The 141224-nt window shown below is 51.8% G+C and overlaps 4 protein-coding genes across 6 annotated transcripts in view; 3 read left to right on the forward strand and 1 right to left on the reverse strand.

Annotated features, from left to right (window-relative positions):
• Nucleotides 1-26342: 26342 nt before the first annotated feature.
• Nucleotides 26343-80824, reverse strand: PTPRU (protein tyrosine phosphatase receptor type U; the record flags this gene model as incomplete). The annotated part of the gene is made up of 30 exons (XM_080632553.1): nt 26343-26405; nt 29016-29151; nt 29996-30153; nt 31824-31949; nt 34209-34349; nt 36256-36429; nt 36556-36705; nt 36795-36930; nt 38176-38330; nt 38980-39096; nt 39192-39289; nt 39694-39730; nt 41270-41346; nt 41720-41792; nt 43179-43369; nt 45459-45616; nt 48379-48517; nt 48999-49035; nt 50561-50834; nt 50957-51059; nt 51791-51992; nt 52375-52484; nt 56442-56750; nt 57764-58057; nt 58628-58802; nt 59003-59118; nt 59725-59806; nt 59886-60157; nt 65734-65862; nt 80752-80824. 30 exons carry the CDS (start codon nt 80822-80824, stop codon nt 26343-26345), a joined length of 4305 nt encoding a protein of 1434 aa, XP_080488679.1.
• An 8478-nt stretch (nt 80825-89302) lies between these two features.
• MECR (mitochondrial trans-2-enoyl-CoA reductase) lies at nt 89303-94524 on the forward strand (the record flags this gene model as incomplete). Its single annotated transcript, XM_080632566.1, has 10 exons — nt 89303-89417; nt 90181-90278; nt 90414-90545; nt 92293-92436; nt 92522-92624; nt 92909-93011; nt 93279-93352; nt 93429-93489; nt 93869-93941; nt 94361-94524. The coding sequence occupies exons 1-10, from the start codon at nt 89335-89337 to the stop codon at nt 94522-94524; spliced, it is 1035 nt and encodes a 344-aa protein (XP_080488692.1). The 5' UTR covers nt 89303-89334.
• Nucleotides 94525-97538: 3014 nt separating this feature from the next.
• SRSF4 (serine and arginine rich splicing factor 4) lies at nt 97539-107300 on the forward strand (the record flags this gene model as incomplete). Its single annotated transcript, XM_080632236.1, has 6 exons — nt 97539-97645; nt 102282-102424; nt 103287-103399; nt 105117-105331; nt 106133-106216; nt 106384-107300. 6 exons carry the CDS (start codon nt 97539-97541, stop codon nt 107156-107158), a joined length of 1437 nt encoding a protein of 478 aa, XP_080488362.1. The 3' UTR covers nt 107159-107300.
• Nucleotides 107301-109138: 1838 nt separating this feature from the next.
• The window catches only part of LOC308228765 (lethal(3)malignant brain tumor-like protein 3), a 44287-nt gene continuing 12201 nt past the window's right edge, over nt 109139-141224 (forward strand). Inside the window, exons 1-15 of one of the 3 annotated variants that reach the window (XM_080632325.1) lie at nt 109139-109217; nt 124036-124144; nt 124656-124827; nt 126237-126294; nt 127352-127440; nt 128333-128437; nt 128696-128831; nt 129314-129405; nt 130395-130546; nt 132122-132198; nt 133574-133659; nt 137075-137185; nt 139134-139248; nt 139358-139457; nt 140275-140454. In XM_080632325.1, coding sequence (XP_080488451.1) covers nt 124083-124144; nt 124656-124827; nt 126237-126294; nt 127352-127440; nt 128333-128437; nt 128696-128831; nt 129314-129405; nt 130395-130546; nt 132122-132198; nt 133574-133659; nt 137075-137185; nt 139134-139248; nt 139358-139457; nt 140275-140454 — 1535 coding nt within the window. In that variant the 5' untranslated portion in view covers nt 109139-109217; nt 124036-124082. Of the gene's footprint in view, nt 109218-124035; nt 124145-124655; nt 124828-126236; nt 126295-127351; nt 127441-128332; nt 128438-128695; nt 128832-129313; nt 129406-130394; nt 130547-132121; nt 132199-133573; nt 133660-137074; nt 137186-139133; nt 139249-139357; nt 139458-140274; nt 140455-141224 lie in introns of those variants that run through there. The other 2 variants (XM_080632326.1, XM_080632327.1) reach the window with 2 other exon arrangements.

Below are 141224 nucleotides of genomic sequence, written 5' to 3' on the forward strand. Positions count from 1 at the left end.
TCCTTGTAGCCCCCTTCAGACACTGGAAGCTGCTCTGAGGTCTCCTCTCATCTTCTCTTCTCCAGGCTGAACAGCCCCAGTGTTCTCAGCCTGTCCTCTCATCCACTATGCAGGCATCCCTCTTTCTGCAAGGGCATAGAGGAGGATGCAGAGAAGCATCCTGTGAGAGCAGGACCAAACTCATCCTCCCTAGAATCACCCAGCAGCTCCCACTGTGTGGCAGAGTGGCGGAGGCAGAAAGGGCTTTATTAGGGGGGACCCACAGTGGGACCAAGGGCAGCCAGATGCCCATAAAAGCCTTTTCAGAGACATCAAAGAGTTCTCTTGCTGCTCAAGTGTAGGTTTATGCATTGCTGGGGTTTGACTTTGGTTTAATCCTGTCATTTTGTTGGTGTTAAATAATGAAAAGTGAGTGGCGCTGCAGAAGAGCAGAGTGCCCCAGAACAGAGCCAGTGACCCAAGCACACAAGACTAATAAATACACATCCTAATTATTACTGACCCAAGAGGAAGTCCCCATCCTCCTTTCAATGGGTGCAGTTTATACTACTCCAAAAGGCCAGGCTGAGCCTTAGTTTACGTTCTATTTACTCACCTAACACCAGCCAGGAACCAGTGCTGGGTATGTCTGGGCATGCAGATCAGTCTGGCCATTACCCTCAGCCCTGAGCTTGAAGTAGTGATGCTGGCCCAGGTAACACTATTGACCATCACAGCACCTTTTGGTTGAAGCTCTATGGGATATTGTGCTGTTGAAAGAGGCTACACCAGCAAGCGAGATCAGACAGGACCTGGGCAACAACCTTCCTTGCCCAGACACCCCCTCAGCATCCTCTGGAACTGAGCCGATGAGTCAAATTCACTGCTTTCCCCCCTCCACCTCGCAACACACTCTCCCTCCTCTCAGCTCTAATTAAAAGGAAGGGAAGTGCATGCTCAAAGCAAAGAGATGCATCCTGTTGTGCACCAGGGCTGGGATGCTCATCCCTCAAGGGCATGGTCCTCCCGGAAGCAGGAGGGTCCTTCCAGCAGCATGGGTCAAGAAGAGCCTCTGCAGCAAGGCGAAGCCACAGCCTGGCTGGCTCTCCAGATCCCATTACCACGTCCTGCCCCATTTGGCAGCGCTGATGCTGTGGTGCTCTGGAGAACCCTTATCTCTCCAGGAGAGGCTTTCATTGCAGCCCTCGAGCACCAGGAAATGGAGATACTCAACTCGCTGATGCTGCTCTGCAAATCAATCAGAGGGGGAGGATGGGAAGGGAGCTGTTTGTCACTCCATGGAGGCTTTGCCCTTCACTTGTGATTAATTCCCAACCAAGCTTGGGCAGAATTGGTGCCCCTGTCTGATGCACAACAGGGAAACCACCAAAAAGTTCAGCCCCTGCCTACAGATGACCCACTATGGAGACAACAACCACCAGGCAGCATGGGGTCCTCAGGGCACAGAGAGCTTGGATCATACTGCCCATGGATGCCCAAGATATGATCCATGTCATAAAGGGTGTAAAACAAGCTTTCTTTGCCAGGGAGCTCTTTCCAGACTGAGCTGGACATCTCCCTTGAGTAAGAGGAGCCATTGCCAATGCCCAGAGCTGGCAGTGCCATCCCTGCTGTGCTCAGGACGACGGATGGCAGCAGACCTGGGAAGCTTTGGCACCTGATGATAGACCCAAGCTTGCTGTGGTCGCAGTGCAATGAGAACGTGGCGGTGAGGAGTGCTCCCAGCCCCACGCCAGCTCCTGCACCTACAGCAGAGCTGCTCGGGTAGGAGCAGGACACCAAGGAGGAGGGATGGGTGCCTGCATGCCTGGCAGACCCCCCCATGGCTGCAGGGTGCCGGCTCCCTCCTCTCCCCTCGCAGCAGCACAAAGCACCAACCTGCCCTCCTGGATGCTGCTTTTCCGCTGGTGTTTTGTGAGTCACACAGCACTGATGTCACCTCTGCGCGTCACCGGATCTCGGAGATGGGTTTAATGAGCCTTTGTTTTCTTCAGCTAAGAAAAACCTCAAAGCAGCTCAGTCTCCAGCATCCTGAGGAGCCAGCAGGTTCCGCTGCTCCTGCCACTGCTCCCGCAGGCAGATACAACTGCGGATGGGTCCAGCAGGCTGGCTGACAGCAGAGCAGAGCATCAGAGACCTGGGGGGAAACGTGCCCAAGTCATAGAATCCATAGAATCCTTGTTTGTGGACAAGGAGTCAGTTATCGTTTTCAGAGGCTGGCTTGGGAAGCGGCCCTTTCCCAGGACACAAGGAGAGCCGCTGCCATGCAAAGCCTCCAGCCTGTAGGATTGTGTCACCTCTCAGCAGGTTTAGGGCTGATACAGGCTGGGGTCACAGTGCTGCAGAACAGAACAAGGCCAGAATACTCCCATGGAGTTGGAACTGGATGAGCCTTAAGGTCCCTTCCAACACAAACCACTTGGTGATTCTATCTCACCTTGCCCACTCTCCTTCTGGGGCTGCAGGGGTTGTCTCTATTGGGACTTGGAGTGGGTTCCCAAAGGACAAGGAGACAAACAACCAGCCCCTTTGGCTCTAGTGATGCCTTGATCCCATGGGTAGAAAGGGACCAAAGAGGAGGCCAGCTCAGGGCATCTTTCCCTTCGAAAGAAGCGTTTGAAAGCAAAGACAAGGCTCAGGATCAGGTCCTGCCCCTACAACACGGAGTAGGTTTCAGTACAAATCCCATTATAACTCCTTCCTGGTACCCTTCTCCTGCTGCTGCTCTATTGGTGCTTCAGAGCACCAAACATTCAGCATGCTCCATGGCATTTTAAAACCATTATGTAAGCTTCCCCCCCCCCCCCCCAATCTCTCGATGCCTCCAATTGGTGTGTCAGAATGTAATTAGCTTTTGATGGGATGTTAAGATTCCTTGAGCGCCTGTGGAGAGGCAGCATGGGGAGAGGCGAGGCAGCGGCTTGTGATTGTCACTCCCCATGGTAAGTGCTCCAAGACCCAGGAAGACTCATTTACAGACATATCAAATAAAATACATAAAATAAAGCCTAAAGCAACAGAGCCCATGGGCTCTGCTTTAATTGCCTCAAATCACCCAGGGCTTTTTTACCTCTGTGCTTTCTCCTGCTTGGAGCAAAAAACGGGTATTAACCATCTCCTGACCATGCGGTGGCAATGGGCAGGGCTCTCCCGCAAATCCAGCTCCTCGAGAGGCTGAGGAAGCCCTGAGCTGTTCATTGCTGCTGTTCGGATTGAGGCGATGCTGGAAGCTTTGCTGCTGAATCAATGGCACAAGCACCGAGTCCTCCATTGATCACAAACTGACCCCCAGCCATGCCAGGGCAGGACACTCCACCCAAGCAGCAGAAAGGGGGATAGTTTCCTGCAAACACAGCACAGAATGATCATGGCAAAAGGCAATCCACAGCCAATCGCCAAACACAAACGATACCTGAAACCCAGAGATGCAGTTTAGGGAGATGGAGATGAGCTCTTAGGCAGAAGCTCTTCCCTGTGAGGGTGCTGAGGCGCTGGCCCAGGGTGCCCAGAGAAGCTGTGGCTGCCCCATCCCTGGCAGTGTTCAAGGCCAGGTTGGACACAGGGGCTTGGAGCAAGCTGCTCCAGTGGAAGGGGTCCCTGCTCGTGGCAGGGGTTGGAACTGGGTGAGCTTTAAGGTCCCTTCCAACCCAAACCAGGCTGGGATTTGATGATTCTATGAACTTAGGGGGAATTTGGTGCCTCTGAACAGTGACAACCTCATTTGCCATCACTGCTGGACCAGAGCTCCTTCAGTGCTTAACCACTGTGCCCTCCACAGTGGCGAGGCAGAACAGCAGAGTTAATGCATCCCACAGATGGGAGACATGCACCCAGACACTGTGTGCTTTCAACAGGGAGTACCACTCACCAGCAAGTCCAGATGTTTTAGCATCTATTTTGTCACCCGAGTCTGTCTGGGGTACCCGATTGCAAAAGAGAAGACATGGTTCTCCAAAAGGGTGCAAGCCCTTATTCATGTGCGAGATGAGTGTTTCAAGGCTTAAAGCCTTTAGATGCTGCACCCTATATACACGTTGTGGAGCTTTTACAAAACCAAACACATGTGGGTGTCCCTATTCCAAACTCAGACAGGATGATGGAGCTGCAGGACCTGTGCCCCAGTGATCCATGCAGGAAATACCACCTTTGCAGGGCTTCCTCCACACTCTTCCGCAGTGATTGAGCCCTGTGGTGCTGTCAAACAAGGCTGGCGATTCCCCCAGAGCAAGTTCTCTGCAATCTGGCTGGGCCTGAACTTTCACAAGAGCATCTTCCCTGGCACATTGAGCAGTTACGTACCTACAGATGGTGCTTATATCACCGAGCAGTGTGTTTGTCTACACACCAGCCCTGGCCCAAAGCCCATTAGAGTCATTGGATGCTTTTCATTAACTTCAACAGGCTCTGGATGGGGTCAGTTTTGGTCAGTCTGCACCAGTGCAGCCAGAGGTGTTCAAACAAATCCCATCGGATGCTCAGGCTTTCAGAGCAGCCTCAAAAACACTTCCCTGATCACAAACCTGCCCCAAACTCCCTGCAAACACACGTGGCCCAATATTAATACACCTCCGGCTCTGAATTAGTTGGTGATGTGGAACACAGACACATCCAATACAATAATGAGCCATTCCCATCAAATGCCAATTCAACTGGATAATGGGCCATATTGATTGCTCCAAGGGCCAGACCAATTCCACTTGTCCTTTTAATGATTATTATGACATTATCTATATTATTTCTGCTCAGCAAAAGTAATTCCTCTTTCCCCATCCCTGTCTGTCTGGATATGAGTCCATTCAAGTCTCCATTCATGCTGAGACAGAAGCTAAGAAGACATCTTTATAAGGACAGGGCTTAATTCACTCTAAAGTTGTCAGGCAATTTGATTCTTTTACTCTAATACTGCCACTGGCATTAATGGAAAGAAAACAATAAATGTATCTGGTCACCTAAGTAGTCAGCGTCACCTTCCAGAGCTCTGCTGTCGTTTCTGTCTCCTGCCTGGTCAGTAATGCATTCCACTTTCGTTTTAGCTAACGCTTTCTTTATCGCTAGAGACGTTTTTCATTTGTATTTGTTTGCATGTCCCTTAGAATTCAATATTTCACTGGGGAACGCAGGGTTCCTGCCTCCTCCGCAACATAAAGCACATGTGGCACAAGGAGATTGCGAGTTATTGCCTCCGGTTTCCACCTCTCAAGAGCAGCAATTGCCTTCCCAGCCATTCCTGGGAACAGCCAAGAGGAGTCAATCCCAGTCCCTGTATGCTGCATGATGCGTCTGACCACCAGGGCCATGGGGGGAATGGGGCTTCTTGGGCCTGATCTATCAGAATCACCCAAAAACAGGCAAAAAGAAGAGTTTGAACAAGCTTTTGTCCCCCTGGGCCAAACACAGCCGTGGTTGTGCTCACTCCCATGAGCAGAACCTGTATGTCCCTGAAGTTTCACCCATACAGAACCCCTACACAAGTCGAGGATGCAGATGCAGATGTGGATGCTTCAGGGACAGCTCTGTCCTAACCCCCTCCATCTGCCAAAGTGCCAGAATCCCTAGAATTCCCCCTGGAATCCTCAGGTGATCTGAATATGAAATAATAAAGCTGATGAGATTCCTTTGCAGGAGCCTTTTCCTCCCTTCCCTGCCAGGTTACCCCAAAGAGGTTTGGGCAGGAGCAACCATGGGCTGTGCAACTGGGAGACATCAGTCCCTAGTGTGGGATCCAGGTCTGTGGTAGATCCCAAAAGGGCATCAGAGAACACCCAAACACTGTGCCCCGGAGCTGCTGACCCTCAGAAGTGGTTTCTTCAGAGATGCATGGTCCAGTGACGTTCACACACTCTTAGAACAAGCCCTCACAGTGGTACAACCTACCTGGAGGAAACAGGCAGGCGGTTTGCAATGTGGAGCATCTCCTCTGGCTTGGGCAGCTTACACCAAGGTGGTCCCAGCTCCTTTCCCCACTCTTCCTTTCCCGATTGTCTGCTCCAGCCTCCATGGAATAGCATTCATTGTCAACCCTCTTTCCCCATGCTCCTTCAAAGGTTTCCTTTGGGTCCTAGGCATCTCAGAGGATAATTACAGCTGCTCTTACCTGCATACCCCTCTCATCGCTGGCACTAAATAAGAACTGACAGAAGTGATTTGGATACATACAAAGCAATTTTCTCATTTTCTGAGCAAATTTGGTTAAAGATGCTGAACAAGAACGCCTGAAAATGCCTTTATAATGGAGCAACCACACAGGCAGGGCTTTCAACTCAGACATGGGTCTGCCCTGACTCGGAAGGACCATCTGAAAGGCTGAAGGAGATGTTTGTCCTCCCATGGCCGTTACTTCAAGGCTGCCAAGAAAGGCTCCCAAGCAAACAGGTTTTTACAATACAGTGATATCTCCACCAGGGCCCAACATGGGATTCAAGTGGTCTGAATCCATCCTTTCATTCCTTGAGTCGAGAGAATGGAGGGAAAGATTTTGCGTATGGGTTGCTAAAGGGTTTGTGTGAGGGGGACCATGCCCTGCTGTGCATATAGATACACCTTGAACAACCATAAATCATTTGGAGGTAGGAAGAGCCCCTTTGGCAACCTATGTGCTCGCACAGGAGGATGGAAAGAGACCTCAGCTGGATGAGCTTCTGCAAGATGAGAGCAGCCAGCACTGGAGTTATTCTGAGAGCTGGAGTCAGCACAAGAGCCTGTCTCCCAGCTCCTCTCATCTCCCATAACAACGGAGCAGCACAAAAGAGGTTGTCTCTGTTCAGGAGAGGAAGAGGGGACCTACCTGCCTCAGCAGCTCCAGCGCTAGGACGTGGTTGTTCTGCCTCTTAGCTCTGCCCATCACTATTTCCTGCAACAGGAGCAATAAATGGATCAGCTCAGGGAAGATGCCAGGAAGGTCCTGTGCAGGATTCCCTGGGTGCACGGATCAGGAGCAGCCTGTGGAGGTGCTGGGGGACTAAGGCACTGCTCAACATCAGAGCAGCAGAACCTGCCCAGAAGCAATTTTGCCATCATGATCCACATCCATTGATTTTTGATCCTGTGCAATGCAGCAGCCTGGCTTTTCCCTGGTATAAAGGAAAGACCTAGAAAAACTTACTTGAAGCCACATCTTTTGTTCTATTCTTTTGCTTAACTCATTTCTAGTAGCTTTCCAGGATATATTAGCACAGAATCATAGAATGGTTTGTGTTGGAAGGGACTTTAAAGCTCATCCAGTTCCACCACCCATTGTGAGCATCCCAGTGTCAGTGCAGTGCTTTGCCTGATGTGTCCGTCTCTCCAGAGCACACATTGAAGGACATCTCTTCTGATCAATGAGAAGAGCCCTGCAACAACAATCCATAAAACTAAACTGCTTAAGAAATCCCCTGGCCTCATCTTCCCATATCTAATTAATGTAATGCTCCTAACTAGCTCTATCATCCATCCTTTTCAGGTTTTATTACATGCTTTTTAATGGAGTTGGAAGGAAAATTGACTATCCCTTGGTGGGGTGACATGTTAAATACCAGTCCCAAGGAAAGTCAGATCATCAGTATCAAGGAAAAGAAATCAGAAAAACAGGAGGAAAGGCTGAAAGACCAAATGAAGTCTCCTGTAAGAGACCTCTTTCTGTGCCTGCACCACCAGATAAACCTGATTTGAGCTCCTGATTTGTTCAGAGCCTGCCAAGAGGAGCCTAAGAGACGAGCTGCCTCTTGAATCAAGCTCTGGCTCTCCTACAAGCCTGATGACACCAGCACATGGAAGCGATGATGATAACAGAGATATCCCAAAGGCACGGAGCAGGCAGCAGAATTCCCTTGCTGTCCTAAAACCACACCAAGAAACAACCATGTCTCCAGAGGGGTTTGTGCCTCCTGGCTTTTGTCCCTGTGTTCTGCTCCCACCTACATTGTCTCCTGCACACTGAGATCTGTCATTCCAAGAAGCAGGAGTTTGGATGCAATGATGTGGCTCCAGAACACCGTAAATCTAGGGATGAGGCTGCTTGGGGACACCAGCACACACCAGAACCAAAGTGTTCTTGCTGGACAGGCATCAGCAGACATCCCAAACCTGCTCCATGCCTTGCTTCAGCTGGACAAAGCCACACTACTTACCCTTGGTATGCGACGTACTCATCATTCCCATCACCTTTACATTGCCAAAGTATGTAGGTATTCCTCATAGCTCACATGTTCACAAGCTTTCCCTTAAGAATATTGAGGAGATTTCTCCAATCTTAAGCCTAAGTGTCCATGGAAACTTTGCTGACCAGGTGGGAGTCTCCCCCCTGCCCAAATTGTGCTTGTACCAGCTCTTTTGCTAATGCAGCTCCCACTGTCACCCTTACCTGCCTCATCAATGTCTGGATGTTGCACTGTTAAAAATGGATCTGTTGGTGCTTCTATCGATTTTAGGTGCTGTTAACACAAATTGCCCTTCCTGTAAGTGGGTTTCACACTGCTTTTGCTGAATTCTCTTCCATCTGCACTGGCAGGGAGTCTCTCCCATCGGCATGTGCATTCCTGTAACTTTAAGCAGCTCTGTGCCCAGCATTAATGCTGGAGACGCTCCAGGTCTGAGCATGGAGTTGGCACTGGTGTAAACTGGGGTAACAGAAGGAGGTGGAGGTGCTGGAGAGCAGAATAAGACCAGCACCTCCAGTGAACCCCAGTGTTTGCTTTGCTCTGAACCTTCTTGGTCAGCAAACTGTGATTTTGCAAGGGGGAATTTCATCCTCCTTCCTCATCTCCAACGCATCCCAGCTCGACAGGCACTGGAGCCTGAAATCCTCTTCTCGACGGAACAGCAGCACCAAGGAGATGTGTCTGGAGGAGAGAGGGAGAGCAATAGGAAACCTGGGGATCAAGGGGCAGCTTCTTCCAAATGCCATGGCCTGGGATGAGGGTAGCCCAAGGAGAGCTGTGGAGGTGCAGAATGAGCCTAGAGACTTCCACGTCCACCCCTAGCCCAGGGATCCAAGCCAGGGTTAACCCCAGCAGCAACACATGGATCCCTATGGCAGGCTTGGGAACCACGGTGTTGTTTTAAAGGTCCTGGAGTCAAAACAACAGCCAGTCCCAGGGCATTCCACTCAGGAGAGCAAAGTGCTGAAAGGGCACCATGCGCTGATGTCGTAGCCATGAAATCCTGATAAACACCAGGATGCAAACCACTAAATCTGGGAAACGAATAGGATTATAAGTGCAGGAGGGGGCTTAACTGCAGCGGAATTTGTCAGCCTGTTCTGAGCTGTGTTTAGTTGGGTCAGAATCACACCCAGCCTGGACAGAAAGAAGAGCTGCAATCAGGGAGCTTGCCTCTGCCGCAAGCCCTTGTCTGCCCTGTGTGCATGAGCATCCTCTTCCCACTCTTTACTGTGCATCTCCAGCCTTAAGGAATAGGGGGAGTGGGATGCACCCTGTACTTGGCCAACACTCCTCTGCTAAACCCACCTCTGCCACCTGAAGGACAGGCTCCTTAAGGAGCAATGCAAAAGCCCTGTTTGCATGCCTCAAAGAGAGCGACTATACGTTATATCAGCAATAAACATCAGCAGCTAAAGGCAGCCTTCATTTTCTAACTGTTGATTTTCAATAAGAATCAAGGCTGAGTGCTACCCAGCCTAGTTAACCCGCAGATGAGCTGATGGACCCAATCAGCTTGGTGTGCTTCAAACAACGTGGTACCTGAGCAGCTAAGAAATCTCACCTTCTCATTACAGAGCAGACCCTTGCTGGAAGTGGATTTCCTTCTACGTGTGCCCTTACATCTAGGATATACAAGAAGCACATCAAGGTCAGACACCTTCCAGTGCAAGAGCTCCCTTATCCCCCATATGCTGTTATATTAGCTGCTTTTCTCCCAGTGACTCTTTTCCCCTGGTGTTTCTGTCCAGCCCATACGTAAACCACTGCAGGAATCAACCCCTACACCATTTCCTCTGGAAGATTATTCCATGGTTTAACAGCCTTTGCTATTGTTATGCTCTTTTTCCTCCTTCCTCACAGCTAACATTTGATGCAGTTGAATTGCATCCTGTTATACCAAAGTATGGAGAGAAAGGAAGAACAACCACAACTGCAGAGTGGCCAAGAGGGCAGGAGGACCTAGAGCAAAGGACCCAGCGTGGTCTGGGCAGGATGGAGCTAAGGAGTGACAGAACCTGTTATCACCTCAGTGTTGTCCCCAGCCTCGTGTAGCAGCTCAGGTATTCCACCTCCTCCTCACTCTCCATTTTGCCCATAAACTGGAATAACAAGCACCAAGCCATTGAGGCTGTGTCTGCCCTGAAGAGATGCTCCCAGCAACCCCTGCCTGGGTGGTATAGGCAGAAACCCACATAACCCTGCATGGAAAATTCATCTCCTCTGAACTCAAGGGAGAAACTTCAGGGTGCTGCAGCTGGAACAGACCACGCTCCTCCTCCCTTAATCAGGATGTGTTATTGGGGAGCAATTAAAACCAAGTCAGGGGTAATTAAAAGCAATGAAATGCTCTCAGTGGGAAGCGAGATGCTTGCGGGATGCTGCGGAGCTGACACCAGGGCTGCCTGGGTACAGCGTCTGCCCTGCAGGAAGGTCGTCAGGGAGCCCGGGATGGGTGTGGGAATTGCACTCCTGATCCACACGGAGCCAAGCCTCGAGGCCAGGCAGGCTCCAGCTTTGGGGTTTGCCCACGGGGGGCATCTTTCCCACTGTAAAAGGCAGGGAGAGGTTTCTGAAGGAGCTTAGCAAGAAGTGGGCTGAGGCAGGGGAGGAGCCACCCATGGAGCTTGTAGCTTGACTAAAAGCACCATCCCCAAAATGCTATGAGATGAGACCACAGCACCCGAGAGAGCTGAGCAGACACAAAGAGGAGCCAGGAGGGGAAGGAAGCTGCTGGTGGGACTGGAAAACAACCGACTGCAAATGAGAGCTCAGCCTGGAGAGCAAAGGCTTTCCTAGACCTCAGCAGTCACTCTTCAGCAGCGTTCAGCCTGCCTGGAGTATGGGGAAACACCAATACCTGTGGATGCATGCGGCATTCCTAGTGAGAACTGTCATAAATATCCACTTAGTTTCATGTACACTTCAAGCACATCCGACTGTATCAATAGGTGGAGCTAGAACTACTGTCAGCTCACAAGAAGGAGAGCAAAGCGATGTGCTCAAGCTAGATCCATAGCTGCAGTTATGTCTGCATGGGACAGGCTCCATGCTTGCTGTCCTCAAACCCAGCCTGCACACAGCTCCTCTCCAAGTTCGTGGTGGACAGGGCCTTTGCATGGGAATGACTTTTGCTTTGGGAAGGATGTTTGCATTAGTGTGACATGATGAGGGGGTTGGAACTGGATGAGCTTTAAGGTCTCCTCCACCCCAAACCATCTTGTCATTTCATGAAGTCATGGCTCTTCCTATGGATTTTGTGGCTGGCTGTATCCATGCAGCTCCAGACTTGGCCAGTTGTTCCAGGAAAGCCAGACCTCCAGCTCTGCAATTCCAGTTTAAATCAAAGCAGAGGTGCACAACCTACACACCAAGGTGTTTTGGGGTGGGTTACAGCAAGCCCTAAGTCAGGAGCAGGATGGAGGCATCTGCACCCACTACTGAAGATTTGGGTCCAGAAGCCAAATTTTGACTCTGGGTAAGTTCTCCCATGGGAAAACTCTTAAAGGAAACCCATTGGATTCATAACAACACAAAGGTGCTCCTCAGCAGGGCTGTGGCATCAACAAGATGCTTCACCTCTAAGCAAGGTGACCTCTTCACTTGTCTACATGGCAGGGCCACGTGGACCTTCAAACATTGCCTCTCACTGAAGGCTTTCTGAGGCAGCACTTGCAAGGAGAGCCACTTCCCCCTTACCTTAACAAGGGGCAGAAACCTCATTGACAAAGAACATTAAACCCCCTTTAAAAGCACCAGAGGCAGCAGCCATTCAGGCTGCAAAGCCGCTATTGAAGCCGGGCACTGATTGCCCTGGTCGGCCGGGCTGCTTCCATAGGCGGCTGTGGGCAGCTGGGATCACGCTGGGTTTAATGGGAGCCCGCTCACCTCGGCTGTATTCCACACACGGTGGGAAGTGCCTCTCTGCAGACGCACTAAGTAATCCCTGCTTCCCGGTAGGATAATTAAGTTCCACTCGACGGTGCAACTTAAAGCACAGGCACAGAATGAATAAAGGGCTGTGGGTCCCCCCCCTTCCTAATGAAAATCCTTGGCTTTTATCAGCTGAAGGTGTCTTTTCTTCTCCCCTTTTCAGCAGCGTGGCTGTGGCAAGCTGAGCCCGCTCAATGCTCAGCTGGGGCTGGACCCCATGGATGTGGTGCACCCTTTGTAGCACCAGCTGGATGCACACAAAGGACTTCCGTAGGGTTCTTAGTCTAAAGAGGCAAGACAACAACCACAGCGGAGCAGTTTGCCTTTAGGAGCGTTAGTTGATGTGAAATAAGGAATTACTGGGATGACATCTTTACACTGCCTCTGGTTTTGGAGCATATTTGAAGTCCCCATGGGAATAAACACCCCCATGAGCTGGCCTTGCTGTTGCCCACATGTACCATGGTGACAAATGGAGGCACAACAGCAGTGATGACAGTGCCCCAGGGATCCCAATGCTGGGTAGGACTGATGCATCCTCAGGCCTGTTTCCATGCATCCATATAGCTCCAGGAAGCCCCATATGGCAGGGGCTGCTGGCACCCGCGAGGTGTAAGGGCTGCTTGGATGGAGCTGTCTCCAAATCCCATCTGCCAGTGTGGGCTGAGCCACTCTGCACAGGGTTGGGATGGGGGAGTAGTGCCAGCCCGGATGGAACCTGAAAAGCCTCAGCATCCCAATGGGAATGGGATCCAAATCCAGAAAGCTCTGACACCTCTAAGCTTTGGGTAAGATGAATGTTCTGTTAAATACCAGCGTTTCCCCCTGCAGATCCCAGAGCATCCTGTAAAACCCTCACCTGCTCCATCACAGCAGCAGCAGCACATCCCTAACAGAGACATCAGAGAACGGACCCAGCAGACGAATTTGGGCTTTCCCTACCCGGTGTCTGCATCAGGCGATCTCTACAGACCTGCCACCACTCCCATGGAAACAGAGCTGTGCATGGCAGCGTGGAGAAAGGGTTAAATTCCTCAGTGAGCCGGTAATTACGTTTTTACTGTAGTTTAAAAGGGCCATTTGAGGCCCTCCGAGCAAACGTTTTCCCTTTTAACGACACCAGAATAGATTAAGTGGGACCTGTCTCCCAAAGAACGTTAAACAAAGGAGATGGATTATCCTTGTGACCAGAGGGAGCTGATCTCCATGTGCAAGAGAACCAGGAAAACAGCCACAACAGCTTTGGCAGGGGCAGGCCAGCACAGATTCCCTTCCCTCATCTCCGAACAGCCACTGTGAAAGCTGGGAAGAAAGAAAACAGCAAGTGCTTTTGGGGTGGAGGAAGGGTTATTGCAGCTGTTTTGGTTATTGTAAGATAGAGCCTGGGAGGAGGAGCGAAAGGGAGAGACAGTGGGGGAAAGGAAATATTTATCAAGCTTCAAAAGCAGCAGATGGCTGCGGTGGAAGGGAAAGTGCAGGATGACTCCAGTGGGAGCAGGGTTAGCTCCAGTCTCATAAAGAGTTTGAAGCGCTCCCTGCTCCGGACCACTCTGTCATTGCTGAGACCCCAGGGTGCCACCACATCCCTGCTGAAGCCTGTATGAACCTGGGCGCTCGCGTCCACCCCATCCTCACGACCAGTCCCAAGGGTTCAGGAGTCCCCTCTATCAGCATCCTCAGTGCTCTGCACCAGCCTTGGACCACGGCACCACCCCAGGAGGCGATGCCTGGGGTGCCCCTAGGACCTGAGCCACCCTCAGCCCGGGCACACACTGACCCCTTTGCACCGCTCGCAGTGGGACACGAGCCCTGCTGGGGCTTGCTGGTGGAGGCACCAGGCTCCCACTGGCAGGATGGAAACCAGCCTCATTAGCACCAGTGAAAGCAGCAGCAGGGGCCCGGGCAGCCCCTGCCAAGCAAACATGTTCACATCAAACTGCAGCTTCCTTGCTGCAAAGTTTACAAGATGTTGCTTTCAAACCCTCATTAAGCCTTTCTGACACCCTCCCTGCGCCGAGGCTGAGATGCCATCGCACACAGTCACCTCTCTCCAGCCCTGCTCCTGCTGCCCATGGGGATGTGGTTGTCGGTATATTTGGCATGGGAGGGCCCAGGAAACCTGAGGGGTTGGACTTTCCCTCTTTCTGGGTCATCCTCCGTACGCAGCCCCCTCTATGTCTGGCCAGAGGATGGTGGTGTGGATGTGCTTTGGGAGTTCTGGGCAGCAGGGCTGAAGCTGCAGGTGTGTGAATCCATGCTCAAACCCAAGCTGGCCAGCCAGGACTCCAAAGTGCATGCAGAAGAACAGGTATCTCCAGGGTGCAACACGTCTCAGGCTGGGACAGGTACAGCAAGAGGCACATCTGCTTGAGTGATGAAGGACCCAGCTCATAGCAAAAGGCTGGGAAACTCATTGACACTAAATAGGGGCTGGGAGGGAAATCAGTGGGGAGAGGAATCAAGGCAGGTGATGGGCATATGAAATATCTCATCATGATGTGCCAGAGATGGATGAGAGAAGGGAAAGGTCTACACAGGGAGGGGTCAGTCCTTGAGGATGAAGATGGATGCAGGTGGATCTGTGGGGATGGGATGGGTGGGCAGCTAACTGGGACACAGCGGGCTCAGCAAGTCCCTCACCATGGAGGATGTTTCATGCTTACCTTGCCTTTATTCCCTCCTCTTGACGTGGCTTTCTGCTGTTGTTGGAGACATGGGATGATGGACTCACAGCTCCTACCCACCTCAGGCATTTCCTGGTCAGTGCAGCATGGAGTGAGAGAGTCTGAACCTAAGCTGATCTCCCTGCACACAGGCAGGGATGCAGGCAGGGTGAGCAAATACATCCCTAAAAGCTGTTCCTTGGCACCAGCAGAAGGCCCTTCATTAGGAAGAGCCCACACCTTGGACACTACAGTTAAAATGAAGTTAATTCCTTGGACCCTCACCAAATGCTCAGCAGCAGGTCCTAGCTGCAGGTGGGTGCCCAGCACCCTCCAGCACTGTAGCAGCCTGGCCTGCTGCTAATAACACAGCCCCAAACTGGCTCTTCACCACCCAGTGCCTCAGGTGTTGGGATGCAGCACTGATGGAATTGCCACCCTGCAAAGCCCCATGCTGCAGACACAGCTTTTCCTCCCAAGCTGCCTTCCCAGCCATCCTCATGAGGATCTGAGTGCGTGTGAATGGGGAAGGGGACCCCACTCTTTGTGCTGAGGGGGACAGCATCCCTTTGGCATGTCCAAAGGGCAGTGAGCTGGGTCGTGCCACATGGCTCTTGCTGTGCAGAGGGAGCACAGAGGAGCCCGGCCAGCACCACCGAGTGGGATGATAGGAGCACTCCATCAGGATTTATTCATTATTTCTAACAATTAGGCCTTTCCCTTCTGCTGTGCTCATGAATGTGTGAAGTGCAGTTTATAGGCACTAAGATGCCCTGCAGAGAGCCTGGGGGGTGAGGAGGCAAACATCAAGAGAGGAAATGAGATGGAGCAATTCACCCCAAGTCCCCAGCCATAAAGAAACCCAGGCCTCCTTCTGCCCTGTGCACAAGCACTCAAGTCCTCCTCCTCCTCCTCTCAGGGTACTGCCTGATTTCTACTTCATTGGCTGGATCACACGAATGCTTTCCTGCCCCGTGGGGCATCCCTGCAAGCATCACCCCATGCCCGGACTTTGTAGACACTCTGTAGCTGGCCACCTCCATTGCTTGCAATTAGCAGATGATAAAACTAGCAGAGAAAGAGCTACAAATCAATTCTAGCCTATTCCAGGCCTCCCACCACTGCTCATTACTCCTAAATCATCCAGGACCCTGCGCAGCATCCCCATACCCTCCTCCTTCAGAGCAGCTATTGCAGAACTCATCAGAGCAGAGCACAGGCATTGAGTTAAGGTGCAAACACGCAGCTGGGGGATAAGAAGGTGATGAAGAAGAGCCACAAGTGCTCATCAAAACCTATGGGCAAATCCTCAAGGCATTTCTTTGTGCTCTGGTGAGGCTCCTGCCCATCCCAAGCCAAAGCACTTGGCCAGCCCTGCCGTACACTGCACATGAGCCCTGGTTGTGGTGGCTGTCACCAGTCCATGGTGCAGCTCGAGGACAGGTAAAGCCCTGGTCAGTCTGGGAAGCTCATGGCACAACCCCATCCCTGGCAGTGGTCAAGGCCAGGTTGGACACAGGGGCTTGGAGCAAGCTGCTCCAGTGGAAGGTGTCCCTGCCCGTGGCAGGGGTTGGAGCTGGATGAGCTTTAAGGTCCTTTCCAACCCAAACCATTCAGTGATTCATTGACCAGCACTGTGCAGCCAGGATGGGGCTTCTGTTCAGCCCTGCCAAAGGGAAGAAGAGAAGGGACTCACTAGGCGTGTGCACAGTGGGATCAGGCATGGGGCAATGCAGAACCCAGCCCCACAAACGTCTTTGCATCTCCATTGGAAATGCACTCCAAGCTTTGCAAATCTGGTCTGGCTTTCGGGGTGGGGTAAAGCACGAGCAGGTCTCAGTTTCAGCACTCCCAGGGCTGTGTTATTGCCCTTTTGATGCTACTTTTTGTTTTGATTGAAAAATACTTTGTGGTCTGACCCAAACCTCACTCTTGCCTGGAGAGCCAGTGTCAACATGAAGTGCTGCGAGCTCCTCAAAGGGAAACGTCTAACATTACAGAGTGAAATAGAAATGGAAAGCAGCAGCCAGGTCCTTTCCCAGCTTTGCCTCTTCCTTCCCAGGGACTTCCAGCATCGTTTTACCTCTTTTCCCAATGGAACAAAGTCATACTTTGGGTCTCAAGCTTCCTGCCACACCACTCGCAGATGAAGTGAAGTCAGTTCCCAAAGGCAGGGTAGTGCTCAAACACACTCTCACTCCCACTCGAGGACATCATCCCAGCCCTGGCAGGCTTTTCCATGCAAAATCATTCCTCCTGGAGCAGAGCCGAACACCTTCCCCTCTTGGCAAGGCAATTAGAGGCCAGCCAGGATGTCAGTAGTTATTTGATGCTGGAAAAACCTTGGATCAGGAGAAAACAACCACAAAAATACAGCTCCTAACCTCTTCCTCTCATCAGTTGCGGCAAAACTTCTAATCATAGAATAGGATCAACCAGGTTGGAAAAGACCTTTAAGCTCATCAAGTCCAGCAGTGCCAAGGCCACCACTAACCCATGGCACTGAGAGCCTCGTCTACATGGGGTGTGAACGCTTGCAGGGATGGTGACTCCAGCACTGCCCTGCTCAGTGTTCCCATAAGGCTTCCATCTCCCCATCTCAAACCCTTTCCTTGGCCAGCAGATTTCTGCCCGCTCTTGGTCAGTCATCAGCCAGGCTGCCACTACATGAAAAAGCCCATGAAAGCCAGGAAATTGAGCTTGGCTTGAAAACAACTTCAGCTTCTGCATCTTGGCGATGCATTTAATCTCCCCTAGGGAAACTCCAACCAAGAGAGGCCTTTGCCAAGGCATCTATCTCTAGGGCAGCATGGGCATGGGTGTTCAAGACATTTATGCCCTACCTTTGCATTTGCTCTTGTTATGGAAGGGGAAAACCTCCACGTGGTCATGGGCTTTGTGTCTCCATGGAGGCTTGCTAAGGCCTCTGCCTATGTGGATATGTGCTGAAGGGTGAGAGCCTGTTTATTTGTGTCTGTTTCTCTGTCTGCATCCTGGCTGGTTGTTGGTATGGGCTGCGTTTCCCTCTGCATATGTCTCTGTGGCTACGTGCCTGATTGCGTAGGAGAGTTTCCCATGGCTTCTTGGTGCCATTCCCAGGCAGCTCTGACAGCAAAAGGAACAGTCCGCAATGGAAAATTATTAGACAGCAAAGGAAGAAGAGGGGAAGCGCTGAGAAATGGTTAACTTGCAGAGAAAAGCCAGCTAGGAAAACCAGTGCCCAGAGGGGCTGCGTGATGGCTCCTCCCAGACACACAGAAAGGAGCAGATGGGTGTTTGGGAAGGGATGCGGGGGCTGCACAAGAGGCATCCATGGCCAGCAGGGTGAAAGAGAGATCCATGGGGAAGGAAAGCCATTGTAGGTGCCCCATGGGATGGCTTTCAACCTGCATTTCATTCCGTCAGGGTTGTAAAGGGATGTTTCCCACTCACCCTTTTCCAGCACCTAAACCAAGAAGCACCTGAAGCAGGAAACGTGGCTGCCAGCATCGGCATGGCTCACAGGAGGGACAGAGGTCTCTGGGGGTCCCTCTTTGGTTCATTTCTTCAGCAAAACCCCCCTGTGCATCTCAGTGGAAAGAGTCTGGAGATAATAACGGGAGAGATGCGTTGCCCTATGGGATTCCTGGAGTGATCAAACTGCCAGATAACAGAATAAATCTTTCTCGTGGGCTGGGGATTAAATCAGAGCGTGTTAGCTGCTGCAGCCTCTTATTTATTTGTGTTCTCTTCAGTTGCATTTCCCTTCCCCCCATGAAGAGCGCTTGCTGCCTAGAGCTGTAAATTACTGCAGACCTTTATGACAAGTTTAGACGCCGAGTCTTAACCTTCCAAACACCTCCTATTGTTCTTAACGGTCTCCAAAAGCTCTCTGGGAAAGAGAAAGCAGAAAGGGGGAATGTGGTTTGATAGGAAGCGCAAACCTTGGCACTGCACAACAGCTTGATCCGGTCTGAAGATCCCTTAAAACACATGGGCTTGATGTGTAACTCTTGGCTGGTTCATGACGTTGAGTGCAGCATTTCATCCCTGCTTCACTTCATCTCTCCCTGCTTCCCCACGGCTTCGTGGGGCTGAGGATGGTCTGCACCCTGCTCTAGGGCTGCAGGGAGCTGAGGGCATCGCTCTTGCTCATAAGCACATCTCCTTCCCCCAAAATGGAGCATTTTCCCATCTGCTGTGTCAGGGGCTGGGTCTGGATATCTGGGATTCAGGGAGCATCTCTGGGATTTGGGTAGGAGAGCCACAGAGCGCCAGGCTGACGAGTTAGCACTGAAGAGTGGGTGGAGGGAGACCCGGAGGGGGTTTGGTCTCTAGTGTCTGTCAGCAGAAATGTTTGATGTGGAGAGACATGTTCTCCTTCAAAAGAAAAAGGAAAAAGCCCAAGGAAAATAAAAAAAATAAAATAATATCAATTAAAAAAAGTGAAATAAGTGTGAAATTTGCTGTGAAATGGGTCCGCTCTTGGAAAAGTTCCTCCATTTCCATGCTTAAGCCCCAGTTTCAGAGGAGGCTCCTGCCTAACCCCTGATGTTGCTTCTCTGTGTCCCTGTGAAGGAGCAAAGCAGCTCCCTCCAGCCTGGTGTGTGTGGATGCTGCTGCAGACACACGATGGGAAGCACAGATGCAAGACCCTGTTTTCCTTTGGCAGGATCCATCCCCTCCTGCCCACCTCCCCTCAGTCCATCACCCCACTGCCAGTAGTACCCAGCCCACTGCCAGCAGCCAGCCCAGAGGATGGAGCTGGGAGCCAGGATCCCAGGAGCACCGAGTCACACCAGACACCATAGATAGGACAAAATGAGTTTGAAAGCCAGCACTCTTCAGGTACAAAAAGCTTTGCAGTGGTGCATGTCCTCCAAGGTGGCAAAATAACATCAGAGCTTCATGCACAGGCTTCGTGCCGCTGTCTTGTCCTGGAGCCTGGCCCACGGTGGGGAACGGACACCAGAACCAGGCTCTGAGGCCGAATTAGGCTGGTGGCTGGTGCGCTGGGACTGGCAGGCTGATAGCGAGCCCAAATGTGGCACATTAGCTTGACAACACCTTTGGGCTAGGCTGGGGGAAAGCAATCAGAGGGGCGAGCTCGTTGCGTGGTGCTGCCTGCTCCTGCAGGGCCAGCTCTCCTCTTCCTCTCCTCGGCAATTTTCACTCCAGGAAGCTCTGTTTGCATACGAATCAACATTCCCCGAGTCAGTTCCCATCCCATTTGCACTGGGTGGCTGTGCTCAGGACCAGCTCTCCTTGCTCCCCACCCCAGACACCGATGCGATTGCACGAAGAGGCAGCGAGGGAGACCGAGGGAGGCAGCGACAGACACGCAGATGGATAATGGCACAGCTTTACATAGGCAAAACCCTCTTGTGACTTTCTAATCCTTGGAGCACCAACTGCCTGAATCCAATCCCAACAGCCCCCGATCCAGGCACACAGGAGAACCCCAGTGAATTCCCAGGGCTCTGCAGAGCCACCGGCACATCCTGAGCTGAGATTAGCGGCTGCCTTTCCCTTCCCAGCCCTTCTGGCAGCCACTCCATCCTCCTTGCCCCAATCCAGCCTAGAAAAGAAACCCAAAACAAACGTGCTACGAGGCCTAGTTCCCAGCCAGACATTCCTAATGAATCTTGATTTTAGAACAGCGACACTCCCAGAGACGCCGCGTCAGCCCATCCTTCTTCAAACCTCATTGAGCGTCCCGCAGAGCAGGGGGAGACGAGCTGCTCCGTATTCCTTTCTATTTGTTTAAACACCATCCATTTGAGGCTGGTGCAAGTCAGATCAATCAGCAGCACCAGCGCGGGCTGCCCGAGGTGCTCATGCGCTGTTTCATTAGAGGATGCTGAAACCCCGCCGCCCCTCGCTGCGACCCGCGGGGGACCAGCAGCCAAGTTCAAAGCCAGCCCTGCGAAGCCACCCGCTGCCGTGGCACAGCGGGGATGGAGCCAGGGGAGGTTGGAGGTCTATGGAGCAAAGCACACAGCCCATCGGGTGCCAGGAGACAGCGGGGCTTTCATGTCCTGAATTAGGGAACAAAACAGCTCCGGCACCCAGGGGAGCTGCAGGAAAGTTCCCTTCCGACGGCAATGGAAAGGGTTTGGAGGAAGGGAAAATTCATTGGGAATTGGCAGCTGAGCATCAGGGGGCCGGAGGTGAGCGCTGGAGGTGGGGATGTGGGCTCAACAGGGTGAGAATCGTGCCTCAGCCGCTGGTGCTCACTGGAACCCCACTGCTGCAGGCAAAGCCTCCCAAAGTCACCTGAACGTGCCATTGCCATGGGCACTGCTGCACTGATCCTTCAGCAGCAGCCTCCATGCTCCCAGCAAAGCACTTTGCTGACTGCCAGCAATGGTTTCATCCTGCTGCTGACCTGCAGGGATGCTTCAGGGCGCCGCTTTCCAAAGTCCTTGGTAATTCTGGGTGCATTCATCTCTGACTGCCCTCATGAGAGGCCCAAAGTTCAGACACGGCTGAGTGCCTCCTCTTTAGGAATCTGGCAGCTTTACCAACCAGCTGAGCCCTTGTTAATGGGCAGCAAGAGCATCCCAGGAGCCCTGAGCAAGTCCTGCTTCACTAAGCACTGTGCTGGCCTTGGCCAAGAGCAATGTGGGAGCAGGAGGATGTCAGGATTGTTGTCCCTAGGGTAACAGTGAGCAATGGGAGATGCTCTGCCCCATACAGGGGACTGCCCTGAGCCCTTCTCCAGTGATGCTGCACACAGGGGAGCACCAACTGCTTTATCATCCCACAGCTAGGAAGTGAGAGGTGAAGTACTGATAGATCTTGTGCTGAAAGCCCCCCAAAGAGCCACCAAGCAGCCAACCCAGATCCTCTCTGCTCTTGCCTGCTGGTAAACGGGCAGTTCTTCAATCCACTGGCACCACCAAAGCAGGCTTTTTGAGATTGAAGGTTCTCCTATGACCTTCTTCACCTCCTGGGACTGGATGGTAAAATGGCACTTGGCCTGAAGTGCAGAGGATGGAGATGTGGGTCCAGCACACAGAGATGTGACTCCATCAACTCTTGACATGGAAGGGCAGATTGAGCACCCATCGTTGGCCATCCTGTTCCCAGCTGACTCAAAGAGCTTCAGGCTGCTCTGGAAGATCAATTATCCACTGCTATTAATCTGCAGGGACACCTGAGATCACTGATAAATCACACAGATCATAGAATCGTTAGGGTTGGAAAGGACCTCAAGATCATCCAGATAAAAGCTGTTCTACCTCTCCCCTGCCCCGTGGACCTCACAGACACAACACTGGGAGGAAAGTTCAACGATTCCTTTGGTTTTCCAAACCACATCCTGAGAAAAACAGCACATTTTCCAGGCAAATTCCTTTGTCAGCCCAAGCCCCCATAAAGCTGTTTGGGAGCTCGTTTTCGTTGACTGAGTGTGCTCACACACATTTAACAGATCCTTTCCATTCGCCTCCCTATTCGAACTTCTTGAGCCGGGGTTTCTTGTGCAACCATTTGTATTTAATATCCACACTGAGCCATTGCTTTATAAATAGCGAAAGCTTTATCTTGACTCTACCCAGCAACCTCAACTTAAAGCTAAATGCATAATTTACTGCAAATTAAACTTAATGGGACTGGAATAATTATGTTGACTTTGGGAAGTACTTCAGGATAAATACATGATTAGATATTTTGCACACCGGGAGGAAATATTTATTTTGAAACACAAAATCTTCCCATTCAGCCTTTGGATGGGCCTCTTCGAGGTGACACAATCCGCACGTGGATTACAGGACTATTAAAGGCTATTTAAATTACCCCTGCTGCATTTGCAGCACTGGAGAGATGGGGTCTCCAGTGGAACGTGGGTCACTGTGCATCTGGGCACCCTGTACCAGTGCCTCGGCACCCTCACAGGGAAGAGCTTGTACGTAAGAGCTCATCTCAATCTCCCCGCTGGCAGGTTAAAGCCATGGGGTGATGCGCACACCCGGAGCCCTTCCCAAGTGCACCTCTTGATTTTAATTATCCCTCTTTCTATTATTTAGCGGGATAGCACAATGACTGCATCCTACAGGAACCTTCATTAACGATGAAAAACAATCCTGACAAGACAATTAGATCTTTTTTTCCTAGGTCTCCATTAAATTAAGACTCAAGTGCTACTGGAAGTGTTTAATATCACAACGCATTTAACTGAAGGCTGCTTTGTAATAAAGAAATCACCAAAGACAATGCAGGAGCTTTCTTCTCCGGAAGGCTTTTCTTACAATAGGATTTCATTTTCCAGCTGGGAAATGCACTGAAAGAGTTTCTTCTTCCTCCATAACACCTTCCCCAGCAATAGAAAACTCTCATCATCAAGTTGTGGGCACCCCGGGTGGCAGGCCCAAGTTCTCACTGTTACTAGGAGGAATCCCACAGCAAAGCTCTGCAAGCACAAGGCAACCCCATCTCCTCTTCATGGTGATGGGAAAACCTGGCTTCTCTGTGTCATGAAGGTTTTTGCAGCCCCGGAATTTGGCCCTGCAAATGTACTCTACCAAAATACCCTCCAAAAGCAAGATACGGTTGATGTGGAGGTCTTCTCTACAAGCTGCCCATGTGGGTACCTGCATCAGGGCTCCCTCCATCACAGCTCCCAGCCCCGAGCCAGCGAAAGAAATCCCAGAGGCCATCACAAATTTGGAACATTTATTTATGCAACTGATTTCCTTAAAAGAAAGCAAAAAAAATAATCAGAATAATAAAAAAAAAAAAAGAAACACAACAGCTGGATGTGCGTGGTACAATCCACATCAATCCCTCCTTCACCATCCCTCCCTCCGTCCCACTGCACCATCCTCCTCCGCCGTGGAGCCGCCTCATGGTACCAGTCCCATAGTTGGATGCTGCCAACTTTCAGGGTCACTTTTGCTGCGTATAGACAAAAATGGCTTCAATTTGCTGGGTTTTGGGGTTTTTTTTCCTGCATTTTAATGTTTTGCTCTTTTTTTATGGTTTTATTTTTATTATTTAAAAAAGCACCACTCCAATCTGTAATACCAATAACCATCATCCATCTTAAGAACAGTATTTATAGGTTTATATATATATTTCTATATATATATTTCTATGTACAGGACGTCCTTGCCTCATTGTCAGATGAGCAGCTCAGTAAGAGTCGGAGAACATGGTGGTTTGTACAGCACTTGGATTTCAAAGGCTGCCTTTTGGAAGAGATGCCCTAAAAACCCAGAGACATCCAGCAAGGAGATTTAAAAAGAATTAAAACAAAAATAATCATCTCCCTTTTAAAACATATATACAACCCCTCCAGTCTCTGCTGCCTCTTTAGGACTAAATGGGGTTTCAATTTACCTTCTTGCTGGCAACACTTAACCTGTGAAGGGCTGCGGGATGCTCCATCCCTGTGAAGGATGCAGGCAGCCCATGCTCTGGGATGGATCACGAGCATCCCTCCAGCCACTCTCCAGGCTCCAGGGCTGAACAGTGCCAACATTATCCCATCCCCAGGAATTTCAGAGGCTCAATCCATCCATTTTCATACAAAACCAAACAATTTCTGCACCCTGGGACCTCTCTGCTCCCACCATGCAGCACCCTAGGACAGCATGGACCCAGCCACAGAGAGGTGGGGACTGGGAAAACAATACTGATTTATTCCAAGTGAAGGCTTGTGATGCGAGTACCAGTGTTACCAGGCCTTGGTGTAATGGGACCATTCTGCAGGCTCTGGTGTGGTCAAAAGACTATTTGGTCAGGAGACAGCATGGCCACATGGCAAGGTTAGACAGCAGGGATGGAAAGAAGGGGAATGATGTTGTATAGCCCTTGGAATAAGTTATTGTCCGGCCATGTGAATTATTCAGCAAGAAATCCAAGTGCCTGGGCCAAACTTCCCACTGCTGTTGAAATCCCCATCACCACCCCTGGGTGCCTGCAGGGCAGGGGATGGGACATCCCCTAAGGTGGAGAGAGGACAGAGATTTATCCTGTTGCTCTCCTCCAGCCTGGGAACGTGGATGGAAACTGCTCTTGGGTTTGCTCATCCAAGGCTCTGCAGCCTTGGTGCTGCAGTTCGGTCCAAAGACAGATTCCATGTCTTTCAGTCATGGAATGGATCTGAATGTAATTCCCTAGGGAGAGGGATCCCCAAGCACCAGGCAGGCAGCATGGGGAAGCTTCCCCTGCCCTCGGGAGATGGGGCTGGAGGACGAGGGAACACTGAGGATGGGGGGAATGAAGGACGAGGAGAATGAAGGATGCAGGGAATGAAGAAGGGGGTTGCCCACCTGCAACCTTCATCATACAGTGAACAGTTTCATCTGTTCTGCTCCACCCCCCCCAAATGACCCCAAAGTGAAAGGCTCTGCCTGGCCCTCGAGACAGAAGCAGCCTCCCCTTAGTTCCTCCCCTCTCTTCAAGACCCCAGACCTGTATCCTTGTGGTTAATACCTTCTTGAGGCCATTTGCAGGGAGAGAAAACCCTGACCGCGGCTTTATTACAACCAGGCTAAGCAGAAACCCTTGTAATTATCACAATATCAGACAGAACAGGTGACATCTCACACCTGCCTGCAGCAAGATGAAGCCAAAAAAGCATCAGGTACCTTCAATTACCAAGCTCAAGGCTTCAGCACCACTCACCCTATGACAACAGCATCACCAAAACCGACCATCCCACTTCGCCAGTCCCACAACAACCAAGAAAAGCCAAGCAGCATCAATGGACGCCTGCCTGAGGGCAGCATCCAGGATGGACCCACATTCTGAGGGCTTCATTTCCAGGCACCAAAGATGTCTCATATGCAATGATTCACAAGGGAAGGGTTAAAGACGGACCCATGGGCTGGTACCTTTGTGTCAGCCCAGGAGGAATCGATTGCTACAGATGGAGAAGATGGTTTGGAGATGCAGAGAACCATCATCTGAAGAGCTTTGCAAAGGCACCAGGAGGGGTCTGGGGCGGTCCCTGCGAGGGGGACTTTGCACGCCCTGACCCCCACCTCCCATCCTTCATCCCAGCTCTGTCCAGGGCTGGATACACAAAGGGTGACAACTCACAGAACTAAACAACGTGAAGATCAAACTCCTGGTGAGAACAGGCAGAAACGGGCTCCTCTCAGCATCTTTGCTCCAGCTCAGACTATGGCCCCAACAAGGGCAAAACCTGCCAGCGACCATCTGGACTCCTCAGAAGAGCAGCTTCCATTCCACGCACAACTCAAACAGCAACATCTCTTCTCCGATAATCCATCCATCCTGCTGGGAATCAGCCTCGGCTCCTCCTGCCCTCCTCTCCAGCTGCTTTGGAGATGCCCAGGCAGGGTCACAGGGCCGCATCCTGCACACACCAACCCCACGACTGTGATTCAAAGCGATGCAGGGACAGGATGAGTTGTAGCATCCAATCTGCAGCCACTCAAGACACGCTCAGGGTGGGAAGGAAAGACGGGGAGCAGAGGATGAAGATGGGAGCAGCCGACACGTCCCCGCGTCCTTTCGTTGTCCTTCATCTGCTGGGTTCTCGTTGGGTCCTTTGCTGGTTCCTCTTCACCTTCAGCTCTAACTCAACGTCCGAGCGTGAACCGCGCGGTGGCACGACCCCTGCGCAAGCCCTTGCCGCCCCTCTCCTGGCCAGGTGCTATCTGGTCTCCAGGGACTCCAGATATTCCAGTGCTATGTCATAGCAGAAATGATACTGCTCCTGTTGGGAGAGAGAAGAGAGAACGGTACGATCCCCAGTAAGCCATTTCCCAAAGCTATCCCTATCCTCTGCTCTGGTGAGAGCCCACCTGCAGCACTGGGTGCAGTTCTGGTGTCCTCAGCATAAGGAGGACATGGAGCTGTTGGAGCAAGGCCAGAGGAGGCCACGAGGATGAGCAGGGGCTGGAGCAGCTCCCGTATGGAGCCAGGCTGAGAACATTGGGGCTGTTCAGCCTGGAGAAGAGAAGCTGCGTGGAGAGCTCAGAGCAGCTTCCAGTGTCTGAAGGGGGCTACAAGGATGCTGGAGAGGGACTCTTCATCAGGGACTGCAGTGATAGGACAAGGGGTGATGGGTTCAAACTGAAACAGGGGAAGTTCAGGTTGGAGATAAGGCAGAAGCTCTTCCCTGTGAGGGTGCTGAGGCGCTGGCACAGGGTGCCCAGAGAAGCTGTGGCTGCCCCATCCCTGGCAGTGTTCAAGGCCAGGTTGGACACAGGGGCTTGGAGCAAGCTGCTCCAGTGGAAGGGGTCCCTGCCCATGGCAGGGGTTGGAGCTGGAGGAGCTTTAAGGGCCCTTCCAACCCAAACCAGGCTGGGATTCTAACAGCCTGAAGAAACTCCACTTCCAACAACCACCACCCATTGCTGTGGAAGGAGGATGATCCATCCCCTAGATCCAAAGGTATTCCATGTGCCAAATGTTCACTCATCCACAGTCTGGGTGTGGGATTACTGGAGCCGCCCTGCCCCAGTAATTCCTCATCCCAGATTCCCTCGCTGCAGATAACAAAGAGCCATTTTCCATCCCTAGCATGGATTTGGTTGTTTGGGCGTTTGCTTTGTGTGGGGGGAAGAGGCACAAAGGGAAGTCCCCGGAGCTTTCACTTCCCAAAATCCAAATTTTCCAAGCACTTTGAGCACTTTGGTGCTCAGGTCAAATCTGACGCACCCACAATGGCCAGGCTGGAGCCAACGGGTGTGAGTGGGAAAGGTCCTCCTAGAGCCTGCAGAAGGATCGGGCTCACATTCCCATCCTTCCCTTTGAAAGCCACCTATGGACAGTGTCAGCATCTTCCCACCCTTTGCTCCCCCTCTAACTGGCTCCCAAACTGCACAAAGGGAAAGTCCTGCATGGCTGGGTCCTGGTTTTGTAGCAGAAATCACTGAAATGGGGCTTGCCAAGGCAGCCTCACCCATCCTTGTCCTCCTTTATGGGACCAGTTCTCGTGCACCCCTGCCCTCATACAACCCACAGTGCTCCAGAGGAGCTCCAGCGTTGGAAGTGCCCATCCCCATGAGACGTTGCTCCTTCGAGCATCCAACAAGCAAAATTAACCAGAGCAGGGAAAAACCAACCCAAATCAATCAGGTTTCTGATGCTGCTGCAAGTGCTGGGCTCTCAGGTGGGAGCATTCCTGGTGCAACAGCAGGGAGGGAAAGAGGAAAGCTCATCCCCAGCATCCTCAGCAGCCGCATGGGGACCGCAGCTTGAGCACCAATCCTGTTACCCCTGATGGGGAGGGGTGGCTGCTCAGGGACCCCAGATGGGAATGGGCAATGGGGGAGAAGGGCTTCAAAGGGAGGAGGCTGCGAGGGCTTAGATGAAAAGCACATAATGCTTTCTGGATTAAGAACAGGGATTGTTTCCATTCATCATCTTACAGAAAGAAACCCCACGGGCAAACAGAAGGGGGAAATGCATGGGACAGTGTGAAACAGCAGCCTTGCATGGGGCTGGCGCTCTTTACACCAGGCAAGGATCCGGCCTCCCAGGGACTGGCGGATTGAGATTCCCGGAATAGCTGGTCCAGGTTCACGTGAGGCTGGAGGTTGTTGGTGTCCTGATGTGAAATGTTGCCTTTTTTCTTTTAATACCCTTGCAATTTAGCCCAATGGGTCCCGCGGCTTCATGCTTGTCACATCAGCTTTCCATTATCTGCATCCCTCCCTCTGGCCCCTCTCCCCTCCCTCACCTTCTCCTCCACTTTAATTCCTAATGCAAATCATATCCCCTCCTCAAAACCATTTCATTTTGCAACTTAGGGATTTCATAATCCAAACAGGGTAAGCATTTCCAGCTGACTTGCTTTTAAAACATCATGAGGCACCTGGATCCCTCCACGTGATGTCCATCTCCTGTCTATTACCAAGGGCCTGAAATAGGACATGGGCTTTTTGCCCTGACCCGCTGCCACCTCCAGCCTCATCATCATGAAATGTGGCTCCATCGCTGCTCCCAGCAGTTTTCCAATTAATTCCACTCAAAATGCAGTTCCCTTTTATACTTCCAGCAGGAATTTGTCTGACTCCACCTCAGAGCTGCTCCCAGTGCATAAACCCTCTGATGAACTACAATTACCTCTCATGAATTAATGGGAACCTTACTCCTCCAACAAGCCCAGTGGTGATGCCAAGGGCATGTGGGCACGGCGAGATGAAGACAAGCCCAAGGCTGCTGTCAAGAGCTGTCTCACCTCCTTGTCCACCCCAGCCCATGACATGCTCACCAAGACACGCTCTGCATGAGGATGCCCATGATGCTCATCAGGGTTTGGGATGGAGAAGGTGTTTGCTGGAGGGATGCAGGGACACTGCTGGTGTCAGGTGCTTACCAAGGTCTCTACCATATTTGGCTTGTAGTTGCGGAGGGTCTTCGCAGCATAGAAAACATCTGCCATGTTGTGACACTTGAGCATCTCCAGGATCATGGTGGAGGCACAGAAGGTGCCGCTCCGGCCACCTCCATTCCTGGTTGGAGAAGCACACATGTCAGTGGTGAGAAGATGGCACAAGTGCACCTTGGTGCTCCCACAATCCCCCTTTCTCCATCCATCCTTGCATCCCACAAGATGCCCCAGAGCAGGGGCTCATACCCCAGAACCCTCCCAAACTGGGGGACCTGAACCAGATCCATGTGGTGGCAGGAGCTGTGATCCTGCCCTCCGGCCCTCACAAGAGCCACAAGAGAGCATGAAAACACCTTTTTGGACCATCAGGGCTGGATCTTGGACTTCTGGGCTCAGTTGCCTGCCCTGCCATGGACCAAGTCCACTGTGTCCCTCTACCACCCTCTCCCCATCTGCAGGGTGTCTCTGGGTTGATGACCTGTCGGGTAGTGCTGGCTGGAGGAAGCATCCCACATTCCATCCCTCCATCCCAGGCTGAAACCATCCCAGAGCACCACACCTGATCCCTGGCAGCAAAAGGGGAATGGGGAGAGGAAGGGAGAACATGATGCCAGTGTTTTATAAAGCACGTTCTCCAACTCTCCCTCAGCTAATGCAGACAGACGAGGGTGTAACTGATTCCTGATTCAAGGCTCGCCTGCTGCCTCTCCCCATCTGTGAACGTGCCAGGTCCCATCCGAGGAGAGCACACCCGGGTCTTCGTGTGAGCATCCACCTCATGGAGGACATCTGCCATGGTGACCACGAGGTGCCTCACCCAAAACTCACATTGTGAGCAGCACCATCTGGGGACAAAGCCACCCTGGTGAGAGCTGTTCGGAGGCTCTCCATGCAGAACTATGGACACATAAGTTGGGGGCATCTCCCCCAGCACCAGAAGCTGCTCCCCTCCAGCTGACACTCACAGGCAGTGCACCACAGTCCTGCCATCGCCGCTTTCCTTCTGCCACCTCTCCACTTGGGCCAGGAGGTGCAGGAAGGACTTCTTGGAGTCCGGGGTGTCTCGATACGCCGACCACCGCAGGTACTGGAAATGCCGGACCATCAGGTGCCCCTCCTGCAACTAGAAAAGCAAACCTCGTCAGCTTGAACCCATGGGCTGCCCTCACTGGTCACCAGTGGAGGTCTGATGGAAGCAAGAGGGGGTTGCCACACATTAAAAGGAAGAGAGGAACTTTAAGAGGGGCGGCTCAGCATCTCCTCCACCGCTCACACTGGTTCCACCACCCCAACCCGCCCGGGGGAAGCTGCACTGACATGGTTTATCCTAACTCACAGCATCTCAGGCAGATTCTATCTCCCCAAACCTGTTACCAGACCCCTGAGCCTCCCCGAGGCTTCTCCCTCACATCCTTGTCTCCCACGCAGAAGGTCCCAGGGGATGTGTTTTTGTTGTGTTTGCTGTAAACCAGGAGGCTGATGAGAAGCTGCCAGCCACAGAGGAGGGGAGCGGTGGAAGAACGCCTTAATACCCTGGTAATCTGGTTAGGGTTGAAACCTAATCTGGTTAGCAGGCTCCAGGAGGAGGATTACATCCACAAAGCTAAACCAGGCCAGGACTTAGCAGGCAGATGTATTTGCTCAGAATCATAGAATCCCAAACTGGTTTGGGTTGGAAGGGACCTTAAGGCTCATCCAGTTCCAACCCCTGCCACGGGCAGGGACCCCTTCCACTGGAGCAGCTTGCTCCAAGCCCCTGTGTCCAACCTGGCCTTGAACACTGCCAGGGATGACGAAGTACTTGGAGCATCAGGAGTACCTGATGGGATGAAACCATGGGTCACACACTCCAGCTGCATCCTGGGGCTTGGTGGTACACATTGGGAGCACACATTGGAGGAGAAAGGGGAAACAGATGGGGATCTTCAGCTCTCCATCCACCCCCTTTCAGATGCCTGATGCATGGGGTGAGCACCAGCATCTCCAACCAGCAGGACCGGGTATTCCTGAGGCTCTACAGGGAGCCCCAACCTGGGGAGTGGGTGTTGGGGGCATTTGGTGCCTGCTCCAACCAGCACACCCCAAACACACAGGGCCTCTTCTGACCCTTTTGGGGGCTCCGATATGGGCAGGATGGGCTGACCAACCCGGCCTTGAGACTGTGCTTCCAGCTGGAAGCCAGGAAGGCCAAGGGGGAAGATGACACAAGTGGAGTGAAACCAGGAGCAAACGCCTCTGGCAGCCCAGGAAGGAAAGCTGTGGGATCCGTTGTGAAGCTCAGGTGAAAGCTCTGTCTGCCTCTGGAGGACTTGTGACACCCCCAGCTCCTGGTTCCCCTCCAGCCAAGGCTTGGCAAGGAGCAGCTCCATGCATTTACCAGCGATCTGCTCCCTGAGGAAATCTCTCCTTAGATCCAGAGATTTCAATCACACTGCATTTTAATCGAGCATGGAGTATATCCCACCACCTGAGAGCAAAGCACTTGCTGAAGGATTCTGTGCTGACACCCAGCAACGCCAGATGCTCCCAGTAGTGAACCAAACCCCTCTGTGTTAAGAGCCCAAATAATCAGGATTTATCTCCTACGACCCCAGCTCCCTTCCCAGCCAAGCCACGTGCTCCCTTCCAAGCTCCCTAATTCCCATCTGGCCAATGACCTCCACTGGGGAATTGCCCTCAGCCTCTTGGCTGAGATTTAAAGCCCCAGTGAAGCCACCTCTTCGTGGGGCACCTGGGCACACACAGGCACACAGGAAGCCCCCCCACCCATGGAGCCAGAGGAGAGACCCTCACCCGTGTGATGTTCTGGACTCGGAAGAGACGGGACACGATGTCCTCATCCGCTGCTCCAGAGACGTATTCCACCTCCATTGGGCCGTACTGCTGCAGCCCCGGCTCAGGCCAGTACTGCAAACAAGGCTGTGGAGAGAAGTAAAGCTCACCATGACCAGGAACATGTACTGGGACACAGGGAATCATAGACTGGTTTGGGTTGGAAAGGACCCTAAGATCACTGAGTTCCAACCCCCTGCCATGGGCAGGGACACCTCACACTAGACCATGGTGCCCAAGGCTCTTCAACCTGGCCTTGAACATCACCAGGGAAAGGACATCGTGGATCACAGGCACCATTAAGTGAACTGGAGTAACTGGTGCTGGACACCAAGAGGGGCTGCTGGTACCAGGGGTGGCCTCAAGACGGGATGCTGGACCCTCCACAGAGCCCACGGGCACTGATGGGCAGAGGATCCCTCTGCTTATTGAGGGATCAAAGCTGAAAGATCAAGGCCACCCCCAGCACCCATACAGCCCTCTCCCCCCTACACAAACACAACATCTGGTGCTCCTGGAGATGGACTTTGCTGGTCCAGGAGGAGGCAGGACGAGCCCTGCCTCAGCCCCAGCAAGCACAGGCCTGATCCTGCACAATGATGGAGCAGGGCTCGGTTGTTCCAAGTCTGCTCTCAAACCCCACTGGCTTTAGAAGCTGCTTTTCCATCATCAGCGACAACAATGTGGGATAACAGTCCCCCTCGCCCCATGGCCACGACATCCCATCAACCCCAGGAAAGGGCTGAGGAGCAAATCCTGCTCCCCCTCCACGTGTCCACCATGGCACTGATGGATGGCTGGGTCCAAGGGTCACGGATGAGATTGTTTTCACACTGTGACAGCTGAGAAACCAGCATCGACATGGAATATATGATGTTTGTCACCTCACTTTAACAGGGCATTTAGCATCTCAGGTCACCTAACGGCTTGGGCCTCACTGCATGGCAAATGGCTTTGAGAAATAATTGGTTGTTAATAGGGGCTATAAATCTCCAAGATCTCAAAGCCTTCTGGACTCACAACTATAATTTGGATATTAAAACTTCCTTCAGCAACATGGAGCTCAAGTGAGGGATATACCCTCCAAGTCACCTTTCGGAGCTGCCTGCTGTAAAGGTTGATTTATTACCTGTTGCTCCTAAACTGGTAAACATTTAAGATCCCGCTAAATATTGTAACAGAGACATCCCTAAGGAATAGATGCCCGGGGAGCGAGGCAGGGCTGAATAATGATGAAAAATGGCAGAGTTCCCATTGGATGGTGGCAGGGGACAATGGCTCCATCAGGGAACTGGGAGCTGGGGGAGGATGGCACAAGAGCAGCAGCTCCTGCGAGGCTGAAGGGCATATCTAGGCCATGGAATGAACGAAGAGATTGGGAGAGAGAAATCAAATCAATCTTGCTGTGGTCCACTGCAGCTGGGGTCAGCTGAGAGCTGAGGTTTGTGCTGCAGACAGGAGGTGCTGGATGGGGATAACTCTGCACATATCCAGTACTTGTATGCATCTAAACAAGTAACAGCATACTTATTGTATTTACACACCAGTCAGCACTGGTGCTGCATCCATCCGCATCCCTGCGACAAGTGGCACAACTGCTGTTTTGGGTCATTTACATCGAATATGTGATCTCAACTCATAAAATAAGGCAGCTAATGAAGTCTTCAGACATCCATTAAGAGTCTATAATGCTGATTTTATGTAGAAATCCAGTAAGTTTCCTCATTGAATTAACATTACAGACCTGTAACGGGCTTTTGTATCTGCTCTGGTGGCAGCAAGAGCACTCCAGGCATTCCCCTGGGAAGCAGGGCACCCGGAGAGCAAAGCAAGGCTAAGCATGGCCCTCCACTCCCCTGCTCCTGTCCCCTCTCCCCTGGGTGACAGCGAACACCTCCCCTCCAGTTTGGCAGATCCCACCGCACTGTAAATCCCATGGGAAGCCGCTTTGCAGCAGGCTGGTTTATGCAGCAGCATTCACAAGCCACCAGCGCCCTTGGAAGATAAAAGCTGGAAATCCCTTGTGCCTCCATTTCCCCTTTGTAAAGAAAAGAGGGTAAAACCTAGTTCTTTACAACGACAAGGTTATACTTGTTGTTAACTTTGTGTCTCCCTGGGGCATCCACAACGATCCTGGTACAATAAAGCAACTCCAACAGAACACCAGTGCAACGAAGCCAGGCTGGTTTCCTGCTGAGCGCATCCTTTGCCATGTGCTTCCAGGGGGTAAATCCTGGATGCTGCAGCCAGTCCCACCTCCCCTTGCAGAGGGGAAGGAGCAAAGCAGGGGCTGCAGCACTGCAGAGGCGATGGGGACGGAGCAGGACAAGGCCAGCACTCACTTACCCAGGCAGAGTTGGACTGGTTGAGCTGGTTGAGCATGACGATGGAGGTGCAGCCGTAGTCGTACACCAGCCGCCAGAAGTCGGTGGTGGTGTTCTGCAGGGGGTGCAGGGTGACGATGAAGGCAGCGCTCTTGGTGTAGCTCTGCAAAGAGGGAAGAGGAGCACCCTTAAGGACATGGCAGTGGTGCTCACGGCACCAAAGCCACCTTTGAGCAGAGCTGGCCTCCCTGGCACAGCCTTGGTCCCTTCCAAGCCCTGGTGCTGGGGGGATGCTATAAAACCAGGTCAGAGTGATGTTTGCCCTTGGTCAGGGTGAGAGCTTTCTGCTCTCTTTCCTAGTTATTTGTGCAAAGACGTCACCTTTGAGCCAAGAACAAGCCGAAGTGGTGGCTGCCCTGAGCTCTGCACCCTGGCTCTGGATTAAAGCATCATCCACGGCATCACCTCCCACCCACAGTGCCCCAGTGATGCCAGGCACTGGGAGCAGCAAAGAGACAGCCACTGCCCTTGGCTCAATGTATTTTGGAGGAAGAAAAGGAAACCCTCAAATCAAAGGCCCCCAGAGACTGCAAGAAGGAAGAAAGGTAAAATAGATCAGTATCACAGAATATAATGGAATGTTTTGGGTTGGAGGGACCCTAAAGATCATCCAGTTCCACCTCCAGCAATAATAAATTACTGTACTTCTTCATGCTTTGAACGGGATTTGTCCCCTTGGTCATCCTGACACCAGCTTGCCGAAGGATGCAGAGCCCACAGCCGAGCTCAACACTGAATCAATCAGGCTTTTGCATTAACACACTTCAGCTCGAGCCTCTTCAGGTACAGGAGGAGAGCAGTAAATGTCTGTGCCTGTGAATCACAGCTCCCTCCTAACAGGGAGTGCTCTGGCTGCTGCAAAACCTCCTCATTCCACTCCTGGAAATGCCTTTGCAAACCTTTCCCCCAGCCCTGGCCATGGGGCAGCAGCGAGACCCCTGCTCCTGGTGAGAGCTTCCCACCCTCGAGGGAGGCGATGAGAGCAAGGGCTGAGGGGGGGTTCATCAGGTGCTGACCAGGCCTGATGCTGGGCAGCACAGACCCTGCTGACAGACAGAGCAAAGCACTGAGGCACTTCAGGAAAATGGGCCTTTTTAGTGCTTTTTTCCCCCAAAGAGGGAAGGGTTTTACACCCCCCGCAGTGAAAACTTCTTCCAAGCGGCTTTTTCTGCCTATAAAATCAGTATTATTCTCTGACCCTGCAGCAGAGATTAAGGGAGGGTCAGTGAGGTGACAGCCAAAATGGATGCGCTTACACCAAGCAAGCTGAAAACAAAGCTCCCATCCCATGGCAGCCAAAGCCTGCAGCCCAGCGGGTGCTGCTCCTCAGGCTTCACAAACTGCTTTTTGCTGCCAGAGCAGGTACCAGGGAGATGAGCTCGGCATAAAGATGCAGTGTGATAAACGGGGTGAAGAACTGGTGCCAGGGCTCAGCTGGGACCAGGGAAGGTGCAGTGGGGCTCAGTGCTGCCTGTGCAAAGCACCCCAGCTCGTTTCAAGGAGAGGCAAGTGGCTTTGGTGATAAAAGGGCTCAGAGCCTGCATCCTCCTCTCTGCTCTGCTTTGTGGTTGTCAGCAGGTAGGAAATTGCTTTGCCATCACGGGTGTCCTTTCTGACTGCACCAGGGCTTTGGGAGCAGTTTAGAGCCTCCTAATTGCACCAGGAGGATGGGCAGGAGGATGCACGGCAGGGTGCTGGCAGCACATGGGACTCAATGCTACCAGCCCCTTCCAGAGCTTCCTCTCCCTCCTGTGCTCCATTTTCACTGCAAAACAACTGAAGCCCCTTTGTTTGCAGCTTGCGAGAGCAGGTGAAAAGCTCTTTCCAAGACAAGCAAAATGCTGCTACATAAAAGAAGGGGAGAAGGACCCCACAACGTTGGTCCACACAGCTTCCCACGTGCCCTTGTGCAAAACGAGGCAGCAAATTCACACCAAATGAGGTTTTGCAGTGAAAAGCTGCCCAGAACCACCCAAACGAGCCCCTTTCCCTGCCCGCAGCACGCTCACATCAGTTAAGGCCGCGTTGATGTAGTTGTTGCTGTCTCCATCCACGGAGATGAGGAAGGGAAGGCATCGGTCGGGCGGCAGGACGTCCATGCTGCGGTTCCTCTCCCGGTTGCGGGGCAGGAGGGCGATGCTGCACTCCTCCACGTCCAGGTGGGGAGTCACCGAGTTCAGGGTCTGTGGGTACACGCGGTCCCTGAGCTCTGCTCCTGTCTGCACCCTGCCCACTGCTTGTCCTGGTGGTGGTGGGCACCGGGAGGGTGAGAAGCAATGGGGTGGTGAAGAGGTTTTGGGGCTGCTCACCTGAAACTCCTCCCGTAGCTGTGAGGAGTTGCTCTGAGGCTCTATCCTCACCATCTCCTTGTAGGTGGGTTTGAACTCGCTGGCGGGGATGCTGGTCTCCCCGCACAAGCAGGCTTCTAGGATGGCGTCGTGAATGAAGACGTACTGCTCCTTTTATGGGGGAGGAGAAGAGAGGGGAATGAGACTCCACAACTGGTGGGGTGACACCAGCCCCACGGTTGTCCATTACACCCCCTCACCTCCGTCTGTATCATGTTGATCCTCCGTGAGCACAAGGTCTTCACGCAGTTGTAGATGTCCACAACACCCTCGCACTCGGCCATGTCCAACATAACATCGAGGACGATGTAGCAGCCAGTCCTCCCTGTGCCAGCACTGGGGATGGAGGAGGAAAACGCAGCAAACACATTCCCATCTGCACAGCATCCACATGCAGCTTGAGACACCAGCGGGCATGGAGCAAGGTCTGCTTGGATCTGGCCAGGGCTGCCAGGACCTCACACCCATCCCTATAACCACAGCCCAGTTCTGCCTTAAACGCCTCACCCAAACACACCACTGTGTGTGTGATGGTCAGGCTGTGGAGGGAGAGGGTGGGCACCCATGTCTAAGCTTCATTTTGACTCTAAGACAGCAAAAACCATGGGGTTTGTAACAAAACCACCCACTAAACCATCTGAGTGCCAACAGTCCTCTGGGATCCCATCCCAAGCGGCCTGAGAGGGATGCTCCGAGCTCCAAGCCCTGAGAGCGCCCTGGCACTGAGTGGGTCTGAATATTCCCACCCTCAGGTTAAGGCTGAGCCCAGCAGGATGCCCAGAGCAGCAAAGCTATCCCAAATCCTGGCATGGTTGGACTCACAAAGACCTATCGATGCTGCGACTCGCCGGTGACACGTTGGGAACAGAACTGCTCCCCCTGCTCCTTCCCTACAAAGTCTTTTCCAATGAAATCCTAATCTCTGGGACTGATGAATCACTCGTGGTGATTATCAGTGATTACAGGCTAGGGGCACTCATCACACGCGCTGCGGCTGGTGAATGAATACTGATGAGGCAGTTGACAAGGAGAAATCAAATAAAAGAAATATAAAATACCCTCCTACTCATCAGCTCCTCCTTGTTTGCCCAGCAGAGGAAGAACCATTAACCCCTACCTGCTCAGGGCACAGAAAGTCACTGTTGCTGCTCAGATGGGCAACCGGTGTCCTCACAGCCCCGGTGTCCCAATGGGGACAGCCCTGTGGGTATCCTGCTGGGTGCCCTGTGGATATCTACACCCAGCATCCTGACCATCAGCACCAGGCCTGTGTCATCAGTATCGGGTGCTGGGCAGTACAGGGGCATCCCACCTGGTGCCCAGCCTTCCCTTGTCCATTGCAGGGACCCCTTCCACTGGAGCAGCTTGCTCCAAGCCCCTGTGTCCAACCTGGCCTTGAACACTGCCAGGGATGGGGCAGCCACAGCTTCTCTGGGCAACTTCTGAACCCTGCTGATTTTAGCATCATTCAGAGGCAGGCGCTGAGCACCCACCTAAGACACAGCCTGATCCCTGCCAGGGCCATCCATACCCCCCGAACCCTACCCCAGACCCCCACAGCTGGCTCTGCCCCACGGGTACCTGCAGTGGATGACGATGGGGCCCGCGTCGGGCGGCGTGGATGCCTTCACCCTGCGGATGAAGGCCAGGAGCCCCGTGGCGTGGTAGGGGACACCGTGCTCAGGCCATGATGTGAAGTGGAACTGCTTCACCTCGTGCCGGGCCGAGTAGCCCCGCTGCAAGGGAAGGGTGAGATGGAGTGAGGAGGTTCGGGAAGGGAAATCCCCCCAAAAGCATGGAATGTGCTTGTGAATCCATGACATTGCCAGCTCAGATGGAGCAGGACCACTTCAGCAGCCCCACAGCTCCCTCCTCTTTGGCTGTAAGAGGGTTAAAAACCAGCCAAAGAGGAAGAGGAGGCTGCCACAGGTCTCATTCAGGTCCACTTCATCAGCACCTTTGCTACCTGCCCTATAACTAGACTCATTTCACACTCCTATAGATTAAGGGGTAAATCCCACCAGTACCATCCCCAGGTACCATTCTGGAGAGTAACGGGCACACAACCTGTGCTCCAGCCTGGAGGATAAAAGCATCCTTTACCCCTGTCACAATTACACGTTGCTCCATCAAAATCAAACACAACCCAAACCAAAACAGGGCTGAGCCGCTCACCCCACTGTAGGTCACAGAGAACACAGAGAACAGGAAAACACAAAGGGAAGAAGCTACCGGTACCCCCAGGGTTCAGAAGTTGCACCTCAACCAAGGGTGAAAGCCCCACGTTAGGGTAATAAATCGGGTCTTGGTAAATGCCAATCTAGTGATGGGTAGAGAGGGCCGAGGTGGTCGGTTCTCCCCGTGAGGGCAGGAGCAGGTCCATACCCTCTCGAGAGCAAAGGTGCGGACGGCGTACTCAGCCAACGTCTCTGACTTCACCAGCGTGATCTTGATGTCCCCGTACATCTCGGAGTCATCCGGCCAGTATTTGGAGCATTTCACCTGCAAGGAGGGGATGGGATGGGGTTTTGGCTCCGTGGAGGAGGCTTCTGGCAGAGCTGGAGTCCGGAGGGAGCAGGATGGGATGCGGTCCTTACCCGGCCCACCTCCACCAGCTTGGTTATCATCACGATGCTGGAACAGTGCTCCTGCCACACCATGCGCCAGAAGTCGTACACCATCTCCTGCTTGGGGCCTGCGGGATGAAGGAAAGGCCACCTTTCATCCTCAGGATCATCAGGATCATGATCAGGATCATTAGGATCAACCTCAGGATCATGACCAGGCAGCAGCAGTACAACCTGGCCACAGCAGCACCACGATGCCACCACATTACCTCTCCTGCCTCCATAGCCCTAACACCTCAAACCATTTTATTCACCCCTTTCCCTGCATGGCTGTGCAGTACCATGGGGCAGCAGGAGGGGTGGGAGCTGCTCCACATTTCAACCATCCCATTTGGCCTCAAATTGGTCCATTCCTCCCCTCTTCTTGAGCATGGAAGGTTAAATCCCACCAGGAATGAAACCCAGCTGCTAAATCAGGAGCTGCTGAGCTGCTGGCTGAGAGGGCAGGGTGAGGATGGAGGCAGCAACTCACCTTGTGTGGCTATGAAGTGGTTGGACCTGTGGTAGCCCTGCAAGGGAAGCAGAGACGTCAGTCCCAAGCTGGGGAACACTGGGATACACTGGGATACTCAAGTGCTAGGACACAGCCCTGGAAGACTGTGGCACCCAACTGGAAGCAAGTCCCCTCATGCTGTGCTACCCACCATGGCAGCAGGAGGAGGACACCCAGCAGCCACCCTGCACCTCCCACAGCAATGAGAAGCTCATGTAAAGCCCAATCCTCATCCCTGTTCTGCAGCACAATCCCCAGCAGCATCCTGCAGGCAATCCCGGGATCCACCAGCTTCATCCCAGCTCTTGCTACCACCAGCACCACTGGTAGCATGATAACACTACCACGAGAGCCCTGTTACTGACATCCCATCCCACAGCAGCCACCTGGTTCTGACTGACGGTCCTGCTTCCCTCCTTCATCCCAGCTGCTTGCTGGGGCCACTCTCAACTCTTAACAGGGATGTGCCAGCCCAAGACGTTCATCCCACTGCTAAAGGGACCAGGGATCCAGCATTCCACACCTTGGCCATGGGTCTCGCAGGGTTAAACCACATCACACACATGGAGGTAACGGTGACTCTCCATCCACCGTGGGTCCTTTCACAAGGGATTTTTGTGGGTTGAATTGAACCTGAGCACAAGGGCTCTGCTCTTCATCACCCCATGGAGGACATGCCATGGAGACCTCGCTTCTTCCTTTCCTGGACCAGACTTGCTTCTCCCTAATGCTATTTAATACCACACTGCCCAGTATGATGCCTGGGAGGAGATGGGAGCAGAGAGAAAGGAGAAGAGGGAAACCATCTACTTACTTCTCGGTTAATCCGAATCTTAACGATCCCATTGGGACACAGGTTTGAGAGAGAAAAAGATCAGACAGAGCCATTAGTGAGGCACAGAACAAGAGACAGGTTAGAGCCACAGGGAAGGAAGGACACAAGGGGGACAGGGGACAGGCACTGGGATGCTGCTTGGGCACACAGAACCCATCATGGTGGCATCAGGCCACCGCTAACAGACCGTGTCCTCAGTGCAGGAAGGAAGAGTGGGATTTGCTGCTGCTTCCATGCTCAAGCATGGGCCCAAGGGACTCTTCCTGCATCTCCCCATGTCTCAGCATTGCAGGAGGTGACAGGAACATCACTCCTGGAGGACATAAGGGCTGAGCTCTGCACTGACTCACACGCACTGACAGGATCAGGAGGCATCCCCAAGCTGGTCATTTGTCAACCTCTGTATCCTCTGCCCATGCAGGACGGAGATGCATGGCCACAAGAGCAGGCAAGGGAAGAGAGGACTGAATAGGGGAGGAGAGAGGGAATGAGGAAAGAAGGACAGAGCAGAGCAGAGAAGGGAGACACGCAGCAAGCAGACACTGCTGATGAACACAAATAGATCAGACAAGTTCTTCATGGTGCGTCTCAGGGATACACAGATCAGCCCATCCTGACCTCCTTCAAACGCTGTTGGACAGACTCTGACAGCCCACAGGGTCCATCTGAAGCTCCTGTGCCAGCTCAGACCCCCCAGTGACAGGCACCATCCCCACTTACATCGATGTAGTTGGCGTTGATGTAGTCAGAGTTGGGATCACCCAGCAGCGGGTGCAGCTTCACCCGGTGACGGTCGTCTGCAGAGCAAGGGGAGAAGGGACTATCAGCACCCCTGTGAGCATGGGGACAGTGTGTCACCCATGGGTCCCAGGGCTTGGGATCTCCCTGATGTCTCTGGTGGAGAGAACCAGAGCTCCTGGAGCTTGATGTCTCCATCCCTGCGGGACCATCACCAGAGATCACAGAATCATAGAACCAAACAGGTTGGAAAAGACCTTTAAGATCATCCAGTCCAACCGTTCCCCACCACTGCCAAGGCCACCACTAACCCATGGCACTAAATACAGCAGGGAGCAATGTGGCCATGCCACACTGACCGGTGAGGAGCATCCTGTCTCCAGTGGGATCAAGTCTCTTTGGGGTATCTAAGCCTTTGCTAAAGGCACTCACATGTCGACACATGATCCTGTCTCCCTTTGGTCTTGTCTTTCTTCTTCGAAGCATCCCAGCCTTCAAAGAAGCTCTGTAAGGAAAGGATGGCCGTCACAACCCAAGGGCAAGACTGGGGGGGGGGGGTCCCCCTTCCAGCTCCAAACCTCCCTGGGGAGCAGGACAGACAGGATGGCCCCTCCATCCCATCACCTGGGTCCTGCAGCCCCAGCTCCGTAGAACACTCTGCCAGGTATGCGCTTCTGTTGCATCCACAAAATGTCCCATTTTCCAGCAAATTATACACTGCCTGGTTGGTTTTTTTCCCCAGGGTTGGTTGTGGATTTTTCTTCCACCTCCCCAGCCCCTTTCGCTCCCCAGCACAGAACAGGTTTCTGTGTAATAACAGTAACATTCCTAGATTGGTGTAAGAGGAGGAAAGTGGAAGGAAATTACATGTTTGCTCACCTCCTATAATATCTGAGTGCTTTCAAATGACTAGTTCCAAGAACATACAGCAGCTTTTCAAGGAGCACTAACGATTATCGCAAGCCCTGGTTTGTCCAATACATGAAAGGGGAGCGAAGGAAAAGCAAAAGCTCGTGCACTTGAAAGAGCCAGGCGTTAAACAGCAATTTCACTGGGAAATTCCAATTGCCAGAGCTGTGGGACACCGAGGAGTGGGGAAATCAACCCCATCGGGTGCGCTGCGGCACAGGAGCGGGAATAGTGCGTTCTGTTACACACACTCTGCCCTAGCGAGCTGCGGTGGACACAGTGCAGCCAACAACCTGCGGTCACCCTCTCCCATGTCCTCTCATAGAATCTCAGATTGATTTGGGCTGGAAGGGACCTCAAAGCTCATCCAGCTCCAACCCCTGCCACAGGCAGGGACCCCTTCCACTGGAGCAGCTTGCTCCAAGCCCCTGTGTCCAACCTGGCCTTGAACACTGCCAGGGATGGGGCAGCCACAGCTTCTCTGGGCACCCTGGGCCAGCGCCTCAGCACCCTCACAGGGAAGAGCTTCTGCCTAAGAGCTCATCTCAATCTCCCCTCTCAGTATCATTCCCCCTTGTCCTAGGCTCTCCCTAGGATCTTCACAAGAGCTGCCAGATTGCAGAGGATTTGCCTGTCCTTAAGGCTATAGCCAGGAGGACACGAGGAAGGGAGAAGCATCCCCAGCCCTTGCAGGAGAGGCAGGATGATGCGGGCTGGCAGGGCTGGTTTGGCTCATCTCAGGGACCTGTTCAAGCTGTTGATTAAATCCTGAGCTGCCAGGAGCAGGGATCTGATCCACACCCATGGACACACCACATGCTGATAATACCTGCCCAGAGAGCTGTGAGCTCCGGCTCCTGCTGTCCAGAGCACTGCAGCTCCAACTCTGGAGCATCTTCTCCTTGCACACAGGTCCTACCCATGCCACCTTGTCCGTTCCACCTCCTGCCTTGCCCAAGACACCAGCTCAAGGTGCTCTCACCTCATACTCCTGCTTGAAGCCGTAGCCTTCTGCCGTCTTCATCTGGTTGATGTGCTGGAGGAGATCCGCCACCCGCACGGCGGGATGGAGCTGCCCGGTGTGGTACGGGGACCCTTTGCGGCCGCACTGGCGGCGGGGGGAGCCCCCCAGCAGGCTGCTGGACTCATTGACCACGCTGCTGCGCTGGTCACCTGCGGATGGGGATGGAGAACCAGGGGCTATCAGGGGAGCAAAGCCTTGCACCACATCCCCATCACCTCCTCGCACCCACACAGCGATGAGAGGACACCTGGAGATGTCAGTGCTGCAGCCAGTCTCTCACTGGGGAGCAAAGCAGAGCCCCCTCTGTGCTCTCTGCAGCTCATCCCACATCACAAGCTAAAAATGCCCATTACAGTCTTTTAGGACCACAGCAGATCTCTTAGAATCCAGAACTTAATAAGCTTATTTCGCATCGACTGAGGCAATCAACTCCCATGCAGACAAGTAGGAGCTATGTGCCCGAATACACCAAGTCCTGACATGAACAATCACATTGCCAAAGTCTCCAGCCCAGCTTAACAGGTAATTTTCCTCACTGCTAGAAACTGGCACCTTACTCCTAGCACTGACACAAAGGGAGCTGCTGTTTAATGGGGAGGTTTATGCAGTATTTACCTAGTCTATGCCTCTGCTGGGTCATTACGGGCAGAGCCAGACTAAGACCTCACTTACCAGGGCAAGTACCCACACAGGAGCCTGAAATCTGGGTTTGCACAAAACCTGCTGCTCTCCACTGCTGCCAAGAGATGTGGCAGGCACGGATCCCACAGCACCCAGCCTGGAATGCCATCCACCCGCTGCTGGGAAGCAGCTTTGCAAGACGGTGCATCCCGGATGTGGTTTCCCCTAACAACACTTCAAAAAACCACCCTTGTGAGAGAGCCATCTCACCCACACATCTCCCAGATTTGGGCTTTTTTGGTCTGCTCGAATGCAGGGAGCAGCCCCTCACCCCTGCCTGCGCTCCCATGCAATGTGGGTGCACCATGGGTGCAGGCACACACACAGAGCAGGCACCGAAGGGGATGATGCTCCAACCTGTGCATCCAGAAACATCTCCCACCCAAGATGCCACCACTTGGCTGAGCCAACAGCAGCACAAGGGAGGGCCATGCTGCACCCTGTGGCCTGGCTGATGGGCTCACCAGCTACTGGGTTTAATGAGAAACTAATTGCAGGCATTGCCAAGGTGCCAACAGCTCCACATGCTGAGGACCTGCTCAGGTGCCCATGAGGATCAGTGACTTCTTTGAATGCAAAGAAACTGAGGCATGGTGGGGAACAGCCCCCCAGCCCTGGAGCACCCCATTCATTTACCTTCATTAACTAACGATGGCGAGTTCCCCACATCTCCTCCTCTACCCTTCACCAAGCAGAGGGATGAGGAGCAGCAAAGCAAGGGAGAGGATGGGAGCCCCAAAGCCCCCTTTGCGTATAGGATTTGAGGAGCAGCATCCCCAGCTCAGCCCCCTGAGAGGCTTTGAGCATTTTAGGAACAGTAACTGGAAAATAATACACCTAGATGTATTGAGAGGAGGCAAAGTTTGCCCTCTGGGCTTCTATTATCCATGAGACAATGCCAGGAAGTGTATTAATCCCGCAGCCGGCGGCGAAGAGCCGTGTGCGTAAGCAGCATCTTGAGGTTACTGTAACAGATGTTATTAGCATATGGTTGAAACTGGGGCATTCAAGGAGTTATTTTACAACTAAATCAGCATGGAGATGCATCCTCCAGTGGGTGTTAAATGATCAGTCTCCCTCTGAAGCGAATCTGGTGGCTCTTTAACCCTTCGAAGCCCAGGGCTGTGCAGAACACGGAGCAGAACCACGCTGGGTGTGCTTGGGTGAAGGCTGCTGCAAAGCTTTCAACCTCAGCAGAAGTGAAGAGTTGGGGTTCACCCAGCTTCAGGGGGCTGCAGCCAGTGTTTGAGCCCCAAATGGCCTCAATCCTTCCAGCCACAAGCTCAGATCTTTGCTTTGAGAGGTCAAGATGCAGAGCCCCAGCTTGAGACACCCACAAGTGATGGATGATAACAAAAGCTACTATAGGCACTGATGAGATTGATGTCCTTGGAGGTTTAGGCAGGGCAGGGAGAAGCCTCCAACACACCACACACAGGCTAAAATAGGCGCAACATCTGCTACTTGGATAAATATTTCAGGTGTTACTGGGATATTTAGGAACTATTGGGACCCCTGGATGGGAGCAGGGGGGATGCTGCAGCTCCCGGTCCTTACCTCGGTTGCTGTAGTTGTGGGTGTCCATGAAGGAGAGCCCCAGGCGCTCGTCCTCCTGCAGCGTGCTCTGGTCAGTGAAGCTCCTGTCAATGGCACTCATCATGTGTGTCTTCTCGTGGCGGTAGTTAATGGTGGCTTTGGTCATGTTGACGGGTTTTCTGCAGGATGCAAAGGGGAGGAAGGGGGAAGAAGCACACCATCAGCAGGACTGACCCCATGGTGCTATGAGATCCCCCCCAAAGCTATTGAGTTATTCCAGGGAGCAGGATGGATTATTCCCACCACGCTTTGGTATTCTGGTGCCCCAGGCTGGCTGCAGCCCCATAAGGAGCATCCCTCACTGTCTGCAGCAACTCCAACTCCTCATCCTCAACATCCCCTCCCCAGTATCACCTAGATCTTAGGCACAAGCTCTTCCCTGTGAGGGTGCCGAGGCGCTGGCCCAGGGTGCCCAGAGAAGCTGTGGCTGCCCCATCCCTGGCAGTGTTCAAGGCCAGGTTGGACACAGGGGCTTGGAGCAAGCTGCTCCAGTGGAAGGGGTCCCTGCCCGTGGCAGGGGTTGGAGCTGGAGGAGATTTAAGGTCCCTTCCAACCCAAACCACTTTATGCTTCTACAACCATGCTGGGGGCCAAAGGCATGGGCTGAACCCCCTTGACTGCACATGTGCTTAGCTCCCACCAGGGAAGCTTTTCACCCCTGTGCCCCATTAGGCACCTAATGAAGATGCTGGAAAAGCCCAGAAGCTCTCGCTGGAACAGAACCTCACATCCAAATTCAACGACATTCAAGCAAAACCAACCCAAACTGACTGAGCATCACACTCCCAAGAAGCCAGAGCAGGGATTAAACAAGGGGAAGGAGCAACCAGAGATCCATGCTGGCATCTTGGTTGGGCCAGGGCACTGCCAAAATCCAGGATTCAACCCGGAATCACTGACCCTTCCCTTTTACGCTGCCTTCAGTCTCTAACAAGCTCGGCAGCATTATTTTCCCTGAGCCAAAGAGGCTTAAAATGTACTCGGCAGAGAAAAGGACTTGGAGCAGCAGGGCAAGGGGGATGGCCGGGAGGAAGGGTGAAGGACACAGAATGACAATTACTTACGGGTAATAGGAATAAGAATAGTAGTTCCTCCTGGCAAGCGTGCAAATAAAGGGAACAGCACAAATTGCATAAGCAGCTTTCCTCTGGCACAGGGAAGGGGGTTATGGGGCAACTCAGCTGCCAGAGAACTAAATGCACGGTAAAGAAACCTGGCTCCTCTTTTGCATCCATAGTTATTTACTCTGAGTAGGAGCTGGGGTCCCAGCAGCACAGCCCAAGCACCAGCTCTCAGGGTGACCTCAATCACTGCACTGGCAGTGGGGTGTCCGTAGCACCCTTGGTCCAAGGGGTTATTCCACAGGTTTTAAGACTGAACAGCAAACATGCAGGGAGCCAGTTAGGGGCCAGGCAAGCCCAATGGGAGACAGGGTCAGGATGTCACATTTCCAGGGCACCATTTATTACCAGCGAGTGTATTCCAGGGGTGCATTTCCATTCCACCACATCAGTGTTTTCCCAACAGCAAAACACTCCAAAGGAGATTTATGAGCTCATTGCAGCTTCCCAAATTCAAGGCCCCAAATTCAAGGCCCTCAGCACCAGGTCTGATCTGTGGCTCTGCTTTGCCCTTCAACAGGTTTACCCTGGGGTGTTGAATCAAAGCTGCTCCTCCTCCTCCTGCCCACAGCACTGGTGATGGGAAGGAGGCAGCCACACTCATGGCTTCCTACCCACAGCATCACTCCCAAAATCACATCAGCACTGCCAGCATTTGCTCCATCAGGGATAGACCCGACGCTGCACACACGGGAAGCATCCCAGAGCAACGGCAGTGCACAGGGTGTAACCAGCAAGAGTCCTTTCAGGGTGAATGAAGCCATAAAGAGCTCTGTAGACCTTCCCCCTGGCTCTTTATGTACTTTCCTCCCATCATCCCGAGCCCTACATGGGGAAGGTATTTAATTGCTGCCCTTTCCCCCCTCCTTTCAGAGCCTCCCTCCTGGCTCAGCACCATTTCCCAGGGCGCTGAGCCTGAGTGAAAAGCAGCGGCCACATCCCCACAGTGCTCCCAAGGATGTGTGTCCCAAAAAACCCTTGTCCTCCTCCCTCCCACCCCACTGAGCTTCCCAAGTGAAAGCTCCCATGGTCACATCCACAACCCCACGCTGGGGAGCAGGGGGATCCCATGGGGTTGGGAGAGTGGTTTGGGGGTCCCCAGGGATCATCAGCACTGGGAAAACCTCCCCTCCATCCACATTTTGACCCTTCATTTAGAGCCTGCTGGAGGCTCTTGCCAAGGGATTGCTCCCATTTACTGGAAACTCCGTGGTTCCCCATTAAAACAAGCCCAGGAGGAGCTGGGACGCTCTCAGCACCTGCACCCTGGGGCACCCAGTGCGGGCAGCCACAGGAAGACCCAGTGATGCTGGGTGCTCCCCTGCCATCCCAGAGGGGATCAGCAGATGGGTGACAGTGCAAATGCCTTCCTTTCCCTGCCCATCTCCAGGAACAGCCGCTCCACGCAAGGGAACCATACACAGCCCCATCCCTAATCCACCCCAATGGCAGGGAACCAGCAATGCTCCCACGGATGGATCCAAGGCCCAGGGACAACACCTTAGAGCAGATTAAGCTGAGTTTAGTGATTTGGGCCTGGAGGGGTGCAGGGCTACATGCCCTGGGGTCCCCATCTGCTCTTAACAGAGGGAGAGCTGGTGGGATGGGAACAGTCAATGCCCCTCCAAGCCTGATCCTGGCTGTCGAGCAGCACAAAGCCAAGAAACAGCAGAAAAGGAGGGATCAGCATCACCACCAGGAGCTCCCAGTTAGGGCTGAGCCGGTAGGAAGGGACGGATGGAGGCACCAGGTCTCCTTACCCTTTCCGAATGACGACAATGATGGCTCCCAGGAGGATAATGAGGACGATGAGGCCTCCAGCACAGATCCCCAGGATGAGGCCCATCTCCTCCGAGTGCTGCGACACCTCGAGGGGACGCTTGCTCTCTTTGCAGGCAGCTGCCAGGGGACAAGGACAGGCAGGAGGGGTCAATGCTTGGCTCCAGGTTGGGTGGCAGCATCACATAGGAAAATACTGGTTTTCCCATAGGATGCACATTGCTCCTTGAACACCGCCAAGATGTTATGGGGCTCTGCAGTGCCACACTATGACCATGGGCAAGTCCCTCTCTCCGTTCCCATGGGATGAGAGGGTCCTTTTGTGCCACCTTCCATCACACCCAACTTGTCCATCCCTGGATTCAGCACTCAGCACTACCAACTCCAGCCTCCCACCACCACCACAGTAACGGCATTAAGAGGAAACCCTCAACCAAGGGAAAAACCCAGACACCAAAGAAAGGGGGAACCCAGAGTGTGGGATGGGCTATGATAAACCATTGCATCCCCACCAGTGCTGGTAACGACACACACCAGCACGGCCCCAGATTCAGGTCCACAACCTCTGTGGGATCCCACCAGATGGAAAGGGAGGGCTCACCTTTGCGAGCAATCCGGACACAGTTCAGCCGGGTTTCCTATGGAGGGAAAAACAGGGATCAGTGATGGACGAGCATCCTGGCAGCTCCGCTCCGAGCCAGGCTGGTCCGCTGATGCTTTGACCCCTACATCGATGGAGTCTGCAGGTGCTTTGTGCTACAGCACCCACTGCTGAGCCCAAGAGCTCCTGGGGACATGCACACCAAGAGATGCTGATGAACCATCTGTCCCCAGCATCCCCTAAATCAGCATCCACAGATTTAGCCAAGGTCACCACTCCAGGTCACAGCTCCAGATCATCAAAGGAGGGACCCCGTCAAGCAGCTTGTCACCATCTGCAGCTAAAACACTCCCAGGTCAGCATTCAGAGCTTCATGGGGGTGGTTTTCATCAAAGTTTCCAAGCCCCAGCCCTGTGCTCTGCACGTGCTGCCAAGGTTCCTATGAGGGCTTCCAGCCCAGGTCTCCAACAGTTGGAGCATCTGCAGCTTTAGGGATGGGTTCAGCTAAAATATTCCATCTTTCCAAGCATCCAACTTCTGCCACAAAACAAAAAGCACCATTTTGTCAGGATTGCCATCTTCCCAGAGCATCCTCCAGCTCCTCGGGACACCAGTGCTGGCAATGCTGCTCCATTGAGACCTGTCTCCACAATGTGCCCAGGGCTCCGGCACTGCCCTCCTTGAGGTCACCAGCTCCTGTTTCTCCTGCTTCTTGCTCCATCTGGCACAAAACCCACAAAAGACCCGAACCGGGATCCAGCTTTCCCATGATGTCCGATGGCTGCTGGGATAAATCCATTGCCTCCCAACAGGAATGCACCAGCTGCAGTCATTATCCAGCAATGCCCAAGTGAGCCAGAGCAGAGATCCTTCCTGCCCATCTCAGCTCCCAGTGAGGTGCAAACAATCCCAGAGCAGAGGAAAGGATTCACAAGCCAGCCCGCTGCAGCAAGATGGAGCCATGCGGGACAAGGATGCTGCCGTGGTCCTGCTGCTTTGCTGTCACAGCTCATCCTCCTCCGGGTGGGATGGGAGCAGCTGGAGCAGGTGAAGCTGAGAAGGGTCCCCAAGGGTCCCGCCAGGAGAACAGGCAGGGAAAGAGCATCTTGGGAATTGGGCAGCTTCCCAAGAGCTCCCTGCAGCAGCTGCTCTGTCAGCAGTGAGTCCCAGCATCGTGCACCCAGCTCTTCTGCCCAAAGGGTCCTTCTCCAACCCAGGATTAGCTCCAGGAATGCGGTCTCTCCAGCACAGATTGAGCTCCAGTCCATACCACAGTGCGTGGCAGAGGCTGGGCTCCTCCACCCCTGGTATCAGCACGACGAAGGGGACATGCACAGCCCAGGGGTGCCACATCCAGGATCCCAATGTGCTGTATGGGTGGCCCGGAGCACCACCTACCCCTGCCCAGGACACTGGGGGTGAGCCCAGAGCAGGGACCCAAGGGAGGGGGATCTATAATGAGTCCCATTGTTAATGACACCCTCCCCAGCCCCCAGCTGAGCTCCTGCCTGGTCCAACCCCAGCCATCCCATTGGATGGAGCGGGGTCCCACGGCCACTCACCCCTTTGAGGTTGCTCATGGCTTGGAAGTAGATGAGATAAGCCTTCTTGGGCTCCAGCGGTGGGTTCCAGTAGCCACTGTAGGTCTGGTTGTCCCCGACGGTGAAGGGTTTGGCTTCAGTGAGGCTGCTGGCGGGCAGCTCAGCCCCAAAGTAGTGCACGGAGCCACGGGACACGGCATCATCGAAGGTGAGTGGCACCGGGAAGCATTCCTGCCCACCCAGCTCCCGCTTGAGCTTCTTGGGCCGCTCTTCTTCCACAATGACCTGGTAGGTGCTGGCGACCAAGCACAGGTTAGCTCTGTGAAGAACAGGGCCCTGCCCTTCCCTTGGAGCCCCAGCAGCCACGCCGTGCCACCCTGCTTGTGGGGCTCTCACCCTCACACAGCCCCAACCTACCTGATGGGAGCCCCCCTGCCCTGCGCCGGCCGCAGCAGCACCGTGATGGTGCTCTCCGACTCGCTCAGTGGTGATGGCATGTCCCCGTAGTCGAAGGTGGGAGCTGCAAAGGGAGCAGGAGACAGCAGGAAGGGTGAGCCCTGGTCCCCACAGCTGTGCCTGGGGCTGTTCCCCAGTCAGGGGGGAAAGTGAGGCAGGAGCAGCCTGAACCATGGCAAGATATCACCGAATGGTGCCATTGAGTTAGTCCAAATAAAGAAAACCCCTCAACAAGTAAGGGAGAGGACCCATGGGTTATCAACACCAGTCTGGCAGAGGGGAGGAGACGGGAGCAGGACTCAAGCTCAGCAGAACCCCAGCACTCCCTGAGATACACCCTGGGATCAGCACACTGTGAGCATCCCACCACAGGGCAAAGCACACCCAAGCCAGCCCAGCAGCACCCCCAGAACAAGGTGGGGGACCCCCTTGTGCCCGGCATAGCCCCGTGGTCCCCAAGGCATCACTAGTATCTGCTCTGCAGTTCAAGGCCCCCATCAGGGCTCATCTGAGCCCATTTGCACTGATGCCACAGGCATGAGCAAACAGCCCCACGTACTCCAAGGCTTATTAACGAAACCTAATTAATCCCTTGCTTGTACACAGACAGCTCAGGCAGCACCAGCACACTGGCCTGCCCACACTGCCTACAGCCAGAGACCAGCTGATGGGTTTGGGGGCTGCTCATCGGCTGCCACCACCACGAGCATCCTTCCATAGCAGCATCCAGTCACACTGGGTCCAGCCCTGCAGAGGAGAAGCCGCAGCACCAGGCATGGAGCCAAGGGAACCTACCAGAGATGTTGGTGGTGATCTCGGTGAGCGCGGTCTGGCCAAAGCCCTTGCCGGTGCGGGCCCGCACTGAGAAGAGGTAAGTGGTGCCGGGGTGCAGGTTGGAGAAGACGTGGTAGGTCTCGTTGCGGAGCTTGGAGACGGTGCGGCGCGGGCCAGGGACGTTCACCGCCGGGTCAGAGGACTCGATGCTCTGGTAGCTGATCTGCAGGGACAGGGCAGAGCATCACCAGCGGCCACAGGAGAGGGGACAGACAGCAGATGTGGGCAGAGAAGGGGTTAAAGGGATGAATTGAGCAGGGGATGGTCAAGGGGCAGCCTGGCAGATGCTTCTGGGGGTAAATCAAAAGCAGAGGTTTATCAGAAGAGCCACTGCGGGTTAATACCGGTGACCCCAAAGGAAGGATTCTCCATCAGGGACAAACCCCCCTAGGAGCAGGATGAACACAGGCTGGACCCTGTTCCAAAAGACTTGAAGCAATGCTCCAGCGACCTTTAATCCCCACAGCCAAAAGCAGCAGCTGCCTCAGATACCCAACAGGACCTCCCTGTGTCCCATGCGGGTGCAGCATCCAGCCGCGATGTACCTCGTACTGCGTGATGAGACCATTGGGCTCCACTGGTTCCTCCCATTTCAGAAAGATCATGTCCTCCAGCGGGGTGAAGGTGAGGGACTCCGAGGCGATGCCGCCAGGCACTGGGGAAGGAGAAGGGATGTGCTCGGATGTAGCAAGAAACTCGGCTGGAAGGAGAAATCCTCCAGGAAACCCCTCCAGGCACGGGCAGCAGCTCCACAGGGAGTGGATCACTCCCATGGCAGTGATGCTCTAGCCCACTGGTGACACTTTGCCATGGCAGGGGCAGGTTTGGCACAAACCCTGCAGGTACCATTGCTGGTATCGCACAACAGCAAGACCTCCGCGTGCCATCACCAGTGCCTGAGTTCCCCAGCGCGAGGAAAGCAAAACCAACAGATTCTCTTTTCCCAGACGACCCAAATTCCCTCCCAAAGCCATGAGCATCCTCAGGAGACTGCCAGCACTCCCCACGGTGAGCGACAACATCCTCAGCTGCAGACAGGCTTGACATGCCCCAACCTTCCCCTCTAATTAACACCACCACCACTAATCACCACAAACACTAACAGCCACCAGCAGCTCTGGCATCAATTTTGGCTCCTTTACCATGGATTTCTCAACCTGAGGGGGTCATTGAGGAGGCGGTGGCTCAGGAAAGACCTCATTCACCAGCAGCATCCTCTACTGTGGGCTTGAGTACCTGAAACATGCACCCCCTCCATTCACATCTAATTACAGGGCCGAGACAGGGATCACCTTCCATGCACTTCCCACCATGCAAATACACCATTTCCACTTGATTTACAAGTTAATTTAACCAGAGGCTCCATGTCCTACACGTGTACACAAGGCACTTATTAAACCCACAGAGAAATACGGAAACCTTTAGGGCAGGAATATGTGTCCCTATGTATATAACCTACATTATTTATATATACAGGCAGCATGGGTTGAGAGCAGCAGAGGCACACAAGGTGTGTGTACACCCTTCTGCCATCCCATACACACACAGGTTTCATTATGTCTGTATTTATATCTATTTATTCTGGTGTGCACTGCATGCACCCTGCCTGCAAGGGAGGGAACTGGCTCCCTGCGTGCACCTCCCCACAGCACTAACATGCTACAGTGGTATTTCCATAGGTACCCAGGATTGACTCTGCTTGTTTCATGCAGGCATAGACCAAACTCTCCAGCTGTGGGTTACCAACCTTCCCTGGGTCCCTATGGGGCCACTTAGGTACCAGCTGGGCAAACTATGGATGCAGCATCCTCTTCTCTCAGTGCCCTACGCAGGAGCCAGCAGGACTTTGCCTGGGGTCCAAGGGGGATGCTGTGAGCAACACCCTTGGATTGGCCCTATGATTAATGCTCCAGAAAGAGCGTTTCCAGTGCAAAGCTTTCAGTACCTAAAGGGGTTGATAAGGAAGCTGGAGAGGGGCTTTGGACAAGGGCCTGTAGGGACAGGCCACGGGGAATGGCTTGAACCTGCCAGAGGGGAGACTGAGATGAGCTCTTAGGCAGAAGCTCTTCCCTGTGAGGGTGCTGAGGCGCTGGCCCAGGGTGCCCAGAGAAGCTGTGGCTACCCCATCCCTGGCAGTGTTCAAGGCCAGGTTGGACACAGGGGCTTGGAGCAAGCTGCTCTAGTGGAAGGTGTCCCTGTTTGTGGCAGGGGTTGGAACTGGATGAGCTTTAAGGTCCCTTCCAACCCAAACCAGGCTGGGATTTCTGATTTACCCTTTTGTTATGGGGCGTGCATCTCTGCAGCCCACACCAGGGCTCCCCCCACCCTGAGACAAGCTCAGTGCTGCACTGGTGGATGCTGTAACAGAAGCTGGGCTCATGCCAATATAAACCACAATCAAAGACCCTATTATTAACAAGCTTTCACCACCTTGGCTTAATTTCACAGGCAGCTGCTTATCACCAAGTTCTAGTAGCTCAAATCCCCCTTACAGGAAGGCACGGAGATGCTGGACCATACCCATGTGTAATATCCACAGGTGGGTATCCATCAATCCATCTTCCCCAAGACCAAACCTATGCATAGCCCCAAGTTCAATCCAAGGGGGAAGCCACAAGCCCTGGTTAATCAAGGCACTGGGGAAAGCAGCTGGAGTGATTACAGTATAGCAGAAAGACATCTGGAGCTCCTGTATTAATATTCCATACGAAAACAGCTGGAGCAGTCACAGCACACTGAGAACAGCTGAAGCAATTAGAGCTGGAAAAGGAAGCATCAGGAGCGTGAAGCTGGGTGCCCTCGGTCAAGCAGGCTCAGGGCTGGGGATGCACAAAGTGCTGATGAGCAGAAAAAGGTGCCAAATTCAGGCTTTAGAGATGAAAACGGGATCTGGAGATGGTCCCAGCTCCATTCCAGCTGCGCAGGCTTTGCTGTCCAGCCTGGGAAAACGGGAGCGATGAGCAACGTGGACACAAAGCTGCCGGGTCCCGAATCAAGGCAAGCCCCATGCAGGGGGAGTGCATGGCAAGCTTCTCCTTGGGAATCATCCAAGGGGCTGGAGCTGGCTGGATGCTTTGCAGTTATCAATTCTTCCACCTTAATCACTGATTCTTGATGCTAAGAAGTGCTCTGGAGATTAATTACCTCTTGCTTAATAGTTCGTGCTGGTGACACAGAGAGTCAGGGATGCTCCAGCACTCAGCACTCACCCCGGGGTGCAGTGGCTCCTTGCACCCCATGCAAGCTCCAACTACTGCTTCCCTCCACAGGGCAGGATGAGATCCCTCACCCCACTGGCCGCAGCACTTTCGGGGCTGCCCAGCTGTCCTCGAAGGCCAAGTCACCACAGCATGGGGAGGAGATGCTGATGGATCAGCAAAGAGGATGTGATGAGCAGGAGTCATCAGCAGCAGGGAGATGCCAGTCCTGGATGTGGCCCATCACTGATGGGTGGCACCGGAGACACTGAGCCAGCTCTGCCCTGTAGCTCCTGCTGCGTTCCCTGGATCTCCAGAGCCCAAAATGACCTGAGCACTCTGCTGATGGGGAGCCAGGGACCACGGTGCAGGGTCAGGATGGGCTTGGGGGATCGCTCCAGTAGTCCCAGCTCCAGTACATCCTCACAGGGAAGGGCTGGGCAGGGGCAAGAGAAGGCAAACCCAGGAGAGTCCTGGAGCACCACTGGAACCTCCAGTGAGGACATCAGCCCTGCTCAGGTGGCAGCAGTGGGGACACAGCCCCAGGACACAGCAAGTGCAGGGAGAAGAGGAAGAGCTTGGCTCTTCAGGAGCGATATTGCTGGTAAATAACCAGCAAACCAGGGCCAGACACCCTGTCCCAGCACACACTCATCCAGAGCTTGTTTCACAACCCAAACCCTCCCAAGAGCAGACTTAATGAAGGAGGAGTTGTGGGGGAAGCCGAGCAAAGCTGCACAGGGCTCTGGTTAACAGCAGAATGAAGCAATGCTGAATTAATCAGCGACCAAGCAGATAAAAGATGTTACCTCAGTGTAAAGCATTAATTGTTTTAATTGTTATTATTATCACTGCCAGGCTTTGGTTCCACACTAAGGGATGAGCAAGGATGACTCGTGCTGGGAGGAGCTGCCCATCACCCAGCTCTTGCACCCACCACCAGACCAGACACGGTAAAACACTCTGCTCCAAGGACACGAGCAGCGTTTCTGCAGTGACATCCCCATCCTGTCCCCCCTTGTTCCCCCCACATCACTCCAAACATTCAGCATTTCCCATCCCCAGCCACATCGCTGCCCCTTGCACAGCCCTGGGGTTGCAATGGCCTTTTCCCCTCCCTGTCAGTGCAATGGCCACAGGAGATATTCCCATCATGCCCCTGGCCAAGAACCACGGATGTGCACCATGCCATGGCAAACACCCCAGCAGCTCATCAGCCATTGAGCCCCATTTCTGGGGATGACAATAGAATCATGGAATGGTTTGGGTTAGAAAGGACCTTAAAGCTCCTCCAGCTCCAACCCCTGCCACGGGCAGGGACACCTTCCACTAGAGCAGCTTGCTCCAAGCCCCTGTGTCCAACCTGGCCTTGAACACGGCCAGGGATGGGGATGCACCTCCCTGAGCAGACTCACCATCCTCATCCGTCTGGAATACCACTTCCTTGCCCTCCTTGCGACCCTCGGGGTTGGAGAGGATGAGCTTGACGTGGATGTTCTTGTAGGGCAGCAGGTTTTTGATGGTGTAGCGGTTGGCGTTGCGCTCCATCTTCACGCACTCCTGGAAGGTTTGGTTGTGGCCGGTGCCCACGAAATAGCGGTAGCAGAGAGAGACGGTGTAGGTGTGACACCGGGTCAGGTTGTAGCCCAGCGGCTCCCACTGCAACGTCAGCTGCCGGGACTGGATCTCGGAGAAAGCCAGGCCTTTGGGGGCCCGCATGGGCTCTGTGGGGAGCAGAGATGGGGAGAGGTGAGTGACAGCAAAGCATCTTGTGGGTTTAGGTGTATTATCAAGGAAAACCCTTTTACAGCATAGAAACGAGAACATAAAACCCCAGACTGGTTTGGGTTGGAAGGCACCTTAAAGCTCACCCAGCTCCAACCCCCTGCCACGGTGGAGCATCCGCACCACAAACAGCCCCTAATAACCACATAAATGTGCCTGCGTGATGGGAGCCTTCACATTTTCATCAAGCCCGTGTCAGGCTCTTGAAAGGACAGAGACCAAGTGCCATTGCTGGGAAGGAGTTTAATTAGCTCTAATTGAAATGAACAGGAGGACTGAGCTTTAATGAGGAGCCAGCAGCACACACATGCGGGTGGTTTGGGTTAATGGCAGGAAACTCCTCTCCACAGCCAAGGCTGGTGGGAAGGACACTGAGAGGGATGGAGAGTCTTTGTCCAGGTGATTCCCCTGGAATTTGCAGGCTGGAGGAGCTGAGGCAGCTCAGGGCTGCACAAGACTTTAGCAACCTGAGCAAGACTTTAGCAACCAAACACAAGACTTTAGCAAACCTGCTCCTGCAGGTCCCGATGCCCTCAGGGACTGTGTGAAACCCCAGCTGGTTTTGGAGGAACAAGCACAGCAAGAGGCACACAGCCCCACACTGCAGGAACACGGCCTTTAACCACATCTGCCTCTACCAAAAACCACGAACCCTCAGCCATGATGCCTCTGTACAGGCTTTGGTTCAGTATCCAGCCTCATCCATGCCCCCTGATACCCTCCAGCCATGAGCACAGCGTGGGTTTAATGAGTGGTCCCTCCTGGGATGCTGCGTACAGCCATTGAAAAGTCAATTAGAGGTGGATCCATTGGAGCAAGGATGCTTCAATCTCCCCAACTGCACCAGCAAATACCCTCAGCATCCATCCGGCCCCAACCACATGCTCCCGGCCTGGGGCTTGGGGTGGCACAGGACCTTGCCTAAGGCCTAAGGATGTGCTGTGGGACCCACCTGCACACTTGGTGCGGCTGATGAGGGGTGGCCCTGGTTTGCCGGTACCCCCCTCGCCAGGCCGGGTGAGCAGGACGCTGATCTCGTACTCCGTGTCAGGGTCCAAGTGCCAGAGCTTGTAGGTCTGCATGTTGACAGCGTGGACCTCTGACCAGGGCCCTGAAGTCATGCGGTACTCGATCTCCTTGCGCACGATGGGGCCATCGCCGATGATGGAGTTGGTGTTGAGTTGGATGATGAGGTAAGTGGAGCCAGCCCGGAGCAGTTGAGGGGGTGCAATGGGTGTTGGGGGCTCTGGAAGAGAGCAGAGAAGGGGTAAATGGAGCACCCCCCCCTCCAGAAGCAGCTCCACAGCATCTGCAGACATGGAATCATAGATTGGTTTGGGTTGGAAGGGACCTTAAAGCTCATCCAGTTCCAACCCCCTGCTATGGGCAGGGACACCTTCCACTAGAGCAGGTTGCTCCAAGCCCTATCCAACTCAGCCAAGAGCAAAGTATGGGAGGGCACCATCCAGTCTTTAGCTTCGCATGCCCTCCATCATTTTTAGTAAGGCTTTAACAGCTGCAATAGGGTTTTACCTGATCAAACCATAATTATCTGTCTAAGATACGCTGCCCAGCGTGGTGCTGCACAGTTTCACCATCATTAATTAACTCCCATCTACTGCAATCAAAAATAAACAATCTGAGGCCACCAGGAAAGGGAATTTCCTTGCTTTACGCTGAACCATCCACGTGGAGCAACTCATTTGCAGCAAGAAACCTCGATCCCACCACCCCCAGCATCCTTCCTCTTCCTCTGCAGGCAGCGGGGCAGCCATAGCCCACCCATGGCAGCGCTGGGCAGCAGCAAATCACTCACCTTTCACGATGAGCTCGGCGAAGTTGGAGACACCAGCACCACGGCTGGACTGGGTGACGCAGCGGTAGAGGTCCTGCTCCTCCTTGGACACCTCATCCAGCTGGAATGTGGCCAGGAAGCGCCGGTGGCTGATGTGCTTCACCGAGGCGGCGGGGACCACCTCGCCGCTCTGCCTCTGCCCCATGAGGAGAGACAAGGGGTCACCGGGAGGCATCCAGAGCCACCAAACGCATCCCAATGGATGGCGGCTTCCAAGGGAGCAGTGAAACGTCCTTCTCCCCCCCCCCTGCCCTGCAGGGTTTTCTCCCAAAGGGAAAGCACGGAAGGTGCAGCAGAAGTGATGGAGACGCTGGTTTCACCACTGCTGTTGCTCACCTGCATGAGGAAGCGCTCGGCCTCGGCAGCCTTGCCAGCAGCCACGCACTGGAAGGTGGCATTCTGTCCAGCATTGACCTCCACGTCACCCAGGCGGGAGAAGTGAGGAGCTTTGGCTGCCAAGGAGAGGTGACAAAGTGGCTGAGCAATATGGGGACCAACAGCAGCATCGCTGCAAGAGTCCTGCCACAGCCCAAAATCCCACCCAGGATGCCAGGCCTGGAGCCGAGCTCCGGGCAGGCTTGATCCCCATCCTCACAGCCCAGCCCGGAGCCTGGAATTTGTTCCTGGCTCCATACAAGAGCCAGTGTCCCAGGAAGGGATGCAGCCTTCCCTTCCAGCATCCCACCATGATCCAGGCTATGGGGTTGATAGAGGGGGCAGGTCTCCTACCCCAGCCTGGAAGAAATAAGGGGTGAATCATAACATATTGGGACAGCCTGGGATTCCAGGTCCTCACCAGCCCGGGTGGCCCCTCTCAATGGGGACATTCAGGCCACAAGTTCAGCCTGCTCCTCTCCAGGCTGTCATAAGAACAGAAGCTATTGGGGCTCTTTCCCACCAGCTCCAGAGGTACCCCAGGAGACGGAGCTCCATCAGCCCAGGTGACAAGAAGACATCCAAGTGCCCCCCAGCTGCACCATGGCATTAGCCCTGCCGCCCAGCCCAGCAGCACCTCCCCACCACAACCCACCCTTGGATCCCATTCCCCCGACACTCACAGCATGGATAATTCAGGAGCAAAATATCATCCAAGCCGAGATAACCCCTGCGCTCGCTGGAGACCACGGCTTCAAAGAGGACCTGCGGCACCGAACACAGGGGTCACCCATTGCCGGGGGGGGTCCGGGTGATGCAAAAGGGGGGGTTTGCTGGGGCTCACCTGGTATTCATTGGGCCAGAACAAGCTGACGGCCAACTCGGCCTGGTGCCACTGCCGCCCATGGGAGCCGGAGGCATTCCAGACCGCGCTGCCCACTGGGCCCCCCGTCACCCGCACGTATGCGCTGAGGGTGCCGGGGCTGTGGCCGTCCCGGCTGTACATGAAGTAGCTGAACTGGAGGCAATGGGTGTCATTCTCGCTCAGCGCCTGGAAAAGCAGGTGAGCTTTCTGGCCCGGGGCGTGCTGTGAGGAGTTCACCATCAGGTAGGAGCCTGCGGTGGGAGGGAGAAGAAGGGAGAGCATGGAGTAGTCCCCATTCTGCATCTCCTGAGCTCTGCCAGCAGGGATGGAGAAGGTGGAGGATGCAGGACTGCAAAGATGCGCAGGACCCAGCCTCAACACTCGGGTCCCACTGGGTACCGGTCCATGCCAGCCCATGGGAACATGCAGAACAAGAGCAAGGGATCGCGATGGAGTCAGTGTCGGATGCTTATTTGGGCAGCAGCACAACACCAAACCAGGACCTGACCAACTGGATGAGGAGGGAAGAATCAGACCCACTGCCTCCAGGATAAGAAGCTGGGGTCGGTAATGGCTTCGATGCCACCAGAGCCCCTCTGCCTGCTTCCCTTTAATGCTCACAGCTTCGGCTGCGTCAACACTCCGGTCCCCAGCCGGGCCCCAGCTGTTTCATTTCCATTCCCATTGCCTCGTATCATTTACCACGCAGTTGTCGCTGAGTTTAAACTGTGCTCAGCAGGCGCTCACAGGGAGGGGATTGCACTCATCAGCTTGACAAGCAGCAGCACCACGGCTCTCTGGGATACCAGCTCCAGACCCGGCTCCCCACCACCAGCATCCCCTGGTACCCCACCTCCCATCACCCAAAACCACCAGCAACAAAACCAGGGGTCACGGTGCTACCCTAAAGCTGTACTTACAGGGCAGGCAGGATGAAAACCCCAAAGGCAGAATCCTTCCTGCCCTGAATCCTCCATCCCAAGCAGTTCAGAGGCACCACAGGGATGCAGGAATCCCAGTTCATTGTGGCAGCTCCCAACATGGCAATGGGGCCAGGGCGCAGGGTAGACAGGAAGCTGCTCCACCAAACCCTTCCCATCACCAAAGGCAAGGGGATTATTAATACCTCTTCCATTTTAATAACGGCAGAAACTGTAAGTAACAAAGCTGGGCCATTTATTCAAGTCTACCATTGTTTTCCTGACAGGAGAAGCTTCATTATTAATAGCTTTCACCACCAGTTAATTTAAACTGAGCCATGCGCCTTCCTCCCTTCGGCTCCCAGTGAGCAGCACCAAGAAAACCCTAATAAAGGTGATGGGGAATCATAGGGAGCATCCATCCATCCATCCCCTCAAGTACTTGGGAGCTACATTTGGGGTGACCCCAAAATGCCTGTGGGGATCCTAAAACACCAAGGGGGGTCACAGCATCAGCTGGGGAGACAAAGTGCCCCAGACTGCACCACAGCACATCCTTGTGTGCATCCTTCAGGGATGGGAGCTGGGGCAGGGGGAAGAATTCCCCAAAAAGGAACATTTTCATCCTATGTTGATCCATGCAGCCAGAAGACCAAAATAAAGAGACCAAGACTAAAATTAAACCACTGATGAGTTATTTTAGAAGACTGAGAATGTTCTTTAAGGTCAGCACGGACACACATGGCTGGCAATCCATCCAGACATCACGCAGCTGGCAGGGCTTCCCCACACTGTTTTCCCCCCTTACTTTTCTTCCCAGTGTTGCTGCATTGGAAAAAGCAGGATCCCACCACTTGCTTCCATGCTAATTATATCCTCCTGTACCATAAACTGTTCCAGCTTCAAGCCAGGGTATGGGTTGGGGTTCTTACTGCAGGAGAAGCAGAGGTACCTGTGTTGAGGTGCTGCATCCTCCACAGGAGCATCCCGTGGCCCAGACAAATCCTCCTCGCAGAGAGGTGGCTGGGGGTTCCAAACCCCACTGTCAGCCCCTGGGGTTGCTCCTGATGCAGTGAGGGGGTCTGGCTGCTTTCTTTAATGCACCCCAATGATATGGCAGCAGAGCCCTGCCTGGGTGCTCCCACCAGCAGCAATGGGGTGTCCCAGCCCTGCTGCAGCCCGCAGCTATAGGGAGGACCAGGCAGGAATGCTCGCAGCCCCTAGAGGGTTGCTGCACAATCACTGCTGGGGCTGTTTCTGAGCCCTATCCCTATGTTGGCACTGCCAGCAAAAAAACCTGCTCCACACATCATGACGGGGAGAATCCTTTCCAAACCTCCCACGAAACGGGAGCTGTAGAAACAGCCCCAGGGCATTCCCCGCTTGAGACTTCCAGCCGAAGGATGGGATTCAGCACACATCAACCTGTCCTTCGCTCCTTAAACCCTTCCTCTGATCCTCAATTTAAGCTCAGTTGGAATGAAGACGCAGGTGCAAGGGAGCTCTCGCCCCCCTGCATCCCCACAAATAACAAGTCAGCCCCTCTGCACCCCCCCCAGCTCAGCTGCAGCAATGTGATTTAATGCAGTTTTCAGGTGTGCTTTTAGAGAAGAGCCCAAGTGCCCTGTGGAGAAAGAGAAGACGACTCAAAAAGCGCTAAATAACATCTCAATCAAACAAATGAAAAGAGAAACAAGTCCCAGCGATGCTCCCTAAGGAAAAACCATCAATTTGCGACGCAGAAGTCGATGATGATGAGGGCTGAGCTGCAAAATAAGCCCAGGGGGGCTGTGAACAGAAAGCCTCGTACCCCTCCCTGCACGTCCTCACACGGGGTCTCCAGCTGGATTTTCCCGCTTGTGGGATCATCAGCTCTCCCTTGGCATTCAAATCAGGTCTTCGAGGATAACCTCCAATAATCCTGGCTATGATACAGGAGTTCCAAAGGATCTTCTCCCCAGCTTCAGGCTCAAGCTGTGCTTGCCCCATCACACTGCCCTTCCTGAGGGTCCTGCCTGCATCCCTCTGGGAAAACCCCAGAGCAGCCCAGCAGGAAGAGGAGCCTGTCCCTGCCTTGACAAGCTCTTCCTCCTCCAAAACTACAGAGAGATAAAAATGCAGCTCCAAACAATAACCCCTGTAGCCATTAGAAGCAGCAGCAGGCAGGCTGACAGGCAGAGGGTAGCTCTGCCAGCCAAGGGGTACCAGGGTCTGAGCCCTGCAGCATCTGCCTCCAGGCAATCCCAGTGGAAGATGAAGCCCAGCAGTGCCTCCTCCTGTGCTGGCTCCTTCTCAGTGTGTCATGGGAATGGGGTACCCGCTCCCCACTTGCGCACCAAGCCCCATCTCACAGGGGAGCCCCAGCACCAAGAGCCACAGACTGCAGTAACTCCCCACCAGGAGCCAAGAACGAAGCTGAATTTGCCAAGGTTTTATGGCTTATGCAGCAGGAGCTGGTTGGGAAGTGATGCTGGAGCTACTGGCTGAAGGAATGACTCCTCGGAGGGGATGGAGGGACAGCAGAGCTCATCGGGATGGGGACAATGGCTTGGTCACAGCCTGCACTGAGGCTTTTTGCCACTTTCTCCCAACCCAACTCATCTCCTATGAATTTCCACACGTGAATTCCACCAGCAGCAAGAAAAGGTTCCTGCACCTCCAGGGAAGAACCTGGAGCTCCACAGAGCATCCTTGTCCTCCAAGGGGCACCCTGGATCTCTGCAGGGATGAGCAGGGCTTCCACACATGTAGATATCGCATAGCCCCACATCAACCTGAAGGCAGGTATGGATCAGCCTGGCACACAGAGGTGATGCTTGGAGGAGAGCAGGAGCAAAAAGCATCCAGAGGACCTAGGGAGAGCTATTTTGGTGCAGATGCAGTGATGGTGCAGCCTCATTTGCCTGCTTTACCTGGCTCCTTGCAGCTGCTCCTTGACAAAACAACAACTGAATCACTTCAAAGAATGAAACAACCACAATTACAACGCGGGAGACACCCATCCATTGTCTATGGGTGTAAGAGAGACAAGTCCAGAAGGGAAGAAAAGGGGTAAAAGCCCCGTAACCAAAGAAGAAAGCAAAAAGCAAGAGGGATGGAAAGGTAGAGGCAGGTGGCCGGCAGCCAGCATCCGCTCCAATAAATCCTACGCTCCTTGAAACTGGCTGATCTCCAAGAAAAACTCATTTTAATCTAAGACCACGAGACTCCTTTGGAAAGTGCTCCCTGGAGAGGCCCAGGGACGTGAAATACTCTTCATCCACCAAGCTGCTGGGGGGGGACCAGCTTGAGATAAGGCTGCAGGAGCCTTTACCCGCACTGGGGTAGAGCTGCACCAAAACAGGGCTCCTGCACCCACTGGAAACAAACAGTCCCTACCTGGTATCAGGGAGCTACGGGGATGAGCATCCCTTTGGGTGCCACTGTCAGTCAGCATCAGGGATGGGTGCTCTTCCCTGGGGCTGGAGCCTGCAGTGCTCCATGCTTCCAGCATGCAACCTGGGGTGGTCACATCCACGCTGAGCTAAACTGCATTCATTCCAACCCCCAAAACCACGGTTAGTTCCTCATGCAGCCCCATTCCACCCAACCCTTCCATCCCCCAGGCTTTGAACTCAGGCAGTTTGTTGTTATATTAAATCACAGCTGAAAACCAAGCAGAAAACCCAACTAATTGCACATTCCAGACTCTCCATCCTGAGCCACTTCAATCCCCAGCTCTGATTCCCTCCTCACAGCCCCAGGAAACCTCTCCCAGGACACACAGGAATTGGGATAGTTCCATTTAAAGCAATTATTTGGGAAATCATCAAGGGAGGAGCAGTTCTAGAGGCAGGGCTGCTCCCCCTCACCTTGCACCAGCACAGGCAAGAAAGCAAAAGGGAATGGAAAGAGGAGAAGGTAAAGGAAGAGGAAGGGTAGTGGAGGGGAAAAGCCAAATTAAGCCCTGGCATGAACAAGGCACAAGATAAACAGCTGGAGGCAGGTCGATGGAGCAGAAAAGAGTCTTCTATTAAGCAGTTAATGTTTTAATGAGGAAAAAAGGCATTTTTACTCTCAAGTTCTACACCAGCAATCCCCATCGTCAGCATGGGACCTGCTCGCCTCCAGGCTGGACAGGAGCCGGAGCGCTGGGACCAGGCAGGAGACAGCAGTCCCAGACTCAAGGAGCATCTTGAGCCCGGTGCATCCCTTAGAGCAAATGGGCACCAACTCAAGCGGGTCACAGTGAGGAGCTAAGAGTAAGCAAAGGCCCAAATGCCACCCAGGCACGATGCCCGTGCCATGGGAGAAAGGGAGCTCCCTCCATGGCTCTGCGCCCCCAGCCTGCACCCAGAAATAACAAAAGCTGGTTTAAAAGCAATGAGATTAAACAGAAAAGGGAAAAGAAAGGAGTCCATTTGCATTTTCCTCCTTACAGCTCCTGAGCCTTCAGATGCCTCCAACTCACAGCCACAGCCTCTCCCCCACTTGCAAAAGCCAGAAACACGTTTTTTTCCTCTTTTCCACACCTCCAGAGATGGGAATCTCTCACGAGCCAGCAAAAGCAGCACGAGTCTCCAGAGCAGAGCTGCTCCAGCCCTCGCAGCATCTCCGTGGCCTCCTCTGGACCCGCTCCAACAGCTCCACGTCCCCTCGAGCTGGGGCCCCCGGAGCTGAACACAGTGCTCCAGGTACTGCGTGGTCCCCAGCAGCAGGGACCCGCATCCCCTGTCCCCAAGGGCCACGCAGCATCCTGCTGAGGACTGACACAGCTCATCACACCCTGCCCGCACAGCCGAGGACAAGTCAAGGGTAAAACGCTGCAGGGATTAAACCAGGAGGAGCCGTGGGGTCCTGCTCTGGGGTACAGGACCAAGGGGTGAGGGCAGAGGTCCCTGAGGACACGGAGGGGGGCCAGGACTCACCGTGGGGCAGGTCAGCCGTCAGATGTGGCACCATGTAGCTGCGGATGAGCTCCCACCCGAAGTCATCGTCCTCCCCCTGGCTGTACTCGCACTGGTTCAGGTCTCCGTCCTCCTCAAAGGTGCAGCCAGCTGCAGAGAGAGACACCATCAGCACCACTGAGACCCCACTGCATGGCTGGTCCCTTCCCGAAGCCCTGCCGGGATGGGTGCAGCACCCCCAAAACACAGGGGGACCCCGGGCATCCCTCTACGTGCATCTGCAATGAGGTTATGGTCCAGCTGCTGCTAACCCCCCAGTCCTCCCATTCAGGTCCCCCCACCAGTGAAACGAGCTGGCAGGTCTCAATTCCCATGCTCAGCCATGGGAGCAGGATGCAGCTCCCAGCTTTGCTTCCCAGGGGCCAGGCACGGAACAAGGGATTTCTCCCAAGAAACAGGTCCTCGACTGTGGCACAAGGATTTGTGGTTTCACCTTGAGCTCTTTGGGGGCCTGTCCATGGCCTGACACAACAACAGCAGGTCTCAGGCAGGACCTGCAGCAATCACAGCCCTACAAATGCCCCACTGAACCCCCCCGAAGGTGTGGGCTGGCACTTCTGAGCCCTTTCATTTATCTATCAGGGGGTTGGGTTTTATCTACAAGGTGCCTGACTGAGCACTGAGAATGGGAATGAATGCCAAGAGGCCATTCGTCCCCATGCGGACCGAGGCGACGTGGAGACAGCACACTGCGATGCCAACCAGCCGCACATCCTGCATCCAGCCCCGTATCCCACATCCTTATCCATCACGCCCCACGCTGCATCCAGCCAGCTTTGCCATGGGGCCACTCAGGGCTGGTTCATTAACACTGACCTATTATTCCATTAAACCCACAGATCACAGGAGGAGCAGGGCACCAGCACTAATTCATACAAGCCCCTGGGCTGACGAGGGCAAGAAAGTCCTGAGCAAGCAGAACAAACAAAGGCAAATATCCCCCTAATGGGCCCGCATTGAAGCGGAGCAGGGCCAGGGGATTATTTCTTCTGTTTTTTTCCTGGTTTATCCCCAAATTACATCAGTAATTCCCCACCACCACCGGGGGATTTGCCAGCTAATGGCCCCGTTGCTGTAGGCACCGGTTGTGCTTCCCCATGGTGGGGGATGCTCGGATGCATCATTTCTGCAAACACGAGTCCAAACACTGCAGAAACGCTTGTAAAACGCCCAGAAAATGATGATTCCCAACAGCTTCACAAGTAAGAACATATCTGGGGCTCTTCCCCCCGGCCTTTACACTCATTTTTTAAAGCACAAGGGCACACTCCAGCTCCATCACCAAGTTTATCGAATGATTTGGGTTGGAAAGGACTTTAAAAGTCATCAAGTTCCAACCCCCCCCCCCAAAAAAAAAGTTGTTTTTCTTCTTCTCGGAAGCACAAGAAGCTTCCTTTTAACAAATTCTCTCCTATTCACATGCCTGGAGGCACCAAGACATCACAGCTTTCCTAAACTCCTTCCCGAAATGGAGCGTCTGCCCAGCCCACGTGCGGATGTGCCCCCGCACCGTCCTGAGACACTCCGGATTTGAGTCTGAAACTTGGCTCTGATTCCTAATGGGAGAAGGGGGGGGGGAAGCACAAATCTGTCAAAATTTTCCAGGAAGGAAAGAGAAGAAAATAAAAACCCCAAATAAACCAGCGTCAGGAACCAAGCGCCAAGGGGTTTAGAGAGAAAAAACCCAAGCGTTTCTTTCCAAGTTCTGCTGAAATGGGATATTCTGGGACGGAGGAATTTGTTCTTAGCGTTGGGTTTTTTGGTGTGAGAAACCAAAGTGGAGACAAACAGCGTTTCAGGCTAGAAGAGCCCCATTTCCCAGGGAAAAGCGATTCCTCTGCCCCCAGTAAACCATTCCCTGCCACTAATGGCATCAGGGGCAATGAAATCTCCTTCTCCTAGGCTGCATCTCCATCACCTGCATCCCGCTGCCATCCCCAGCACAGCCCCTGGCTCCATCCGGTCCCGCGCCTCTGTTTCCCCACTGCTCCACCTCTCCAAGGCTGGACCTTTGGCCACTTCCAAGATAACTCCCAGGCTCCAGAAGCTTAAAATGCAATTACATGGAGTAGATCTTCCGCTGATGGAGGCGCAGCTGGCCGAGCTGATCCATCTCCTTCCTCGGACAGGTTTATTGTTATGGCTTTTCCCAGCATGAGCCTTCCCCCCATCCGCACTGTGAAACGAAGGCAGCTCCACCTCGCCAACAAATTTGGCTCTCATTTGTATACACAGGGGAAAAAATAAGCAGCATTTTGCAGAGCCTCAGTTTCCATGAGCTATGCGATGCTTTCGGCACCACCTCTCCCCATCCCAAGGGCAGGGTTGGTGGAAGCTTGACCTCCAGCCCCTTCTCCTTCCCCACCACAACACTAAGAGGGACGTAAAGATTAACACTTGAGCAATTAAATGCCAACACCCCAGCTCTAGAGGGGAATCAGAGGGGTTAAACCCAGAGCAGCTTTCAAAGTGTTTGCGACCTGCAACATCCATCTGCAGCAACGGGGATGTTTATACCCACGCTAAGGGCTAATGGCAGCAGGATGGGGTCTGCAGCACCACTCCAGGTCTGGATGTGCCCTAAAAATCACCAGGCAGAAACAAGGAGCCCCCAGTTCCCAGTCTCTGTGCTGGCTGGAGGCCAGGCTAACAGCAGCTCCGGGCAGTGTGATGAAGGCAGCGAGCGCAGGAGGTGCAATGTGAGCGCAAAGGCAGCTATAAATACTGCTGGGGGTGTGATGGTGTGCTCCCAGGGGGGGTGATGCATCCGAGAGGATGCCTGAACACCCCAAAACACCTAAACCCAGAGCCTGCCCCAATGCATGACAAGCACCCCACGCTAAGGATGAGACAGACCCCATTTAACACCCCACTCCAAACCCTTATGGCACCTTGGCATGCCCAGACAGAGGGATGAGCACTAACACAGGGGTTAAACACCAGATGGACCAATATTCCTTAGATAGAAAGTAAAAAGAGGTGGCTTGAGAGGCTTGCCAGGGAAACTGGTACCAGTGCTGCTCAGCATCCTCCCTGGGTACTGGTGCCACCCAGCATCCCTCCTGGGTACCACTGCAGCGCCAGGCAAAAGGGAGCAGAGATGTGAGCAATAATATGGGGGTAAACATCAGATGGACCAATTTTTCTTTTAAAAGAACAAAAAAAAGAAGAGGAGAGTTAATGCATTCACCAGGGATAAAGATACTGGTGCTGCTCAGCATCCCCTGGGTACCGCTGCCACCCAGCATCCCCCTCCCTGGGGCTGGAGAGGGGGAAAACCAAGGAGGGGAAAGGAGGAATGAAGGATTCACAAAGAAGAGGCAGGAAAAGGAAGACCAAGCAACCAAGCACAATGGATGGCATTTCATTAGATCTCCGTGGCCACTAAGGAATGTGGCCGCCTGCCCATCAGCCCGCCCTGCACTCTTTCATCCACCGGCTCCACACTCCTCTCGCTTCAAAGTTAATTACATACTTAAACCTTTTCTGTTTAACCTCCTGCACCGTGGGACATGCTCCATGGGCTTCTCTTTGCTTTTACTGAGCAGCCTTGAAAAGGCTTCAGTGCTAAAGGGCGGCCTGACACCACCCACGATGGGCTCGCAGTATCCCGCAAGAGTAATGACATTGCACTACTCAGAGCATCATCTGATGGGGATGCTACAGCAATAACATGTCCCAGAGTGGGAAGGCTTTATTAAGAAAGGGTTTATATCCAAACTTTAGTAAGCATGGGCTCCCAAGAGCTAAGGCAGGCATCCAGGACTCCCAGTCCAATGCGAAGCAAAGCCAATCAATGGGAAAAAGCCCGTTTTGCTCCCATCTTGGCTTAGCCAGGACTGGATTATCCCCGTGGTCATCCTCAGGGTACAGCTTGGGGACACAAGCCCTAGCACACTGTGCCATGCAGGCACAGGCCAGGAAAGCTAACACAGGTGAGCCTTCAGAATCAGGATTCATTTTTCATTCCTGGCCTTTCCCAGCAGCTCCTGCTCCCCCATCCCAGGTCATTATCAGGAGGAAATCAGGACTCGGGTACCCAGAGGACACAACATCCATCACTCCAGCAGCCAAACACCCCACACAGTGACACAGGGCTACAACCCATCACGTGAACACACTGAGATGTGGCAGGGGTGAGTCTCCCAAATCCAGAGTTTTCCCAGGAGCAGGGATGGAGCCAGAGGCTACACAAGCCCTGGACTATCAAACCTAAGACCTCCCAATGCGTATCAGATGCTCTTTTCCTGCACCAGAAGTAAATGGTTAATGCGACTGCTGCATGGGGGGAAACTGAGGCACGGAGGTGCTTTGGCAAAGCCCCGTAACACCAGCAGCCTGGCCTCATCCCCCAGGACAGCATCCCTTTGCTGGGATGCTGGTGAGATGCCATCCCTTTCCCAGCACCCCAGTGGAGCCGAGCCAGCCTCCCACCTCCCAGATCCCGGCTGCTATTTAAAGGTGATTTCCTCGGCACACTCCTACGGGAAGGCGCCCTGGGAAGGAAACAGTGGGAGCTGCTTTCCTCCGGGCGCCAGCAGACACGGGGGATAGGGAACACATACTGCAAACGAGATTTACTTCTTATCCAGCAGCATCTCGTACGTACCACACCACAGGCTCCCGGGCGAGGTTATTAACGGATATGGGACCAGAAACTGCGTTCCTATCTGCACGGGGATCACACTTCCCAAGGGAATGATGCTACAGGACTCACAGCACCAAGCAAACCAGGACAAAGACCGGGTCCTGCACCGCAGCATCCCACATCACTCACCAATGGGGACCCCTCCACATTGGGCATCCCACCAGCTCCATGCCAAGCCCAAACACGTTGGGATTTCAGTCTCATCAGTGGGAAAAATCTCTTCCAGTCCAAGCAAGGAGGAGCTAAATCCCCCCTTAGCTGCAGTTTGCACACTCAAAGGGCAACAGGCCCTTCAAGGTGGGTTTGTGCATCACATAGAGATAACAATGAACACCCTCCCTGCACTCTCTGCTCCCCACTTCTAGAAGATAGAAATGTTTGAGGGGAAAAACACCAATTTCCTGGCCCTGCCAAAAGCTGAGTAGAAGAATATGGAAAGCAGCTCCATTAGAATGCTCACCAGTGGTTTGTTTTGCTTCTCCAAATCATTTTAAATATTGCATTTAATAGAAAAATAATTTGCTCAGCTGTAAGAAACATCAATTTGCAACTTGAAGCCTCGTATATTAGCCAAAAGAAGCTAATGTGTAAACATTAGCAGCTCCAATAGCACATGGGGTTTAGCCAATGCAATTCCAGGGAGAGAACAGCCAGATATTAAGATGGAGGATTTGCATAATAAGTCACTTATGCCTGATAACCTCAGTGTTTGGAAAGCATGGGACAAGGAGAACAATATCCATCTACCAGCAGCTACAGAAGACATAAATCTCCCTCTTTTCGCCTGTTAAACTCTTTATGGTTTCTACCTGTAGATTCCCATGGAGGTGCTAAACCTCCTGCCGTGAGAACCCAGTCTCAGAAGCCTTCAAAGGACCTTTGGCATGGGGACAGGAGTGGAATTGGGAGATGTGGATGCATTACAGGCATTCCCAAGCCTGAGGGGAGCAAATATAAGCAGGAAAATACCAATCTTGAAGGGTTTGCAATGCCACGGGGCCAGCTTGTGCATGGGCAAGGACCAGGTGCACCACGCATCCCCTTACCATGAAGATGCATCTAAAAGTAATGGGGGAATAACTGATCTTGCTTGCCAGAGTCCTTCCTTGGGGCACATCCAGCTGCAAAATGCAGCTCCCCTTCCCTCTCACCCCAAAAAGCAGCTCCCACAGGGATCAGCACAGCCGGGACCAGGGTCCTGCATCACCCCAATGATGCAGCCCGGCATCGCACCCCCCCGGGTGTCCTGCAGTGATGCTGTGGGGCACAAGCCAAGAGGTTCCAGCCCCGTGGCTGAGGTGGATGCGTGCATTTAACACCACATCCAAGTGCTGCCCATGCACAGCATCAGGATCTGTCCAGGGCTGGTTCCCTGGGAAGGCCCAGCATCACTCCTCTGTTATCCACACTCAGGTCCTGCAGCACAGGATGCCCCTGGAGCTGCCTGGCCAGGAGGCCACTAACCTGCAACACAAGTGCTTTCATAATGAACTATCACTTAATTAACAACCTCAGGGCTGCCTCTGCGACTCCATACAAAGGAAAACAAGGCAGGCCTTCAGAAACCTCCATCCTGCTCGTATTGATTGCTCACTGTGCAATTACAGCTCCTGGGCTATGCGGTGACCTGGCACCCTGGGGGGAAATGGTAAAAAAGGGGGGAAAAAACCAAAAGAAACTGAAAAGAGGGGGAGGAAAGCTCATTTCTGTCCCCTGGCTCCTTTATTACCATGAGGTCCCCATGGCTATGCTGAAAGCTAACAACCATACATGCCTATGGACCCAGAGAGAGCAGGACCCTGAGCGCCAAGGATGAATTGGTGCTTCTGGGGAATCCCTGAGGACATGGGGATGGTCCCTGGTACAAGTTCAGGCGGGGAAAGCAGCTGCCCTATGATACAGCAGCAGCACCATCCCAGCCCCGAGGGGCTCCAACACCAGCTGCAGAAATCAAGGGAAAGACCAAGTTTTCCAAATTAACCCCGTTTTGCAGGGGAGAAAGATGGGGGAAACCTTTCATCGTCCGTTCCCCCCCGCAGCCTCCCCTCTCCGGGTACCACCTCTGTGGTGATGGATGCAGGAGCGACGCACACCGGTGGGCTAATCCGTCCATGATGGAGCGGGTGCCAGCACACGGGGCCGCAGGGAGCAGCTCGCCTGGGTTATTTATGGCCTTTCAAGGCAGAAAACAGAGCCACTTGCGTTATCAAAGAGCCCTCACGTGGCAAAAGCAGCCAGCGACAGAGCCACCCGGTCCTCACCGTGCCCAGCATCCACTCCCCAGCCCCTGGGGGAGATGAGGATGGGAGGAAGAGGAGCGAGAAGGAAGGGAAGAGCAGAGCAGGAGCAGGTCTCAGCGCAACCCCCTGAGCCCCTTTGTGCCCAGGGAGCCCCTGTCATGGCTCTGGAGGAAGAGTGCTGGACCACTGGCCAGGCAAAGGGGGGGGATACAACGAACTGAGCCCCAAAACCCCATCAGCAAGTTCAGTTCATCCATCCTTGAGGCTGGGCTAAAACCCAGCAGGTCCAGCAAACTCATCTCAGGGTCTCCATCAGCATCCCAGTGCCACCCATAGGTTATTAACTGCTCAGAGCATTCCCCCAGGGCCCTGGGTGCAGACACCTATGCAGACATCGGGCATAAAAGCAGTGGCACTTGGAGACAGCACCTTGTAAATCCAGAGCTGCAGAAGCCTGCGGATGCCTTTGCTCACCAGCTTATTTATTGCTTTCAATACCTCCCCTCGTCGCTGGCAGCACCAGGTTTGCTTTGCAGATGCTAAAACCAAACCAAATCAAATCTCCCTTCTTTTATCCCCAGAAAGCTGCTCGAAGTCTGCCCCTACCCCCCTTGTTTTCATAGGCCCTATAAAAACCCAGCTGAGATGCAGGCACACACCAGCCCCTGCCTGCTCTGGCTCTAAGGGTGAGCAGGCAGGAGCACGGCACCAGCAGGGATGCTGCCGCACTGCTGAGACCTGGCAGACTCGGTGCACCGAAGCAATGGGCTTGAATCCATGTTCCCAACAGCAAAACCTTGAGGTTGGTCACACAAAGACGAACTTGCGGCCAACAGCCTGGTGCAGGATGGATTCATGGATGGTGCTGGCAGCCAAGAGGGAGCATCCATGCATCCATCCATCCCGACTTCCTCCTCTCCACCCCGGTTGCTCCAATACCCACTCCCCAGCAGCACTCCAAGCCCCCTTCCCCAGCCCTCCGAGGCAAGGGAAGGCATCGCCCTCCCTCTGAGCCTGGAGCCCCCTTCCAAAGCTGGATTTCCAGCAATCCCAATGCAGCACCCACACCACATTCCCCGTGGGAAGGCTCACAGGGAAAGGAAAGCCACCGCCAAGCAGCGAGCACACAGGGCAGGGGGGCTGACCTGCAGCATCCTTGCTAAAAACACCAGGATTACACTGATTATCATGGAATGGTTTGGCTTGGAAGGGCCCTTAAAGCTCCTCCAGCTCCAACCCCTGCCACGGGCAGGGACCCCTTCCACTGGAGCAGCTTGCTCCAAGCCCCTGTGTCCGACCTGGCCTTGAACACTGCCAGGGATGGGGCAGCCACAGCTTCTCTGGGCACCCTGCGCCAGCGCCTCCACACAGGGAAGAACTGGGATGCATCCTCCCCCATCCAGCTCCCTGTTCCCATCCCCGACAGAACATGGGAATCAAGGCAGGAGACAGTCCTTTGCACAGAGCCAGACACACTGAGCAGCAGCTCCCCAGGCAGGAGCCCAGGTGAGATATGAAATGAGAAGTTCAGCTAATGAAAAGAGAACTAGGCCAACACAAGAGATGCGCTGCTTCGGTTTGATACTGTTAGGACCCGAGAAAAGCAGCCTGCTTCCTGGATGCAGAAAAAAATCAATGGGATGTAAGCACTCAGGAGACAGCAGAAACCACGGTCCAAAATGCGCAGAAATAGGAAAGTCCTCGGGGAAAAACGTGGCTGGGCAGTGGCCAAACCTGCATCACATCCCCATGGAGAGAGGACGGAGCCTGACAGTGGAGGGGGGCTTTGAAAGTCAACCCTGAGCCGCTCCTTCCTCATGAACACCATGGAAAGCTTCAGCACCCACCTCCATGGGTGCCCCATTGCCACCAAACCCACACAAGAGGGGACTTTGAGGTGACCAGGGATCCCCCATCCCTGCTAATTTAGTCACCCCCAGTATAGCACCTAGCCATGATGAGCATTCATTCTGCTACCCACAGGTTGATGTGCCTCTGCTGATGGGCACGGATGCGCTGTGGAGGGGTTAGAAGCTGGGCATGACCCAGGGCCTGGCACCTGAGAATGTGTGGGGTTGCCCTGCCCCACAACAGATCCCTGTCCCCATGAGTGGGCTGCCAGCTGCAGGGGAAAGGCTTCAGAGGAGACCCCATCCTTGGGTGGATCCGCAGGGACTTGCTGCTCCATCACAGCTGGAGATGTGGGGGGAACTGAGGCATCAGGGCACACAGCACAGGACAGGGAGGGGGCTGCACCCTAAAGAGCCCTTCAGAGCATCCCCAAACCACAGCAGCTCCATGGACACCTCCAAATCCATCCAAGCAACGAAACGCAGTTTGTCCATAGTCCATCCTTCCGCCTGCCTTCACCTCCATGAGCGAGCGGCCACGGTGCTCCGCCGCCTCTGGCCCATCAGAGAAAAAGCCATTTCCATCATCTCCTGGCAGGCAGCAAGACGACCCCCGGGCAGCATCCCAAAGATGAGGCTCAGCACTAGGGAAGTGGCTGGGCTGCAGCATTGCATCTCCTATTCCAGACTGGTCACTGTTCTCCTCATGGTGACATCCCGCTCCCGGTGACCCATGCAGCAGCCAATGGACCAACCGCAGGGTGAAGCACCTTGAGCAGAGCAGCACTGGCTCCTCCGCTGGGCTAATTGGGCTCATTAGGCTGCAGGTCTCCAGCACGAAGCACACCCCAGGCTCCAGTGCCCAGCGGCTCATGTCCACACACTGTCATCTGCAGCCACCCCGAGCGGCCGCAGGGACAGTGGCCTCATTAAGACACATCAGGTCATCGCCATCCCCTGGTCCTGTCCTGGCAGAGCTCCGAGCATCTCAAGCCAAACGCTGCATCCACAACCCTGATTGGTTTAATGATGGCAAGAAAGGGTTGATCCCTGCAAGCGCTCACACACCGTGGAGACGAGGCCCTCAGTGCCATGGGTTAGTGGTGGTCATGGCAGTGCTGGGGTAAGGATTGATCTTGATGCTCTTAAAGGTCTTTTCCAACCTTGATCTTGATTCTATAGTCTTTGATCCATGGAGGAGGGGGGCTAGGAAGTCAAAGCTGTCTACTGGCTTATGTAGGGCTCCCAGGCAAGAGGGTCCCCAGTACCCAGCATGGGGAAGGATGGACCCTCTGCCAGCCCCATGCAGCCCTGCACCAGCACAGTCACCTTGTTGGGGGTGATTCTCCAATGGTTTTTAAGCCAAATCAAACAAAACACGGTAAGAAAACAGGGTAAAACAAAACCAGTCTGAGATTTGCTCTGGCTGCAACACATCCAGCTGCAGTGAGGGGACATGAGGGGTGCCAAGCACCCACCAAGCCTCCCCCAGCTCCTGTTTCAGCATCTGGAGCACTTTGGGGCTGCAGGAAGGTGAGGAGACACAGATTTATGGCCAAAACCAGGCAGGAGGCTCTTTTGCTGGGAGTCTGACAGGGAAGGAGGGGGCGAAACCACACACCAGGACCCCACTGAACCCCAAACTGAAGGAGCATCACACTCCCTGCACTCCCACTGCAGCCCCACCAATACCTCAGAGCTGCCCTGGCACCCTAATGGATGGTTCCCCATGGGAACAGCCCCACATCCATGGGGGCAGCTTTGCTGTCCTGCTCCCACAGTGGGCAGAGCATCAGCACCCAGATGTGGGGTCTGGCAGAGGTCCCCAGGGACAGCCCCATCCCAGCTCACAGAGCTGCCACGATCCATGCCTGGATTTGCTCTCCAGATGGCAGAAACTGGGGTGCAAAGAGCCCCTTAAACCTATAGGAAACCCATGGGCTACCCCAGGATAGCTGTATCCCCACCACCAGCACCCTGCCTGCAAAGCAGGGCCATAACACCCCAGGCAGGACCTGGAGGAGCATGAAAGCAGCCAGGGGATGAGCTGCAGCAAACGATCATCTCGGAAGCAGGAACAACACTGCTGGCTTCAAAATGAAAGGCAGGGCCCACGTTCCCAGGACCCCTCTAGGCATGGAGGCCGGCATCCCCTCTCCTCCATCCCATCACTCATCCGCATCCATCCCATCACCCATCCGCATCCATCCCGGCACAGGGAAAAAGCAGCAGCTTCTGCCAGGCCACCTGCAGCGGAAAGGAAAAGCTCCATCTCCAGGACTTATTTATTTTAAGGCTGCCAAGGAGGAGGCAATTAGCTCCGGGGCACTAATTGCTGGGAATCCTCCTTGTCCCAGAGGAGAAAGCCTCAGTTTCCCCATGTTCAAGTGGGTTTCTCCAGCTTGGAATGGGAGGGTGAGATCCAAAGTAAATCCCAAGCTGCCTTCAGGGAGAAGAGGTTTGGGAATCCTGACATTTAATCATGCGGTAACTAAAGGTTCCCAGACATGTCTAATAAGACAATTATAGTGCATGTTAATAATAGATTATTAAAAAGCTTATTTATGGAGGTTTAAGCAGGCAGATGGCAGAGATGTGTGGATAAGGCTCCCGGAGCCTGCGCTACCTCCCAGCTCCAAGCATGCAGCAGGGATTTACCTGCCTCTGCCTCACCATCTCCTCCTGTTTAACCCTTGCATGGCTGCTAAAAAGCAAAGCAGCAAATCCCAGGAGAGGATTTGTGTGGGATGCTTTGGGCTCTGAGCCCCTCTGCAGAGCGAGGATGGGGTGATGGGTTGTATGCAATGGAAAAGCTCCATCCAAAGGGAAACCAGCATCAAGAGCCAGCAAGGAGGCTGTTGCAGCCAGAGCCACCAACAAGCATCTGCCTTTGCCTTCCAGGAGGTGTCTCTGCTTCCCCTCTTCTTCCTGCTGGGCTTTGCTCCGGGAAAGCTCCCAAGGAAGCTGGAATGGGGCTGGTTTGTCTTAGTTTGGATAATAAAGGGAAAAATGTGCAGTTTGAGCCAGGAGGTGACTCACCAGGATCCCTGTTCCCGAAAGCAGATCAGGGCAGGTCCAAACACCCAGAGTCACCACATGAAACAGGAGATTCGGAGCAAGAAGAGGGCAAAAACAGGGCAAACGCAACAGTGAGTCTTGGTGGGGAGGAAAAACAGGCATTGCCACCTTCCAATGAGGATCTCTGATATGGAACCAGAGGGACAGTGCCACTCAGGAGCATCAGCATCACTCAGAGCATCCCTATCACCTGGAGCATCCCTAAACTCTTCTTCACCCTCTCAGATGATAAAGATCCACCAGGCTCCAGTGCATGGAGAGAGGACACTGGAGAGCCAAGGGCTTGGGAGCTGGAAGCCTTTGCCCTGGTCACATCAATGGGATTCTCCAGAGCATCCACATGCAGGAGACTGAGGGGTGTTTGCACTGTCTGGATGCTCCAGGAAAGGCCATGGCATTAAAAACACACATAGAGGAGCAAGCAAGAGAAAGAGCCTCTTCCCTGGCAGAACAAGCAGGGAGGGGAAAAACATCCAAGCCTGAAACAAACAAGGAAAACGTAATGCCAGATGGGGTGGGGAGGAAGGAAAATGCCCATCGGCAGCCAGGTGGAAGGAAATAAACCCCGGGAAGAGCAGGATCAGGCACCCGAGCACACAGAGAGCACAAAACACTGACCCCACTGCTTGGGGACAGCCCCTGCGCAGGGGCACGCAGCCACAGCATCCCGCTTCCCGGAGCATCCTCCCGTGACCCCGCTGCTGCAGACGCTGTGGTTAACGGTTAACGGGGTTGTTGTGCTTCCCAACCCCAATCCCAGCCCTGGGGACGGCGTCTGCTCTGCAGTTCCCATTCACCCAGCCAAGACAACCCAGCGACAGGGGTCAGGTCACCCCTGCTGCCTCCTGCCTGCTTGTCCCAGGGGGTGACAGGACCCCCACTGAGGGGCTCCTCTGACCCAAGCACCCCTCAGAGCACCACCAAACCAGCCCTAGTGCCACCGGAGACGCCACCAGCAGACGTCCAGGGCCCCCCAGCAGCACCAAGCTCCGAAGTGGAAGCTGCAAACCCAAATACTGTGTGTGTTTAATTGCTGCTAACGAAGGCGAAGCCAAGCGCAAGCAGCTTCCGCATAATTACAGCGGGAGTGCCACGCAGCGCCTGGAAAACAGCCCGGGAGCATGGCGGGATGCGGGTTGGGGTACACAGGGAATGCAACTTAGGGCTGAAGTTTTGGGGTGTGGAGGAGCGGAGATGTGCCCGCTCCTAGCAGCGATAGGGATAAGGAGCAGAGCCTGCCCAGGTTGGAGCCCTTCAAGCCAGCCTGCTCCGAGCTCGGAGAGGGAAGGCTCCGGGTTTTATTCCAAAGAGCCCCGAGGGGGAAAGATGAAGCTGGCAAATCCCATCGGTGACAGCTCGCGGGTCCCCACCACTGACACACAGCGCAAGGGACCGCTCGGTTCGGCACCCACCATCCAAACCCCCTCCCGGGCTCTAACCGTTGGGCTCGATGATTATAAAGCTCTCTTCCAGCCCAGCTGGCTCTGGGATTCTAGGACAAGCAGGACACAGCCGTGTGCCGACAGCTTCATCACTGGGAAATCTTAATGAACCGCAGAACTTTGTTCAAAGAGCATCCCAAAGCAGTGGGGAGGCTGTGAGCAGGGCACACGGCTTCTCCCCCAGCTCAGCCACTTGCTCATGGGGGGCCACAGCTCCCAGGCATTCCATGCCTCAGGTCCCCCACTCCCAGAAGGGATCACACTGCACCCATTCCATGCAAAGGAGCAGCAAGAACCACCCAGGTTCCAAATACCCTCAGAGACAAGCAGCCGGTTGTCCCCGTGGCTGGCTTTGGGGTCCCTGCAGGCAGCAACATCCCTGCCGCCAGTCAAGCCACATGGGCAGGAGGGAACACACCAGGATTCATGGAGGAAGCAGCCTGCCACAGAGCCAGGGGGCTGGGGCAGCCCCTCACCGCAGCGCTGAGCCTGCTCTGCATCTACCAGGGGAGCGCTGGAATAAACACGCTCTGATTTACACCAGGATCCTGCCCTTTGCAAATGCCATCTTGCCAGGGAGGAAGCTCACAGAGGGGAAAGGGGTCTCTGCTCCCTACAGAGCCCCCCCAGCCCCAGCACCACGTCCCCATCCTGCTCCTCACAGCCCGCAGCAGCTCAGCCATCAACACCATACACCCCAGGACCGGGGAGCAGCACAGCTCAGGACCCTTCCTCTAACACCCGGATGGGTGCAGAACCCCCTTGCTCTGGCAGAGGGCTCCGAGACCCTCCCCAGCTGCGCACCTCAGTTTCCCCATTGCGTCCTTGCTCTGCCCTGAAGCAGGGGCTGCTCCATGCACAGAGCAGCATCTGCCCCCAACCCGGCACACATAGAAACCCATTCCCTCCACCTTCCATGAGCCACAGAGAGCCTCAACTACTTCGTATTCCCCCCATCCATCCATCCCTTGTCTCCCCGCCGCACGGGTCAGACTTATTCTGCTTTCTGCTGATGGGTGCCACTATTTATAGTTGTTTGGAGGGAGGCCACTACCCCAAACAACCCCTAAAAATCAATGCACCAACACGCAGGTTTGTAAAGGTGAAACAACCTGAAGAACCAGCCAAAAACCACCCCTTAACGCACCGAGCATCACCCAGGAGCTGGAGGCTGCAGCACCGGGGTCCTCTCAGACCAAAGAATCAGCTCCTTCTCCCTCTGCCTCAGTTTCCCCCTGTAAAACGCACTCGCAGCCCCCGGCAGCAGCTCGGGAGCCCCTAAATCCAACAGCCCCGCTCCTGCCCCCCGATGGGTCCCCGCACCCCGCCTGTGCCTTCGCCCCAGCCCCTCGCAGGGTCCGGCTCGGCGGGGACCGAGGAAAAACACCACAATGAAGGAAACAGACCCAAACCCGCGGCGGGAGGGAGCCGGGGCTGCAGGCGGCACCAGCCCCGGCCGCCACTTGTTCCTCCATCAGGGTCCCCGAGCCCCCCACCGGAGCGCATGCGGTGACACCCCGAGCGCAGGGGGAAGTTTTGCCTTCCCGGGGCCGCTCCGTTACGGACGCGGGCTCAGCTCCGGTGCAGGCGGCGCAGCCAAACACACACCCCCCCCCCCCAGCCCCAGCGTCCCGAACTCGGCTGCCGCTCACCCGCGGCGGGACGGGCAGGAACCAGCTCGTACCGGGTGCCCCCCCACACACCCCCCGCTCCGTTCTTACCGGCGGGGGTCTCGGTGTCCAGCGCGCAGACCCGCAGGGCGAGGGCGAGGAGCAGCGCCGGGGCGCTGCGCATGGTGCGGCCGGGGGGCAGGAGAGACCGGAGGGACCCGGGGAGGGGGGGGGGGGGGGGAGGTTGAACGGAGGGTCCGGTACCGAGGGGTGCGGGATGGGTCCGGGCCCCGCGGTTCCGGTAGCGGTGGCGCAGCGGGGCCACGCGCCCGCCCCGCGCCTCAAATAGCGGCGGTGCCCGCACGGCGACGGCGGCGGCTCCTCTCGCTCCGCCCTGACGTCAGCGCCGCCGCGCGGGACACGCCGCTACCGGCGGCACCGGCACCACCACCACCACCACCGGCGGCGGCGGCACCGGCAGCGCGGGCAGGCCGGGGGCGCCCCCTGCCGGCCGCCGCGAGCAGTGCCAGCCCCGCCTCCCGACGGTGCGATGGGGAGGGGGGGGGCGGTACTGGAGGGGGGAGTTACCGGTAACGGGGAGGGGGGGAGCGGCTGCGGGTGAACGGCACCCCCGGGGCAGGATGGGGAGCGCGGGGGGAGCCTGCCGGGGGGGTCCCGGTTGCGGGGGGGGCTGCGGGTGTAGAGGGGTGCAGGGGGATGCACGGTGCATGGGAGGGTCTGGGGGTGCAGGGGTGGAGTTGTGGGGGCCCTGGGTGTGGGGAGGGCTCCCTTGCAATGGGGTGCAAGGCTTTGGGGGGTGCCGGTTCCAGGGGTGCGCGGGTGCATGGGTACGAAGTTGCAGGGGGTGAAAGGCTTTGGGGGTCCTCAATTGCAAGAGGGGCCCCGGCTGCAGAGGGGTGCAAGGCTTTGGGGAGTCCCCAACTGCAGGGGGGGGTCCAGGATGCAGGGGTGCCCCAGGTCCAGGGGGAGGCTGTGGGGGGCTCACTGCGTACAAGGGGGTCCAAAGCTTTGGGGGGTCCCTGGTTTCAGGGGTGCCCAGCTGCAGAGGGGGTGTTGGGGGGAGGCCGGGCAGGGGGTATTGGGGTATCAGGGCAATGGGTGCAGCGGCAGAGCTGAGCAAAGGGGGGGACACCCCGAGGGGTGGGTGCTCCCCAGCACCCAAGGGCCCTGAGGATGGAGGGACCTGCCCGCCCCGGGGATGCTCAGCCCCTGAATCTCCCCCAGATGCTGCCGTGTCCCACTGGATGTCCTCAAGGGACAGGGACTGATGCTTCCTGCCCAGGATGGTGACATGCGAACATGGCCAAGGCTCCACGGGGGGGTGGTGGCACCCAACAAGGCCACCATCGCTTGCATGGGAGGGGGGTGACGGAGGGTGTGAGGTGCAGGAAGGATCCTGGAGCAAGCAGGAAGGAGGAAAAGCTCTGTCCCTTTGCAGCAGGGACACAGCGCTGGCAGCCCCCGGTGTCCCCATCGGCCGTGCCAGCGGGGATGAAAGGCTCCTTGTTCACAGCATCCTCTCCGGCCCTAATTCTGAAGGAAAATGTTTTTCCAAAGGTTTGGAGCGAGGAAAGGGGGAGCTTTCCCTCAGCTTCCCAGCGTGATCCGTGCCCGGGTCACCGCGTGCGGCTCCAGGGTGGGAAAACTGCTCCAGCAGAGGAAAACCTGGAAAATGGAGGGAATGATGCTGGAAATACCGGGAATTGTCCCCCAGGCACGCAAGGAGAAGCGCCAGCAGTAGCAGCACTCTGTGCTGATGCAGCCCTGAGCAGGCAGCACCAGTGCCAGCACCCAGCAAGGGGCACAGGTGGATCCAATGGGAAGATCCCGGTCCTAGGAGCAGGATGATGCCATTGCCAGCACCGAAAAGCTTTCTCCAGGTTCATTGCCAGGGATGCTGCTGTGCTGCTCCTCCATGTCCATGGCTTATTTATTAGGGGTCAAATCCAGACCCAGATAAACGCCCAGCAGGAAAACCGGGAAGCATCGGGAGCCAGTTCTTGGGGTACCCAGTGGGGAAAGTCTGTGGCTCCCGTGGGTTTAATCCCAGCCACAGCTGCATCATTGCAACTTCATTCCAAAGATGATTTTTTTCCTGGGAGCTGAGGAGTTTTTTGCCGGGTGAATCATCGGATGGAGCATCAGTTAATGACTGAGCATGGGAAAACTGGGAATGCTCTGCAGGGCCTTCATCCCATGGGGAGGAGAAGGAGGAGAAGGGGAGAAAGGCCACAAGGTGGGGGGCACAGGGGCGTCCCATGCCAAGGATGGAGCCACTGGGACAAATCCTGTCCCTATGAGGCTAAAGCCTGTTAAAACAGTGCCCTGAGAAAGGAATTAAGCCACTTGGATGTGACGGCAGGAGGGGGCTGGCACAGCGCTGGCTCTGCAGGTTCCCCCCCAAATTAAGAAGGGGTTTTTTTTATCAAGCAAAGACATCCCTAATTCCCCAGTGGGTCACCATCCTGCTCCATCACCCCACAGCGGGGGAATTCCCAATCCCAACCTCCTCGGGTGAGCTCTGGCACTGATTTGGTACTAGATCCGTGCTGTGTAACCAGGATCATCCAAGACCCAGGACCTGCCACCCCCATGGGGACCAATTCTGCATGAGAGGAGCTGGAGGGTAACATTGGCTTCACAAAGGGGCCTTGTTTCTGTGAAGGGCTGGTGCTGGCCCCAGGCACCCGATAGCTCCCATGGGATCCTTCCCAGGAACGGGGTTTGGAGGAGCCCCCCAGCAGGGTGGCACTGCTGGCTGCATGGAGGGGATGTATGCATGGAGGGGACAATGAGAGGCTGCATGCATGCATGAAGGGGATGCATGGAAGGGATGCTTAGAGGGGATGCATGCACGCATGGGTGGGATGTACACATCCATAGAGGGGATGTATGTATGGAAAGGTTGCATAGATGCATGGAAAGGATGTGTGCACAGAGGGGATGCATGCATGCTTGAAGGGGATGCATACATGCATGGAGAGGATGCGTGCATCCATGGAGGCGATGCATGCATGGAAAGATGCATGGCAGATGTGTATGAAAGGGACACATGAAAGGGGCATAGGTATGCATGGAAGGGATGTATGGGTCAGATGTATGCATGCACAGAGGGGCTGCATCAAGGGGATGCATGTATGCATGGAGGGGGTGCATTCCCATTGCCAGCAGGTTTGGGACGAGCAGGAATTGCCCGCAGGGCTCTGCATGAGGACATTTCCCCCTGCAGCACATCCAGCTCGATCCCCTTTGTGTAACAGGTCAGAAAGGGGGGAAAGCTTGGCAAAGGGACTGTCACAGTGTCCCAGGGACAGGGGCTGCAGCACAGCACCCATCCTGCACAGCACTAACCTGCATGGAGGGAAGAAAGGAGGGACAAAGAGAAGCAGGGAGGAAGGAAGCACAGCACTGCTCCATGCAGCTATGGTGACAACCCATCAGGACCCAGCTCCATTCCATTGCTGGGGTGCAAATCCCATCCCTGATTCCAGCCTGAGCCAAGGGTTTGGGGGACAGGGACCGCTCAGCACCCTGCAGGGTGAGCCCATGGTCCCTCCCAGCCCTTTCCCAGCCCCATCTCCCTGCTGCCATCAGCCCCCAAGCGCTTTGCAGGAGCAATCGAGTTCAAATGAAGTAATCACTCTTCAAATATAGTCATTTGCAGGGAAAATACAGGCCTTGCTGTGATTGCAAATGGTCTCGACTGAAACCGTCCCTCCCATCCGAAGGCGAAATGTGTTCAGCTCCGGTGACAGCAGCCTCAATCACAGCCGTTGCAGCCCCATCACATCTCTTGGCTTCTCCCTAGTTGGGGGTAAAAAGCTGAGGTTTGGGGCTTTGAACCTCTCCGGAGTCAGCTGTGCTTTGGGGAGGGTTGGTTTGCTCCCAGTTATTCCCATCAAAAGGTAGATGGAGGGAGAGGAGCTGCCCCAAGCCCTTATCCCGCACCCATGGGATGGAGCTGCAGCACCCACCCGCCTCACCCAAAGCAGTGGACAAACATCTCCACACTGACCAAGGCTTCCACCCCAAAACCCTTTAATTCTTAATTTCACTTCAGAATGCCCCATTTTACTGCCAGCACAATAACGCCCCATTTTCCCCCATTAAACCCATAGGGCATGGGGTCAGTCATTACCTCCCTGAACATCACTCCAAGTGGAGCAGATACAGCTCTTGTAGCGCTGCAGGGACACAACCCCCAGCACCTTGCACTGAAAATTCAGCAATTTCACACCCAAATTTCTACCTTTTGCCTTTCTTTCCCCCTTTTCCCTTTATACCTATAGTCAGTCTCCCTCTTCCCCTCCACCCCCCTTCCCTTTTGCCTTTCCTATACCTCCACCTATTATAGCCCCATCCTGTTCTTTCTCCCTAATAACTCTCAGCTATTTTCTCAAATCACCTGCCTTTTACTAATGCTCCAAACCCCTTTTTCTTTCTTAACAGACAAAATAGATTATCTCATCCCGCTGCTCTCCTCCCCGTCTGTCCAGCCCCAAGTGGTCAGACACCCGACGCAGTGCCGTGGCCGGATGTAATAGAGCTATTAGATGAGTTATCTCAGCCTGAAAGGATGAAATAACTTCTGTGTCCTCATCCAAATAAACCTCCCTATTCCTGTTCAATGCAAAGAGTGAACAAGACTCCCCAGAGGAAATAGCCAGGAAAATGTTAGAAGATGCCCATGGCAGGGGTTGGAACTGCATGATCTGAAGGTCCTTTCCCACCCAAGCCATTCTGTGATTCTATGTTATTTAAGACCCATCCCCTCACCAACCCACCCTTTGGTTTGTGCTCAAGGGGTGCTGGTGTTTCTCCACAGTGAATTGGGAAGCCCAAGGATCAGTGGAACACCCTGAGCTAAATCCTCATTCAGGAGCTGCCCCAACAGCACTGAGTGGCACAGCCTCATAGCTGTGCAATGTGTGGCTGAGTTTGAGGACCACGTGCATCCAGAAAACTGCTGGGTTTACACCCCAGGCACTCATTGCAAGAGGAAACCTTGTTCTCCATCTCACGAGGAGCTTTCTGGAGCTACTCCTGCATTTCCCACCAGCTGCATGCATTCTGCCCTAAGTCTACATGTGAAACCACCAGCATGGCCCACGGCAGCATCCCAGCCCATAGGGGAGATGCTCTGGAGCTGTCCCACAGGGCAGCACTGCCCCGGCCACCTCAGACTGACCTCTGCATGTCCCCGCATTCTCCCTGTGGGATTTTAAAGGGATTTTGTTGGAAAATCTAGGCAGGCCTAGCCTAAAGATCCCCTCCATGCCATTTGAATAAGCCTGTTTGGGGCTTATTTGTTTCATTTTGGGTCATTTTTGTCTCTTTTTTAAAAGACCTCTGTGATGGTGAGGGTGAAGCGGGGGAATAGCTCTGCACTTCCCTAACCCCAGCATCCACCAGCGGATGTGCAGAACAGTTAAAACCCCCGTTATTTGGGATGCAAAGGTCAGAGCCAGTTCCCTCCCCTTTTCCAGAGCTGTCTGAGAGCATCAATGTTTGCTCCTGGGATTGTTATAAACCACTTTTAACCCCAAAACTCTCGGTGCCATCTCCTCTGGTATCGCCTCGGGATGGTTCTTTTTTAGGGAGAGGGGGGTGTAAATCAACCGGGGGCATTTTGGGTCTCTGATCACATCCCAGCTTACAAATGCCCTTTATTTCCAGGCCTGGGGTTTGGATATTGCTCCAATTTCTCATCATCATCTCTTGGCGCTGACAGGCTGGAGCCTGAGCGCAGGGTGAACATCCAGCCTTCAGCTACAGCCCAGCTGGGAGGAAAGGACGGAACAATATTGCATCCAGCATTTATTTATTACTATTTTTCACTCGGTTTTACAGCTTGTTTGGTTTGCTTTGATTCAATTTCATGCAAGGGGGAAGCTCTCCTCCCTTTGCACATGCAGCAGTGGATGAAAGCACTCAGGGCATGATGTGGGTGAGAACCTAGTGCTGGGGCTTACGAACAAATCCCGTTGAATAGAGGCCTGTAGGGACAGGCCAAGGGGAATGGCTTGAACCTGCCAGAGGGGAGACTGAGATGAGCTCTTAGGCAGAAGCTCTTCCCTGTGAGGGTGCTGAGGCGCTGGCCCAGGGTGCCCAGAGAAGCTGTGGCTGCCCCATCCCTGGCAGTGTTCAAGGCCAGGGCTTGAATAGTTTCGGTTGGAGAGGATCTTAAGATCCTCCAGTTCCAACCCCCTGCTATGGGCAGGGACACCTTCCACTAGAGCAGCTTGCTCCAAGCCCCGTCCATGCTGGATCCCAGCCCAACATCCCAACCCAGACCACCTGCAATGGGGTTGGGTCTCCAAGAAGTCCAGCAGAGCTTGGACCACATCTGGTTGCCATGGGAAAGCCACTGAGACACAACACTGAGCATCCCCCAAAGAAAACGTCCCCAGCCTCAGCTTTCTTCATCATTTCTAAGCGAAGCCGACACACCTTCACTTCTCCAGCAAAGAGGCAATAGATTATTATTGTTCTCCTCAATTAAAATGTGTGTCCATCTTGTGAGCAGTTAATGAGTAATTCCACATTAACTCAATGCAGGCTGGGAGAGCCGGAGGCAGCGCAGCACCCACAGGGCTCCTGGGGTCAGACTGAACCCACTGGGCTTGAGGTGTCCCTTGTAAACCAGCTCTTGAGGGCTTAGGGATTAAATCACAGCAACCATCACCCTGGTGTCACCCAGCTCACCCCCATCCATCCCTGCATCCCCCCCAGGCTCCATGTCTGCAAGAGTAAACGCACCTTATAAACAGTGGGTTTGCTTTCCAGCCACGAATGAGGATGAATAACTCTAATTAACCAATGCTGTGATAAACTATAGCTCATTAACAATGATGAGGGGTTAGAGGAGAGGGGAGCAAGAGCATCGCTCCTTCCCCTGGCTGGAGCACCCAGTGCGGCGCCGGGTGCTGAGGAACCGTCTCTTCTTCCTCCTGTCCGTATCCACTCTTAAAAGCCTCAACTACAAAGTGGATTTTCATGCTGCTCTCCTAACTAACACAAAAATGCAATTCCAGGCTCTGAAGTGGTCATTAATCACCAGGAAACTGCGCTTGTTACAAGAGAAACATTAACAAAATAATCATAAATCGTCTGCCAGCCCCGCTTTGGGAATCCATACGTTTCCAAGGGTATGGAAAAGCAGCTCATTATGCTGGCATAATTAGTGATTAACCCTTTGCCACATGGTGCAGAGGGTGGGCACTTCCTCCCATCACACGAGCATCCTCCTCCCTGCCGGAGCCACCCCACCTGGCACACTTTGGGCATCCTCCGGAAGCTGCAGGGTTTGAGGCGATCAAAATCCTGGGTTTTATTGCTGTGGTTCAATTCAAATGCTGGTTTAAAGCAGCGGTCATGGGGGAGATGGCGCCCACCACGCTCAGCCACCTGAGCACTGTTCCTTCCCAAGGTAAAGATGCTGGGACCAAATCTGCAGGTATGGCCTAAAAAGGGCCGAGTAGATTGGGATAATCTTAGAATCAAGAATCCCAGCCTGGGTTGGGTTGAAGGGACCTTAAAGGTCATCCAGTTCCACGGGCAGGGACCCCTTCCACTGGAGCAGCTTGCTCCAAGCCCCTGTGTCCAACCTGGCCTTGAGCACTGCCAGGGATGGGGCAGCCACAGCTTCTCTGGGCACCCTGGGCCAGCGCCTCAGCACCCTCACAGGGAAGAGCTTCTGCCTAAGAGCTCATCTCAGTCTCCCCTCTGGCAGGTTAAAGCCATTCCCCTTGGCCTGGCCCTGCAGGCCTGTGTCCAATGGGATTTGTTCGTAAGCCCCAGCGCCAGGTTCTCACCCACATCATGCCCTGGGTGCTCTCATCCACTGCCGCTCGTGCCAAGCAGGCGAGGGGAGGGATGGCGTTAACGAAGGAACCTGCTAATTGCACACAGAAGCAGACTGTGATGAGCAAACCGGGATTTACTGAGCTCTCCCAGCACCCAGTCACAGGATTCCATCCCCTCTATGAAAGCAGGCATTAGTTTTAAACCCGGTGCTTGTTCTGTGTGACAGCAAGATCAGCAAGACAGGCGCCTGCGCTTCCCTTTTTCCCCTCCGATCTCATCAGTTTTAATTAGAAGGATAAATGAGACCTTTCCTTCAAGATAATTATAGAAAACAGTGAATTAAATCACGATCAGGATTTATTACTCGTTCTTGTCTCACCACTTGTGCCAGGCATCTGCTATTTGAAGGAATCATCTGATGCACGTTTGCCATACGGCTTCCCCCAGCGACGGGAAGCACGGACATCCTCTCCTGGGCGGCTGGGAGCCACCACTTAATAAATCATCAGAAAAGGGATATTCCCCCCCAAAACAGCTCCCATTGTGCCCATCACCGAGGCCTCCGGGCTGGCACGGCTCTGCCCATGCCACAGTTAATATTACAAGACCCGAAGAGGGAGCCCGGCCCCGGTGATGCCGGGAGACCCTCGGGCTGCCCTGCAGAGACCCCGCCGGCTCATCGCATGTGTGGCCGGGCCACCTTAAGGCGGGCGGAGGGCGGGGCCGACCCGGAGGAGGCGGGGCTACCCTCGTGACGCTACCGGTGACCGCGCCGAGCTCAACTGGGTAGTGCCGAGCCGAGTCGAGTCGAGTCGAGTCGAGTCGAGTCGAGTCGAGTCGAGCCGAGTCGAGTCGAGTCGAGCCGAGATGCAGCGGGCGGCAGCGCGGGTGCTGCGGGCGGCCCGGGGTCTGCTCTATGAGCGACACGGGGAGCCCGCTGCCGTGGTGCAGTAAGGGGGGACATGGGGTGTATTGGGGTGCAGGGGGGCTGTAGCGGGGTGCACTGCGGGGCTGCAGGTACAGGGGGGTGCAGGGGTCTGTAGTGGGGTGCACTGCGGGGGGGTTATGGCGAAAGTCCCATTTTGGTGGCTTTGATGCCTTGTTTTCCCAACGGAGGACACCTCGAGGACTTGCTGCCCCGCTTGCACCAACTGAGGTCACCCCTAAACCCACAGGAGGTGCCCATACATCATCCGGGTGCAGCCAGACACCAAAACCCTGGGGGATTTCGGCAGCATAGACGCTTGCTTTTCCCTTATGGCCATTGTGCAACGGTGCTGTTGATTTGCCCTCGCCCCATTGCTTGTGCAAGCCTTGTGCTTCATCACTTCTCCTTTCTGCTGCTGGTACCCAAGTTCCTGTAATGCTCAAGCAGGGCAGGATAAGCCCTAAAATCCCCAAACTGCTGCATTTTTGTTTGTAACCTGTTGAATTTGTTAAGATAGTGACCTCCTTGCTTGGTGACCCAGGGGTTTGTTGGGTGGTTGGCTATTGCCATCAAAAGCCTGTCTAATAAATCTGACAGGTCTTTAAGTGGGATGGAAATCAGTTCATGGCCAAGGTGTTGGCTCAGGGTTGAGATGCTGCATGGGGTTAACTTTAACCTCAATATTTAACCTCCTTTAGGAAAAAGAAAGGGATTTCAAGTAGTTGGTGGCAGAACATCAGCCAAGCCTGTATTAATGCCCTTCTCCTTTGTGTCTCCCTGCTCAGACTGAAGGACATCGAGGTGGCCAAGCTGGGGGACACCGATGTCCACGTCAAGATGTTGGCAGCTCCCATCAATCCCGCTGACATCAATATGATCCAAGGTACCGCTCTGGCTGCATCCTTTGTGCATGTTGGAGCTTGTGGGATGCTCCCGGCAGGATGTCCTAGGGGGTTTGGAGGTGGAACCTGGGATGGGGAGGCCTTGGGTGTGATGCTCACCTCTGGCTTCCCGGCAGGGACGTACGCCATCGTCTCCCCGCTGCCGGCTGTGGGAGGCAATGAAGGTGTTGGGGAGGTGCTGGAGGTCGGGAGTCGTGTGGCGGCTCTGAAACCCGGGGACTGGGTCATCCCGGCCACCTCTGGACTCGGTGAGTGCGCGCCCGGCATCCTCCGTGCCAGGAGCCACGGCACGGCTGGGTCACCTTAGTGTGAGCAGCAGGACAAGGGAGGGGATCCTGCTCCTCTGCTCTGCTCCCCTGAGACCCCCCTTGCAGCACTGGGTGCAGTTCTGGTGTCCTCAGCATAAGGAGGACATGGAGCTGTTGGAGCAAGGCCAGAGGAGGCCACGAGGATGAGCAGGGGCTGGAGCAGCTCCCGTATGGAGCCAGGCTGGGAACATTGGGGCTGTTCAGCCTGGAGAAGAGAAGCTGCGTGGAGAGCTCAGAGCAGCTTCCAGTGTCTGAAGGGGGCTACAAGGATGCTGGAGAGGGGCTCTTCATCAGGGACTGTAGTGATGGGACAAGGGGTAACGGGTTCAAACTGAAACAGGGGAAGTTCAGGTTGGAGATAAGGAAGAAATTCTTCCCTGTGAGGGTGCCCAGAGAAGCTGTGGCTGCCCCATCCCTGGCAGTGTTCAAGGCCAGGTTGGACACAGGGGCTTGGAGCAAGCTGCTCCAGTGGAAGGTGTCCCTGCCCGTGGCAGGGGTTGAAGGTGGGTGATGTTAAGGTGCCTTCCAACCCGAACCGGTCTGGGATTCTATGATCCTTGCTCCCTGGTGAGTTCTTTCTGCATTGCCCCTACCTGCAGAGCATCTTCTCAGGGGATTTTTGGGATGCCCAAGCCTGCATCCAAGGCATCTTCATTTCTCACCTCTTTATATCTTGGTTTAAGTTCTGTTATTTCCAGGGGTTATTTTTAGTTTTAATGTGTTTCTTTTCAAAGCAAGCTCAGTGCCTGATCCCTGACCACAGTGAGTGATGCTCTGTGGATGCAGAGGGGCTCCAGGGAAGGATGTGGGTCCCCAGAGAAGAGGCTCCTTTGCATGGGACACGTGCAGTGCAGAAACCTGGAGCACTTACAACAGCGATGCCATTACTTATGCTAAACTTGAACTTAGAAATAATTCACTTTTCTATAGCATAGACCCTTTATGGGGCTTCTGTGCCAATAAAAAGCATCACAGCAATCTCTGAACAAGCATGTTTTGTCACATCTGCTTAGAACTTCTTTAAGGACCTGGGATAAAGCATTTACCCTGTGCAAGGTCACGGTTACATCTCATTACAGTGTTCTCTTTAATAGTGCTCTGATGGGAAAGCAGGGGGATTTATTTTCCAACAAATGTCTCTTGTGCTCCTCCAAAATGCCAATGACCAGACAAATGATGGGTTCTGGTTTAGCACAGCAGCTTGTTCCTTGCCTGTTTCTTCTTAAAAGGCTTTTTTTCTTGCTTAATGGGAGAAGGCAAGTGATGTCGTTGAGATCCAAATGTGATATTTTTAAACATAAAAAGCAGAAGTAAATGGATGGTAGGGGGTTAAATCAGATCTAAGTATAGAGGGAGTAAATCTAACTAAATTGGCTTTGAATATATGGGCTCATCTGTAGGATAGGGAGTATTTCCATTATCTCTGCACACTCCCTGCACCCAGGGAGCCCTGGTCTCATTATCCCTCTGGGAAATGATTAGACTTGGCTGGGTGATAAATCTCAGCAGGCAACAGGGGATCCATCCCCTGCCTTTTGCAATGTTTTGGCCATATCCATAGGGGAGAATGTTTCATAAAGCACTCTCCACGTATGGTGATGCTGCTGTGACCAGCGTCAAGGCTGTGGCGTGTGTTGAGGTCTCATCACCTTTTCCTTTCCTTGCCTGCGATGCTGCTGGTACCCAGGGACGTGGCGGACGCAGGGAGTGTTCCCTGAGCAGATGCTGCTGAGGGTGCCCAGTGACATCCCGGTGCTGTGCGCTGCCACCCTGAGCGTCAACCCCTGCACAGCGTACCGCATGCTGGCTGACTTTGAGACCCTGGCGCCAGGTACGGCTTTGCTGGGTGGAAAGAGTATTCCAGGTGGATTTGCCAGTCATTCCTGCAGTGAAACTCTGGGTTTGTTCACATGCAGGTGACTCCGTCATCCAGAACGCTGCCAACAGCGGCGTGGGCCAGGCTGTTATCCAGATCGCCAAAGCCTCCGGCATCAAGACCATCAACGTGGTGAGGGACAGGTGGGTCCATGGGGAGAGGAGAAGGTCTCCTGTGGGGCAGGAGCTGCCCTCAGCCTGGGCTGGAGGTTGGCCATAAGGCAGGCTGGTGGTTGCCATGGTTAGGTACGTCTGGGAGCTGGATCTGGTCGTCCTGCTCATCCAACCCAGGGTTTTCACCTCTTTCCTGCTCCAAGGTGTCCCCCAGCCTCTGCCTTCTTGTCCCCGGTCTGTGTCCAAGCAGGAGGGAGAAGGTGACCCTCTGCTTTCTGGCTCATTGAGTCTTTGGTTTCTTTTCTTCCCCGCAGGCCTGATCTCCCAAAGCTGGTGGAGAGGCTGACGGCCCTGGGTGCAGACCATGTTGTCACAGAGGAGATGCTGAGAAAGCCAGAAATGAAAGATATATTTAAGGTACCCCAATGCTGATGCCACCAGAGACCACCCAGGGCTCTCCCTGCAGTTCAGTGGTGCAGGAATGGTGGGAAGGACAAATCTCTCTCTAGATCAGGACTTAGCTCCAGGAGTTGAGGGCTTCTGCTGCTACTGTGAGGGCCAGATTACAGATCTTAGCTGCCCCAAGTAAATGTTGAGGTTAAAGCGGTTGTTCCCTCAAGAACTACGATCCCATCCTTCAAAGGGGCCCTAAAACTTGGGAATCCCCTCAATAAACTCTTGCAGAGCATCCCAAAGCCCCGGCTCGCCCTGAACTGCGTCGGAGGCAAAAGCACGACGGAGATGCTGCGGCACCTGCAGTAAGTTTGACTGGGTGGTGGCTTGGGCAAGCTCAAATTGGGGACCACGTAACCAAATCCCCCTTTCCTCTTCCAGGCCCAAAGGCACCATGGTCACCTACGGTGGGGTGGCAAAGCAGCCTGTGATGGTGCCTGTGGTGAGTACTGGAGGTGTTCTTGGTGGCCCTCAGGGCATGTTGAGGTCGAGGGAGGGGATCCTGCCCCTCTGCTGTGCTCTAGGGGGACCCCCCCCCCTGCAGTCCTGATCCAGCGCTGGGGCAACAGCACAAGAGGGATGTGGAGCTGCTGGAGTGAGGCCAGAGGCCACGGAGATGCCTGCAAACTGGGAGCCTCCAATCTTCTATTTGACTGATGGGGTCCGTTACGGGCCAGGCTGCTTTGGACCCAGTGCAGGCCTCTTGCCTTTTCTTATGGAGAATTTGGGCTGCTCTAAAATCCCAGCTGGGAAATGGCCCCATAGAGGCAGAGCATCAAACCCAGCATCTCCTCGGGGCTCTCCCATCACTCTCCCCGCAGAGCGCCTTCATCTTCCGGGACGTGCGGCTCCGAGGGTTCTGGATGACGCAGTGGAGGAAGGACCATGAGCAGGGTGAGCCGGGGGTGCTGAGGGGTGGCACTGATGCAATGGGTGAGCACCGGAATGGGTGCCAAACCATCGTTCAGAGCATCCATCCCTGGCAGTGCTCCAGGCCAGGTTGAACGGATCCTTGGGTGACGTGGGCTAGCGGGAGGTGTCCCTGCCCATGGCAGGGGGTTGGAACTGGATGATGTTAAGGTCCTTTCCAACCCAAACCATTCTGTGCTTCTGGTGCTGGGTAATCCTTGGGGCAGCTGAAGCACAGGCACTGGGGGTTGTGGCTGGGACATGGATTTGGAGTTCCACCACGGGGATCTTGCCCCATCGCACATACCCAAGCCGGGAGCACATCACACCCCAGGACCCTGCGTGGCTTCGTGCGCGGCTCTGGCCCAGGATACAGGGCTGAGAGCTCCCTCCTTCCCTCGCAGACCAGCAGAGCGTGGCCACCATGATGGACGCCCTGTGCCAGCTGATCCGCAGGGGCCACCTCACCGCGCCCGCCTGCACCCAGGTCCCTCTTCAGGACTACAAGGAGGCTCTGGAAGCTGCCATGAAGCCCTTCACATCCTCAAAGCAGATCCTCCTCCTCTGAGCTGCAGCCCGGTGCTGCTCCCCACAGCCACGCTTCCCCTTGCTGCCTCGGAGGGGCTCAGAGATGGGGGAAAACCTCCAGATCCGTTGATTTTTGTCTTTTTTACACTTTGAGGAGCCTATGTAAAGGTTGAAAGCCCTCTGCAGCTCCGCATGGCTGGCAGCGTGCGCCGTTGATGTGCAGGGAGCCTGCATCTCGCTTTAGCTGGGGGAGCTTGGCTGCAAGAGGATGCTCAGGGAGCCCAGGGCCCGCATTGGCTCAGCTCAGGGAGGCAGGAGAGCAGCAGCTCCCCCTCACACGAGTGTTTTGGGGCTGCCTCCTGCCTGTATTAGTGGTGCCAGTGTGGTCCTGCTCTTTGCACTGGCCCCATAGGTGATTTCTGGGTGCTTTTGGGTCACTTTGTAGGGTATCACAGGGCCCTTCTCCCAGCCGCATTCGCTACTGCAGCCTCTGAGCCACCTCCATGCCCCCCCTCCCAAGTGCAGCAGCCAAGAGCCCATGGTTCGGGGGCATTCCCTGCACTGAAACACAGGGAAAACCCAGGGTTTTTCCCTTTTCCCATGGTTTTTCCCTGCCCAGCCCATGCTGTGCTGCAGGACGGGGGCAGGGGAGGCCCATGAAGGCCTGAGCACAAGGGGATTCTCCAGCCTTTGGCAACACTCGATCTCAAAACCGACCTCAAACAGCACAGAAAGCGGAGGAGAAAGATCAAGTTACCCACGGGCAGGAGCCCTGGGGACAGGAAGCACTGATGCTGGGGTGGTGGCATTGAGCTCATGGCCGGACGCATGCAGGGCGAGGGAGGCTTTTTGCCAGGCCTGGATTTGGCTTGAGTTTTGGTGCTGTTCCACTGCTGATTGTGAGGAGAACCTCACGGAAATCAATGTCTGGTGCAAGCCTCGTTTTCCAAGCTGCTGCCAATAAATGTGTCTGTGCTCCCGCGAGGGTGCGCAGGGGATGTGCGCCATGAGGGAGGCACCAATGGTCCTCGCTGCGTGAGCCTTTCCTCATCCTGAAGCATGGAATGGTTTGGGTTGGAAGGGACCTTCAGGACCGCAGGCAGGGACACAAATGCCAGGGTTTTCTATCCCATAAAGCTTCAATTGCAGTTGGAGATAGGCAGTGTCCTGCTAGAGGCAGCTGGGAGATGGATGTAGGTTTGGGCAGACAGGGCTGCTCCATTAGCACCTACTGGGCACCAAACACTGCCCTTTGTTTCCCCACAGTCACTGCAATGGGAACGATGGGGCTCATCCTAAGAGCAACAGGGCAGGGGGATGAGAGCCTGGAGTCCCTTCCAAAGGCATTTCAAAGCCTTTCACGGCGTTTGGCCTAATGCAGTGCTGGTGCTGGGGCCTTTAGTGGGCTGGAGCCAAACCCACCGTGTTCTGGATCAACCCCAGGCCCGGGTGAGGAGACAATGTGAGACTGCAGAGGCAATGGCCGGAGCTGGGAAAGGTTTATTCCTGAGACCAACAGCGCGGTTATTCCTCCTGCATTAACCTGCTTCTGCCCTATGGCTCTTACCTGCCCCCTAAGCTCCACCATCTCTAGTCCATCCCCATCAAGGCCAGGCTGCTTTGCACCCAGCGCAGGCCTCTTGGCTTTTCCTATGGAGAATTTGGGCTGCTCTAAAATCCCAGCTGGGAAATGGTCCCATAGAGGCAGAGCATCAAACCCAGCATCTCCTCGGGGCTCACCCATCACTATGGAGGCAGAGCAGCGTCGTGTGGCCCAGAGCTTTCCTGATCGATGCTGCAAGTGGATGGAAAAAGCATGGAGAGGACTCTGAGATGGTTAAAAGCACTATTAAGGATGACATAAACCAGACAAATTAATGCAAAGCTTTAATGCCCTTGTTTGTTTGACTCGGCAATAAAACCTAACAAGTGTTTGAGAGCTCCCTCGCACGTGATGCTCCCGAGCGCTTACTCCTACACCAGGGCACGAAGGAATAAATAATGGAGTTTAACTCCACTTGTCGGATGAGCGGGATCCCGGCTGGAAATCCACCTGCAGGCGTTGCACATGCACAGGATGGAGGGGCTGGGGGTGATGGTGGGAGCTCTTTAGGAGTGGTGGCTGCTAAAGCTGCAATGTTCCCCCGAGCCTCTGCTGCGGTTCGGTGGGATTTAGGCCCCTGATGTGTCAATTGAAATAAGTTGCCCCCCCCCCCCCCCCCCCCAATGGCATTTAGGGAGCTGCAAGAGGGGTGTCACAGCCCATTGATGGGAATGAGGAACGGCTGAGCGTGGCCAGCAATGCGGGGTGTCCCCAGGGAGGGATGCCATGGGGCACCCTAAGCACTCGGGGTGCAGGGATGGGGACACCCCTCCCTGGCCGTATCTGGGGAAGGAGGGGCCTAACAGTGTCTGTTGTACCGGGGACACCCCACAAGGGCCTGCCCTATAGAGGACCCCATAAGCACCTTGGCGTATGGGGACCCCCTCCCCACCAATGCCCAGCATGTGGGAAAGAGGGACCTTGTGGGGTGCCCCCAACCCCTGAGAAGGGAACTGCCCCCCTCCCCATGCGGGATGTACATGAGACCCCCACATGCCCTTGACCACGGGAAGGCAGGCTCCACCACCACCCTGTTCATGGGGAATGGCGTCCACATGGGCCCCAGACCATGGAGAAGGGTGACCCACACACACCCTGTTTATCACCCTACAAGCGCCCTGGTGCATGGGGGCCTCCCATTATTGCCCTGCATGTAGGGAAACGGGAAATCGACGCATCCCCTCCATATGGGGAAATGCCATACCCCTACATGTGCCTCAGTGAGACCCACACCACACAGAGGCGTGGCCCCTTTAAGAGCCGGCAGGCGGGGTTGGGGGCGTGGCCTCCCTTGCCGTATTCCTATTAAGGCCCCCGTCCTGTTCCCGCGCTGCGTCATGACGTGACGCCGTTGCTTAGCTCCGCCCCTTGCTCGCGGCGCGCCGCCGGTGCAGCCCCGCCCCTCGGCGGGCCGCTCCTCCCGGCTCCCCCCCCCCCGCCCCCCCCCGGCCATGCCGCGGGTGTACATCGGCCGCCTCAGCTACCAGGCGCGGGAGCGGGACGTGGAGCGCTTCTTCAAGGGCTACGGCAAGATCCTGGAGGTCGATCTCAAGAACGGGTGAGCACGGCCCGGCCGCAGGCGGAGCGCGGCCCGGCCCGGCCCCGGGTAACGGCTGGGAGGGAGGGGAAGGACCCTTCCCGGTCCCCTGTGGGTCGGGCGGGACGCCCGGGTGTCTGTGGTGATGGGGAAGGGGTGAGGACGCCTGGGTTGCCATGGCAACGGGGTGGGCAAGGCGGCTGGGCCTGCATGGAAGGAGGGCATCATGCTTTGGTCCATGATTGGGGGGGGGGGGGGGAAATATCTGGGTTCCCATGGCAACGGGAGGAGGGCATGATGCTGGAGTCCCTGCTGCAGGTGTTGAGGGAGGTCATCCATGTCCTGACCCCCTTGGTGGGGAGGGGGTGTTCTGAGGGGTTCCCCTGTGCTCCCCAGGCTGCTCTTCACCCCGGGGTGAGCACCCACCACAGGTGGGCAGAGCCCCCCCCCGTCACAAGCAGGAATCCACTCTTGGACCCCCACCTATTGGAACATGTGGTGGCATCATCCCGTGGGGGTCCAGCCCCCCCACATCCCTGCGTGTTCTCACCCCTGTGCTGTTCCAGCACCTCGGCCCTGGCTGCCTCTAGAGGGGCTGGATCCTGCTCCCCAGGACAGGCAAGTGTGGATTTTCCAAGAGAAAACAAATTCCTCCTTTTGGTAGTCTTTTTCCCCAACACTTTAACCCCTGTGAGCGTTGGAGTCTTTACTTTTGACAAGAAACCCAGCTTGAAGCGTTGCTCAGGAAGGAGGAGTGGGATATGGATCATTATTACTATTATTAGCCAAGAGAGCCAGGTCTTGATTTCAGTTTAGAAGTGGAGGAGAGGAATTTCTCATAAAAGTTAGTTCCTTGAGCATAAAAAAAAGACTCATTAAATTTTACCACTGGTTGTACTGGTAGGTGGACATACAACAGGTTTACGAGGTGAATAAAATCCATTATTAAAACAAATGAGTGTGCATGTGTCAGTGTTTTAACCAACAGCTTGCAATGAAGATTGCCCGTAACTGGAATATCTTGAGCGCATTGTTTTCCAGTCCCACTGTGTATCCTTGAAAGTGGTTTTGGGGGAGTCAGTTTTCCTGTTGCTGAGTAACCTTTTAATAGGGAAAAAACCCCAAAACCAACCAACCTTTTCTACCAGCTGTAGCACTGCTGAGTTATGACTCACATGCCTAATGGACTTCTTTTCTTGCTGTTATTGATAAATACCTACCAAAGACCAGCCTGAGGATCCCAGCTGGGTGTTTAGAAGTCACCTGCAGGGAGGTGCTGTGGATGCAGGAGTCGACTTTGGGGTGTGCTTGAGCAGTCCAAACTTGTGGCATCTGAAGCCTGAATGGTAACAGATACAGAGGGGAGGAGGGCACAGCCCATCTGTATCTAAAATCCAGGAGTTCTGTGTGTGATAACACTTCTGTTCCAGGTCTAGAGGCAGTTTGGGGATGTCACTTGGGGAGACAGAGTTCAAAAGCTGCAGACCACAGAAGGAAGCTCAATGTAGTTGAGTTGTTCACCTCCTCTTTGCTGCTTCTGTGGCAGATTGCTTCAGCTGTGAGTTAGAGCTCAACCTGTGTTTCTAGGATTAACTCAATCATTTAATTCTTCTTACAGCTTTATATTCTGAAGTGCTTTCATCAGGCTACTCTTGGGTCGATTTCCTTGCACTGTCCCCACCAAAATATTTAATGCCATTAACTTCAATTAGAGCAGTTGTATTAAAACAAAATCAACTTGGTATCACTATGTTGTGAAACCCAGTGCACCCAGATGATGCTCAAGTGACCTGCTAATGAATTGGGGTTTAATTCCAGTGGAATTAAAGCAGCCCTTCCAGTATCTGAAGGGGGCTACAAGGATGCCAGAGAAGGGCTCTTCCTCAGGGATTGTAGTGATAGGACAAGGGGAATATTGGAGGTGCAGTGAGCACACCTTGAGAGCATCTGGCCATAGGCAGCAGTTGTGTACCAGGGAATTCAGAAAGCTGCCAAACCATCAACTTGATTTGTTGCAAGGAGAGCAGGGTGGGAGTCGAGTGCATCTCTCTTTACTGGGAGCCTCCTGATCCACCCTGGAGCCGCAGGTCGAGCTCAGGCACTCATGGAAACTTCATGGATTTCTGCCTGTGTTGGCTGCGAGCAGCTTTGAGGTCCTGCTTGGCATGTGGAATTGGTGCTTTTGGACTCCGTCTCAGCACCAGCCATTCATGAGCCGTGGGGAAAAAGACTGTCATGTGGGGAATGCTGTAGAGGTGGGCTGTGGGCTGGTGTGAAGAGGAGGGTGCGGAGCTAGCTGGGATGATCCAGTGGGACTCAAGAGTGATGCAAGTGAGGGAGAAGGATGAGGGTCTGCCTTTGGTTTGGGGTATCGAGCAGGTTTAGACAGTCACGTTTTTTCCTTTCACTTCAAATCCCACCTTTTAGGAGGTTCAGCATATTGGGATTGTTTGGGATGAAGACATGCTTCTGTAGCTTCTCCCTTGTCTGAGACGTGAACAGACAATGGTGGAGCTTCACATTACCTGAAGTAAATCGCATTGGCATTTTTAGAAAGTAATTTTATGCCACATATGAAGTAGTAATAGTAGACACTTAAAAGAAGATTTACTTGCCCCGCTGTCATATACCAGCAGGTTCAGATTGCTGTAGTTAAGGCTGTGTCAGCAGTTGTGGCTGTCTGTGGTGTAAAACTGCTTCTGAAGGCTTTTATTCACAGTTTCTAGATCATACAGTGCAATATTACACACATTTAACGGGTGGGTCAGTATTGCTTTCATGTATGAGTGATGTGGGGAATGACTTTTACTGTTCTTTGAATGCAGTGATCTCAAGGTTTGTACGAGCTTGTTCGTCTTAAAAAGAAGTTGGAAGTTTCTTCTTGTAACTCCTGCTTTTTCCTTTTCCATCAGAGTAAGAGCTTATTGCAGGGCTACTTGTGTCTTACATATTGAATTGCTAGAGCGCGGCCAGAGAGGGGCAACGGAGCTGGTGCAGGGCCTGGAGCACAGTGTGATGGGGAAGGGCTGAGGGACCTGGGGGGTTCAGTCTGGAGAAGAGAAGGCTCAGGGGGGACCTGATCGCTCCCTACAAGTGCCTGAGAGGAGGATGGAGCCAGGAGGGGCTGGGCTCTGCTCCCAAGGAACAAGGGATGGGACAAGAGGAACCGGCCTCAAGCTGCACCAGGGCAGGGTTAGATGGAGCTGAGGAACAATTCCTGCCCCAGAGGGTGCTCAGGCATTGGAACAGGCTGCCCAGGGCAGGGCTGCAGTCACCGTCCCTGCAAGTGTTCACACCCCGTGGAGACGAGGCCTCAGTGCCATGGGTTCGTGGTGGCCTTGGCAGTGCTGGGGTAAGGGTTGGACTGGATGAGCTTAAAGGGGTTTTACAACCCGGTTGGTTCTGAGATTCTGTATCCCCAGGTGAAAAAGCCTGTAAAGGTAAATGGTAAGCATTCCCTTTTGGAATGAGTGAAGAGAGGAAAAACGTTAACACTTTCCATCACAGTTTTGCCAGAGAGTCCTGTCGAGGGAGGACCATCTTGGGAGCAAATCCCCATTGGGATTTGGTGCCAGCCCACTAGTGCTGTGCAGCGAGGCATTGCTGGGGTGCTGTACTTTGGTGTGTAACACAGGTGACCAACAAACAACTGGGAAGACCAAGTTCCATGCTGTGCTCTGATCACATGCAGATATTCCCCCATTATTCCAGCTTCGAATATCTGTGCCTTTATTGCATTGCAAGTGCTGGTGGTACCAGGCACTTCAGCCATCACTGATTCCTGTTCTTGTGAGATCTCATTTAAACCTTTGCGCTCGCTTGCTCTATTTTTGGAATTGAAGGGAAGAAAGTTGCAATTGGAATGGTTTCATAATGGCTGTGATTGTTTCAGTTGTTATAAATCAATCACTCTTTCCATGAAGCTACGGCGCTTGCATGTGAAAGCAGCCGTTTATTTGAGGTGCTGAGAGGCATTCTGAAGGGTTTTGTTAATACAGGTACCATTGTGCAGCAGTGTTGGTAGAGCCATGGTTGAGGACCTAAAAGAGGAGGCCGGGGTTGTTCTGGGTTGTTTAAAATGCCAGAACTCACCAAAGTTCCCTCCTGTGGCTTGCTAAGACCTGAGTTCAGGGTAAAGTTTGCCTACAGCAGCTGAAAAGAGGCTGTGATGGGGCTGCAGCATCCTTGGCTGCTGCTTGGGGGACTCTGTGATCCAGTCTGACTGGAGGAGAAGTGATTTCAGCTGCAGGTGGACTCTGAACTCCAGTAAACAGCTCTCTGCTTTTTGTCCTCTTCCTCTGATCCATCAGGATAACGGGCATTACACAATGCTGGGGTTTAAATAGGTGTACAGATCACTTGTGTCTGTGGAGATGAACAAGTAATTCCATTTGAAGTGTAGGAATTAAGGTAACTTCCTAATAGAACCAGGAATGAATGCAGGGCTTTTCAAAAATCAGGATAAATCCTAATCCATGGAACTTGGAGACTGTGATATCCATCAAATGCCAAGGGAGCCTTCAGGGGGTTACAACCAGTGCTCACCTGAAGGACAGCACAAAGAGAGGGATGCTCTTGGGGCTCCATAGAAACCTGCTTGAGCACAGATAGCTCAGGGTCCGTTCTTGGAGTGATTCTTTTCCTCTCCTCACCCTAGGTACGGCTTTGTTGAGTTTGATGATCTCCGGGATGCAGACGATGCTGTTTATGAGCTCAATGGTAAAGATCTCTGTGGGGAGAGAGTGATCGTGGAGCACGCCCGAGGCCCGCGGCGCGACAGCAGTTACGGTTCCGGACGCAGTAAGCACTCCCATGCATTTGTATCCGTGACTTCTTTTAAATAAAACATTGGTTTTTTTGATGGTTTTTTTTTTAAAGTAATTTTAAAAGAAAATGCTCTTAAGTTGTGCCTAGTGTTCTGTAACTGTAAATGTAACTGTTGATCGCAATCTTTATTAACTTGTTTGTTGTATTAAATGATTTTAATGGATAACTTAATAAAACAGTTTCTCGTACCATTTTTATTATCATTATCATTTCGTTTTAACTATTTGAATGGTTTATTTGCACTGTGATGTTGAACATAGTTTAACAAAGACCTCAATGTTTTAATTGAAAGAGTCCTTTGAGGCTAAGATGACTGCCCGTTCCATTTGCTGGCCTTGGGTTACCTTTCCATGAGTGGCTCTTTGACCTTTGTGGCCCTTTGACGACCGCAACCCTTTCCCATTAGACCTGGGTGGTGAGGATCCCAAGGGTTAGAGACAGATGAGATTAATCTGAAATAGGTGCCTGAAAAGCTTTATTCATGTCAGATATTCAGAAAGCCTTTAAGCAATGTAAGTAACATGAGTAAACTGGCTCAATTCGGTTGCTTCTTTCCAACTGTTTTAAAGATTAACTTTAAACTTAATTGCATGTTCCTCATAGCATAATTCTAATGACGTGCCTTGCTTTAATAGTATGCTTGTAGTAAACTTTTCTTAATGCTTTGGGTCTATGTAATGTGTGCTACAAGGGGGATGGAATTTCTACTTGTGGATGGGGGGGAATCTCTAATGTCTTTGCGAACATATGGGGCAGAAAAGTCTTTGTGTGGATGTAGAGCGAGCGCTCCATTGCCCCAGTTGAAGTACTGCTGTCTGCTTGTCACCTCCTAAAGGTGGATATGGTTATAGAAGAAGCGGAAGAGATAAGTACGGTCCTCCCACCCGTACAGAATACAGATTGATTGTGGAAAATTTGTCAAGCCGCTGCAGTTGGCAAGACCTTAAGGTATGGGGCCCCTTTCTTTACCCTCTCGCTAGTAAAGAGCACAAAGGGTAAAACAGTTAGTGTGTGTTTCCATAAGGAAAATGTATACACCCACATTCTTTACTCCAACTTGATAGTCTGTACTCTTAGGCATACAAGTAGATTTTTGGAAGCAATACACACCTTAAGTCGATACGGAAGTGTATTTGCATATGTGAAACCATTAATGCAACATCAGGACCTGCACCTACAGACTTAGGGTCTGGACAGTGGGAGAATAACTCTTTTCCTTACCACAAACCAGCATCACGTACAGATGTGTTTTATCTTTAAGCCCTGTCAAAACAGACTTTAATCATGCCAGGGGTAGGATTCAGTAGAGATGGAGGAGTTTGCCCTTGTCCCTTTGGATTTTCCTCATCCACTTGGAAGGTGCTGGCGCTGTTTGGGAATTGTAGCATCGTTCTTGCACAGCCTCTGTTAAGAATTTCCACACCACGTAAAGGGAGTTTCAGGGAAAGGATGCTTCCAGAAGGAGCAACGGGGCAAAGCCTCTGCCACAAGCTAGTATGTTCTGAAGTCCAAAGGAGTGGAGGGGGATTATCAGCAGTGTTGGGTAATGCTGTGTAGCCCCCAGTACCTCTGAGTATGCTGGAGGTGAAGTATTGACTTACCTACATCATGGATTGAGGTAGCACGATTTCAATAGTAGGTGCAGAAAGATCTTTTATCCATCTCGAAGTTAGCATAGTTATTTCCTTATCAAACACAGCAGCAATGGTTAAAAGCCCTTGTTCTTACAGAAACGCTTTCTTTTATGGTTCTCTTTTAAGGATGTGTAAAACTTGTTCTAAACTAACTTTGACGTAGTAGAAACTGGTCTGTAATTGAATATGTAACACTAGTTCAGGTATGTACTGAGATTCTTCAAATGTCTTTTGTTGTTAATGCTTCACACCATCAGTAGCTTGTCTTTGCTTCTGGTATTAAAACTTGTAAGTAGAGCATGGCATGATTAATCCTCTACTGGATGCACTGCTTTGGGGTCTGAATAGCTTTCGTCTCAGTGGACTTTAGCTGGGAGTAGCTGGGTTGAAAACAGACTGAGCTGGAGTTCTGTACCCTCATTCCATCGCAGCCAACGTCTGCAGTGGCTGAGGGCTTGCTCGAAGCAGGACAGAATGGCCCTCCCTGCTAAACAGAGGTGTTTAATGAGTGAAACAGGGAAGCCAGGGAGCATGAAGTGGGAAAATGAATTGAGCTTTTACTTATTGGAGGGTTCTTCCAGCAGAATGAGATGTTACCTAAGTGCAGGACAAAGGGAAGTCCACTTGCCTGTAGTCTTCTTGCCTCTTCACATTCAACCTTTATCACCTCTCCCAGGCTACCTTTGAAAACGTGACTTAGAGAGCAAGCATTTGGTATCCTTAATCACTTTTTAATTGGAAAATTATCCTAGTCCAGTTTATTTGATATTAGACTTGAGATGGGAGACCTTAAATTACTGTTTGGCTCCAGATTATTACCACCTTGGTTCTAATCCTGACAGCAGAGTGTGTTACTTGGCTTGCTCAGAATCCTTGGTGTTGGCACTGCAAATGCTGTTTGGTTAAACCCTTTTGCTGCCATTGCTGTAAACAGAAGAGGCCAAGTGGACCTCATTGCAGGAATGGACAGGGTCAGCCTAGAAGCCTGGCTCTGGATTTGAGGCAATGGTTATTCTGTCCTCTTCCTCTAGGATTATATGCGTCAGGCAGGGGAAGTGACATATGCAGATGCACACAAAGGAAGGAAAAATGAAGGTGTGATTGAGTTCAAATCCTATTCTGACATGAAAAGAGCCCTTGAAAAGCTGGACGGGACAGAAGTAAATGGCAGGAAGATTAGATTAGTGGAAGACAGACCTGGATCGAGGCGGCGCCGCTCTTACTCCAGGAGCCGAAGCCATTCGAGGTATGTGTCTATAATGTAGCTCAGGCTGACTCTAGGTGCAGCAACATGAATATACAGCAGGTCCCTGTTGTAACCTGCAAGTAACCAAGGGCCATGAGGCCTCTGCTCAGCAGGGTCTCCCTTGGTGAATGTATCTGCTGGCTATAGTACGGTGCTGTTCTTCCCAACTCCATCAAGCCCATACTCCTTGCTGTCTGCCAGAAGAAAGCTGTATGGCAGGTGGAGCTGTGCACACAGGATGAGACAGAAGGTGCTTTCAGCACTTGAGCTCTGAACACTATGTTCTGCTGTAAGCACCAGGACCAACAGTTTGTTCTCAGCTCAGAACCCCTCACCCATTCCCTGTTACTCAGAGGTTAGCTGATCGTTGTCTGATGGAGAGAACTGCTGCAGCACACAACCCCAAGTACTTCCCTGTTTCCATTCTGGGGTAGAACTTGTTGGTGCAAGAAAACTTGAGTAAACTTCTCCTGTTCACGGAACAGCTTGCTTAGGAAGCCAGAGCCTGCAGGCAAAGCCTTGTCCCAGTGTCTCACTGGATTCGAACTCTGGGAAATGAGTCGTGCTTCCTTACCTTAAGTAAGGTTCCCTGTTTTCTTCCAGATGAGCAACTCTGCTCACTTCCAGATGTGGCAGTGGGGAGGAGGATGCTCTAGGTTTGTAACTTTGTTGTGTAGCACTCTCACCCTACAGCTGCTTGCAAGATGCTTTAATGCTGTGGGGTTTTACCCACAGGGGACCAGGGGATCACCAGCTCCCTGTGGGCATGTGCTAATGTTGAGCTGATTGATTTTGTTCCAGGTCTCGCTCTCGAAGCAGACACTCCCATAAGAGCAGGAGCCACAGTGCCAGTAGCAGTCACTCCAAGAGTAGATCAAGATCCAGGTATGTCTTTGTGTTGGAAGAAACTGGGGATGCCCACGAAAATGAGAAGCATCAACCTAAATCTGCAGTAGGAACATTGTTTTCCTTTCCCCTACCATATTATGCCCACTATTTAAGTGCTAGTCAAGTCCAAGACACGCTAAAGTGGATCTCCCTGTTGCTTTCAGGTCTGTGTCCCGTTCCAGAAGCAAGAGCCATAGTCGAAGCAAGAGCCATAGCAGAGGCCAGAAAGAGAAAAGCAGGACTCCAAGTAAAGAGGATAAAAGTAGGAGCCGCAGCAGGAGTGCAGAGAAATCCCGAAACAAAAGCAAAGATAAATCTGAGAGCACTCTCCATAACAGTGATGAGAAAGCAAAGAGCAGGAGCTGCAGCAAGGAAAAGAGCAGGAGCAGGAGTAAGGACAGGGAAGAGATGAGAGAGAGCATGAGGAGCAGGAGCAAGGAGAAGAGTAGAAGCAAAGACAGGGAGAAGAGCATCAGCAAGGCTAGAAGCAGGAGCAAGAGCAGGGATGAGAGTAGGAGCAGGAGCCAGAGTAAGGATAAAAGGAAAAGTCGGAAGAGAAGCAGGGGTAACAGCAGGAGTAGAAGCAGGAGCCGCAGCAAGTATGAGAAAAGCAAGAGGCGCAGCAAGCGAGACAGCAAACCAGGTAGCAAGAAGAAAAGGAAGGATGGCCACGAGCGGTCCAGGTCAGACTCCAAAGAGGAGCATCTAAAATCAGAGCCTGTCAAAAAGGAGGCAGAAGGTGAGGGTGGGGATGCAGCCACATGCCCAGTGTCTCGCTCCAGGTCTAGGTCCATTTCCAAGCCAAACCTAAATGTCAAATCAGATTCTCGTTCCAGGTCTAAGTCTGTTTCAAAGCCTAGGTCCCGGTCCAAGTCTAGATCTAGGTCTGCCTCTGGGTCACGCTCCCCATCGCAGTCAAGGTCTCGCTCCACATCCTAACCTTGCTGCACCCACACTTGGACCGGTTGGAGGAGTCTTTTGTACATGTGTAGTAGTCGTAGCACAAGTGATTGAAGTAGAGAACACATCGATGCTGTATATTTTCAGGAACCCGGATGGGATGTCTCATTGTTCATGCAGTGCTCCCTCCCTGCAGTGCTCACTGGTGCAAGGCTGCTCATTCTCTTTAACTCCACCTCTTCCAGAGCACCCAAAGGGCCCTGTTTTTCCAGGCAGAGCCTTGCAGGGAATGCGCACTGCCCCGTGGTGGGTAGATGGGGTTGCAGTGCTGACTGATAGGTAGGTACGATGGCCTCAACAGTCTTTGCCCTTGAACTGATGCCCTTTGATGTACACCATTTAGTGGAAGTGCTGAGTCTTCAGTTTCATACTACTTTTGTTCCATGTTTTTTGGACTTAAAGTTGTGAATAGCACAGTCAAAAGGGGGGTGGGTGGGGGAAGAAAAGAGGTACTTGCAGCAATGCATAGGGAAAAGTAGAGTTCCGTATTGTGGCAATATCCTTGTTTTGTATTATTTTTTATTCCATTTATGTTTTCCCTGTCTTGCAAAGTACAGTGATTCCTGTGCCCATGAGGTTTGAATAAAGACTATTTTTGCTTGATGACATTTGGTGGTGGTTCCATGACGTTGTAACTGGTGGTGGTTTACATCAACCGGTGTAAGCTTGAGTTTGCAGGAGCGTTCCTCACAGCGAATAGCTTCTTGCTGTAGAAGAGCACTTTACTATTGCTTCTGCTTCTGATTTGATTTCATGGTCCATGACTGTGTGGTTGGGATTTCAGTCGTGTTCCGTACAGGAAGGCCCAGGTGGGACAAGGATGTTGCAGACTGGGATAGCACAACCCAGTCTTTGCTCTGGGCACTGTGCAGCAGCATTTAATGGCCCCTCAAAATGGGGGAATTGTTGCTTAGGGATTTCTGGGAATGAAGGTTCAGTTCATGCATGGTCCTCTCCTGGAAGGGAGCTGCTGCATGGACACCCTGCCAGCTCTGAATCACAGGGCTGCTTGTGTCACGTAAGTCAAAACAGTGAGAGAAAAGGGCAAGAAGCCCCGAAATAGGGATCTCAACCAAGCTCCCTGCAGTTAAAACCAATCCATGAGTGTAAACAGGGATGGGTTTGTTAGCTGTGAACTCCTTTGGTTCCTTGAGTAAACCTGGGCCCAGCGCGTGCTTCCAACCCCATCTGCAGCAATAGGGATTAGCTGGGGCTGGCGGACACAGGTGAGGTGAGGAATACGATTGCTTTCTGGCTAATTTGGAAGCCGGGTATTTTGAGGGATGCAGGCCGTTATCCTGTGTATTCCAAATGAGCCGTTTCAAATCCCCTTTGTTATTCCCCTGGAATCCCAACTGCATTTCAGTGGTCACAGCTTGGGGCCTGCTCGTGCTCCTTCCTCGCCATGGAAGAACCCCAAAGCCCCGTTAAAAATCCCACCAGCGCTGCTTTTATTGTCTCAAGATTCAAACACAGAGGAAATAATGTTGGATGAGAGGAAAAAGGAGCTTAACAAATGCAGGGAATAGGGGGGGAGTATTTTACCTGAATCAGTTCATCCCCATCCTGGTGCCAGCCTGCCCCAGAACCAGCTCATCCCAGTGCCTCCCTGTCCCAATGCATTCCAGTGCCAGCCCCTATCCCAGTTCATCCCCATGCCAGTGCCAGCCTATCCCGGTGCTCGCCCTGTCCCGGTTCATTCCCATCCCAATATCTGCCTGTTCCAGAGCCTGCCTGATCCCAGTGCCTTCCTGCCCCAATGCCCCCTGTCCACTGTCTCCATGTCTCAGTGTCCAGTGCCTCCAAGTCCCACTGCCAGCCTGCCCCAGTGCCCGCCATCCCCACACCACCGCCACCCCTTTCCCTCTCAGACCCCGTCCCCATCCCGGGTCCCCGTCCCGCCCTGCCTGCGGCACCGCCTCACCCGGGGCCGGGGCCGCCGCGCATGCGCCGCTCGCTCCGCGGGCCCGGCGGGGCAGGAGTTGTTGCGGGAGTTGAGCAGCGCCGGTCCGCGGGAAAAGCCCGGGCCCGGGCCGCGGTGAGTGCGGGCGGCGGCGGCGGCAGCGCGGGAACGCGCCGGCCGCCATCTTGTGGCGGGGGGCGGCGGGGCCGGGCTGGAGCAGCGGGGTCCGTGAGGGGAAATGGCGCCGCCGGGCTGAGGGAGCCCCGGGCCGGCCCGGCCCCGGCCGGTCTCCTGCCGCTGAGGAGACACCTCAGTGTCCCGCGTCTTGAAGTTGCGAGCGGGGTGGGGAAAGTGTGTTTAAAACCACTATGGAGGGGAAAGTTCACGGTAAAGCGGCGCTGAGGACGCGCTCGGAAGTTGTTCGCGGGATACGGAGCAGAATGAGCACGTATTTACCGTTCCGGGGTGGTTTTTTGTGTCCCGTTTGTAACGGGTCCACAGGAGGTGCTGGAGAACATGGGGGTTACCAGCGCTGTGCCTAGCTCCGGCAGGAACTGCTTGGGAGCGTGGAAACTCAAAGATACTAAAACATAGGCGTAAATGCAGTGCAACAGAAAGATGTTTGGGAGACCTCCCCGAGGGCAGAAAGGGTTGAAAATAGCGATTTTTGCATGAGGGGGGGAAAGAAAGAAACTTCCTGACAGCAAGTTCAAAGGGTAGAGTTAATGCTAATGGAGTTAACGGTAACACAGACTTCATGAGCAGAGGGGAGGCCGGTGCCGGGTAATAGAGGATAACTGCACCATGTTAAAAGTATTGATCAGCGCTGCGGTAAAGATCAGGATAGGACAATCTCAGTGATGTTTGGTGCGTGAAGAAAGGGATTAGGACAGTTCTATTGATGCTCGGTGCCACAAGGAATTGGTTTGGTTTTTAATATGAAAACATTGACTCTAATTGAGCCAATTTTCTCCCAGATAAGTTTAAACCAGAAACAAAACTGCACGTGCTTTGGGCTGTGATTGCGATTAAGGGATAAAGAGCTCAGATCTGTGCCAAGCTGTGTCAGAGCTCTTCGGTTCAGGTGTTTCTGTATCCTACAACACAAGGAAAAGGATGTTGGATGCTGCAGACATCATCGCACACAGCAGTTAACAAGAGCCTGATGTCTCGTTAGTGTTGGTGTTTTGCTTCCCTGCTCTTTTTGTCCCATCTATTTAGATCATCTGTTTCTGAGGGTCTCTTCCTCGGCGAGTGTTCTACTTGGCCATGTAAGATATGTAATAATAATTAGGAGGAGTCCCCAGGGTAAGCTGCTCGATTGTAGTCTTAGAAAGTAATTACAGATGCAGTTAAAGCGGAGAACACTTCTGGCTTCTGCACTCTGCTGTGGGCCTGAAATTGATTGCACCTTCATTGTGAATAATCCCATTAAGGCTGGATGTGTGTGAAATAAATTGTAATTCACCGCCAGGGCAGGGGTGGGAACGGAGCTGGGCTTGGAGCTGCTGGCTACAGCCACCAGGCACAGCTCCTGTTTATATCCATATAGCTTGCTTTTGTGGGGTTATTGCCATAATAAGTAGGTTGCAGGAAGGTGAGTGGTGCCAGGCAGATGTGCTCTGCAGACAGTTCCTGACCCACTGACTTCTTGTGCCCAGGGGTGAGTTTTCTTTGCCTCAGCCTTGCTGTTTGTCTGCACCTTTTACCACCAATTCCTTATTGACTGGTATTTTAAGGCGGTAGCAGGAACGCAGGTCTTTAGATGGACTGTTCAAAGTAGAATTCATTTAAATACAACGTCTGTAATTTTACTTTATAATGGTTGGCTTGAAACTCTTGTTGCTTTATCTGCAAGAGACAGGCTGGCCCTCCCTTATCTCGCTTCTATCTTCATGCAAAGCTTTTAGTCTAAACACTTCCAGGTATATTTTTCAGTCTACACTCCTATGTATAATATGTATATACACACACTTCTAGGTATACATACATTCCATTGGGTGGGGGATATGAATTGGAGGGTGCAGCCCCTGTCTAACCTCCTTGTCCTCTTCCATATGAATGCTGGTATTTGTTGAGAGGTGAAAAGTGCCCCAGGTTGCAAGCCTGACGCTGGGAGCGGGGTAAAGCTTCTCCCAGGATGATGCTGGAGATGTGGATGAAGGTGTGAGTATCATCTCTTCAGCTTTCCTGTGCCTCGCCTCTACACAGAGAGGTGTTGGTGGCCTAAGTCCCATTATCACAACTGCACAGGTTATCAGGAAAACATAATTAAACTGGGACAAAACCAGACTGAGCCCCAGCAGCAGCGACTCTGGACCTTTGTAGTCTTTATGTGGAATAACAAGGTGGTTCTTGAGTTGCAGTGTCAGATCTTCTTCCCCAGACACACACTGTCCCCGCTCTCTCATAGTTTATAATGTTGAATCCATTTCAGCCTTCTCTCAAGCCCGCCTGCACTCATTGTCTGGAGGTAGAGGAAAGGGAAAGAGGTTGCACCATGGGCTGAAAAACAAGATCAAATGCTGCGGGGCAAAAGGACCAAATGTTTACTGTTAATGAAGGCTGAAAGCTCTGACACGTGGAATCCATTGGTGTCGAAGCAAGCAGAGATCCGACCAAGCCCTGTCTGTCCTCATTAGTAGCACTAACAGCTCTGCAGGTGAGGTTTGCGTGCAGATGTGCTCTGCTCAATTTGGCAGATTAGTTCCAGAGGATGGTTCAACTTATTGGTAAAATAGCTCCAAGGAATGGATGTTTTGTTACTAGGTTTAGCATCATTTGGCTCATCTCCTGTTTTGTTTTTTCATTTCTGATTGAATCCAGCTAAATGATGGGATAAAAGTGTGGTAGATCTGAGCAAACAGAGATAGAAGGTGTATTCATGAACCATGCAGGATTTGTTTTGATAACCTTATTTATGCTGTAACTTTTAAACCAAACAAAACACTGGATTCAAGCAAAAGCCATGAGCAGAAGCAGCAGCAGAGTTTGTTCTGGCTGGGTGTGAAGCAGATCAAAGCCTCCTCACTTGTTGCTGCTGTTTGGTAGCAGGGCAGTGCAGAGCTCGGGCCCTGCTGGCACCTCAGATGATCCAAGGCACAGTGTCTTTGAGGTGGACTTGATGGAGATAGGAGTTTTGGGAGGCCTGCAGGCAGGTTCTGTGTCTTTCAACCTACATCAGAATGGCTTTTCAAATAGTATGTGTGGGCTCATCTTGCATTCTTGCTGCTCCGTGTCCCTGTGTGACCTTTTCTTTACTCTTTGCACATAGTTTGTTGGGTTGTTGTTTGGCTTTTACTGCCTCTGATGGTACTTTATGGTGTCCCCAGAAGCTGGAACATGAATTCTGATAATGCTGGAGCAGGGAGAAAATAGCTGCAGGAAACTTAGAGGGTGAGCTACAGTAGCTTCAGCCTTCACTTCCCTTGTGAGTAAGCATATGTGCCCTTCTCAGGGATCTAAGGAGATGCTTCCTTCCCTGTGGTGTCTTCAGGGGATGTCCTTATGGATAGAGAGGGATGGCAGTGTGGTGCAGGACCTGGGAGCAAGAGCTCTGCCCTGTCTACTCCTGGATACGCAGCCTGGGCTCATTTCCATGTTGGTGCTGGAGCTACGTCCACTTTTGAGGGTGGAATATATGTCAATTTGGTATAATGCAGTATTTCAGATGAGAGAGCATAGGACTGGGTGGCTTATGTTGGTTTTGGGGGTGAAGCTCTGGAGCACACACAAAGTCCTTTAGGAAATGAAAAAGGACTAAGCACATACTTAGTGCAGTGTTGGATTGCTAACAAAGGTGGCCCATTTTCTTTCCCCATTCACCTTTCCTGGCTGTGATAAGAATCCAGCTGTACTTGCTGGAACTCCGGATGGGGAAGGAGGGGTGGGAAATGGTGCAACTTGGGCTTTTTTCTTATTATCTGAAAACTGACTTCTCCAGGTGGTTGTTTCATTAGTTCCTTGACTAAGCGCTTCACTTCTTACACTCCCATGATTTTCTAGGAAGATTCATTTTTGACCTGATCCTTTCTGCAGCAGGGACAGCAATATTTTAGCAATTTCTCTTTGTATTTAACACAGAGAAGCATGTGATGCTTAATTGAAAGAACTTGGGATGTTTTTATATGACCATCTGTGCCAGATTTTCCTCTAATTCCTTCATTCTGTTGTAATGCTAAATCTGCAAATAACAATTCCACTGCAACAGTCTCCTAAGCTATTTAGAAAACAAATACCAGAAGAAAAATGTGGTTTGCAGTTTGTGTTGCACATGATGTGTGCAGAACTGGGGCGCTCAGCCTGGCTCTGCCTCTTGACTTTGGCATCAGATGGAGCTGCAAGCCAAGCCTACACTTCATCGCAGTTTTTAAGCTTGCTTCATCGATTCGGTGCACTTTTATTCTCTGCTTTTCTATTTTATAGCTTAAGACTAGTCCTCTTAACGCCAGATGTTTGGGGTTTAGATAATCAACCCAAATCATTCCTCAGGAAATGATGAGTATTCAGAAATGTCCGATGTCATAAAAGTGGCTTCAGAACAGAAGTGAATAAAATAAGCAGTGCAGAGGTTTGACATCCCTCCTCTTTAGTGTTTTCATCAGCTATTTCCACTTTAAGAGCATGTCTTACTGCAAAAGTAACTCTTTGTGCCTTAAACATGTCAGTGGTGTGAGTGAACTTTTAGTTTCGCATTAGAAGAATCACTTCCCCTCCCCAGCACTGCAGTGGTTATGTTGTCAGAAAATAGATGTGCTTCTGTCCCTTGCTTTCCATAAATGAACAGAAAGTGTTAACTCTGTGGGCATGGAGGTTGATTTTGTACCTTCTTTGGCGTCCCTCCCTTTGGACTAGGTCAGGATGCTCTCAATGCATTGCAGAAAGGGCATTCACACAGGGGGGCTGCTTTTCTTCAGCAGCTGACATAACTGTGTGTCCCTGTGTATGTTTGACACAACTGTGTCAAGAAACCAAGAGATAGCAGCTTACAAGCTACAATGTTGGCTTGGGCTTCGTGCTAGGATCAGCTGCTGGGTTTAGAGTAAACTCAAAATGCTGCTGCCTGATCTTATAAATGGATTTAAGTTGTCACAGTGCCTGTTTATTTGTCACCCAGCTCAGCACTACCTAAGCATAATCCATACATGAGCGTGTAGTCAGGGTAACCTGGGAAAGGCAGTATTGTACAAATGAACATGGAAAACTCCCCAAACCCAGAGGAGTTTGTCTTAGTGGTCCCATGGCAAACCTAAGACAAAAAGTGTTTCCTTTTCCTCATGCTGCAAGCGCAAGGCATCCATCTCCTTTCCTAGACCATTTTCTCCCTCTGGTCTTTCAGAGCAGCATTTTCCTTGGTGTGTAGTTACAATTTTTCTCTCTTTTCATGAGAAACAAAAATTAGAAGGAAGTAAAATGGATGGAGCATGGGATTCCTCAGTTCTGAATTGTATCTTTTTCTTTTCCTCACTGACACAGATGGTGGAGGCACTTCAGTCTTCTTCATGCTGTTAAATGCTTGCTGGGGGCTACTAACACTTTCTCTTGAGGCATTGCTACAGTTCCCTTGCAGGGTCTGAAGATTCATTTCAATCCCTGACTGATGAGGTTCCTGGAGGTAAAGCTGTTTGGTTGGGTTTTGGTAATGGTTATTAGTTCAGCCTTGCAAAATATTGCTTGCCTGAGGCCAGGAGTAGGTTTTGATGGGTGAGTCAAGTGTCATCAGTCACCACCATAGCAAAGGACAAGCAAATGACTTTTGTGTCTGAACGGGTGAGTGTACAGAGCAGGTCCTGAGAGCAGATCATTTGTGCCCTGCAACAAGTCATGAAATACTGTTTGTTTCTGTTTAAATTGCTTTGTGGTTCTCACTAAGGTCAGACTACCAGAACCTGGGCATGCAGCAGGCTCTAAATGCCAGCTCACTGTGAGTGTACATAGATTACACTGAAGTGACCAGCTTTGCTCGGTTTCCCACTTTGTTTCAGGGAAGAAAGGTGATTTGGAAGTCGGGTATTCCCAGAACAGCACAGGATCAGATGGTTTTCTGGATGCCAGCTGCTTCTAAAGTGGAATTTTGCCTCCTGGTACATGGCAGCTTAGCCAGAAGGGCTGCAAACTTTAGTGGTGTTGCTTGATTTATAGTCTTTGGGTTTATTGCACCGTTGTGCTTCTCACATACACCCTCATATAAAGACACTGAAATCCTTATGTCCTTGGAAATGAACCTGATATTTCCTGAAATGGGATTTCTGGTGAAATGTTTCCTTCCCATTAGGTCTGATGGTGTGTAGAGAACTACAGCAAGCCGCCATCCACCCATTTAGCCTTCATTCTTACCTGTTTGTAGGAACTTGCACATTCTTGCTTGCTTTTCTTTTTGTCTCCTAACTAAGGCAGGATGGATGTGAAAAGCCATTGCTGGTTTTCTGCACTAGTTATGAAGCAGTTTCTCAAGGCTGCTGTGTGGTTCAGCAGCAGAAATGAGACCAAAACCTGAGTATTTCCAACCTCCTCTGCCTGTGGGTTCCCCATCTAAGGTGCAGAGGTCTGAGTGGGAGCATCACCTCTGCCAGCATGGTAGTCATTGCTCATTGTGTACGTCTGAAGCTGTGACTGAATGACTCTGATGAGTTTTGCTCTATGTTCTCTTGTGTTAATGTTTCTGAGTCTTAAAATGTGAAGGATGAAAAGCAATCACAGAGAGGGACAAATGGGGAACATTCCTCCCTCGCTACAGCTCTTCTAAATGTTTCAGCTTAGTTCTGCTGTCTTTTTAATTGCACAGTTTGCTTCCTTTTATTGGGCTATCTTGATTTTAGTGTAGATTTTACTGATTCAGAGCGTTGTAAGGAAGGTAATTTCTTTATTATATATGGTTTTAGGGGGTTTACTGGATTTATAAAACACAGGAGTGGAAAAGGCCCATTATTGTATTGGGTCTTCTCTGGTTAGTACAAGATTATTTTCTACATTGTGATTTTTGACGGTTTTCCAGGCCCAGTTTTAAGTCAATTCTACAACTTAATTACTCCAGTCCAAATATCTTCCAAACTCCTTGTCCCAGAGGGAGCTCTGTAAATAGCCTTGGTGCTTGAGCTTCCTTAAAGCCTGAATGCAAAGAATAACATCTAAAAAGTGATGGCTTTTCCTTTGCTGAAACTGGCAGTAAAACACTGGCTACAAACAAGGGTTTATAGATGTGCATCAAACACTAATGGATGGAGGCTGCAGTTGTTCCATAGCACCCTCCATAAGGCTTGTTTAGTGGGATCCATGGCTGTCCCCACAGCCGTGGCACGGGTCTGGTCTGTGCATGTAGCCAAGGACACAGGGTGCGGATGTTCTGTGCTTGAGGTTTGGTTAAAGCCGTTGGAAGCTGAGCTGGTGCTGCAGTGAGTGCTGCTCTGCTCCAGCTTCCACCCTCCGGACACAGCCCGTGTGCCACTGATCACCATCATGCAGGATTGTGAGTAGTTGGGATTTTATACTCTGGGGGAAAAGGAGGAGCTCCTCCTCCTTCTGATACCCAAAGATCCTTGACATTGCAGTTTACAAACATCTGCCCTGCTTTTGACCCAGTTAAGATCCTCAAGAAGAGCTGTGGTGCTTGAGTTAGAGCTGCAGGCATGTTCAAACAGCGTTATTATCCTACATCAGCTCTGTGGTTTTGCCTTTGGCTGCATTAAACACACACTTTCAACCTGTAGGTAGAGGGTCAAGCATATGGAAGGCAGAGCGGGTTGCTCTAAGCCCCTGTGTCCAACCTGGCCTTGAGCACTGCTGGGGATGGGGCAGCCACAGCTTCTCTGGGCACCCTGTGCCAGTGCCTCAGCACCCTCACAGGGAAGAGCTTCTGCCTAAGAGCTCATCTCAGTCTCCCCTCAACACCAGTGGTTTTGCTCATACTGGAAACTGAGTCGAGCTGACAGCTGAAGGGAAGGTTGTGAATCTTGTTTTTATTATCTTATTTTTTAAACAAGCAGTTATGTTCTGAGAGTGTAAATATTCCGGCTACATTTAAAGAGCAGGAACGTACAACTAATTTATGGTCAGAGTTTGGTTAATGTCTACTGCAGAAAACAGTTGAGTAATTGGCTATGGGGATCCCATGCAGCAGTAGGGCTTTTAGTTGAGTCTTCTAATGGAGCCCATTAGTTTATTTGCTGGGATGCAAATGCAGTATGTGGAGCTTAAGCGTTGTAAGAGCTTTACAGCATTTCTAGAGCAGTGCCTTGACAGTGCAGCAGTATAGAGGGACGTGGCAACAGCCGTTTGATGCTGCTGCTCTCCTCCAGGTTGTACAGACTTGTTGTTTGTACATAGCGTGTGAGTTTGTGCATCCACCCAGGTAGTTATGTGTCTGTAATTTAAAATCCTGGTGCTCTTCATATCCAGACCAAAGCTCCTGCTGAATCCAGAGATGCCAGGATTGGCAAAAACATCATAGAAATCAAACGACTGGTTCATCTTTTTGTCCTCAAACTGCACATCTGCTTAATGCTCTTCACTTTCATTCCAGTTAAATAGCATGGACAAAATACAAGTTTTAATGTTTTTCCCCTGTCTTTTGAAGCAGATACTGCTCTGAAAACCCCTTTGTGAACTGTAAACAACAGGCCTGTTTATTCTGTGCCTCTTTTCTTTTGTTCTGTTTTGTTTTCACACCCCAGTTTTCTTTCTTATCATTAAATAAAGAGCCCAAAGATTAAGCAGAAAAGTGGAACAGGATTTCTCAGAGAGATTCATCAACATTCCGACAGAAGGCTGCGATACGTTGAATGCCTTAGACTGAGCAGACGGACGGCATTGGTACCTTGCCTGGTAGCAACATACAAGTAAGAAACCAAGGAACAAACGATGCAAGAGGCCACCCTGCCCTTGGCATCACAGGATATTTGCAGTATAGTCTGTGGTTGCAAATAAAAGTCACGCAGGGAAAACACTTTGCTTTAAACAACTGGGTTGGCAATACTGAGAAAGTGGTGAAGTGTTAGTGCTGGTTTAGGCTGGTGATGCTCTCTGTCCCCTTCTCATTTCTTGCTCAATTGATTTCTGAAGGCGGGAAGTGTTTTAAGTAATTGTTTTCTGCTAATAGAAGTTATGGGCCTGATCTTCCTCATTCTCAGTAATGTCCACACAACATAGGCATGAAATCCCATTAATTTCAGCCCAGCATGAGAAAGACATTTTCTCTGAAAGGCAAATGTTCTCAAGTTGTGGGGTTGAGTCTTTAGGCTCTCTTCGTGTCAGTAATTATGGGTTTGCAACTTCTGACAGCTGTCTATATCTTCTCTATTCATGATAGTGACGAATACAGGTCTTGTGTAAATCAGAACCAAGGTCTCATGGTCACAAACGTGGTGTTCTCTGTTAGAGGAGGGTGAGTGACTGTTGACTGTTTCCCAAATTGCTTTCAACTGTTATTTCAGTTTGATTGCACTTCTGATGGCTGAAAATGAATGCATAAAATTACCCTCCAGGCTGCAAGTTCTGAATCTCAGACGGGAGAAAGATTAATTTCAAGTGAAATAAATTGGAGCTGAAGGGACTTGAGAGCTCTGAAAAATCTGATTGTTGGTATTGCATCAGGCATGCAGAATCACTGGTTTACACTCCCATAAAACTCATGGAATCATGGAATGGTTTGGGTTGGAAGGGACCTTAAAGCTCACCCAGTTCCAACTGCCTTCCACGGTTCCAACACCTTCCACTAGACCACCACTAATGTGGAACCGGCTTCACTGGCTTTCTTGGAGGTCCTTTGCGTGATCATTTTGCAGTGGCCTAATTTTTGCCCTGTATTAAATCCAAGTCATTATACTTATGCTTCTTAAAAGAGCTTAATAGTGTCTTGCCACATGTTTTCTCTTAAACAGCAGTACCATTCCTTTGCGGAAGCAGCTTCCTGTGTATTGATTCCTCTTAAGAGTAGAGAATCAACAAAGCACCATGTTATTTATTAGACTGAAAGACACCAGATAACATTGTATTTTATATTAGGTATATAAGAGCACTGAGTACCACAGGTAGAAAGATTTAGCTGAAATATGGTAACTGCCTGCACAGGAAACTGCTGCATTCTTAAGATGCCAAACACTTCTTTTTCCCTACAGAAATGTCAGACACTTTTTTTGCTGTTTAATCCTTTTCCCCCTCCCTTCCTGCTGTATCCCAGTTCTTGCATGCACAAAGATATTTTTGCTTAATTCCCTTCAAAAAAATCTCAAGAAAGACAGATTTTTTGTATGGATTTCATATTAGCAACCGTGCTCTGTTGAACTCTGCTGTGTAAAGGAAGGTGCAGTCCTGATAGCATAGTTATGCCTTTCCAGAATGTAGGAATGAGGGAGACTGCCTTGAACAGTCCTGGGATGACACTGGAGGTTGCCTCCATGGTTCAGCCAGTCCTCACCATCAGATCAGCAACTGCTCATAAAGATATTTGTTGTTTTTCTAACACAAACTTATAGCTTCTGGTGCTGGGCTCCCCCAGTTCATGTGGCTGCAGGGACACCATCACATCATTAAAGGAGGAGGTAACAGCCTGTGTCTTGCCTGGTTCGGGCTCAATCAGAACAGGTCGTTTTATGCAGAGCCTTGTCTGCTAATCCAGAGTGACACTGGCACCTTCCCCACCTCCAGCTGTGAGCTCTGCTCTGTGTGAGCTCTGCTGCTTAATGACACTATTTATGACTTAATGACACTATAATAACACTATTAATGACTAATGCTCTAGAGATGCTCCTTCCACTGCCCTCCTGCTTGTGATGCTGAGCTGTCCTTACCAGCCACAGCACCCCAGGGACCTGCACCCCTGTGCTGCTGCTCTGCCGGCATTTGAGGAAAGCAGTAGGTTTCTCCTCTAAACTGGATGGTCTCCTGCAGGAAACTTGGTCCATTTGGAATTCTCTTTTCTCTGCAATGGATTGTTTCTCTTTTTGCTGAAATAAAAACGATGCTCTGTCTCTTCAGGGCTGCAGAAGAAGAAGGGAGCTTTTTAGAAGCAAGTCCAGCATCTTTGAACCTTTAAGAAATACAGTTTTCAGAGAAAGAAAAGGGAATAGAGGGAAGAACATTGGGGATAAGGCTTTGATAGTGTGCTGGAGGCGGGAGCCTGAGCTCAGGAAGCATGCAGAAGTAGAGGAAGGACGGTGCTTCTCAATACAATGAGGAGCCTGCTTCAGAGGTGAAGCAAATGCTTTTCAACTGGGTTTAGCAGGTTTGAGCAGAGTGAATGGCTGAGAAAAGATCTCGGTCTAATCGAGTGCTGTGAATAAAAGCTCTGGAGCAGAGCTTGCTAATGCAGCCCACCTCTGACTTGTCTCTTTCAATGTGGAGTTCAGTAGCTCCGTGTTGCAGGCAGTAGGATCAAGGAGGGAGTGACCTTTAGAGCTGTTTGCTCATCACAGAGGTGACTCTTTCATTTATTTATCTATTTCTCAGTGCTCGGTTGCGTTTGCAGATGGGAACTAATAAAAGATGCACACTGACGCTATTTGACACACTTTAATCATTTTAGCTGGACAGATGAAGTGTTCCTTCATTGCCTGAGATTTCATTAACCTTAAAGGATGTGAATCTGAAGTCTGTTGCCAATCATTCCTTTTCCATAGCTGCCCCACGGTGTGAGTGCTTCGCTGTGTGTGTACAGGGTTGTCTTGTTCTGCATCTGAGTTTACTCTCAGCCTGCAGTAGGACAAGGAATATGCAGGGATGGGCTGAGCTGGAGCAGAGCCTTCACGGAAGGTAACCTACCCCAGCAGCTCATGGAGGGTTTCCTAAGGGTCTAAACTTTGGGGAGCTGGGACTGGGAGCTCGGACACTGCAGTTCCTGGTCTTACTTACTCCTGGTACATGTCACCTACCTACCTGCTGCCTGTGGCTTTTCTCAGGCATATTTCTAGGTGTCCTGTGTTCAGCTGTAACAGTTATTTTTCTCCTTCTTCATAACTGGTGCAGTGCTGTATTGTGGTTTCAGCCTGAGAACAACGCTGATGACACACTGATGGTTTTGGTTGCTGCTAAGTAGTGCTTACTCCGATCAAGGACTTTTCAGTCCCATGCTCTGCCAATGAGGAGGGACACGGGAAGCTGGGAGTGAGCAGAGACAGGACACCTGACCCAAACTAGCTAAAGGGGTATTCCACACCACAGCACGTCATGCCCAGTATAGAAACTGGGGGGAGTTACCCAGAAGGCCCAGATCACTGCTCGAGTCGGGCTGGGTATCAGTCAGCTGGTGCTGAGCAGTTGTATTGGGCATCACTTGTGTTCATTGTTTGTTTTCCTTTTCCCTCTTAGTTTTATGTTCTCTCCCCTTGTTATTTCCCTTATTAATGGTAGCAGTAGTGGTTTTGTGTTATACCTTAGTTACTGGACTGTTCTTATCTCAGCCTGTGGGGGTTACATTCTTCTGATTCTCCTGCCCATCCCATTGGGACCAGGAACGGAAGGAGGAGGGGAATGAGTGAGCGGCTGCGTGGTGCTGAGTTACTCCTGGGCTTAAACCACAACACTAGGTCATTTGGGAATGCTTGGTTTGGATTTAAAGACTCTCCCTTCTGTCTTTGAGTCAGGGCCTTTCACTAACAAGTGGTACTGTGCGAGGAAGAACTTCACAAACAATAAAACGCTGCTTCTGAGTGCTTGCTGTTCATCAACAGGCTCTGCCTATCCCTGCATTCCTCTGCTCCTCTGGGAAGTTCATTTCCCACCAGACTGTCAAGTGTCACTGGAGAAGGGTTGGGAACTGCTTGGCCTCTTGCAGCTCCAGATGCTCGCTGTGCTCTGACATCCTTAAAGCCCAGCCAGCACCAGCTGGGAGACGTATTGGACAAGTTCTCCACTGGAATGTGACATCTCTGTCAATGGCTGGGTGGTTTCTGCTTGCACTGAGATTTTAGGGAAGTTGCTGTATGCCATAGCTGAAATAAATACAATGGTGCTGTTTTGGACGAATTTGAACCATCAGAGCAGAGGTTTGGCTTAAACTGCTTTTCTGAGGGTGTTTCTCCTGATGTGTTCATCAGAGGTCTGGGGTTTATAAGGGGAGCACATGCAGTGCAGGTAGAATTAATGTTGTTTTCCTTCATGGACCACAAAATGTATTGCTGGGGTAGTTTTGGGGCCTGTTGGTGGCACTTTGAGGGAAAGCTTTGTTGGGTGTTTCTGGCTTTTATTGTTACTTAATGCTTTTTAACTTATATTCAGCCACTTCTTTTTGTCCCATACCTAGTTGCTCCTCAGGGAATCCTGTTCCTTCCTGCCCCCCTTCCTAGCCCTTTCACTCCTACTTATTTGCTTGCTTTCTTCTCTTAACCTGCAGCTCTGTTTAAATGAGTTTGGACTGTTAGAAATCATTACCGAAGCAGAAGCCGTAAAAAGTCTTTCAGCCTTAGCAGTAAATGCCAGCCCAACCAGCTTTGCTCCTGCTGCTCCTGACACTTCTGCTGCCTCTAGCACTGGTTTGGAAGGTGAGCTTTTTGCTGTGGGAGAGAATATTGTTTCTGAAACAGCTTCTAGAAGCAGGTCTGACTGAAAGGTGTGTTGTGTGATGCTCCAGATGCAGCATGGGGGGTGAGTCACTGTCTTACTGCCAATATTTAAGGAGTAGTTAGAGTGAGCGTAACTACTGTGTAGTCGTAACAGTACCTGGAGCAGAGGAATGCAGGGATAGGCAGAGCCTGTTGATGAAGTCACTGCGCTCGCCTGTGTGCAAGGGAAGTGTGGTTGGTTGTAGAAGTGATCTGGACTAGACTGTTGATGAGGTCAAGCATCCCTCTCATGTTGAGTTTAAACCTATGTCCTGGCATCTCTTGAGGGGGTGATTCTGGGACGTTGGTTCAGGTGTGTTCCATAGATGAGTGTGACTTCTACTTGAGCAGAGCTCTTCAAGCGCTCTTGGTTCTTCCAAGTTTTCCCTGTTCTGTCTTTTCCCTGCTTGGAATCACTGGTCCCTGACAGCACAGGAAGAGGCTTTAAGTTGTGATACGGGCAGGTATGCGTGGAGTCTGTGTGCAGGCAGCCTCTCTGTCCAATTCCAGCCAGGACCATCTGACATCCATATTCGGCTAGAGGGAGCAATCAAATAGAAATGAATAACGTCAGTTGTCGTAACAGAATGAGTGCAAGTGCTGGGAGGGAGACTAAGGAAATGGCTTTAAAGAAAAAGCAAAGTGACTCATATCTCAGTGTTCTGGAGTGTGGGGGGATTTGTCTTCTAAAGTGTTTAATGGTGCGTTCAGAACTGGATTGATCAAACCAGTGCACGCAAGCACTGCCACTGAATGCAGAACAGGAATGACGCGTGTGAAGGAGCCACCATGCACAATTGGCATGTCAGGTTACTTGAGCATCAGCACAGAGCAAATGCCTGGTAATGGGTATCACTGTGTAATTTGCATTAGGAAGAGCTCAGATCATAGGAGAAAATAAACATGAATGAGATGCTGGAGTTATTCCTTACATTTTCATGTTTTCATTCAGATGAAAGATTGCCATAGATCCCTTGCTAGATGTAGAAATAATTGTTTCTGTTCTCCCATCAATAATGTGCTGGGTTTGGAGGCTGCCTGTGAAGGATTTTCCCATGCACAAAGTATATATAAAGGCAGAAGTTTTTCGACTTAACCAACCATATTAGAAGTATTCAAGCAAGATGGACTTGTTTGACATTTGTCTTTTAAGGGAGAGAGTTACTAGGAATAAAGAACTATAACAAGATTTGTAACAGTGTCCTGCTTCTAGCCTTGAGTTTATATCCTCCTTTAGCACTTGTACAGGAGGCAGGTTGCTCCGAACTGAAAACGTTACAGATCAAAACGGGTTCACTCTGCCTCTCAATGAGCTACCAAGGGTCACTTAATGAAAGTTTGCAAGAGACTTTGACAGGACTAATTGCATGAAAGGTGCTTTCACATTCTAATGTAATAGTTGTCTGTCTTTGCTTCTGCAGTGCCCACAGAAGCCGTGCCCTCCTCTGGTTTCCAACCCTGTGAACCAATGGATTGCTTTGGGAATGGAAAGTTCTGTACTCAGATGGGCTCCCAGCAGCACAGGGACAGGTAAAAAAAAACAGATTCTTCCTGTTCTGTGTTTGAAAACATTTGAAGAGAACATTGTGTTAGAGGAAAGTGTTGCTGTGAGGAGAGTGAAGTCCTCAGAGCAAGTGTTACAGTGGCAGAGCTGCCAGTCACCTTCCTCTTTCCCTTGAGGCTCCCTTGCCTGACCAAGGGAAGCTCCTCTCCAGAGCTCCATCCCTGTTTCTCTTCACAGCCTGCAGAAATGCTGGCTGCCTGCTTGATGCCTCAGTTCCCCACCTTACAGATAAGGATGATGTCTTAACTTCCTGTAGAGTTGTAAAAAGGCAGAATTAAAACCCCTTTCAAACTGTGGTGGTGGGAGCTGTGCCAGCACTTTGGAGTGCTTTGAAAAGATACCTATCTGGCAAATGCTGCAGATGGGATTCGCTTCTTCAGGTGCTCACTCTACTAAAGAGGCACAGAGGCACTGGGAATGCTGCAGGACAATTGTTGCACTTTTAATTTGCCTTTGTTTTCAATTTTGGATGTTTAGTGATACCAGAGACATTCCAGATGATTGCAGAAACAGGGGGAATAGTAGAAATGTTAATCCCAGCAGTGGCTGTCAGATGAATGAGGCTGACAGACCTGTCAAACGTCTCAGGAGGAAGAGAAGACTGCTTCTGGAGTCTGAGGATGATGAGGAAAATGCAGATGAGGATGAGGTAAATAAGGCTGCATGTGTTTTCTTTAAGGAGAACTGTGAAAAGCTGGGCCAGCTCTCTCAAGTTTCAATGTGCAATGCAAGCTGAGCTGAGGGAGGTTGTGCTGTGCCCAGGAGATTGGTCTGGGGCTGAGCCTGATTTACATCAGTAATATCTGGTCTGAAGTCTGGGGAGTCAGAAGGGTGGATAGCTTGTGTGAAGTCAGAGTCAGGATTTCAGACTGTGAGTGTGTAGGTGTAGGTACAGCCCTGAGCACCAAGTGTGTTTCACAGCAATAAACCCACATGCCTCCAGACTACAGTCCAGGACAATGATGTGATACTGAAGATCAGTGTCAAACCACAGAGTTTGATTCCCTTTTATTAGATACTTGCAAGTACACTCACTGCACTACTAGAAACCTGTATTAATGACAGATGAACACAAGTACCTCAGTCCTGACCTGATCTTTTCTTACCCTTCATTAAGCACCTTACTCCCTTTAGGGGCTTTTTTGTGCAAGTGTGCACTCGGCTACCTCATGTGTAGCATCTCAGGCTTGAACCGTTTTCTTTCTCTTCACGTATTGCACATGCTTTTGTAATGCAGAGACACTGGGGCAGGTGTTTGTTGGGAATGCAAGCTGGAACTTCTGATGTCATGGGCAGTTGAACTCATCTTGTTGCTCAGCTTTTCCCTGTGCTGTGTATAAGATGTTGTAAAGTCTGTATGTTCTCAGAAGTCCTTGCATTCTGTCTCTTTCCCTTCCTCCTTGTTTGAAACTGCCCCCCTGTCTCTTCTGGGCCATGTTTGGTAGGCAGCTTTGCATTTCAGATTGTGCCCTTTTGGGTTTGCTTTGAGAAGCAACAACCCTGGGTGAATTAAACATGAGTTTGAAAACCATGTAGAAAAAATGGAAATGGCAGTGTGGCTTGAGCCTGACCGTGTTTTCTGGGATGTTCATCTATGATAGTAGTTACTTGAAGCTTCTGCTTTCTTCAGGGCTTCATAAATGACTTTTTTTGCTGTATCTATTCGCTGGCATAGATGGACATAAGACCCTCTGAAAGGAAATGGAGGATTACATTGATGTTGCTTATGTGAGCAGTAAATTCTGCATTGCAGAAAGCAAATCCTATGCATTGTAATGGAGATTTTGGGCCCTTGCTGCTCTTCAATAGCCACATTGAAATGAACCTTACTAGCATATATAAAATAATTTGTAAAGCACTTTGGGATGCTGCAGGATCAAAGTTATGTGTGTAACATACCCTACTAATATTCTTGCAGGGTTATTCAGGAGAAAATAATGGTAGCTAATAGTCCTGTTAGTTACATGTTACATCCTTATTGTACCTGCATTGTGAGATGATCAAAGAGGGAGGAAAAAACAATATTGCTAAACTTGTTTTTAACATATCTGTGTCTAGGAGAAGAATAAATCAAATAATATGAAAAGCCGCAGAAACACTAAACCAATAAAACAAGGTGAGCTAAGCTCATAGTCTCTTTTCTTTAATGTTTATAGATTATTTTGACTAGCTATTATAAAATGAATCATAGTAAACAGGAGAGGAAAGGACAGTAGAGCTCATTTCACATGCAGAATAGCTGATGAGGTACATAACCCTCTTACCACAGAAGTCTTCTGAAGTGTATTAGCAAGAACATAGCAGATCTCCCTGTGTGATGGGCACAGTGCAGAGGAGCTGGAAGGAGACAACCTGATCCAGAGCTCACTGAAGACAACAAGAATCTTTCTTCTTTTGGCTTTAGAAGCTTCATAGCCACAGACTACAAGTGCTAAATGGCAAATAAGTTGTAAACAGCATGTGATTGATTATAGACTATAGGTTATCTTTATTATATACCTTAAAGGAGTTAGCATATGTAACTGGGGGAGATTTCTAATGTGCATTTAAAATGTAATTTTCTGTGTTATAACCATGGTCCTACTAGAATGAATCCAAGCACCTCCCCAGGATGTTGTTTTCATCATCTGTGTACTGGTAGCTGCTTCTCTAGTAGGTGCATTGTGGTATTAGCAGGTTATAAATATATCTGTATATATCTGTACCTAAAAAATCTTGTGAACTGAACAGAGATTCACTTGGCTTTTCATTTGTTTTAGGTTTATTTCAGCTGTCATTATATGCCTCTTCTGTGCTGTCTTCTAGTTTATATCTAACCCCTTATTCCTCTGTGACATCTCAGGAGAAGGAATTCTTTCCCACAATTTTCAGTTACTGTATCTTGTCCAAACTTTACAGTGGCAACTCTCCACAGGCAGCTTGCCAGCAGTCCGGGTGCCACAATTCATTGGACCTGGGATGTAATAAATGACTTCTTTTATTTTAATGAGAAATGAGCACGGCTTTCCACCTGCTGGAACTCATTCCTTGCCTCAAAAGTTGGCTAACACTGCCTCCTTTGGGGTACAACTGCAAAATGGCATTGGTGTGTACATGGGAGGAGAAAAAGAAAGGGCAGAGCGGGAGGAATCAGAGAGAAACATTCATTTTTCTCTTTGTGTTTGATTGCTTAGTTGTTCCTGGAAAGAAGAAGGTATGGAACTGGGTTTCCTACTTAGAAGAGGAACGGATGCCAGCTGCTCCCCTAAAACTGTTCAGAGAGGTTGGCAGCTTTTTCAACTCTTCTGCTATGTTTCTTGTCAGGCAGCATCACAGAATTACTAACACAGTGGAGGTAGGATTAGAGCCTACCCTCAAGCCAGCAGTTACATTTATGAGTTGTTTTGGTGCAGTAAAACCTCCACATGTTTGTTTCCAACCCTGAAGCACTGTGGAAACAAGCATCTGCCCTGTGAGACTCATCCCAAACCAGGGTGTAAAAGTGCTGGTTGGATCTCACTCCCAAATGAGCAATGACTGTTCTAATCTGCTTTGGGCCACTCGGGATAAATGGGCTGTTAGGCAACCTCCAGGAAGCATTGGAGAGAGAGCTTAATGTCTTTCATGTGTCCTGTGCTTCATCTGTGGTTATACAACACCTTGTCCAGCTTTCCTCAGTAGAAAACTGCAAGTCAAGTGAGTGCTGTGGGTGCTGTTGGTTTTCTGGAACAACTATAGAAATGGGCTGCAGATCAAATGTGTCTTGTTCCTTTTACCATTAGGAGGTGAGAAGTTACTTTTTGGGGAAGTCTGGACTGCTGACCTCATGCTGACATAGGCAAAGGGGTTTTAGCTTTCCTGGTTCTTGAGTTGTGCCAGCCCTCCTACATTGGGCTCTGAATCTGCTGGAAGATTTGTTCGTAGCTAATTGCAGCACCCTCATGGTTCAGTTCTTTCAAGAGATGAATTAGAATGACAAATAAATGTGAACTATGGTGCTCATGGCATTATTGATCTCTGTAGCTGTGCCCGTCTGTTAAAGCAGCAATCAGTTAGTGATGGAATTCTCTTCTGAGTTGAAGATTTGAAGCTTTAAGTATACATAATGGTTGCTCTCTGTTAGGTTTCATCCTTAGGAATTAAACCTAAATCTTTCTTTCTTTCCTCCGTCACAGTATCAGTCATTCCCACAAGGCCGAAATGGATTTAAGGCTGGAATGAAACTGGAAGGGCTGGATCCTGAACACCCCTCTCGGTTTTGCGTTCTCACAGTGGCTGAGGTAGTTGCTCTTCCTGACTTTGATTCCAAAAGTCCGTATATATTTAGGCAGGGAAGTCACATTGACCAGTTTCACTCTAAACTGTTTGAAGTGAGGAATGAGCATGAAAACTGGAAGATGTAAATGAGGAAAAATCAAGCTGGCTTTTGGGAAATAAATGAGATCTTAGATATATCTCTCAATCCAAAAATGAAAGGAGTGATTAGTGTTTAACTTCTGTATGACCCTTTAGGATAACCAGAGCTCCCCTTATTCTAGGTACAAGGGTACCGAATGCGATTACACTTTGATGGTTATCCAGAGTGCTATGACTTCTGGGTTAATGCTGATTCCTCAGACATCCATCCTGTTGGCTGGTGTGAAAAAACAAGTCATAAGCTGCTCCCTCCTAAAGGTATGGAACAACACATAGAATGGTGTATAAGAAACCATAAATTCTGCTAAGAACTGGTTGTCCTGACTCTGCATGTTTCATTTTTAGTATTATTTCAGTGTGGAAATTGCTCTGAATGGCTTAAAGGGAAGAGGTGGAACTAAGAGAGTGAATCACGAAAGAACAAAACAGCTTCCTTTTGATATTGCCAAAGATTGACGTTGATAGGCAAATTAGGAGCTATTGGATGAGTGCGGAAAGCAGGGAGTCTCTTTGGGCTTCAGAACCTGCTTCTTCCCTGCACTCCCATTACCTAGAAACATTTGAAGGTTGAGATTAATGATTGGACATGAGATGTTTTAGCTGAAATGCATAACCCTGAAGATTGGGGAAGGGCAGTGACCATGCAAAGCTCATATCCCACCCAGGTAATTTCCAGTTCTGAAAACCCAATCTGAACCTAACAGGGCTATGTAAAACAATCTTCTGATCTCTCTTTCTAGGTTTCAAGGAGGGAGAATTTAGTTGGACTTCCTATTTGAAGAACTGTAAAGCTCAAGCAGCTCCAAAAAGCCTTTTTAAGACCCTCAGCACTGTGAGTGATATTGAATATAAGATGTTACAAATAGGTCTGATGCAAAGTGAGTTTTGACCAGAATATTGACGTGGTTTTAATGTGCTCACGGCAGAGGTGCAGCCATGGTACAATCAGATACAAGGTGCTTCCTGCTCTGATTTATTTTGAAGATGGGAAACGAGTACAATTTTTCTTCCTTCCCCCAGGCACTGACTTTCCAGAGTGAGAATTTGTATTTCCCTTCCTCCTTTATGCTGGAGGAAAAGATTTACACTACCATTTAGTCAATATATTACACCAGTCTGTTTTGCTATGTCCCTACAGTCAAGATATTTGTGTCAGTTCCCTCTAATTTAATCATTTCCAAAATAATTTCTAGTTTCCAGCAACATCCTCATGTGCACCATGGGATTCATTATGAGGCTGTGCATCTTGAGCATTTTTCATCCTTCAGCCACTGTTGCTTTCTTTTGGGGTTGTTAGCCTCAGTTCCTGTATTGCACTCTCTCCCATTTTGTGTCACTCGGATGACATGAATTCCATGATCTTATGGATTTGGTGCTGCAGATTTGATGCTGCAAAGTACTGACTTCAGTAGGATCAGGGCCTAACTGTGCAGCTCTGCTCTGCTTCCACCTGTCACCTCTTTGCCTTGAAGACTCTCTTAACTTTGCCACTAGTAAGACAGGACCTGCAATGCTCACACTTATCCTCAGCCAATACTCATCACTGCAAGGCATGTGCATCTTAGCCTTGGAATCTGTAGTGGTGTTGCGTACCTGGAGATCCTGTTATTCCCAGCTACATCAGCTCTTCCTTAGGAATAATAGCAATTGTTGCCAGAACACATGGAAATCTTGCCTGTAGCCCTCTTGCTGGTAACTGGTGTGTGTTTTGTTGTGTGGGTTTCGGGGTTACAACCTGCAACAAATGAATTGATAAGGGTAATTTAAATGGCCTGACCCAGAATGTGGTTGATGTCCCTTTCCTCGTGTCCTGTTCCTCAGCCTGTCACCCCCTCTGGTTTTCGTCTGGGAATGAAGCTGGAGGCAGTGGACAAGAAGAACCCGTCGCTGATGTGTGTCGCAACCATCACGGACATGGTGGATAACCGCCTGCTGGTTCATTTTGATAACTGGGATGAGAGTTATGACTACTGGTAAAGAGATGCTATTTCTAATACATACCTATAAGCAGACTGTGGTTTATTTCATTCTACCACTAAAGGTGGTATCTAATATTTTAAGTGTAGTCACTGAATCTTAAATCACTTTTCAAGCATCTGAGTAATTACTTTGGGTTTTTACCAAGTGTGCTTTGCCCAGTAGCCTCCCCTGTTACTGGGGGAAGTTGGCTCAGTGCAACACCAGTGAGGTGAGCTCAAACTGCCTGTGAAGGATTTGAGGTAAGAAGCATTTGAGGGAATGCATCTGGCTGACTTGGGTCAGGTCAAGGAGTGCTCACGTTATCCATTCCTCTGGCAGAGCTAAAGCAAGAGTAAGCTCCAGTGGTGATCCCACCTGGAATTGGTAACATCTCTCCTCCAGGACCAGCAGTAGCTGCTGGCATGTCTCTCTGCAAGCTTGGAAGCAGGCAGTACTGAAATCAGTGAAAACCATTTCCATTTGCTTCAGCAGAGTTTGGCTAAACCTCTTTGAAAATAACAATGACTGCCAACATTGAGGCTTTTCAATCCTGACCTGCACGATGGTTGTTCTGCACCTGAGAATCTTGATCCCCTGCCCTCATGCTGGAGCCAGGTGGAATATCAAGAAATGTTTTCCCTTTTTGGTTCTTGTTTTCCAGCCTACATCAAGGGATTAACTTGCTTTGAACTTGTGAAAGCAACACAAGGCACATGCTTATCAAACCAGCGCTGATTTGCTCAGTATCCTCTGTTCTCTCCCTATCTCCTATTGTCTGTTTGCTTCAGAATAGGGACCTGTTTGGTGGCAAGTTTGTCTTTTCTTTCTCTGCCATAAATATGTCATGAGAGCTTTGTAACACCGGTGTTTCCGTTTGCAGGACTTTAGATCTCGTCCCTTTACCATTTGAGCCAGGGAAGCTTTGTTTCCGTGCCATGTTTTGTTTGGAATTTGAAAAATTTAATAGGAAACACAGGCAAACAGAGCTTCAAAGTACAGCTTGGCTGAAAACACACAGGCTTTTGCCTACATCTGAGCGACTGCTTTAGTCCCTTCACTGGAGCAGATGCGACAAAAGGGGCTGTCTCACAGTGGCCTGTTGCCTCCTTCAGGAACTCAGAAGACCTAAACATGCAATCAGAGTGGGAACCAGGCAAACTACCACTAGGTTTCAGGTAGAATTAGTGGATTATGTGCAGGTCTTGGCAAAGACCTTAACAAATCATTTCCCCTTTTCCACAGTGATGTTGTTTCAGTTAGGGACGAGGGTTTAGTTTTTGCCTCTTTGCTTCCTTTCATTTTAGTTGGGATGACCTGGGATGATCCCTGTGGCTGGTATAGTCCACGTGTGGGGAGTTTGTTGTTGGTTTTTAGAGCACCAGACATTCTCTTTTATGTTTCCCTAGTTTTGGGGGCAGCTTGAATGCTTTGAACACTTGGCATTAGACATTCTGACGAGGTAATGCTTGTCTTCCACACCCACTGAAAGCATCTGCTAGGCCAGCAAAGGCGTATCAGACAGCATTTGAGATTCTGCTTTTCCTGGTGCTTGGAAATTAACTGGTGCCAACTTTCCTTCTTTGATTCAGGTGTGAAGCTAGCAGCCCATATATCCGTCCTGTTGGCTACTGCCAAGAAACTGGAACCCCACTGACAACACCACCTGGTATGTTGAAAGTGAGACTTATTTTCTGCCTCAGTCAAATAACCTGCAAGCTTTACCTTCCATATAATTACGTTTGCAAGTTCCAGGCTCCATTCAGCCCTCTTCAGACTGAACAATATTAGTCTTCATTCTTTTTGCCTCTGCGTTTTGTTTTGTTTCATAGCCCTTTCAAGAACTGGGACAGGGGGCTGTGATTTGTAATTGTGTTTGGTTTCAGAAGGGAAAGAACCTTGAAGTATTTGTAGCATTTAAGGTGAGCTGGAAGCAAGAGGACTCAGTGTTATGATTTCACAGATGGTATTTGTGGAAATGAAGGAGTAACTGAAGTCACATCTCTTTCTGCTGCATTGGAATTCAGTAAATGAAGAGAATGTTGGCAAATGAAAAAGGACAGAACGCAGAGCAAAATCAGTGTTGTTTTCAGGCCTTGGGAGTGCTCATTCACCTTAAAAATAACAACTGGAAAACAATGATGTCTGCTCTTTGCTAAATTGACAGCCCTGGAGCAAGAATTCCTGTGTTAGTAGAGTGGATGGCACAATAACATCCCTCTGCATTGGAGGAATTAGCCTCTGTGCCTTTGCTGCTGATGCAGAGGGGGTTGTAAACATGTCCTCTTCGGCAGCACCACATCTGCTCCTGCTCCTGGAATGAGCACCAGGGCTGTGGCGTGCAGTTCCTCATCTCCGAGCACAATTCCATGTGCCCCCAGCACTCTCTGCAGTCAGTTCTGATGTCTCTGTTGAGAGATCTGCGTGCAGCAGTTTGCAGACTGTCTAACACATTTAGTCATTGCACCCTCTGCCAAAAGGAAACAATACTGAGGCTAAAGATTACTGAAATAGGAAGGAGGAAGAAAACTAGAGCAGTTTCTTAAATGTAGCTGCCAGGGAGAGGCATCCACTGTTGTCAGAGCAGCACGTCCATGTAGATGTCTGAGATTATGGTAACACTGATGGAGCCTTTTATCTCCGGACTCCAGGCTTTCCTCAGCTATGGGTGAGTAGGTAGCAGGACACGAGAAGCTTCTACAATCTTGTGGCACTCACACATAGAGCAGTTAAGGAACAAGAATATGAATCAGGTGATGCCATTGCACAGCCCAGAACCCTTCACTTGCAGCTTTCTCTAGCAAGTAAGGGTTGATGGAGTTGTACACACATGAGCTCTTCAGGTTTTTCAGGTCAGGGTTAAAGCCCTGTGGGGAAGCTTGCCCTACGTGGTGTGTACGAATAAACAGAGCAGTTTCCAGTGCCATCCATTGTAAGTACTAAATTAACCCAGTAACCGTGTGTTGCATAGCTGCCTTTCTGTTGTTTGTAACAATAAACCTGGTTTTCTTCTAACTTCAATGGTAATTCTCTGTTTTTTCCAGGATACAAGGATTCCAAAGCCTTCTCATGGGAGAGATACTTGGAAGAAACGAATTCCCAGGCAGCCCCAGCAAGAGCATTCAAACTGGTTGGTGAATCTCTTTCTTTGGAAGGTGGGGGAAGCTGCTGTCACCTGCCCTTTGCTGCAAGGTGCTTTATTTGATGGTCGTTCACCATGGCTGTGCCAAAAGGTTTTTTCCTTTACTTTGAGCCTGAGTTAAGATCATCTTTCAGTGCTGCTTAAACAGAACACACAGCCATGTAAAACTGTCTTAGAGAAGGGTTTTGACTAAACGTCTTCAGTTGCTCCATCAGCAGGTTTAAGGGAAGAACCTTCAGTCCACACAGATAACTATAGCTGACAGAGATATGTGTGAAGGGCAGTACCTTGCTTCAGAGAGGGAAGGGAGAGGGGTCTTCTGCTTGAGGCCTGACTGGATGATCTCCTAGGTAACACCTGAGCAGGACTGGTGCTGGTTTAACTGGTTCCAAACTCTCCCTTTGTGGGGATCAAAAGTGGATATCAGTGGCCTGCATCTAAATCCAGAGATGGTTCTCTCAAGGTTTTGTTTCTTACCTTGGAGCTCAGTGCATTTAGCTGGAAGCTCACTGTGAGCAGAAACAAAACAAAGCCTTTAAAATAACTTCATTTTAAACACCATACCTTAAAGTTGATTTGTTTTTCTTAGCAGCTTCTTGCTCACCTTTGCAATGTGTTTAATAACCTTGCTGTGCCAACATGACACTCGACTTGATTCCTTTCCGTGAAGAGTTGCAGGTTAATACCTGCTGCCCTCCTGTATATTTTGTTGGTCAGCCTTTTGGGACTGAGGAGGAAAAGCAATCAGGGAGGCCTCAGATAAGGGAGGTAAAAATCCAGCCAGACAAGGCTGATAATTGCTAGTTTTCAGCAGGTGTCCATTTGAAGTTGAAGGTTGCAAGGTGGAAGTAGAGAGAGGCTGGTTTTGCCTCTTTGGAGGGCTGAAAGACCACAGCTGGAGTTATCTGCAGCACAGCTGAACTCCAAACATCCTTTGGATTAAGGTTTTCCAGCGTTGGACAGACAGCATCTTCGATCGTGCAGCGCAGCATGTGAAGGAGCACCTTGAGGCCAGTGTGCAGGGTAATGAGTGAAGCTTGTCACTGGGGCTCGTTTGTTGCTCCTAGGGGTAGACTCAGCCTTTTTCTGAGGTAAAATCCCAACAGTGCTGGAAACCAGGAATCTTCAGAATACAAGAGCAAAAGAATGCAGCAATGGGGCTGCTACACAATAGGGGAACAACAGAAGTCATTTTGTAGAGACAAATATTTTGGAAAGGTAATAAAACTCTTTATGGGAGCTGGGGTGGTTCAGCCTGGGGAAGAGAAGAGAAGGCTCAAGGGAGACCTTAGAACGGCTTCAGTGCCTAAAGGGGCTTCAGGAAAGCTGGAGAAGGGCTTTGGCCAAGGGCCTGTAGGGACAGGCCAAGGGGAACGGCTTTAACCTGCCAGAGGGGAGACTGAGCTGAGCTCTTAGGCAGAAGCTCTTCCCTGTGAGGGTGCTGAGGCACTGGCACAGGGTGCCCAGAGAAGCTGTGGCTGCCCCATCCCTGGCAGTGTTCAAGGCCAGGTTGGACACAGGGGCTTGGAGCAAGCTGCTCCAGTGGAAGGTGTCCCTGCTCATGGCAGGGGTTGCAGCTGGATGAGCTTTAAGGTCCCTTCGACCCAAACCACTCTGGGATTATGTGATACAAAAAGCAGCAGTGAAGTACAACCATCTTAAACCTCCCAGTCTGCAGTCCTCCCTCAGATTTTCAGAATATAAGGTATGTTAAGAAATGTCACCTGAAGATGACAGGAGCTTTGCTCAGGAGCCTTTGCAGCACTGAGTGGTCCTTTTTTGGATTCTTCCAAAGTGAAGTGTCTTCCCAAGGGGGAATGCAACTGCCTCGTCTGCCTCTTGCCCTGTTTTATGGACATCTCTGCAGCCATTCTTTTGCTGCTTCAGGTATCTGGCTTTGAGAGAATAGCAGAAGGGCCAGTTCTGGCTCTGATGAAACTCAGGAATATAAATTAGCATCCAAGACTCTGTTTTGAAGACGAGACACACACAAAAAGGCAGTTGATATATCAACAGTTAATAGAACTCTTTCAAGATCAAACCTCATTATTTTCCTGGCTTGGTTGGTCTGAAGTGCAAATACATGTCACAGTTATCGATTTTCTTTTATTATTATTATTATTCCAGCTAGCAATTACAGGAAATCAGTACATAAAAATACAGGTTGAGAGCCAGAACAGGCATTTCTCACTGAATTAGTTTTGAACAGGTTTAAAGAGCTATTTTACATCATCTGGAGACACTGATCATTAGCCCAAATAGCAGATCTTGTGTCTGGGTTTCTGCCTTCTCCCCTACGCAAAGCCACAGGAGGAGACTGCTTCATTGTGAGCATCATCACTGTTTCATTCTATGGGCTGTCAATTCAAAAGCATTCATAAGCTATTGCCAGAAGGCAGCAAGACTTAAATAAATAGCCTGGCTCATCTTCCGGGCAGGATTTTGTTCTCCTGCACTCAGGCTCCTCAAGGAAAACAGACAAGGTTGGCTGGGTTCAAGAAGACAGTCTTAAAACTAAAAGCAGTTTAGATTGCCTAGCTTCCTGTGTGTCGTGTGCCTGAAAGCCTCTTGGTAAATGTCTGCATCCAGGTGAAAAGACTGAAGAGAAAGGAGGTTTGAAGCCTGTTATCCCCTTGGCTCAGAAGTGGGCCTCCTTCCCTGCCCCCAGCACTAGGAAGGGTAAGGAAGATTAGGAGGGAAGAATGATTATAATCATCTTTTCATTAACCTGATCTGGTTCAAAGACACGATTGATCATCTCTTGCTAAAACCCTGACCTTAATGTGCAGGAGTGAAGAAGGACGTGTTTGGAATGAGCATCCAGTGCTGCACACCCCCCAGCTGAGGAGCTCAGAGCAGGAATTGCAGTCAGGCAATTCAAGATAAACGGAAGGATTAGCAAATGCTGCCTGTTAGTGAGAGGTGACATCTGTGGGTGCTGCAAGGGGCACACATCAGGTCAGAGGCCACGCTGGAGGTTTCACAGAGCCCTTTGGCTGCTGGACTTTGAGGGAAAGGGCAGGTCAGCAACTGCAGCCACTCTTGAGTCCCAGCACCACGGTTCTCAACAGTCGTTGATAACAAGAAGACGCAGTTGTTGTCATAAGAAGTAGATGAAAACCTGCTTAATGAAGGGACAGGAGAAGGGAAATGGCTTTAACCTGCCAGAGGGGAGGTTGAGATGAGCTCTTAGGCAGAAGCTCTTCCCTGTGAGGGTGCTGAGGCACTGGCCCAGGGTGCCCAGAGAAGCTGTGCACCTCTGAAGCAGTCTGCTGGTGAGATCAGGGGCTGAAGCTGCAGAAAGGTTGGAGTGGTAGATGTAAACTTCAGCACATTTCATTCCGAGCAGGTAAGGAGCTCTGAAGGCCCAGACTTAGCATTCTGCTTACATCCTCTCTTTCAGCGGCCTGCTCACGGATTCCAAGTTAATATGAAGTTAGAGGCCGTGGACAGAAGAAACCCCATCTTGATAAGAGTGGCAACAATAGTTGACAAAGACGACCATCGCATTAAGGTATGACCTTGCTTCAAAATGCAGAGCCCTTGTCCTGAGGAATATAGTGATTGGCAGCATAGAAGAAATACCCATTTGGTCTCAGAAGCAGCAAGCAAATGCCTTGCAGATGATGCAGGCCACAGGCTGGCCCAACTGGAAACGATTTCTGTTGTTTTGCCCTGTTGAAATGGAATTGCCTGGTATTGTTAGTTACTGCTTTAATGTAACTATTTGGAAATAGCATTTGACAGCATGATTTGACATCTTTTAGCAGTGTCCGTGTGAGTGAAGGCAGCATTCATGTTCTGCTGATGGGAAGCTACCTGACAGTTTTTTCCTAGCATACTTAAAGGAAAACGCGAAGCAAGTTGAACCCTGGTACATGTGGGAAGCAGCTTCATCCTTGTCGTGGTTTAAGCCCCGGCTGTAAATTAGAACCACGCAGTCTACTTCCCCCCCCCACTCCCCAGAGGGATGGGGAGGAGAATCGAAAGAATGTAACTCCCCCGGGTTGAGATAAAAACAGTCCAGTAACTCAGGTATAACACAAATCACTACTGCTGCCACCAATAATAATAATGATAAGAGAAATAACAAGGGAAGAAAATACGATACCGCTCGCCGGAAAAGAGCCCGACCGAAAAGAGGACGTGCCCTTCCGGGTAGCTCCCAGTTACATCCCCGGGCATGACGTGCTGTGGTATGGAATACCTCTTTGGCTAGTTTGGGTCAGGCATCCTGTCCCTGCTTCCTCCCGGCCCCTTCTCCTCCCTGGCAGAGCATGAGACTCGCAAAGTCCTTGGTCAGTCTAAACATCAGTGTTATCAGCTTTTCCCAGGCCAAAAGTCAGAAACACAGTGCTGCAACAGCTACTAAGAAGGAGAAAAACTGACTGCTACTGCTGAACCCAGGACAATCCTCCACTGTGAATTTGCTACTACCTAAATGGATTTGAACTAATTCTTTGCACATAAATATATTGCCAGAAATGCGCATTGTGCTTTGGCTTCTGAGAAATTCAAGGATGAGCCAGCTAAAGTGGAGGCTGCACTGACAGAGGCTCCTCAGCCACAGGTCTCCTTTCTAAAAGATGATTATGTGCTCAGGAGTGGAGTTTGCTCCCCATTAGCCATTTGATTCTCGGTCTCATCACTGTGATTGCAAGCAGAAGTCAAGTTTTACCAGTACAGAGTAGCATGATATTCAGTTCATACACCTTAGAACAGTCTTCCACTGTCTAGAAGGGGTCTGCAAGAAACCTGGACAGTGGCGTTGGACAAGGGCCTGTAGGGACAGGCCAAGGGGAACGGCTTTAACCTGCCAGAGGGGAGACTGAGATGAGCTCTTAGGCAGAAGCTCTTCCCTGTGAGGGTGCTGAGGCGCTGGCCCAGGGTGCCCAGAGAAGCTGTGGCTGCCCCATCCCTGGCAGTGTTCAAGGCCAGGTTGGACACAGGGGCTTGGAGCAAGCTGCTCCAGTGGAAGGTGTCCCTGCCCATGGCAGGAGCTGGAACTGGATGAGCTTTAAGGTCCCTTCCAACACAAACCACTCTGGGATTCTATTACTTCTTCACCCAGCAGAAAATTCTAGCTTGTTCACTGTAAAACCCACCAAACTTTTTGGCTTTTCTGGTGTTTGGGGATTCTTGGAAAACACAACAATTAAATAAAGCAATTGTGTTTGCATAGGTTTAGTCTCTGAGTGTGGAATGTGCTGGAGCACCCCATGGTCTCTGCTTTCTTGCATTCACTGTGATTTGAGTGTGTTCCCAGAGTCTGGTTGTCCTGTAAAACGTACATGCAGGATCAGGAAGAGAACTGGTTACACTGAGCACAAAGAACCATTGTGCTGGACTGAAAGATTGAATGAATCAGCCCTAAGCTGAGCAAGGTGAAACAAAGGGGGAAGTTAAAATAAAAGCTGAGTCATGTCCTTAACCGTGTCTCACTGAGGCTGTGCTTCTTTTAGATACATTTTGATGGCTGGGACCGTCACTACGATTTCTGGGTCGATGCAGACAGCCCTGATGTCCATCCAGTAGGCTGGTGTGCAAAAACTGGACATGCTTTGCAAGTGCCTCTAGGTAAAGTAGATGATCTCATGTTGTTATGTTGACTCTTTTCCTCAGTGCAGTCTGCTCCTCAGATGCAGGAGCAGAGACATCTCTTTGACTGCTTTCTTCTCTTCCCCAGGAGCTGTTGATCGAGTGGGAGTAGTGGGACAAGCGTGTCCTACTCCAGGCTGCCATGGGATCGGCCATGTGAGGGGACCACGCTATGGAACACATTATACGTATGTACTGGAGTTCTTCTTGGAAGGATTCTGCCTGCTGTCCATGCTAACAGTGCAGCAACAAGCACCTGCACTGCACTGAAATTACCTCAGGGTGTTTAGTCTGGAGAGAGTTGTAACTGTAATTGCAGCTCCCTCTTGTGTCTAAAGGTGCTGTTTCACCCTCGATTCTGTTTACACCAGTATAATCATTACAACTGTAATGCAATCGAACATAGATTCACTCCAATTCCGACATTCCAGCATTCCTGAAAGATTTTTTGTATAAACCAATATACCCAAGAACAGCATGCAGGGAGACAAAAAGGGAGAGTGTGGGTTGATTATTAAAGTACAGGAGTGAGGAGAGCTAGCTCATGTTTTGTACTCTGCCTTTTGATCTCTTATGTGCTCTTGGCAAAGGAAGCTTGTTCTTTATTAAACTGTATCAGAGAGCAAGAAAACCATCTCAGATGGGAGGTCTGAAGATCTAGCAGTATATAATGTGGCAAAGGGCTTTGAATTTTTCAGAGTGGAAGTTGCAGGACTCTCTTGTTTCATGAATTACTGTTCAGACAAGCAGGTTACAGAGGAAGAGCTGCTCTTTGCTCTTGTTCTCTGAGATGACTCTTTAATAACGTGACTTTGGTTTCTAATTTTGCCATACAGTGCCCTGCTTTCCTGTGCCTAAACCTGGGTAATAACATCTCCCTGAGTGTACCTGATCTCACTTTTCCTGGGTCTGTTGATGGAGATGTCTGCCTGAGGTGGGAAGACTTAATGACTTAAAAACATGCATCATCATCTCCCTCTCTTCTCTCTCTCTTCTTTAACACAGGTTAGTTGGCTGCCCATATTCTGAGGTGAACCTCAACAGAGAAAACTTGTTGCAGGACCGCCTGAGTGGGGAGAGACCTTCCCCCAGCAGCAGCATGCCAAAAGCCAAGAGGCCGGAGACTCCTGCCCCATTTCTCTCTGGAGCAGGAGAGTCTTCTCAGGAGGACTCTCCACAGTCCCGGTGAGCTGAACCCTTCTCTTGGGCAGGTGCTGGGGAGCAAAACCATTTCACAAGGCTGAAAACCACAGGAATTGGCAGAGAAGCAGCAGAGCATAGAGTTCATCTGTCTGTAATACTGACCCATGCCCCAGACACTCTTAACCCAGAGCAGTGCACTTTCATACCCTCATATGCCTTAATAGGTTTCTTGATTCCTTAATCCTGCTGCTCTGGGCACATTCCAACAAAGGAAATTGCATTCTGTCTCCATAAATTTTTCCTTGCTGTTTCAATTTAAAAGATATTCTTTTTCCTTTGCTTCCTTGTCCTAAAACTGTCAAGCAAGGTTATGTTGCATTATTACACTTTGACTGCAATCCACCCCAGAGCCTGCTGCATTGCACTGCTGTATATGTATACTTGGCAAACAAGTTGAGCTCCTTCAGATACTTTATTTTCTTACATGAGAAGCTTGGAATTGAGTAGCATTGAAGCAAACTGTGTGTTAAGTTCTTGGCCTGCAGTAGGCGGTTAAAATACGTTGTGGATATGAAGGTTTTTATTGTCACCTTCAGTCTGGACAAATCCAATCTCACTAGGTCAAAGTCCAGCACTTCTTTTGGGCTGTGTTGTATAGAAGGGTTTATATACATTAGAAATGTTGTTTTTTGCTTAGATTTACAACATTTTCAAGATCTGTTTGGCCAGAAAAAGGGATCCTTCTGTCCCCACCCTGGCACACCATGGCCAGTTTGCCTCCTCCCATCCCAGGGATGTTCAGGAGTCTCCAT

Source organism: Psittacula echo (genome assembly GCF_963264785.1).
Source record: "Psittacula echo genome assembly, chromosome: 21".
NCBI lineage: Eukaryota > Metazoa > Chordata > Aves > Psittaciformes > Psittacidae > Psittacula > Psittacula echo.